Genomic DNA, 144,179 nt, shown 5'->3' with positions numbered 1-144,179 from the left:
CTCAAGATGAAGTCAAGCAGTGCACATCCAAGAGAAGACAAATTCCTCCAGATGCCCGCACTGCAGTGCCTATGTCTGTTTGTCACAGTGATATCAATTAATAAACCAAAGCATTTTGTTGTAGACAAATTGTTCTGAGATGGATTTTGTAATGATCTAACTATTATACCCAGAACATATTATGAAAAATTCAATAAAATAAGGGCATGTTTTTCATTCAGAAAATATTTGAAGAGTGGGAATATTATCTGCTTTCATTTTTGTGATGAGCATAGGGCCTGGTGTGAACAGATGTACAATGAAGATCCATCATAGATCCGGCCATGGCTGGATTTTAGCATTTGAGGAGCAAGTGTAAGAAAAAGGAGAACATGAACACTAATTTTGGTAAATGAAATTGTTAACACTTTCTTTTTTACATCCCGGACAATAGAAAATCTCTGAGGACTTTTTTTTGTAATGCAGAAAACTTCACATTTTTCTCTTCAAGTAACAGACATTGTACATGAAGAGATTTATCATGCAGAGAAATCCAAAAGTGGTCAGAGAAAACATGATTATGGAGTGCCCACCCCACCTGGTACATGCACAGTGTGACCCCTCCACCTAGAGATCAGAAAAAAATCCTTAGAGGGGAAGAGTCAGAGTCAAATGGATTATGGGATATTATGGCTTCTTATGTGAGGGAAACTGAACCCATGAAATCTTAACAACTTGATTGCCTAAATGAGTCTTGAAAGAATGAAAACATACACTGACAGACCAGCATGTGTGGGGATTTTCCCACGCCTCACACTCAGATGAAGAGCCATAGGCAATGAATGGTTGCGGAGAGAGGGAGATTCGGTGATCTTCAGGGATGAACTCTTGAGGGGTTATCCATGTCAGTGGATTGGATACACAAATGAGCAACACTAAATAGGCTTAGAGAGGTTTGTATGCTTATACATATAGCAAAAATAATTAAAGAAGAAAAACTAATGTGTTTTATAAGGAATGGAGTGGACATGGAAAGCATCTGGGGAGACAGAGAGAAGGAATGACAATGATATAAACCATTACTCATATAAAATTCTAAGTAAACAATGCCTCCCACAAGTTAAATTTAATTCCTGTTGCTGAATCTTCCTTACACTTTGGACAAGGGATCCTGAGGATTTGAATTGTATCTAACCTGAAAACATCCTCCATTCAGAATAGTAGTTCTTAGCCTATGGACTGGGACCTCTTTGGTGGTTGATAACCCTTCCAGAGAAGTTGTCTGAGACCATCAGAAACATTTACATTATGATTCTTAGCAGTAGAAAAATTAGAGTTAGGAAGAAGAAATCAAAATTAATTCATTGTTGGGGTCAGTACAACATGAGGAACTGTATTAAAGGGTTGCAGCATTCAGAAAGTTGATATACACTGGTTTAAACTTTTTATCGTACTGGATACATTCAATAGTTCACTCAGCCTAAAACCTATGAACCACACTGATGACCAGCATGGTGGGATATATGTAAGACTGCCATAGTAGCACTTAGATCGTGGTGGTACCCAATGGCTGTCTAATTGGAAGGAAGGTCTGGAAAGCATGAGGGAAAATGTACCTGATACTGTAAACTTAGCCAACTCGACAGTAATGTGGTCTTGGATACCAGAGGAGAGCATACTGCTGCCATTCCCTAAACTAAACTAACTCCAACTGAATTATAATATTCATCTCTCCATCCACAGAGAAATGTAGATCTCAGCATCATCAGAGGTGCTTCCTCTGCAGGAGCAGGAAGCCTTCTAATCAGTCAATGGAAAGGACAACTGATTGGGAGAGCTCAGAACTAATCAATCCACCTGCAGCACAGCTCCTCTGCCCAGGCTCATGGGAAATTGTGGAAGAAGAGGGGAAAAGATTGTGAGGCCCAGATAACCAGAAATACTGCTGTGTGGGGTAGGGGTGGGGTGTTTTCTGTCTATAAGATTACAGCCAGGAAATCACAGCAACATGGCCACCTAATACAAACTCAACAGTTGACATGCCAATGTGAATCTAGGAAATCTCACCACTGTGTGAAGAGACACAAGCAATGAAATACTTTCAGGAGTTACTAGTTTTCCCCATGGGCGAGACATCCGACTGCCTGTGCAATACAAGAGGTCAGTCCTAGAACCATATATAAGCAGGCAACATTGAAGTGAAGAAGTAGATCATATTTATATGTTTATTCATTTGTATGCATATGTAACAAAAATGGCTAAAAAAAGAGAAGGTCCTTCATTTGGGAGGGGGACTGACACCTGGATGTGTAGAAGAGAGGAATGGGAGGAGGGAATGATATAATTATATTTTAATTAAATAAAAACATTTTAAAAACCAATTACCAATTACAAAAACAAATTACCAAAAAGGTCTTTTTATTGTATACCTGGAGTAGATACAAAAGTGTAAACATGTCTTAGATGTTTGTAAGAACATCACATAGGACACATACTTTAAGGCTATTTAATCTTAATATTAAGCAATGAAAACAGTTTATGGCTACAAACATGAACTCAATCTATCCTCACACTCACCTAGAACTGGGCATGGCGCTTCTTCCTGCCCAGAAGGATAACAGCTGGTAATCTTCCTCTGCATTCTGGGAGACAAAAGGACAAGAGTCACAAATAATCTGTTACAGGAGACACTTGAAGTGCACACTTCCTTTCCATTTCTACGTCTCTAAATCTAGAAAATATTGTGGCCAGCAGGCAGGATTCTCCTATAAGAGTTGGCTGCCGGGCTGGAGAGATGGCTCAGTGGTTAAGAGCATTGCCTGCTCTTCCAAAGGTCCTGAGTTCAATTCCCAGCAACCACATGGTGGCTCACAACCATCTGTAATGAGGTCTGGTGCCCTCTTCTGACCTGCAGTCATACACACAGACAGAATATTGTATACATAATAAATAAATATTTAAAAAAAATAAAAAAAAAAGAGTTGGCTGCCAATGTGAGGTAAAAGTGTTCAGTTAAGAGGCCTCTGCCCTGTCCGTGAGTCTGCAGAAACACAAAGGGCCCCTGCTTTCTTCTTCCTGAGGACACAGATCTGAGGAGCCACAAAGCAATATGGCTGTCACTATTTTTTTTTTTGACACTATGAATTTAAAAAAAAAAAACTCACTTTATTCCTAAGGAAGAAAAAAGCATCCCAAGGTCCCTGTCACTTGCTTCACTGTGTCCTTTGGATAACACTGATCTTTGCTATCACATGTCCATGCTTAGACAAATTATTGCCGTGAGCACACTAGTACCAGGATTAGCATGGCTGAGTTACGTTGCTGGGGAACAATAGTCTTTTATCCTGTCACTTGTATTATTTTTTAATAAAACACTGATTGGCCAGTAGACAGGCAGGAAGTATAGGTGGGGCCACCAGGAAGAAGTAGAGGTGGGGCAATGAGAACAGGAGAATTCTGGGAAGAGGAAAGGTCAGTCTGGGGTCATTACCCTGAAACGTGGGATCAAGATGAGACTGCCTCAGTGATGAAAGGTACCAAGCCACATGGCTAACACAGACAAGAATTATGGGCTAATATAAGTATAAGAGCTTCAAGAAGCCTGAGCTAATAGGGCAACCAGTTTATAATTAATATAGACCTCTGTGTGTTTCTTTGTGGCTAAACAGTTGTGGGACTGGGTGGGACAGAAACTTCTGTCAACAACTGGTGCCAACATGGACAGCTAAATCCACTTAAAACCTGAGAAAGTTTGGGAAATAATTCTAGACAAAAAAGAACAAAGTTAAGCATGGCTTCTTGGTAGCATTTTCTAAGGTGAGCTCTGTTTGCCAGAGGCAAGTGTGCATCATTTAAGAGAGACTTCCTGACTCAACTTTAGAAGCAAAAATCTTGCAGCTCCTTTAAGAGGCCCCAGCACCAAACACTTCAATGATGTTTTTGAGTACCCAAGAGCAGGCTTCTTAGTGGTGGCAGGGACCTTGAAACACTATAAAGTTGTGGCAATAAACATGGCTCTGGCCAGTACCTCCATCATGAGGCTAGACTTTCAGAAAGCTTAGGAATGGGATGGATCCAGCCGTCAAAGCCATGGCTTTACACCTAGCCATATCGCTTAGCAAATTAAAGACTCATATGGTCAGAAAAAGAGAGATATACAGTAAAGATATATTCAAAGATGAAGAAAATCTCTAAATAGTTTACTGTGTGTTTAAAAATATATGTAGGCTTGGGAGAGAAAATAAAAATGATAAAGTCATTAAAATATGAAAGAAAGAGAGTATTTGGGTGTGGTGGTGGCACACACCTTTATTCCCAATATTTGGGAGGCAGAGGCAGGCAGATCGATGCCTGTGAGTTTAAGGTGTAATAAGTAAATTTGGAACTCCTACAGTATCCCAAAGTTGCTCTTTGACCGAAGCTTGCCTTTGGGATCCATCCCCATCATCACAACCACCCATACTGCCATTCTTGGTCTTTGATTTTGAGGCTGGTTGCTTGTTATTGGCACCTGGAGCAGACCCTCTTAGTACATACTCTGCCAGCCTTCCCTAGACTCAGCTGAGTTTTGGGGCGCTTTTCTCTTTGGAGACTTTGATGAGCCCATAATGAATTTAAGTTCTCCCTCCTCACCCTTCCTCTCTCCCCTTCCCTGATCCACAGCAAAACCTATAGTGAAACCGGACACTCTGCAAGCCAGTGCTGTGAACTTTGCAGATGCCTGAGAATCCATTTTCCCTTCTTGAGAGAAGCTGGAGGAGAGAAGTAGCATTTTGACTTTTCTGTCTGGGAGATTCCCTCACTGCATTAACAAACTTGCCTGTCCTAGGACATCTTAAAGCTAGAGTAGGGAATTCCCTTTCTCTGCAGACAACAAGCAGGCAGAGGTTTTCTCAATTTCCTCTTACTACTTAGACACCACTCTCGGGCAGTCCTTGCTCTTTTTTTTTCTTTTGCATTGGCTTGGACCCTCCCTAACACTGTGCTGATGCTGACTCTCCTATTTACATAAACTAAATACGAGACCCAAATTCTGTTATCATGCCAATAAAATGTGTCCTCAAAGCTCCAACTTTCCAGCCAACAAAGGAGATAAAGAAGAAGCATACACACATTGCCCCCCCCCAAAAAAAAGAGGGAACCCTAGCTCATTCACTTTCAGCTCTCAAATCCTCTTCAGCCAGAGGAGGGTACAATATTTTTAAGAAATCAAGATCAGGACCCTTCTACTTCTATAATAAAAGCCACAATTGCCAACGCATAGCCACTACCTTCTTAATTCCTGAAATCAGTTCTTCATTCTTCATGTCTAGGATACTGTCTTTTTATGAATGCTATAAAATCATGAGGAGTTTTGGGATTTTATTCCATTCCATATGGCATAGTGTTGACTGGGTTAGGAGATGGGGAGATTCTGGTAGGAGATGAAGAAGGTAAAAGTGTGATCACAATATATTGTATTAATGAATTTTTTTAAGAAAAAAGAAAAAGCCAGGCATATAAATAGAGACTGTTTTTTTTTCATTTCTTGGCCACCCAGACCTGAATAATCACACACAAAAAATATATTAATAACAACACTGTTTGGTCAATGATGCAGGTAGCTCTTACATATTGAATTAACTCATTTCTATTATTTTATATTTTACCACATGGCTTATGGTTTGTTACCTCTTGCTTTTTGGGTGGCGACATAGCATCTGCCTAACTCTGCCTTCTTTTCTCTTCAATCTCTGCATGGATTTTTCTGCCTTGCTGTATTCTGCCTTGCCATAGGCCAAAGCAGCTTCCTTATTAACCAATGGTAATGAAACATATTCACAGCATACAGAGAGGAATCCCACATCATCTTCCCTTTTCTGTGTAAGTAAAAAGGAAGGTTTTAACTTTAACACAGTAAAATTTGATATTACAAAACATGTATTAAGCAAGAATTACAGTCACAATATTTCCTTCTGAGTCTAAAGTTTTATATCTAATTTATCTTTTATCGCAACAAAGGAAAACTCTAGATATATCTGTCTTCAGTTCTATCAAAGACCCTAGAAGGATATGTCTACAATGACTCTCATGTCTCCCCTGTCAGTGAAAATTAGGTGGCATCCAGTGAAGGCTACGTGCTGTTCTACCAACTGATGCAGGAGCCACTGCGGTGCCTGTGACACCATCTTGAAGCCCTGGCACCTGTGAAAACCTTTTTAACACCCTTAAGCCCCCAGGCTCCCCATTTACCTCAGAGATGTCTATTTTTGTGTCTTTTTAATCGGGGAGGGGGGTGGTTGTAGCTCCCATTATTTTTTTTATTAAGAAGCACCTTTTTACCTTGTTTCCTGTCCCATGTACAGAGCTCACAAGGCCTTTGATCATATATGGTCCCCAGAACCTCTGCAATCTCACGTTTTGTGAATAAATTTATTAAGAAAAAAAAAGTTGGGCGGTGGTGGTGCACTCCTTTAATCCCAGAACTCGGGAGGCAGAGGCAGGCAGATCTCTATGAGTTCGAGGCCAACCTGGTCTACAAGAGCTAGTTCCAGGACAGGCTCCAAAGCTACAGAGAAACCCTGTCTTGAAAAACAAACAACAACAAAAAAGTAAACAGGAAGTACATAGTAAGCACTTTCCAAAATTCTGGAATTGACAGAGACATCTCGCTGTCTGGACAGTCTTCCAAAGTTCTTCTGTGACATTGGGGCATTCATCTTCAGCCTACAGGCCCATAGTATCTGGCAGATTTTCCATGAAGCAGAAATTTGGAAGATTGTTTTGCCTATATTGGCAGTTTATCAATCACTTTCTTCTGTGTCCTGAAGGATGTCTGACAGACTCTTTCATGAAACAATAATCCTGAAGGACTTTCTCACTTTCTTTAGGCAAGTTCAACAGTCATTTTTTTGTGGGTCCTGCAAGTCCATTTTATACAGAATACTGTCAAGCAGTCCAAGTAAGAGCAGTTTTTTGCTCAAGTGGCTAGCCTTGTCACATTAAAGGCAAATTCCATAATGAGTTTCTTCAATGCCCATCAATCTCTCTGAAGTAATTGGTGCTGCCAAAAGCAGACATGTCTCACTATTGAGAAAAGTCTAAGTTCTTAAAACATTTTAAATGCTATATTCTGTAGGTCTTTGAAGTGTTGAAGATTATCTAATTGAAATATATCTCTATATATCTAGAAAACCTGAGTAACATAATTAAAAATTTGATTATTACAGATGACTATTAATCTGTATTTCTTAACTATGCATTACATTTTAAAATTAGCTGCACAAACATCATACCCTAAACAAGAACAGAAATACATAAACACAGTATAATAAAATCAACCTTAAATTTGTATCAATAGATCAAGATCCATACTAATGCAAAGTATTCATCTCTATATCATATCCCCCTTATTCTTTTTAGAAATTGACTATGACCATTAATCATTTATAACCAACCCTTTTAAAATGAAAATAAACATTTATAGACAATCATTTTGGGAATTTTGTCAGTTTTCTCCAAATTGCTTCCTGCTGTTTGCTGTGAGAAGTATTTCTAGGGTTCACAGAAAACTTTCAGGGGGGGTCTTGATCCATCAAACCACATTAGTCTGGAAGAAACCCACAGGTTCCTATCCTCTGTGGAAATGAAAGTATAACCTCTTTTCCAAAGTAACACATCCTTAGACTCAAATTTTGAAATCAAGACACCTTTAAATATATATTTATATTTATTATATTTATATATATATTTATATAATATAAAATATATTTAAATATATCTTAAATATATTAAATATATATTTAATATATTTAATATATATTTATATATATTTAATATATTTAATATATATTTATATATATTTAATATATATTAATATATAATATATATTTATATATATTATATAAATATATATAATATATTTATATGTATTATATATATTTATATTTATTATATTTATAATATATATATTGCAGCCCCAGAATCAAATGTTTTTCAGCAGTTAACCCATTAACAGTCAAAAATCTAAAGAAACCATAATAATACACATAATCCAGACTCTCTGTGTACATTCCATCATTATATGTGACTTATTTTTTACTCTATTACTTTTTAATATTTTCTTTATTATCATCAGTCCTTTAATATATGACTGTCTGTACTATTTTTCTCTCCTAAATCCATGTACATTTATCCAACACTGTGGCGCATTTAGAGGTCTTTTTTCATCTGAATCTGTCTTTACTGTGTATCCTTAATGCTTTTTTGACAAGGAGAACTTTTTAAAATGCTAAGCAGTGTGGATAGGACTAATGTTTACCTTTTGGCTCCACCCTGTCCAACATGGTGGAGGAATGTTTATTGCATCTGCAAGCCCATGCTCACTGTCCCATCTCCAAGGATACAGCAGGTCTATGTAGCCATTAATCAACTTGTAGCACTCTGCCCACAAACCCCATTTAAGGACTCTCTAGCAGGACCTCCTGAAAGAGCCAGAACTATTCATGCTGCCAGTATGAACCAGGAAGCCATATCTTAAAGAAGATGCACCTCTGCTTGCAACCAGCAAACAGAGCCTATCTTAAAAAATGCAGCTACCAAGAAACTCCAATTGACTCCTGGTTTTGTGGGTCTAGAAGCCCTTTTTAAGATAGATAGATAGATAGATAGATAGATAGATAGATAGATTTTTTTATTTATTATGTATACATCATTCTGTCTGGAATGTATGCCTGCTTGCCAGAAGAGGGCACCAGATCTCATTCTAGATGGTTGTGAGCCACATGTAGCTGGGAATTGAACTCAGGACCTCTAGAAAAGCAATCAGTGCTCTTAATCTCTGAGCCATCTCTCCTTAGAACCCCTTTTAAAAAAGCTTTTTTAGGCTTTATGTAGACGTACCTTGCGAAACATCGGGTGCCATTATGTAAACAGAGACTGCTTTTTCATTTCCCGGCCACCTGGACCCAAATAATTACACAGTGTTAATTGCAACACTGTTCAGCTGATGGCTCAGGTATATTTCTTGCTAGCTTTTATATCTTAAAGTAAACCTATTTCTATTATTTTATGTCTTACCACGAGGCTCACAGTTTCTTACTTCTCACATCTTGAGTGGCTACATGGCATTTGCCTTCTTCCACCTTTTTTCTTCTTCTATCTCTGCTTGGATTTCCTACCTTGTTATAGTCTGCCCTGCCATAGGTCAAAGCAGATTCCTTATTGACCAATGGTAATGAAGCATATTCACAGTATACAGAGGAGAATCCCACATCACAGGCATGGTGACACTTGCCTTTAATCTTAGCACTTGGAGGCAGAGGCAGGAAAGCTTCTGAGTTTGAGGCCAGAATATTCTACAGAACTAGTTCTAGAACACCCAGGCCTACACAGGGAAATTCAGTCTCAAAAAAAAAAAACACATGGAATAAGAGGAGGAGGAAGAGGATGGTGAGGGGAAGAAATATAGGTAATGCAGCAAATTGATAATATATTTTCTTTACTGTATATTCTCTCCAGGAATTAAAAGTCTAAAAACGTTCCTCTTGGAATCTTTTTAGGAAGATAGTGAGTACATAAGGAAGGCATTCCTCATTTTGCAATAAAATGTTGACTGAGGTTTCTGTCCCCCTGGTCTTTCAGCCATTCGGTCCTAGAGATATACACAGAGGTCTATATTAATCACAAACTGGTTGCCCTATTAGCTCAGGCTTCTTATTAACTCTTTCTTACACTTTAAATTAGCCCATTATTCTTGTCTATGTTGCCACATGGCTTGGTACCTTTTTCAGTGAGACATTCTCATCTTGTTTCCTCTGCAACTGGGTGACAGCTGCAAACTGTGCCTTTCCTTTTCCCAGAATTCTCCTGTTCTCATTGTCCCACCTCTGCTTCCTGCCTGGTCACCCCACCTATACTTACTGCCTGGCTACTGGACAATCAGCATTTTATTAAAATAATACAAGTGACAGGATACAAGAGCATTGTCTGTTTCCATATCCAATCTGTTAGCCTGTACCTTTTTATAGGTGAGTTGAGTCCATTTATATTCCAAGGCTCAGATGGTTGCTACTCGTGGTACAGTCAGTGCTACGATTCCAGTCACCACTTTGGTCACTTCGTGTTCCTGGAGGTCACTCAGCGCTCCTGGGCTTTTCACTACTCCCTTGGAGTTTGCTGTCTAGGGCCTGCTCTAGCCTAGGTTACTGGCTTTGACCTGGTTCTGTAAATCCTGGTCTAGATCTGCTCCAGCAGAGGTCCCTGGCTTAGAGTTGGTCTTGCAAATGTCTCCAGCTCTGGTCCACTTTTTCGGAATTCCCAGACCCAGGTGCACCCAGCCCTAGCCCAGGCCTACTCCCTCAGAAAGGTCCCAGACTCATGCTCAGACCCACAGAGGCCTCTGGTTCCCGCCCACTCTCTTTGATGTCCCAGACCAACACCGGGATCCACAGAGTTCCTGCACAGGCCCACTACCTCCAAGGTCCCAGACTCATGTCCAGAACCCACAGAGATCCCTGATTCCTGCCTACGCCCTCGGAGGTCCCAGACCCATGTCCAGTCCTGGCTTAGATCCACTCCCTCAAAGGTCCCAGATTAACGTCCAGACCCCCAGTGGTCTCTGGCTTTGGCTCACTCACCAAGCAGCTGCTCCCCTGCACCCGCTCCAGTGGAGTTCACCATCTCAGGTCCGCTCCAGCCCAGGTCACTGGCCCAATCCTGGTCCACCAATGTCTCTGGACTTGATCCCCATCACTATGTTTCATATGGTACCAGCTCCCATGGTGTAAGGGTTAACATTCCGGACTCTGAATCCAGGGATCCGAGTTTCTATCTCAGTGGAACGTTTTTCTTTTTTTTTTTTTTTAAAATATTTATTTATTTATTATGTATACAATATTCTGTCTGTGTGTATGCCTGCAAGCCAGAAGAGGGCACCAGACCTCATTACAGATGGTTGTGAGCCACCATGTGGTTGCTGGGAATTGAACTCAGGACCTTTGGAAGAGCAGGCAATGCTCTTAACCACTGAGCCATCTCTCCAGCCCAACGTTTTTCTTGAGGAAGAGACCTGGTCAGTCATCCTCATCAACTGAGACCATGAAACCCAATGTAAATGGGCTGCCCGTGTGTGCTTGAGCATTGCCAGGGGTGTCTCATATGCTGCCAGGATAGTGATCACCTGTCTCTACCTCCTATCACCAGGTAGGTGCTTCTGGTTTAGAGACGCTGTTCCACAGTGTCCTCATTTCTCTTGTTATTTGTTTTGTCCTGAAGTTCTGGTGACCTGACTTCATCTTATCATGCTCCTGTCTCAAGTGCTTCAGACATGAACCATCTCTTCAGGGCCTTGGATATTTTCTAAAAAATTTGTTCAATTGTTAATTTCACTGTGTGGTGGTTATTTTTTATTATTCATTTAATTGTACCTGGAATCATTTGTGAGACCAGACTCCATGCACAACAGTGAGGAATGACATCAATTAAGTCAAACTCTGCCCATGCCTATGAGGAATATATGGATTGAGTTGAGGTGTGAAGAACCACAACCAAGCTGGGCTTCACAATGCCTTGCCCATGGTTCCTGAAATTCATAAAAAGAAGAAAGCTAATGGGTGTCAGCGTTCAGTGTTCTCTGCTTCTTGCCTGAGTAAGTTACTTGATCAGCTCCACTGACTGCTGACAACAGAACTTCCCCACAATGATGTCCTCTGCCCTCATATATCAACAAATAAATCTGTGCTCATGTAAGTAACATGCTAGAGAATTGTATCACCACAGCTATGGCATAAACTTGATGCTAAGACTGACACTGTTGTTACAAAAAAATTAAACAAGAGGGACTTGAGTTCTTGGGACTATTTTGTATGTTGTTAAAGAGAATGTGGAGAGTTTGGGCAAAATAAGTCCTAGAGTGTTGTAAGTAGAAATTCATGGGCTAGTTTCATGTGAGCTTGGAAAACAAGAATGCAGAAGGACCATTGGAGGTCAAGCTCATTAAAAAAAAAAAACACATAGATCTGATCAGGAACCAGACGATGTGCTATATGTGTGATATTCTAGGAAGGAATCCAGGTGCATTTAGCATTGTCATAAGAACTAAAGTCAAACTGAATTTGAAGACCATGCACTAATTTATTTCCTGATAGAAATCGCAATATAGATATTGTAGTGTGATGATATACCCTAAAACTTTGTAGTTTGCTTCTCTGGGCATGTTTAATATATTGCACAGAATTCAGAGAGCCATCTGAGCATGGCCATTCCTAGTTTTATGCTTCTAGAATGGAGATTTATTGAGCAATATCAAGTTTCTGTCCCTAGAACTTCCTTCCATGATACACTATGTTATTCAACTGAGAGTCCAGTAAGCCTTGTTTGGCCTTGATATGAGGGTTTGTGCCTGACTGTAATTTCTTATGCCATGTTCAGTTCATATCCCTTGGAATCCTGCTCTTTTTTTTTTTAAAGGAAATGAAGGAGGAGTAGGTTTGGGGAAGAGCAGAGTGAGGGAAGGGAAACCTGTAGTTGGGATGTAATGTAAGGGAAAAGAATAAAAACAAGAATAACCAACACCAAAACAACAATAAAAAGCTTTCACATCAGTTGCTTTCCCACTTGCTTTGATATCACATTAACAGGAAAAGAAACAAAGATGCCCTGTTTTCCTGGAATGAAGAAATTGATGATTTCTCAAGGACCTTCTGTAAGTTCTATCAAAGAGAGCAGAATGTTTAAATTAGGCCTCTGTGTAGTTTATGTATGCTGCCCTCTGTTGGTATGTTCTCAATGTTATCCAATCCTGGAAAATTGGTCGATACAATTATTGCTAATACAAGATGATGTGGGAGTAATTTCTTATTAATAAAGAAACTGCCTAGACCCATTTGATAGGCCAACCCTTAGGTAGGCGGAGTAAACAGAACGGAATGCTGGGAGAAAGAAGCTGAGTCAGGGAGTCGCCATGATTCTCCCACTCCAGACAGACACAGGTTAAGATCATTCCTGGTAAGCCAGCTCGTGGACTACACAGATTAATAGAAATGGATTAGATCAATATGTAAAAGCTAGCCAATAAGAAACTGAAACTAATGGGTCAGGCAGTGTTTAAAAGAATACAGTTTCCGTGTAATTATTTCGGGTAAAGCTAGCCGGGTGGCGGGACACAGCCCACCGCTCCGTATTTCAACAGAGTGGCACCCAACGTGCTAATGAACTCCACGTAAAACCTGAGAGGGCTTAAAAAGGAGAGAGAGAGAATTTAAGACAGCTTTTTGCTGTTTGTGGGTTGCGTGCCGCAAAGAAATTGTCCTGACTCAGCAGCAGGAAAAAACTGGCTGTTTTAAAATGTCGGCTTTCTGGGCTGTGCCACCATTATGATCTCTGTCTGGCTCCTGAGGGAGACAGAGCTTTTGAATGGAGCATTTGGAGTAAAGCTCTACGGCTTGCTTGATGGCAATGTGGACTGCTGTGTGCCTAGAACTGTGTGTGGCTCAGGGGCACCAAATGGCTCTGAGGCAGGAGCGGCTTGGCTCAGTTCTGCCATGCTGAACTGTGATGGTCTCAGGCAGGAACTACCGTAATTACCATAAAAACAGCGCATTTAAGGTTTCAACTGCGCAGGACACAGGCGGTACCGTATTACCTGTACATGGCGCAACTTAAGTTTTTAAGAACTGCTTAACATTTTAAGAAATGTTCCTGTATAGTAAAAAAATGTTACAGATTCACAATAAAACAGATTCAGACATAAAAGACCACACTGTTGGGTAAATGTACATAGGCTTGAGAGAGAGAATAAAAAGAATATAGAGAATAAAGTTAATGGTTTAAAAAAAAAAGGTAAAGTCTTTAAAGAGACAGAGTACAGATAGTTAAGAGATTAAAAGAAATAAACAAAAATAAGCCACGTAAAAATGGAAAATTCACAGAGAGTCTGGATTATGTACATTGTGTTTTCTTTAAAATTTTTGACTGTGAAGGAGCTAAGTACAGAGAGACATTTCATTCTATGGGCTGCCAAATGGAACCAAAACGGATATCATGAGGGTATGACTTCAGAATTTGGGTCTAAGGATATGATGCTTTGTAAAGGGTCTTCTTTTGTTTTCACAGAGGACCAGACCCTATGGATTGCATCTATCCCGATATGGTATGATAGACCACGACCTCCCGAAAAGTTCCTGTGAACACCCTCAAAAAATTACTTCACTCAACTGGCAACTGAGATAAACCTGGCACACAGGTTACACCCTAAATGATCTGATTAACAGCGCCCCCATTCAGCAGGAAGCAGTTTGGAGAGAAAAAACTGCGCCCATGTTCCCAAAATATTGTTTGTAAATGTTCTTTTACATTTAAAGGGGGAAATGATATAGGTATGAGTAATTTGCATTGGTGTGGATTTTACAGTCAATTTTGTTATATGTATATGTATTTCTGATCTTGATTAAGGTATTGTGATTGTGTAGTTCATTTAAAAATGTAATGTATAATTAAGAAATATAGGTTAATGGTTAATCATCAATAATAGTCAATCTTGTAGTCATGTTAGTTAGATTTTCTAGATATATAGAGATACATTTCAGTTAGATAGACATTCTTCATATCTTTCAAAGACTGCAGAATATGGCATTTAATGTTTTAATAACTTAGGACTTTTCATGACAATGAGACATATCTGCTCCTGGCGGCACCAATCTACTTCAAGAGGAAGATGGGCATCGAAGAGGATCCTTATGGAGTTGGATAGCCATTTGGGCAAGAAACTGCTCTTGCCTGGACTGTTGCATAAAATGGACACAGAAAACCCGCAGAGAGGACTGCTGAACTTGCCTAAAGGTGAGACGGTCTTTTGGGGTTCATGACTCATGAAAGAGTCTGCGAGACATTCTGCAGGACACAGCAGATAGTGACTGAACTGTCTTTGAAATTTCCTGCTTCATGGAAATGTCTGCTGGATACTATGGGCCTGAAGGCTGAAGATGGATGCCCCAACCATACAAAAGAACTTTGGGTGACTGTCCAGGCAGCAAGATGTCTCTGTCATTTCCAGAGTTTTCTTATTTCTTATTTACTTAGGTAGTATTATATCCTTCTGGAGTCTTTGATGGAGTTGAAGAATGAATAGATAGTTATAGTTTTCCTTAGTTATGATAAAAGATAAAATAGATATAAATATTGTAACTATAATTCTTGCTTGATAACTGTTTTGCTATATGTAATTTTACTATGTTAAAGTTAAAGCTTTTCTTTTTTGTTTAAACAGAAAAAGGGGAAATGATGTGGGAGTAATTTCTTATTAATAAAGAAACTGCCTAGACCCATTTGATAGGCCAACCCTTAGGTAGGCGGAGTAAACAGAACGGAATGCTGGGAGAAAGAAGCTGAGTCAGGGAGTCGCCATGATTCTCCCACTCCAGACAGACGCAGGTTAAGATCATTCCTGGTAAGCCAGCTCGTGGGCTACACAGATTAATAGAAATGGATTAGATCAATATGTAAAAGCTAGCCAATAAGAAACTGAAACTAATGGGTCAGGCAGTGTTTAAAAGAATACAGTTTCCGTGTAATTATTTCGGGTAAAGCTAGCCGGGTGGCGGGACACAGCCCGCCGCTCCGTATTTCAACAACAAGAATCTTACATAGCTGGTGGTTCCCTTTGACACTTCAGTGATCATGTTTGAACCGATGGTAACAATTTTGATCACTTATGTTTTGAGGACCAAGGCCCTCTATTCATGTGTAGGGCTCCATCTTTCTTAGATATGTCATTTATGTATTTGTGAGTGCTTATGGCTTTCTTTGTCCTCTAAGCAGTGATGGGACAAGTAATATAAATGTAATTATTTAACATATCTAAGGAAGAGGGTTCTAGCTTTTCCTGCATTGTAGACGGTAGGCTGGTTATCTTTTGCCTTATGTCTGGTATCCACTTATGAGTGAGTACCTACTATATTTGTCTTTCTGGGTCTAGTGGGAAATCACTGACTCGAGAGTGACAACTGGGGAGCTGCTAAGGACTGAACTAGGCCCCCTGAATACAGGTGACAATGGTGTGACTTGGGCAGTATATGGGGCCACTGACAGTGGGCCCAGGATCTAACTCTAATGCATGAACTGATTTTGTGGAGCCCAATTTCTATAGAAAGACACCTAGGCATGGCAGGGAGGGCCTTAGTCCTGCCTCAACAAGGTGATAAGACAGACTTAGTTGACTTCCCAGCAGAGGCCTTATCCTCTCTGAGGAGCAGATGGGAGTGGTGGGGGAAGCGAAAAGTGGGAGAGGGGAGGGAAGGGGGATTGGGATTGGTATGTAAAAATAAATAATAAAATTTTCTTGATTTTTCACAAAATATTTATGTCATGAATACCTTAAGTTTGATAAAGAAAATGATGTTAAGACATTTCTGTTGTAACTTGGTTTCCTAAGACAAATCTCCTAGGCATTGAATGATCGAAACAGGAATATTTAACGAAAAACTTGAACAACTTTACCAAAAAAGTAGTTCCTGCCACTTTTGCAATAAAAATCTGTGATGGTTAATATCAAATTGACAGAACATGGAACCACCAAGAAGTAAGGTTCTAGGCACAGCTATGAGGACTAGTTTAGGTTAGCTTTTGCCCATGGCTGTGAGGTACTATCATGGTTAGGTTAATAGAAGTGGTAATATCTACCCCAAATTCTTAGCATCCACACCCTGGGCATGGGCCCTGGACTCCTAACAACTGAAGAAGTTACCTGAGTACAAACATTCATCTCCTCCTTTACTCAATGACACTAGTTTCCACCAGATGTCTCAGACATGATGGACTATCCCAAGACTATGCACCAAGTGCATCATTCTCTAGTTATTTTTACTTAATCAAAGAACGATGACAACAGTCTTTTTAAATGATCACCCAAAGAGCCTATTAAAGGGGAGTGAGTGAAGAATGCCAACAATGCTGAGACTGCCTTGAGTTGGAGCTGTCAGCTATGACACATTCCAAATAATAGCTCCCCATAATGATAGAGCCCCCCTTTTATAGATAGCTGGTCTTGTGTACCTCTGTGATTCTCTTACAAACTTGGTCATGGGAGATGAACTCTAACCACTGAGACTTTAGAAAAACTGAAGTGAGCAGAAGACTGAAAGCAATGAGTTATCCTGCTTCTGGGACCACTTCCTCTCTCACACAAGGAAAGCTGGGCCTTCACATTGTGTCAACGGGAAGAAACGATGACAGGCTCCAACTGACACACATGTAAGTGGCTCTGACTTGAGCTGCCAGGGGAGACCAGAGAAACTCTCAAACATTGCAGCCTCCAAAGACCCAGTGTGAGTCAAGAACACATTTGAGACTGTAAAATCAAACTATGGAGTGAAATCTATTATAAAATAAATAAATGTGCTATACAATGTAAAATATAATAAATGTAAGACATGAAAAACTATAATATAATATGGTAAGATTGGAAAGACAGAAGATATGTTTTATAATAATATTTTTCCTAGAATATAGAAAGTGGAAGGAGGAAGGGTACACTCAAATGGAACAAACTGGAACCTCAAAGGTGCTCACACAAGGCTCAAGTTAAATCGCTAGCCTAAAAGCATCACCTCAGATGTCTGTCTTGGTTCATAGTGGCTGTGTTCAATCTCTTGTTGAAGAATTCTCTTATTTCCGGACAATGCCAGAAAGCTAAAACAAAATTTGTTAAATTCTGTAAGTGGTTTTGGATAAAGGTTTTCAGTAGAATAATGGAGAAAAATGGGGAAGAGAAGTCAGACATAGTTCTGTGTATTCTGGTCTCCAGTTCCTGAGAAGATTATAGGCAGGAAAACTAGCTTGCCAAGTCCAAATATAGCTTCAGGCATCATCCTTCAGTAGTTGGTTATGTAGGACACTGTGATGCTCAGGAGGGTGTTCTGGACTCACTGCTGGATGAAACAGAAATATGCCATCTTTATATAAACGTTCTTAAATTATAGCTTTATCTCAATTCAGGTAACTGGGAACAATGAAGGAAAAGATTATCAAGCCAAGGAATGTCAAGAATATAAATCTTTGTTGATTAAGCATGTAGCCTCTTTTGTTATTTTTTACCTATTTGTGGTTATGAATCCTGTTCTTTTTAATCCATTTGCTAATGCTAATCTTTTGATAAAACTGTATCCATTATTTAGACTTAAAGTCAATAATGCTATTGTAGAACTAACTGCACGGTAATAATACAGCTCCTAGAAAGTGGAGTATGGCTTTGTCCTCCAGAGGTCTCGGTGTTAAGCCATTGTTTTTAATGATCCTAAGAAAGAAAGCAAAAGGAAGGAAGGAAGGCAGTCATTCAGGCATATATTCAGGCATAATCCAGCACACATATGCTTGTATGCAAGCCTACACAAACACACACACACACTCATGCATGCACGCATGCATATGCACACACACACACACACACACACACACACACACACGGGGGGGGGGGCGGGGGAGAAAGAGAATGGGAGAGAAAGAGGCAGGTCCAGGCTTCTGACCTCAGGGTCCTATTACACAAAAATGATACTTCGACAAAATTAGTTATATTACATCACACATCAATCACTGTTTACTCTGGAGTTCCCCTGACATCCAGTGTCTGTCATTTTGTGGTGATTCATATAGGTCCTTGAATGTCAGGTGTCAGCCATATCTTAGCTGACTCATACTGGACAGCCATATCAATGCCTTGTTGTCTAAACAAAAATATCAGGGGTCCTTCGAATAAAAATAGCCCCCATAGGCACATAGGGAGTGACACTATTAGGAGGTGTGGCACCTACTCCACACCTTGTGGCACTGATGGAGGAAGCGTGTCACTGGGAATGGGTTTTGAGGTCTCAGATGCTCAAGCCAGGCCCAGTTTCATGCGCTTTTCCTGCTGCTTGCTCATCCAGACGTAGAACTCTCAGCTTGTCTAGCACCACATCTGGCTGCATGGAACCATGCTTCTGGCCATGACAATGAACTAAACCTCTGAAACTGTAAGCCAGTCCCTGTTAAATGTTTTCCTTTATGGAGTTGCCATGGTCGCAGTGTCTCTTCCCAGCAATAGAGACCCTAACTAAGACAACGGCATACCTTTTTAGAATATTTATAGTCAGTGTATTGTTGCAGGTGGATCTCTGTGAGTTGGAGAGCAGCCTAGTCTACATAGTGAGTTTCAGGCCAGGCCAGCAAAAGCTATACAATTAGTTCCTGACTTTAAAAAGGTGTATGTATGGTGTGTGTGTGTGTGTGTGTGTGTGTATTCCTGAATGTATCTATTACATCACATGTGTGCAGGAGTCCACAGAGGTCAGAAGAGAGCACCAGATCTCCTGGAGGTACTGGAAACTGAACTCAGTTCCTCTGCAAGAGCAGTAGGTGCTCTTAACAGCTGAGCCATCTCTCTAGTCCATGGAATATATTTTAACTGACGCAAAAATGTATACACACACTTGGCAAAGACTATTTGTTTGTTTGTTTTTGAGGCAGAAACTTAATATGTAGCCATGGCTGACCTGGCACTCACTCTGTAGACCATATTGAGCTCAGATTCACAGAGATCGGCCTGCATCTCACTCCTGAGTGCTGGGATTAAAGGTGTGCGCCACCACACCTGACTGTTTTAATATTTATTTACCTGTATTTTGTTATGTGTATATGCCAGAATGTATGCATATACACCATGTGCAGAAAGGAGCCCTCAGAAGTCAAAGGAGGGCATCAGGTCCCCTAGAACTGGAGTCACAGGGGCTTTGAGATGTCACATGGGTGCTAACTAAACTTGGGTATTCTGCAAGAGCAGCCAATGTTTCTAACTAAAGAACCACCTCTTCATCCCCTTTAAAGAGAGTTTTAAATGTCTGCTGAGCAGACCCTTCTACTGTGCTTGTGGGAGTTTATGCTCTGCTGAGCCCACAAAATAAAACTGTATTTCAAAGTTTAAAAAGTTTGTGGCCAATTCTGACATCACAACTGGGGACTTATGACTGGCAGTGAATGGGGAGTGTCTACCTTGAGATTAACAAGTTCCTCGCTTTTCACAGGATGTGTTGAGAATTATCTAAATCTCGTAGGGAGAAGTAATGCGACCTCTGGGGTGGCAGCTGTGGGCCATCTGAGGCAGCCATGTGGGTGGTTCCTGTTGTGTGGAAGGATGAGGTGATTTACTCTTTGGTGCCAGCGAAGAGCACAGACTCACAGCCTGGGAAGATTCACAATGTACCTGCCCCCAAAGGTCTCCTGATCCAAGGAGTGAGAATGCAGAGGGCAAAGTCTTGCCACTGACCTGTGAGGAGACAGCGCACCTGTCTCCACGGTGGTCTTTGTAATGCTCCCGATGACTGGACTTCTAAACACTGAGTGGAATGTTCCAGGGTGTGATGGCTTAGGCTTGGAACCGCAGGAGTTGGGAAGCCAAGACAGGCCGATCTCTATGAGTCTGAGGCCAAGCAGGGATACAATACAAGATCTTATTTCATGGCCTTTTCTGCTCGGTTAAAGCTTTAAATGCACTATCCCAGGCTCCTGTGGATAGGTTTCTGGACAGGAACTACGACAAGACAGGGGAGCATTACTGGAAAATAGCACATGTTAGTTTTACTGATATGTAACTGCGGGTGGAAAAATTTGAAGAGATGTGCTGTTTTAACTTGTCAGACAAGGCTCAGTTGGAAAAAATAAAATAAAAAACAAAAACAAAACAGTTCATGAGATTGTCTGAGGCATAATGAAGAAGGAGGCTCCTTTGGTACTGACCTGTTCTTTATTACCTCCTGGACCCCAAGTATTGCTGGCCTTGGGGAAACCATCCCAACCTCCCCATCCCTGGCACAACTATCTGTCGTTCTATATGCTGTGCTCTCATTTCACAGCTCTGTACCCAAGATACCCTTTGCGTTTAAGGAGCTGAACAATTGTCTGGACGCTCAGGGGCAAGATGTTAATCCTATGTGACTAGGCAGCAGCTCCGATGGACTAATAACAGTGGGAATGATAGGGGCACTGTATATTCTGTATTATTAGGGTTTGGATGTCTTAGCATTCTTTATCATTGGAGAGCAGGCACGCATACTACGGCACACTTACGGATGTCAGAAGACAGCTTGTGAGACTCAGTTCTCTCTTTCTAGCATGTGGGTCTCAGGGATCTGACTTAGGTCATTGGGACTGACACTCCCTAAGCCTGGCTCCATATTCTGTAAGAGTGGATTTTACTGACTTTTGTAGAGAGGAACAGGAGTACTTTATAAGACCACACTTGGGATTGAGGAGACGATTCAGTGAGTAAGCGTGCAAGCTCTAAAGGCATGAGGCAGGGAGTTTAATACCCAGCACCCATGTGGTGGACATGGCTATGCACATCTGTAACCTCAGCATTGGTCAAGAGTCAGAAGGCAGGTGGGTCCTAAGAGCTCAGTGTGGAAGAACCTTAACACATACACACTGCTATTTGCTCTGAGTTAACATTAACCTAGATATTCTCCAACTGGCACTGAGAAGGAATACAAGACTTGGTGGTGTGACCACTTCCCCCTACTGCACACACATACACACAGTGGTGGGGCAGGCTTTGATAATGGAGGAACACAAGACCAAAGGAACAAGACTAAACTTTGAAGGCAGATTTTTGCCCTGCTTCCCAGATGGCGCACACTGAGTAAACCGCACTGTAAACATATTTAATGTTCTTACATAAAGTTCTGGGATGGTCAGGATGGGATCTTTTCAAGTTCAGTGCTAAAGCATTGGGGAAGGCCATGTTTGCCACAGGTATCCTGGATGCTAGCGTCTCATGCTGCCCACACAAGCCTATGTGAGGCCAGCCATGGCTTCTTTCCTAACCATACACTGAGGGCATTCTGCAGCCCTAGCTTGGTCTCTCTGCTGAGGTTTGATCTCTGCCTCCAAGGCCATTTTCTCCCTGGGTGCCACTGGCTATGCTGTCCCTGAAGAGAAGGGTTCCATGGCTGCTGTCTCTCCTCCCTTACGCTCATTCTCTGACAGGAACCTCTGTGGCTTCTGTTGTGGTGTGGGTCTTCTGAGCTTCAGACATTCTGTGCCTTCATCTCGTCAATGTTTGTTGAGGCACATTGACAGTTACAGTGGCCCCCACTGTGGTGCACCTCAGTACTGCTGGCCAAAGAAGTGAGGTCTCCTGAAGCAGAGGCCTCAGATCTATTCAAGTTTTCCATCTTTGGGGGCTGAAGAGATGGCTCGGTGTTTAAAAGCACTGAGTGCTCTTCCTGAGGACCTGGTTTGGTTCCCAGCACCCACCTGGTGGCTCACAGTTGTCTGTAACTCCAGTTCCAGACAACCTCTTGGCCTCCTCTGACACTAACACAAGTGGTACACACATGTGCAGGCAAAATGCTCATACACAAAAAACAAATAAAATTTCCATCTTTAAAATGAGTTACACTTTAAGCCGGGCGGTGGTGGCGCACGCCTTTAATCCCAGCACTCGAGAGGCAGAGGCAGGCGGATCTCTGTGAGTTCGAGACCAGCCTGGTCTACAAGAGCTAGTTCCAGGACAGGCTCCAAAACTACAGAGAAACCCTGTCTCGAAAAATCAAAATAATAATTAATAATAATAATAATAATAAAAAATACACTTCATTGTTGGTGGGAGGAATTCACATCACATGTGTGGAGGTCAGAAGAGAATTTTTAAGAGTTGGCCTGGGGCTCAAATTCAAGCTATTAGGCTTGGCGGCAAGTGCCTCTATCATCCAAGTGTCATCTTGCCATTCCAGATTTCCCTGCCTTGCTTCTTAATCCTAGAAGCTAGCCCTTCCTCTCCACTCCTGTACCAAGGCTCTAGTGCAGTCCCCACTCTCTCCAGTCCCAGACTATTTCTCCAGCTGGCACTGAAAATGTCATTCTGCTCCACGTGACTGACAGAGTGCCAGAAATGCAAGTCATCCCCTACTGTCACCTAGGAAAAACTCCTTGTATGTCTGTCCAGGCCAGCCCTGCTCCGCTACCCCTCCACCCTTCTCTGACTCCTCCCCAGGACTAGCCTTCTTCTCTTGGACAGGTGAGCCTAACCTCAGTTCTCCCCGTTTATACCACCTGGGCTAACATTCCTCTCATCCAGCACACAACATCTTGAGGGCACTCAACCCTAGCAAGAAGTAAGTTTGATGAACGAACAAGTAAAGGGGTCTGTGGAGGTAGCTCGGGTAGCTCGGGGATGCACGAAGTCCTGGGTTCAATCTCTAACACCGAAACCGTAATTTAAAAGATGTGTGTGTGTGTGTGTGTGTGTGTGTGTGTGTGTGTGTGTGTTTTGACAGGGTCTTATGCAGCCGAGATGGGCCTCGAACTTGCTTCTGATCCCTGTCTCCACCTTTCACGGGCTGATTATAGACAGGCACGCCTAATTCCCAGCCTTATCTTTTCTGTAAAACTATTTACTTTAAAATTTTAATTTAAAATGTTTTACAGGGCTGGAAAGATGGCTCTGTAGTTAAGAGCACTTGTTGCCATGGCAGAAGACCTGATTAGTTCCCATCATCCACATGGTAGCTCATAACCATCTATAGGTCCAGTCTGGGGGATCAGACTCCCTCTTCTGGCCTCTGCACATGGTCTGCATATATACATGTAGTCATGCACATAAAATAAACACATATTTAAAATGTTTCATTGTATTTGCTTGTTTATCATGCCTTTGTGTGTAGGGGCATGCGCCATAATTCACCCAGAGGTCACAGGACAATGTGGGGAAGTCAGTACTGCTTCCATAATGTGGATCTTCAAGCTTGAACTCTGGGCTTGGTGGGAAGTGCCTTTACCCACTGCGTCATCTCACTGGCCATGAAACGGCCTAGACGTCAGGCGCCCCAGCACTACACCTTCTCCCCCCAGACTCTCACCCAGATTGTAAACAATATTTTGTCTTCTGAAAGAAGGAAAGAAAGAAAGGAGGGAGGGAGGGACAGAGGAAGGAAGGGAAGGAAGGAGGGAAGGAAGGAAGAAGAGTGAAAGAAAGGAAGAAAGAAAGAGAAAAAGAAAAAGGATTCCCTTTTCCCTGATGGGAAAGTATCGTGGATATATACAATCCTCTAGAAAAATGAACTTATATGATTAAAGGGCAATTCCTTTCCTGCTGTGAAACAGCATATTGTAAAAACAAAACAAAACAAAACAAAAAAAGCCCGAACAAACAAAACAAACTCCTCCCCCCCCAAAAAACCCACCTCATGCTCACCCGCCCCTGGTGTTTTGTGATTCTTCCTTTTGACTTAAAAAACCCTACCCTAGCCCTAAGGTGGTGGTGGTGCACGCCTTTAACCCCAGCGGGAGCAGAGGCAGGGATGGATCTCTATGAATTTGAGGTCAGCCTGGTCAGCAAGTTCCAGGACAGCCAGAAACCCTGCCTAAATACAAAAAAACAAACAACAAAAACAAAAACCCCTACCCTGCCCTGCTTCTGTACCAAGAGTCTCTGAGGCTTTCTGAGTCTCAATTAGCCTGCTAATCAAAGGACTCACTGTATACCCTTCATTGGCTTGGTAAGAGCGGTGATCTGCAGCTTTCTCACGAGGATTATTTCATAACTACTAACCTTCTTCTGCCGAGCAGACTAACCCAGGGCCCAGCTCTCAGTCCACAAAGTTTGCTCTGGTTGAGGAGAGATAGATACTTTCAGGGTCCCCATGAATTCACCTTTGGCAAAAGGCTTTCCGAGCTCCAGGCTTAACTTTGGTCAATATGAGGCCACAGTCAGGCTTGAGCTGTTAAACTGGCAGTGGTATGCCACTCCGGTAAAAACTTCTAGGTAATGAACTTAGGGAGATGAGCTGACCAACTGACCGGGGCGTGGCGGTCCTCTGAGACCTTACAAGTTCTGCCAGAACTTCCGTGTAACTAACCCAGCTTGTATGGTTGACTGCAGATCGGACCACTGAAAAAGCTTTTCCAGGGCAGCTGGGTGTTGTCTCTGCTAAACTGATCCTTCAGCCCGGAATACAGCACGAATGCACAGCAGGGAAAGGACTTTGGGAGTTTTAGAACCCAGGGAGAGGCCGATTGGAAGCTAATGGCAGCTCTTAACGAAATCTGGATTGGTTGTCACACACTTAAACCAGAACAGTAAATGGCAAAGGGTGATTAACGGGCTGACTCAAATGTGTTTTTCTGGAAACATGGCCCAAGTCTTCCCTACAACACCCTACCCGTTGCCCCCCAACTTCCACCCTAGGTGATTGCGGCGTCCCCTGGCACAGGTTAGCTCTGTTCCGCAACCCCAGCAGAGTCCGCTGCACCTGCCACCTGCGCCCAGCTGCAGGCAGCGTGACAGCGAGGAACTGCCTCCCTCTGCAAAACCCAGGTCTGATTTATGAGGTCACATTCGGGGAATGTTAGGGTTCAACCACCCAAGGCCGCAGGCAGTTTAAGGCTGCCCGGAGGCCGTCCTTTCCTTGCGGTGCGCCCGGTTGCGCGGGGGCAGCGGGCGGGCGGGCGCGCGCAGCGCGGGCGCGTGGCCGAGCGGCATGGCGTGGCCCTGCATCAGTCGTCTGTGCTGCCTGGCCCGGCGCTGGAACCAGCTGGACCGCTCGGACGTAGCGGTGCCGCTGACTCTGCACGGCTACTCGGACCCCGGGAGCGAGGGGCCGGCCGCGGACTGCACAGCCTCGCGTGGGAGCCCGTCTGTCGCAGGCGCGCGGGAGCCCAGTCGCGCCGTGCCGCTCACCCAGTACCAGCGCGACTTCGGCGTGCGGACCGCGCGCGCGGGGACCCGGGATGAGCGCGTGCCCGGGTCGGGCGGCCGCAGGGGCCAGTCTTCGGCGACCCCCGCCCGGGCGGTCTACGTACTACCCGTCGGGGACGCGGACGCAGCTGCTGTAGCGACCACGTCTTATAGGTGGGTATTTGGCTGTGACAGGGGAACGCTTAGAATCTCGACCATTGTGGTGGGAGGAAACTGAGTCCCAAAGCGGGGTGGCGGAAGGGATGACACGGAGCCTGGATACCTATCACAGGATCTAAAGAGTGGCAGGGGAGCATGTTGGTTATCTCTTTGGTCTTTGACACTGCCGACATGGCCTTGCTGCTCCCTACCCTGGGATCCAAGGTGAATGGCACCTCAAAAGGGAGTCCCACCCCCACCCTACCCCCGTTGATCCTCCTTCCCTCTCAGATTGCTGCCCTTTAACTTGGGTGGGATGAGGGCAGAGGGCTGCACACAGGTCAACCCCACAAAGCCCAAGGCCAGTGCACTCTCCACACAGGTTTTTTGCCCCCTTAGCAGCTCGGCTTTGGATAACTGAGAATTTCCTGCATCCTCTTTCTACTCAGAAGAGTAATGCATGCTCATAGTGGGAAAATTAGAAATGACAAAAATAACAGATACCGCCCTTAACACCCTCACGCCACCCCTCCCAGATGGATCTTTTCTAATTCTTAATGTATAAATGCATACACTCGGTTCCTTCCATGGTGCCATTCTTACTGGCACTTTGTTCAAAAGTCTTTGATATATGTTAGCGTGTGTGTGTGTGTGTGTGTGTGTGTGTGTGTGTGTGTGTGAGTATAGACAGACAGACAGACAGACAGACAGACAGAGACTCTCTAGAGATGGAGGCAGAGACAAAGAGCAGATCAGAGGACAACTTTAGGATTCCAGGGATCCAACTTGGATGCCAGGTTGTGTCAGGCCTTCATCCTCTGAGCCGTCCCCGGCACACATTACTATTTTTTTTTTAACCAGGTATGATATTTGACCATAAAAAGATATTCTGAATGTTAATAACTGTGCTGTATGTTAGCCTTTTCTTAGGTACGCTATATATTCCAATTATTATTATATTTTTACTCATTTGGTATCCCTAGTTTAGGACTAAACATTACAGTTACAGGTGTTTAAACACTTTTAGGAATTTTGTCATTTACGTTCCTTAAAAGTGGGATGGAAACTTGGAACTAAGATGTACATGGGGGCTGGAGAGGTCTCTCACTGATTAAGAGAGCACACTGCTCTAACAGAGGATGGGGGTTCAGTTCCAACCCTCCAGCCAGGCATCCTGCAATGGCCTGTAAGACCAGCTTCAAGGAGTACCAACACCTGGGGCCTCCTCACGCACGGCACACACCCACACATAGATGCATGCACATACGCATACATAAAAACAAGTTTTACAACAGAATGCAAATGGCACATGGGGAAGCACTAGTTATGGGACTGCCATAGAATGGGACCCAGTGAAGCTTTCCAAGTACAGATCTTAAATGTGTACATGCCAAAGAAGCAAAGCTAAGGACGGGCTCCCCATAAAGGCCACGGTTTTTAAGGTACTTATTGGGCTTGTGTGGTGTAGGGCAGGCCGTGTGCTCTCAGTCCTAGCTGAGCTGTTAGAAGTTGGATGACACTGCTAGAGGCAAGGCAGACAGGGCCTATGCTCTCAGCGCTAGCTGGAGTCTCCGACTGCTGAATCCACAGAGGAGAGGTCTCACTGGCTCGTGGTTCTTCCAGTGGTCCTGAGTGTGCAGCACCTTGCAATTCTAGTGGTCAAACAATTGGTGGGGCTTGCAGAGGAAGAAAGGAAACCATCCTTTAATACCACTGAGAAGCTTGGAAATACTGGTGTAAGCCCTTCTTCGTGAGGAATATTCCAGGAAAGGGTGGTTAGGAGAAGCTGGCTAACCAGGCCTCTCAGCTCTGTTGAGGGCAAGGTGCTAGCCATTGCTCTCCTCTCCGCATACATGGCTCCACTCTCTGAGGCCTCTGTTACTGCTGTCCCTCCACAAATGAGGAATTGAGCTGGGATGCGGGACGACGTGACTCTGAACGGCATGGAAAGGCGTGGGACTCAGGCACCAATTTTGTTAGTCCCCTCAGGCTCTCGTTCTTTAACATGGTTTAGACAGCTGGTCTTGGGCCACCTCCTTGGAGCCAGTTTCTCAAAGCCAGCAGTGGAAAAGCACTGACAGATGGGAGCTGGCCTTACCAAGTGTAAATTCTGTCTTTGGAACTCTTTCTTCCCCTAGAGTCGTGGAATAGCAAGAACCTGGCTACCAGTCCTTACTCCTTACAAAGCCCAGGAGCAGGCTTTCCCCAGCACCAAGTCATCTGGCTTCTGGGACTGCCAAAGGTAGTCTCCAAGGCCAGGCTGGAGTAATCGCATCCTATATTCCATCTTGTAAGATGTATTTCATTCAAGCAAATTGCTACAGGCACTCAGAAAACACATCCAGGGATCCTAAAGATATCAGAACAGATCTGTGGTCACTCCTGACCATAAATGCCATGGATCCTCTTAGGCCTCCATCTCTCCCTGCTGACAGGTCCTGTTTCACTTGGCTGTTGGTCTCCCTGGAAGGACTGATCTGCCTTATTTGTCTGGCTAGATGGGAATAGAAGTCCTATACAGGCAGCTTGGGGCTCTCAACCTTGCTAGTTCCTCCCAGAGTTTGGACCTTGCTTCCATAGTTTCTTCTAGGTTGGTCAGGTCCATGAAAGATGTGGGGAGGGGGAAAGACCTGCGTGTGGTGGCTTATGCTTTTAAACCCAGGACTTGGGAGGCAGAGGCAGGTGGATCTCTGTGACGTCAAGGCCAGCTCTGGCTGCATAGCAAGTTCTAGGCCAGCCACTGCTCCGTATTGAAGCTTTGTTTTAAAAAAGAAACAACAAAAATGTGGCCGATGCTTTTAAGGAACATCGTGCAGTTTGTATTTTTTTTTTCTTTCTTAATTTTGGTGTAAGCCATAGTGCACCTTTCTCCTCCATGAGTAGCTGGGTTCTGATGAGTCCACTCCTGTCTCTGCTCTATTACGTCACAAGCATTCTGTGGAAACACCTCCTGCCACCACCCCCAGGACTGCTCTAGGTCTCCCTGCTTTGAGCCCCCTGCTGCCACCCCAGGGCAGCTGACTTAGGCTGCCTGGCACAGAACTCAGAAATAGTTGGGGGCATTAGGGCATGCTCAGGGGGAGGTCCTGCCTTCCCAGGAGAAAGAGAACAGCATATGTTCTTAGACAGCTGGTCTTTGGAACCTTGATGCTTCAGAAGCAAAAATTATCTGACAGGCCCTGGCTCAGCTCTTCCTCATACCCAAGACTCTTCAGGGTTGGCCACACCGACACCAGCTTCCCTTGCCCATGCCATCTGCCTGCCCAGCGAGGCGAGGTTCTGATGCTGCCAAGAAAAGACTCCTTTGTTGACTTCAGAGCAATAGCTGGGCCAGCGTAGGGGGAGGACCTAGCACAGCCAGGCACTGGCCCTGGCTGGGTGAGCCCTATGACTATGGTTAGGGGATGCGGTGGGGGGGGGGCGAGGGGAGACTGCCTTCCTGAGTTTATCATTTAGTAGAGACAATGACAAAATTAAGAGGTCTGGATGACTCCAGGGCTAGAGAAATTGAGCCTTTTCAGTGAGAGGCATGGAGCTAGATTAGCCTGTCCTTTCCCTCCAGGGAAATGGCTCATGGAAGCTCACACTACAGACCAGAAGAGGTGCGATAGGTCCCCTGGAGCTTGAGTGCCTGGTGGTTGTGAGACTCCCGATGTGGGTGCTGGGCACTGACCTACCATCCTTTGCCAGAGGAGCATGTATAACTAAGTCATTCATCCAGCCCCATGATTTACCTTCATTTTTTACAACACGTTTGTTGATACGTGGAAATCAGAAGACCTGTGGGAGACAGTTCTTTACTTCCACCATGTGGGTCCTGGGAATTGAACTCAGGTGGTCAGATATGATTGAGCCTTTTCCTCCAATTTGGAAGCGGATGTACCTTTACTGTGCTGGGCACTGTCTAAGATGGCATTTCTTTTGCACCTAAGTGGGCATGAAGGAGGTGATAGCCTTTACTGGTTCTGGGCCCCCTCAGTGGCCTGGCATCCAGGATAGGCTCAGGTCTCAGGAGGGCTTTGAGAACTAGGGCTTGTCTGTCTCTAAGGGGTGTGTGTGTGTGTGTGTCAAATACTGCCTGATGTTCACCTGCATGACAATTTTCTGCGCTGCTTTCCCCAGCCCACATGGCTGAGGTTTCTTGGTGGAACACTCAGAATGGTAGGGCAGGCTAGCCCCGAGCTACCTTACTGAGTTGGTCCATCTGCCTGGAGCACCTGGTATTCTGGTCCTGCTTGTGTAGGAGGATAAAGGATCGTTAGGAACTGAAGCAGGCCCAGGAATGAACAGGGCTTGGTCTTTCAAGAAGCTGGGGGCGCGAGGAACGACTGACCCTGCGCAAGGTTATTGTAGGAATTGTCTGTTGCAGGCAGGAATTCCAAGCTTGGACTGGAGTGAAGCCCTCAAGATCCACAAAGGCCAGATCGGCCAGAGTCATCACAACGCACAGCTGTGGATGGGACCCCAATCCTGGGGCCAAGTTCCAGGTCAGCCTGAGGGTGGCACTTCTGGGGCTGGTCACCAGGACAGGGGTCAGAAGACAGATTCTGGTAGCATCAAATGGCATGGTGGTTAAGGACAACAGTGCCCAAACAACTGTTCCTAGCAACAGAAAGGCTACTCAGCTGCTGGCTAGGTGGCTTCTCTGGCACTCACCAGAGAGTGCCAGAGTTCAATTCCTGAGTTCAATTCCCAGGACCACTCTACCCTCTCCTAAACCCCAGCATGTCCCCTGACGAATAGAGCTAGAGACTTTCAAGGGTGGGATTGTAGCTCAGTGGTAGACTGCGTGCTTAGCACCCACAAAGCCCTGCGTTCCAGCCTTAGCACAGCCCTGCTCCCTGCAAAAAATACTAAAACCTAAGTGTCTTAGGCATAGCTCTGTGGTACAGAAGACCATGCCACGTGTGAGGCTTGGGGTCCCTTGCTGTGACTGCAGGAACAGTTAGCATCTTCTCTTCAGCTAAAGGTCAAAGGGAGCTCATGTGACCCACCATAGTAGTGACAGCTCACTTTGCTAACTTCCATTGCCAGCTCTTGCAAGGGCCAAGGAATTCTTTTCTCAGAGCCAGGGGTTGGGGCAAGTGGAGTTAAGAGTCCACTGATGTGGTCACGCTTTTTTTAGGTTCCAGAAGTGAGAAAATTCACACCCAACCCCTCAGCCATCTTTCAGACATCGGCTCCCCGGACTCTCAATGTGTGACCAGTGGAAACCAGTGGAAACCGTGGCTGCTGGGAAAGCTGCGGACTTCCAGACCTCCAGAAGGGGGACTGGCTTGATCCTTGGCTGACCGGAGCAGCATGGCTGCCGACTCTGCCTGTGGTGTGGAGTGGAGGCAGAAGGCACACCGGCAGAACACCACCAGCTGCACGCGGCCTCTTCCCCTCCTCCTCAAGCAGTGTGTGTGGGGAAAACTTGATCTTTTAAATTGCCATTTGGCACCTTTCAATTTTTAAATATGAGGTTCAATTCGGCTGTGACCTGAACTGCTCCAGACTGAAAAGTATGCATATATCAAGTCCTTGGTAGACCAGTTACCAACTTTGGGTGGTTTTCCCAAGATGCATGTTAACTTATTTGATAGCCTATGGTAGTCCCAGGCAGTTTTCTCATCTCTTTCTACAATGCCCCACATGCTTACATTAAGAAATCTTAGCCAGGCAACGGTGGCACATATCTTTAATCCCAGTGGAAACAGAGGTAGGGAGAGCTCTGTGATCTTGAGGCCAGCCTGGTCTACAGAGTGAATCCCAGGACAGTCAGGGCTACACAGAGAAAACTTGTCTCAAAACACATACACACACATGGGGTAAAAAAAAAAAAAATCAACCTTAGGTTATCAGGAGTGACGCCTTTAATCCCAGCACTCTAGAGGCAGAGGTAAGAGGATCTCTATGAGCTCAATGCCAGCCTGGTCTACATAGCAAGTTCCGGGAGGGGCTGCGTTTCAAAAGAACAACAATATCTTAAGTTCTTAAAAAATACATATGACCACCTGCACATGAGTCTCATGGTGGTAATATATATCCAGGCAGAAATTTCATATATACATATTACACACAGAGATGGAAATATATCTGTATATATATGGAATACACACAGTGGTGAAATACATCCAGGGAGATCATCTACATGTTTTCACTTTTCAGATGTAATTTTTTATAGCCAAGATGATCATGTTTCCAGGATGAGTGAAATGTGGAAAGCATGAATGGCATTCGCCCTGTATTTCTAGAGGCTGAGCCCTGTCCTACTAATTTCATCTGTCTCCCCTCAACTCAAGGACTAGAAGGGACTACCATGCACATCTGTGAGGAGCTGGGAGCATGTCTGGAGAGCATCCCCTACAGGCACCTTGACCCTCCCCTGCTGACTCCTCAACTCTGGTTAGGTACTCACTACCCCATTGTGGGGAACTCCTTCTGCCTTTGGAAAATTCGTCTTCATAGGTTTCAGTCAGAATGGCTGTGTGGAACAAGCCCAGTCGCCTTTGCACAACCATCTCTCGAACACTAGAAAAAGACGATGTCTCAAAGGCTTGGCAGTGTTTGGTAAGAACTGTAAGGGTTCCCTTCAAAGCCAAGGCAGGGGCGGCAGCTCAGGCCTCCCACACAGCATCCCCTGCCTCCCTCTTGCCAGCCCAGGAAATGCTGAGTCATTCTGAAGGGAAAATTGAAACCATACGCATATACCAAAGGTCCCATTACTCTCGATTTGTCAGTTTGCAGGCTCAGTGTACCCGAGAGGGAAGAGACTGCCTGCTGGGTAGCTAAATGTAGGCACTGAGCAGATTAACAGTTTACTAAAATGCAAAAATGTGCTGGGCTTAAGTTATAAACTCAAGTATATTTTCCCCAATCATCTGGTCTCTCAATAATGACTTTAATGTAGTGTGACTATGCTAATATCCCTGACAATTAGAAACTCCAAGCCCTTCTTCTGAGGCTGTAGCTGACCCGTGTTGCACAAACCTTCATCCCACTTCAGCTCTTGCACCCTTAAGTGGGAAAAGGGACCATCTGTGCCACTGCTGCTTCCGCACTAGCTGGGACAACGGGAGCTTCCATTTCTGCATCTGAAAGTGAGGTTGCTACTGCCTACACCTTGCCTGGCTTGCTAGAAATATCCAATTCTTAGCACAGTCAAGTCAGCCAAGCATAGGTCCTGAATTGTCCTTTCCTGCTTAACTCTCTTCCAGGTGCTTCTTGGTCCCAACTAAGAGCCTCTGGCTGTACTCTACCAGTGACCATACGCCACGCCCAGCAACCGCCCCCCCCCCCCGGCCCCCACTCCATGCATTCATTCTCTTGGTGTGAAATGCACAGCCCTGCTGCATTTGGCAAGCACAAAACACACTTGTCCCTTCCTGACACTGTAGCACTGCAGTGGCAATGGAGTGAGGCTGACCTCTGCTAGGTCACAGGTTGTTTAGAACCTCAGCAATGTGCCACATAGCTCTGCCCACCAGCCCTCCTCATTCCAGATGGGAATTAAAACACAAAGCTCCATGGGCAACCCAAGAAGCAACTAAGACCAGTATCAGTCATGTTCTCTTAGTCCCGAGTCCATCTCATACACACAATGTGCACAAAGACCAGCGAGATGCACTGGAGGATCAGCAGGGATCATCTCTGACAAGTGTGTTCCAGTATGTGTGGATACATATGTGTGTGTTTCACTCTGTGCAGGTATGTATGTGTTCCTGTATATGCAGGTACATATATATTCCAGAATGTATGGATGCATGTGTGTTCCTCTATGTGCAGGGTACACATGTAGAGAACAGGACACCCAAAGTGTTTTTCAGGTATCTTTCCCTTTTCTCATTAGTCTCGAGGTCACCAAATAAGCTAGGCTGGGTCTATAGCAGGCCTCAAGGGATCTGCCTCTCTGTCTCTCTAGCATTGAGATTCTAAGTGTGCACCACCATGCCTCCTTTTCTATGTGGGTTCTAGTGATTGAACTCAGGTACTGCACACACTTCATCAACTGAGCCACCTCTCCAGTCCTAATTTTTAAAAATACTTTATCATACCTAAAATTACTATAAAATTTAATGATTTTTATATCCTGTAAGTTTTTGAAAAATAAAGAGCAGTTTAATCTGTTAATTTAAGCAAAGAGTGTTCAATATTAATTATCCCATAACCACAGTGACCAATTTGAAAGCTGCCCCAATCAGCTGTCTGGACATTATGAGGCCGACTAAACCCAAAGTCCTCAGAGTTCCTTCACATGCTGAAGTCTTCCCTCACTATGCTGTACGGGACAGAACTCCAAGATTCCAGGCTTCTGTTGGATGGAATATGCCACTCACCTGAGACCCAGGGAAGGGCTGTCAGCACCCACCCTGACCTATGCCCCAGCTAACCTTAGTCTCTGGGGTTCTGCGTTTTCACTGGCTCTCTGTGAAGTTGCTTCCCAGCAGGCTACCTCTGTGGACTGTATTCCTAAGCCTCCTTGTAGAAATTCTCTTCAAAAGCCACAGACCAGAGCCTTTAGTTTTGTAGTGTCTTCACCTTTCCGCAATTCTTTAAAAGCCACAATACCAGATGACAACAAAAGGACTATCACAGGAGTGGCTTTCAGGCCTCAGCACAGACCAACTTTAACTCAGCAGATAAACCAGTTTATTTATTTGACTGTCTCTGCTGTTTTTTTTTTTGTGTGTGTGTGTGAAATTGAACCCATTTATGAATCTTCCTTAAATTGCTTGTATGAAATAATTATGTCCATGGTCACCAAGCAAAGTGTCTTCTGTTTTGTATGTGACCTAAATGTATCTGTGATCCTTTTATATTACATGGTTGCAGAACTTTTTTGAAGGAAGGAGATAGTAGTTTAAATTCACAAAGATCCATACCATGGCCACATCCCAATGAGCCCTCCAAGTATTGCGCTTCCAGCTCAGAAAACATCACAAATACTAAAAGTTTTATTGTAGACAAAATGATACACAATTATGTTACATATTATAATAGAAAAACACTTGAAACATTAACATACACAGAGACTCTTAAATCATTTGATATTTCTTTAGCAAAAAGCAAATTCTTTAGGTTTTCATCACAACAAATGAATCTGCTCTCATCTGAATAACCTACCACGTAGGTCTCCATCCACTTCTAAAGAAATCTGTGTGTGGGCCTATTAATCTGCTGGGTGGTCTCCAGACCAAATTCTTAAGGCTTATATACCAACTATTCTGTTAAGCCATGCTTGTCCTATTCCTGCTGGAAAGATCCCTTCTGTACCTGTAGCTCTCAGTCATATTTTATCCAGCTACCTTCCCGCTGTTTCCTGACTCACACACCAATCTACGGGACCTGGGAGAACAGATTTTCTGTTGCTTACCTAAGTGTCTTTGACTTTGACTCAGACCTTTCAAGTTTGCTTTGAGCAGAGTAAGAGAATGTTTCCAACTGGAACTAAGGTCTTTCCTTTGCCCCCACAAGAGTGAATAGGACTGGAGAGGCCCTAGGGTCTGCAGACTGTGCTGATATACCAGCCTCCAATCTGTCCCTCACAGAGCGACTCTAGTACTGGCACACTGGGTTAGAGCAGTTCTTGCCCACGGTAAGGCACTCACAGGTGTTTGAACCCTTTTCATCTGGATAACTCTTTGGCAGAGAAGGACAGGACCCTAGGTCCACCAAGGGGACAATCCCAGGAAGGTTTGCCCTGAGGCTGCCTCCCTAGCCCCTAGACATGAGGCAGCAGGAAAAGCTTCTGCAGCCATCATGGATATGAGGACCCAGTGCTCATATTACCACAGGCCAAGTGCCGGACTCTGTAGATGATGCTTACACCAACAGTGATAGTTTCCTGGGTTTCATGAGCACAGGCTTGATGCCTTCTGATCTCTGCTGGGATTCTCAACAGTGCTTTGACACTGGCTGTCACAGAAGCACTGGCATTGGGGTTCCATGAGAAAATCTCAGTCTGAAGCCGCCTTGGTCTCTGACTTTCCACATGGCATATTACCCCTTCTGTAGCTGACTCACACTGGCCAGGAGTGCAGCCAAGGTAGGAGAAGGTACATCCTTGCTGTTCTTCATTACAGTACCCTAGGCCAGCGTCAGATTTATCTCCGCCTTCTGGGAAGCGGGCCCCATGTGAACCCAAGCACACACCAAAGAGGGAGCACCTTGTCTCACACTAAGAAATACAAGCTGACAAAGCTGTGTCCATTCAGTTTCCCTCCAGAATTGGGAAACAACTCAGTCTTGAAAGGGCTGCACCCGGGACTCAATGCCCTTGTGATACACGCAGTTACACAGAAGGAATGGTATGGTAGCCATGGCCTTCTACCGCACAGAAAACCACCTTTCCCCAAACACAAGCGTCACCACAGTCTTCATACTTCAGACACAGCTCCCCATCCTGCTTTTCGGGGACCACCTTCACTGTATTCACTGATCCTCGTTCAGTCTTCCCATGTGTTTGTTTGTAAGAAAATCCAGAAAAGGAATGTTGCAAATGGCCTGGTGAATATTACTCACTGTGATTTCTTTGGGAACCCTAGTCCAAAAGACCCAAAAGTATAATTAGGTATAATGTGTCAAATGCATTCAATCATCATTTAGTCAGTTAATTCACTAAAAGGACCATTCTTCATAGCAGGATGTGACGACAAAGGCCATGCTCTCTCCCACGTTTTATGAATTCTTCTCCTTTCTGATCAAAGATATAACTGTAATTACAGTCCTACCCAGGGTTCAAATCTTACCACCGGTTACAGGAACAACAACTTCATGTTGGCTCAATGATTAGCCGACAGAGAAAAGAGACAGTAGAAGAAAATGTTTCTAAGTCGTCTTCTAAGTGTTTCTAAGTCTTAGCAGACTCTTTTGCTTCCAAACAGCATGAAGATATGGGCTATCTCTCTCATCTTAGAAGACAGGAGGTGAGTCCTGGCCAGCCAATGTGAGGTTACAGGCTCTCATTCAAACTACCGAGGGTGCCACATCTCCAGTCAGGAACATGGAGGAAAAGAGCATGGCTCCTCCTAATTCACAAGCAAGGCAACAGAGAGCAGGCCTGAAAATGTTTATCCCCACTTCTTTAAAAAAAAAAAAAAAATTCAAGACCTTTATGTTGTCTCCGTATTTCTGACCTAGTATCCTCAGGTACTGCAATACCTGTCAGGATTTTATGACAGCCTTCAGTGGAACAGGAAGGAAAAGAGGACGTGGACTATTGCTCTTTTAAGGCCCGGGAACTCTGCATTCCACTCAGAATGTATCAGAAAAGAAGTGGCAGTGAGCTCAAGGGTCCCCAGCCAGTGAGATAGTCTAAATGTGGGCCCTGTGATCTGGGACACTGGAGATGACTCCCTTTCGGAGCCTGGCTTCCCAGTTTCTGAGAGGAATAATGTGTCTGCAATGACAAAAACCTTAGGTAATATTTATCAAACTCGACCCTCAAGTCTCCCGTTGAGAGGCTCCTGTCTCTAATGGAAGAAGCTGCTGCCGGCTCTACCCTGTGACACTACAGACCTGGGTGTGGGAGGGCATAGCTAGGCTTTCTACAGAGGCTCTCTCAAAACCACAGGATGGACCCTGGGTCTGCTTCTAGTGTCCCAAGCACAGCAACTCCATCTCCTCCTATATTTCAGACAGAACATCTTCAAGAGTAACTGAACTGCAAAGCCTGTGCTATGAGCTGCACAATAGTACCTGTTGGGAGATGCCGTCTGGTATCCAACTGCCAGTGCCTGTCTCAGGATGTCACTCACCAGCTGCTCCGTGGCCTACAACAGAAGACTGGTATTGACAAAATAGTCACCTGCTTGCTAGTGGAGAAGATGCAATCGACCTCATCTTTTACGAAAACCTTTGAAATAACTGTCAATTAAATATTACAAAGGTCTCAGGAAAAACTGAATTTTTGTTTAGAGGCCATGATGTAGAGAAATTATAAACTGGATGAAGTGGTTTTCATTAACCAGACATGGTTTTCTAAGGAAAAAAAGAGTGTTGAGTGAGGGCTGCTACCGAAGCCTCCTTCTGCGGGGGATGCAGAATGGAGAAGAACTGCTGAGGTGAGGACCAGGCAGGCGAAGGAGCTGCTGCTTTTCTAACCCTTTACAGACAGACAGTTGTGGCTGCTTCTCTGTTGTCAGACAGGGAAAACCTAAGGCTCTGTTTTTTTTGCCCTCTCTAAAATGGTAAGAACAAAGATACTTCTCATAATAGGATACTTCTTAGTCATTTAAAAAAAAATCTATTTTATGTATATAGTGCTTTATCTGCATATACAACTTTATGCCAGAAGAGGGCATCAGATCCCATTATAGATGGTTATGAGCATTCCCATGTGGTTGCTGGGAATTGAACTCAGGATCTCTGGAAGAGCAGCCAGTCCTCTTAACTTCTGAGACATCTCTCCAGTCGCTGGAGCTCGGGGACTCTGGGGAAGACCAGCTGCCTGGCAAGCATGAGACCTGGGGTCCACCCTCAACACAACAACAAACCTCAGCTCTTAGAGGGACATGACTTCGTTTACTCAACAGAAAAGAAACTTAAAACCTAAATGACAAGGGACTTAAAAGCTGTCTTCTCTGCTCCCCTTGGGCCTAGAATCTAACCTGGTCCGCCTCGGTCACAGTTCAAGTCCCTCTGCCGGCAGCAGGCACCCACCTTTAAGATCATGTCCTCTACCACGGATGCGTACATGTTCCTGTGCAGTGCCACGGGCTGCAGGGTGATCCCAATCTGGAAGAGCGGAGGAAAGTCATGTGTTCCATCAACATTAGCAGACCTCTTCCCGAGTGATAACATGGAATCATGTTTTCACCCCAAAGCTCTGATCGTGGAACACGATTGGAGTCTCTGAAGAACTCAAAATGGTGCCAGCAATAATTAAAAGCTGCTAGATGCCATGGTAACAAGGGTGTGCCCTGCAACTGCAGCAAGCTGGGAGGAGACTTCCCTCAAGTAGGAACTGCAATGTGATATACCTTGTGAAGGAGAAACGCTTCTCCTGAGGCAGAGGAGCAAAGAACCCAGGACAAAGCCCGTGTCTAGCCCTTGGCTTTGCAGCCATGTTCAACACACAACCTTTCCCATGCACTTACAGCTCTCACAGAAGGCTCCAATATGAGAAAGTGGGAGTACACCTAAGTTATGGGCAGGAGCCGATCACAAAGAGTCTGGACTCTGCACCTGGCCCATGATTGGACAGCTCCAGTCTTAGCGTCCTACCTTCTGTGCAATGTCACCAACAAATCCCGAGCCTGGAGTTGGCGGTAGGTAGAATCTCATTTCTTCCTGCTTTTCTTCCTGCTCCTTTTTAATGGTCGTCTTCAACGGCTCTGAGAGGCTGAGGATGTCCACTTCTTCCTCGTTCTCAGGCTCCCTTTTCTGAAACTGCTGCAGATCCTCCAGCTTCCGGCAGAGGTCGTCGGCAGTAGAGAAGGACGACAGGCACTCTACAGGAGAGGAAGCAGTCTGAGGAGCGTGGAGTCTGCTGGCAGCTAATCTTGTCCAGTTCAGCTTCTATAGCTCTCTCATGAGAACCAGAGCCTCATGAAGTAGACGTGCAGACAGTCATCCTATTCTAAATGAACTCTATCTGCCAGTGAGGCAAAGACAGTACATAATTCACCCCACTGCCCTCTTCCTGAACCATTTATTAAAATCTGGAAAATGTAGAAATGTGCAGTGAAGAACATAAAGTCATTCCTATTCAGGCTGGGGATGTGGCTCAGTTGGTTAGAGCGCCAGCCTGGCATGCAGGAGATCTTGGGATTAGGAAGTCCCGAGTTTGATTACCAGCACTGCACTGAGTGTGGTGGCACATGCTATAAACCCAGAGCTTGGGGAGGAAGAGGCAGGAGGATCAGAAGTACAAATTCATCTTAGCTACACAGTAAGTTCAGGGCCAGCCTGGACTATCTGAGAATTCTGGCTTAAATCATCCCTGTCTCCCTGCTCTGAGGGAAGTGCTGTTGACAGGGTAATGTGCACAGCCTTCAATAGGCTGTGTACCAGGAGTATCAGGACAATAAAGTCAGGTACACACATACGACAGAGGATGTGAGGTGCAGGCCAGGTACAATGGTGGTGGCTCAACAGCTCCTGGCTCCCTGGTTTACTGACTACAAGTGTTGGTGATGTACCATAAAACTTGGGTTACCATGTAGTCTCTGCTCACCAAGGCCACAGATCTAGAAGCTGACAGACTCTCTCAGCACAGACACTACATGCCATAGCAGATGAGACAAATGACCATTGAGCACCAGGCACCCAGGAAGTTTTCTGCAGAGAGCAAAACTTATGTAGATGAGGTAGGGACTTGTCTCCAGGTTCCCTCAGATGGATAGGGGACTTGGCTGAATTTATTCTTTAAGGCACAATCAGACGCTGCTCTGATCCTAACGTTATCCTTCAGCAGTTGTCTGTTTCTTTACTATATATACAGTTTATATACATGTGTATTACATAACATATATACCACATATGTGTATGTATATGGTTACAAACTGTAGCAGTATATATACTGCTTCTTTACTATATATACAGTTTATATACATGTGTATTACATAACATATACACCATATATATGTATATATACTGATACAAACTGTAGCAGTATATATATTGTTTCTTTCCTACTGTTGATTATTCTCACGTGCCTCCAAAACCCTAGCCTGGAGTTCAAAAACACCCAAGATACTGGCCTTTCTTCGTGGGAAAAGGCAGACTTGCCTTTTAGGGGTTCTCTAAGGTCACAAAGAAAGGGAAGTCACTTCTATCTGAGGGAGAGCGTAAGTTAGGAATCTTTAGAGTAATGCTGAGGAGGAGACTCGTGGGAGCAGTGCATGACTACCAGACGGCACGAAGTAAACATTCCTGGCTGGAAACGCTTGTAACACTTGGGTATAAACATTTCTGAAGGGCCATGTCGTCTGGGGTGTCATGGTAAGAAAAACGGTCTTCCATCTACAGCAGCTTCCCTGCGCCCCTAACTGAAGGGGGGCAAGCACCGAAGCAGCCTACTAAGGCCTACCTGGCTCACTGTCAATTTGGGTCAGCACATCTTCAATGGAGTCCCCATCATGGCGCAGGCTCTCAGGGTCTGGTGGAGTGTAACCGTGGCAGCGGCACCAGTGAGCAATGTGCTTGGTTTTTAGGGGTGTCAGGTGGTGGAATCTTGGATTCTTCTCCAGTATTTCTTGTAACACTTTTCGTACTGTCATTGCTCTTTGCCACTTAAAAAGGTTTTGAACCAAAATTAAATCATTAAATTTTAAAATCAATTGCTATGCACTAAAATAAACTAAGCAATAAAACGTCAGATTCTATCACTCTATACCAGCAAAAGGAGAACATACAGAAGAGCTTCTCTGCGGACCAGTAAGATGCTCAGGAAAGATGTCTGCCAAGTCAGCTGAGCCCAACTTGGTCCCCAGAACCCGAAGAGCAGAAGACAACTATTCCACCTGTCCCCTAGCCTTCAGCAGGGTGCAGTGGCGTGTATGTGTATGCAAACGCACACACACAATGAAACTTTAAATGTAATACAAAGAATCTCCACTGGTCTTAATGTTTACAAAATAAAATAGAAGCTCCTAGGTTTCTATTTACAACTTCTTATTGAGTCATGAGCTAACTTTTTATTCTCTCCAGGCCAACCACAATGACGCTACTCTCGCATACACTGTCCCGTCTTTTCTCATGATTCAACTGCATCTGGCAACACTGTTGTAAGTACTCCATAAAAATCTGGATTTATTATTATTTTAAAATTTACAAGTTTAGAAAATTTAATTTTATGTGCACGTGTGTGCCACTTGCATGCCTAATGTCTGAAGTCTAGAGGAGACTGGTCTCTTGGAAATGGGGTTACAGACCACTGTGAGCTAGAGAAGGACACTGGGAAATGAACCCAAGTCCTCCGTGAGAGCAGCCATTTTGCTGCTGAACCACCTCTCCAACTCCAGAATATATACATCTCAGCCTGAGATACTTCCTCTGGTACAGGAGAGTACGCCTTTTCAAAGGTATCTGAGATCCAGAGAATGACATCTGTGATTGAAAAATATATCCACCATCAAGTACCTTAAAGAATAGATTGCAAATTTGTCTCATTTTTCCTTACAGGTGGAGCACATACAGATGTTGACCCCGCTTTGCTGCCTGGCTTTTGGTGGCGGGCTGAAAATCCAGGCGGCAAACAGCCTTACCTCAGCAGCTCTCCTTTTCCCAATGTTCCAGCCATAATACTGCTCCACAGACTTGGCAGAAAAACAGCTGGCATCTTCACCTAGAAGAAAGATTGCTGTGGTTTAGACAAATTTTGCTTATTGGAGATTGTTGTGAAATATTAGTTGAAGATGATTACATTTGTTTATGCTATGGAATATTGGTTTAATAATGCAAAGACGTGTTACATTCTTTTATGTTACATTTGTTCAACTCCAGGAAGCTGTTACTCTGCCCACCTAAAACACCTGCCTGGTCTAAGGGAGGGGTTGGGGTAAAGCAGCTGAGAAGAGGCATCTGCTTAGCACGCACAGGGCTCTTGGTTTCGTTGCCAGCACAGCCTGCACCCAAGTCTAACCAGATGTGACCAAGATCCTGTGACTCCCAGACCCCCGCAAGTGGCTAAGTCACAATCACTGCATCATTCCAAGTACTTTACAGTTTAACAAAATGTCCGTGCAGGTTGAGAACAACCCTCTTACCTTTCGCAGTAATTAATGGAATCTTCTTGACTACTGCTGTCAAGAGCTGCTGGATAGTCTCCAAATGGTCCACCCTGAGAAGGGTAAACAATGACACTAAATTGTATAGGCTTGTCGAACACACACACACACACACACACACACACACACACCAACCATTCCCTCTGCTAACAAAAAGCTTCCTTTCTTTTCTTTGTTTTTAAAGACAGGTTCTCATGTAGCCCTGGCTGCTCAAATTTGCAGATGATCTTGAGTATCTGATCTTCCTATCTCTGCACCCCAACCCTGCCCAATGTCAGAATTACGGGTGTGAACCACCATATAAGGTTCTAGGTCTTCTTTATAAAACATTTTATACTTAAAGAAGAAATGTTAAGAACAAACAGATTTTGACAATTTATCTACATTTGAAAATTAGAGTAAGAATCTCTGCAAGGTGACTGCTGCTACACAAATGCCTGTCTTAGGGTTATTGATTGATGCCTCCATCTGTCATGTTAAGAGACACAATGTTTCTATTGTCTCTAGAAGTGCCTGGCAACTCAAAGGGAGGTTCCTAATTTGGAAATGAGAAATCTAATGAAGAAGGTTTTTTAGAGGAAGCAAGATGACATGGCTATGCAGAGGCAGCTGTGAAGCACAGGCAGGGTTTGTGAATACCCAGGAACAAAATGATTACACTTGGGTATGCTATCCCCATTCAACAGAGGCTGTACATCAGCAAGCTCAAGGGAGTCCTGGGGCTTCCATGATTACTGGTCAAGTGCTACCCCTAAGCTATACCACTGGCTAAAATAAACTCTTTGGAGGCTGGAAAGATGGCTCAGTGGTTAATTAAGAGCACTGACTGTTTTTCCTTAGGACCCACGTTCAACTCCCAGCACTGACAGGGTGGTTCACAACTATCTGAAATTCTAGTCCCAGGGGATCTGACACTTTCTTCTGGCCTCCTTGGATACCAGGTACACAAGAAGTGTACAGACATACAACCATACAAAATACCCATACACATAAAAAATAAACTCTTCAGCCCTGAAAGACAATGCCCCTACCCCCAGAGGACTAACTCACTATGTCCACACACACTCAGCTATCACAATGATTTTGAAAAAGCGTCACAGAGACACCAAAAGCAGAGCCCTCTTACTCTTAGAAGAAACTAGAACACTTACTTAATGACGTAGGTGCCCAGTTCAGAGCTCTCTTCAGTTTTCACTGCTGTCTGGACCTCCTGGGAGAGGCAGTTTGGCCCAGGGGTTTCTGGTTCAGTCTTCACTACAAAGGAAGATCAACAAAAAGAACTGCCAGGAGCTAATTGTGCCAGCAAAACAACTGTACTCAACTGAGGGCACTGCCAGCTAAGGTGTGTGGACATAACAAGAGACGCAGATGGCTCCTGTTCTCAGCCTCAGCACACAGACAACTGTAAGCTTAGGTCTCAGGGTAGCCAACTATCCACCACACCACACTGCTCTGTACTGCTCTCAGCTCCGCCCTGGGACTGAGATTAGCACACGATACGTCTATTCTAGTGTCATCTTTCCAGCCAAGCTTACCAACCTGACGTCTTATTCTAGTATTCAGAGACAAAGACAGAGAGAGAAAGGCAGATCTGTTGTGCATGGCAATTTTCAAGGTATTTTTATCTGGCTTTCAATACCATAGGTCAAGAATCTTCAATCTGAACTGAAGTACTTCAATAATCACAGTTTCTCAAATGCCAACATGCAGCTGCACAGGTAAAACTGTTCATGTATACAAAATTATTTCTATTATACTGTTTTGGGTATTTTGAGACAGGGTCTTATCAGCCAGGTTGGCCTCGAGTTTTTCCTCTGTGGTCCAGCTGGCCTGAAACTCACAGAACACTTCCCAAGTTACAGATGTGAGTCACTACACCTGGCTATCATGCATATAAAATTAGTTAAAAATACATGAAATTATCTTCAGGTTATATGTCTAAGGTGCACATAAAGCATAAATTCTTTATATTTGAGTTTCATTCCCAAAATATTTTATTACATACTTATCTACATGCATGTTTATATATTTATGTAAATACTGAAAAATTGAAAAACACTTCTGTCCTGACAGGAGATGTATTAACTCTACTGACATAAACATTAATGTCTCAGGAGATATGCCTTTCTTTCCTTAGAGTTTTCTTAAAATACCATGCTGACACGGTTCTTGTGTCTGCACAGCTTCGCCGCCTTTACTCTCTCAGACTTTAAGTGCACAGGTGCATGTCTGTGTGGTATGTGCACTTGAGTGCAGGTGCCTGAGGAGATCAGAAGAGGGCACTGGTTCCCCAGCAGCTGCAGTTATGGGGACATGGGGCTATGAGCCACGCATAGTGAGTGCTAGGAACCAAACTAAGGTTCTCTGCAAGAGTAGTGTTTGCTTTTAACAGCTGCACTCTCTTCCTAGACTGAATCTGTCTTGTACATTGGCTATTTTCCTACTCAGTCCTGTCCAGTCTCACACAACAGCGTCATCTCTCTCTGTTTTCACTGACACGTAACTGGTATTCAGTAAGCATTATTTGATAAATGTTTCCTCGTCATACCCCCGTTTTTCTTTCAGCCCAGTCACTCTATGCCTTGCCTGTCTCTATCAGGTCCTCCTCGACAAGCCTGGCTCCCGTGGAGTCAGCATCACTGTAGTTATTAAGAACACAGGTCGTCCATGTTTCCTGACAGACATTTACAATCTTTCCCTCAAGTGGATCCCCAGAACCCAGGATGAACACTTCTTAGTTTAAAAACTGATCGCTGGTTTCCAAAGCGATTCTACCATTTTGTAGCCCACTGTGGCTAACCCAGGTTCCCATTACTTTAGGTCCCCAGTAGCCTCTGTATTGTGAAAACTTGAATTCCTGGTGATTCTGTTTTGTTGCTAGGATTTTAATCTGCATTTCCTTCATAACTAATAAATCTGAGTAATTCTAGGGCTTTGTGCTATTGGACATCCTCTTTTGTAAAGTGTTGTTTTTCACACTGACTTTGAATGGTCTATTGCTGGACTTTTTGCTCTTTTAATATTTTCTGATGGAGTAAGGTTATCATAATAAAGTCTAACATTTTTCATTTTTCCGACATCTTGTGTCTCACATTTTCTTCCATTAAAAAAAAGTGTTTCTAAACCTTTCACAATCAGGTTTATATTCTACCTCAAGTTAGCTGTTACCTTTAATGTAAGGCAGAAGCTTTCCTGCTTTCAGACACCATGGGCCCACTTCTCATGACAGTCAAAGAAAAGATCACCCCTCCCCAGCTGACTGCATCATGGCTATTCATCCTGTTCCATGAGTCTTTCTGTCTAATCTTCAACTATTCCAAAGGCCAAGGCTCCTTAGTATTTATATCTGCTACCCTAGTTTTCCTGGTTTTTGTTCAAGATTGCTCTGCTACTGAAAAACCTGATTAATAAATTACCTCATTACTGTTTCACTAAAAGTCAAGGCCAGCCTTTGCTTCCAGAATGCTGAGGTTGGGGTTGGGGATTTAGCACTTGTGTGAGGCCCTGGGTTTGGTCCTCTGCTTGGTGGGGGGAGGGGGGCGCGAGGGAAGACAGAATGCTGAGGTTATAGGGGTACATCACCACACTGACTTTAGCTATTTTATTTTAGGTGTTTGGACTCTAACACTAATTTTTACTCTTTATTACTTTTATTTATGTGTGTGCATGTACGTACGCCAGGACTGTGAGGGTGTGATGCCAGAAGAGGGCATTGGACTTAGATCCCCCAGAGCTGAAGCTGTAGGTCGCTGTGATTTAGGGATACAAGTGCTGGGATCCAAACTTAGGTTCTCTGCAAGAACAGTAAGAGTTCTTAACTGCTGAGCTAATAACTCTCTAGTGCTATGTCTGCCCACTCTTCTAACCTTGTCTAGTAAGTGTGTGGGCACATGGGGAGGGCAGAGAACAACTTGTGAAAACTAGTTCTTTCTACCGTGTGGACTCTGGCGCCCAAACTCAGGTCCCTCAGCCTTGGGGTAAAGTACTTCACCAAACAATGGCCCCAAACCATTGTTTTTGTCCCATCTTTCCTGTTCCTCATTAACTGACATTTAATATGTATGAACTCCCCCTCCTCCTTTTAGGTTTATTGAAAGGATCTAATTATACAGCTCAGGTTAGTCTTGAACTTGCCACAGACTTCATGCTTCAGCCTTCTGAATGTTGGTATCACCAAAGTAAGCTATAATACCTCATATAAAATGTTTCCTTTAATTCTATTTTTAAGATTTATTTCTTATATATGAACATTTTGTCTGCATGCATATACGTATGCCATGTATGTGCATGGTGCCCTCAGAAGGGGACTGTAGATCACTTAAAACGGGAATTAGAAATAGTTGGGTGCTTCCATGTTGAGTACTTGGAATTGAACTCAGGTCCTATCTAGAACAACAGGTGCTCTTAACTGCTGAGCCATAGCTTCAGGTCTTGCCTTTAATTTTTTAATTATTGAGGTTACTATGTAGAAATTATATAAATTAAAATGATTTCTTGATGCATACTGACTCATACTGAGTGACGTCGGCAATGACACAGTTAACAGTGCATGGTTCCCCAATCCCTAGCCATTCTGAGACTTCTAGAAACAGGAAGAGGCCCTAAGAAAAAGTTCAAAGAATAGTCTCTTGGCGCGGGAGGTGGTGGTACACACCTTTAATCCCAGCACTCAGGAGGCAGAGGCAGGCGGATCTCTGTAACCAAGGCCAGCCTGGTCTACAGAGTGAGTTCCAGGATAGTCAGGGCTATTCCACAGAGAAACCTTGTCTTGAACCCCACCCCCAAAAGAACAGTCCTTTGAATTTGGCTTTTAACAAATTAAAAATATTCTGTTTGAGTGTTTTGCCTGCATGCATGTGCATCACACGCACGTACCCGCAGACACCAGCAGAGGGCACTGGATCCCCTGGTCCTGGAGTTTTACAGAGACAGCTGTTAAAGTGCCATGTAGGTGCTGAGACTTGAACCTAAGGCCTCTGCAAGAATAGCATGTTCTCTTACTACTGAACCATCGCTCCAACTTCACAAATCTGTCATTTGAATAATTAGAGAAATACATAACCACAGCTTTTAGAATCTTTTTATTTTTGAATGAAGGTATCATGCACCCCAGGCTGGCCTTAAACTTGCTAAATAGCTGAGGAGATCCTGAACCCCTCGCTTTATTTAATATTTACGCATTCATTCACTTGTATCTTATTATATGGATATTTTGCCTGTTCATTTACTTATTTGGATTTTATGTGCATTGCTATTTTGCTTGTGAGTAGTCTGTGCAGTCATGTGTAAGTTTCTGAAGAGGCCAGAAGAAGGCACTGGGTGTGGGGAATTGAACCTGGGTCCTCTGGAAGAACAAGCACTCTTAAGCACTGAACCATCTCTCTGGCCCCATGGTTTTCCTGCTTCTACCTCATAAATGTTGGGATTACAGGTGTGGGCCACCACACTTGATAACCAATCAAAACATTTTCAGGTTAGGGAAACACAACAGAAATGAAAATGTGTTCTTTAAGATTTATTGCCAAAAAATAATAATAAACAAACAAACAAACAAACAATTTATTGCTAGCTGGAAGCCACCAAATGCTCTCAATGAAGAAAACAAAAAACTACAATATATGCCTTCAATGTAAAACCACTGCTAGGCGGTTTACACAAACAATATGAACAAACCTAAAAAGCAATGAACAAAATCAAGCACAAAAAAATGTGTATGCTTTCATTTTCTCAATTTCAAAATTAGAAATAATCTATGGTGACAGAAGTTACAATATTGGTTGGCTACAGAGGCTGGAAACTGGATAAGGGTTAAAAAAAAAAAGGGCCGAACGGTGGTGTGCGCCTTTAATCCCAACACTTGGGAGGCAGAGACAGGTGGATCTTTGTGAGTTCGAGGCCTGCCTGGCCTATAAGAGTTAGTTCCAGGGGGCTGGAGAGATAGCTCAGTGGTTAAGAGCATTGCCTGCTCTTCCAAAGGTCCTGAGTTCAATTCCCAGCCACCACATGGTGGCTCACAACCATCTATAATGAGGTCTGGTGCCCTCTTCTGGCCTGCAGACATACACACAGACAGACTATTAATAAAATAAATATTCAAAAAAAAAAAAAAAAGAGTTAGTTCCAGGACAGGCTCCAAAGCTACAGAGAAACCCTGTCTCAAAAAAACAAAACAAAACAAACAAACAAACAAAAAAAACACAAAAAAAGGACCACAGAAATTTTCTTATCTTGGATGGTATCAAATGGTATGTTTATTATCTCTATACCTCACTGCATGTTTTACTTTCCTTAAAATCAAAATAGAGGGCTGGTGAAGTGGCTCAGTGGGCAAAGGCGCTTGCTGCCAAGTTTAGCCCCTGGAATTCACACTGTGGAAGCACAGAAATGACCCCTACAAGCTGTCCTATAGTGTGTGTATGCCAGTATGCACACATACAATTAATGTAATAAAAAACAAAACCAAAAGATGCTCTGCCCTAGTCCGAGATTAAATGAATCAGTCTGGTGCAGAGTGGTATCAATGCTTTCACAGCTATATTTTGCTCAAGGGCAGACGAATGCTTCCCTACACAGGATAATCCATAAACACTGGATGGAGGCTTTATATGGTCTCTACAGGAACCAAACCCAGACCAATAAAACCATAACTAGGTCCCTGTCAGTTATACTCTTCTTTGAAGGAGCATTTAGCAAATTACAAATTCACCTTCCAAGACAATGGGAACCAGAATGCCTGAAAGGCAGTCTAGCACAAATTTCAGCTTCACTGTTTCCTGTATTTGGGAAGTGTATACAACTCCAAACCCAGTCTCTAGGATGTGACAGCTCTGCTGAAGGACTGACATAAGAATTAGTGTCAGAATTACATACACATAGCAGGAGGGAATGGGACCTGAGCATATGGAGTCTGTCACTGCTAGAGTTGCTATAGATAAAGGTTTGCTCTGATCCACTGTACTCCACCTTCTAGTCATCTATTCTTACTGCCAGGAATGTTCTGCTGGTGCAGTCTGCTCCCCACTAAAGCTCCTTCCTCACAACTATGTTGCCCCAAACTGGTCAATTTCCATAAATAAGCCCTTCAAGTCTTGTCTCTGCTGTTCCCTTAATCCATAGCCCTTGACTGCTATACAGATGAAGGGCTCTCTATTCTTTAAAAAAAAAAAAAGTCTGGTTTATAAAGGCCCATGAAAGTCTGTCCCCAATAGGGTGGTGGTGGTGGTGGCAGTGGTATACGCATTTAGTTCCAGCACTCGAGAGACAGAAGCAGGCCTATCTCTTTGAGTTTGAGGACAGCCTGGCCTACAGAGTGAGTTCCATAATAGTCTGGGTGATACAGAGAAACCTGTCTCGAAAACCCAACTGACCAAACAAACAAAACAACAAAAGCCCCACAAAGTCCTGACCCCAGGAGCCCTGACCAGACATTCTGAACTGTAGTACGTTAGTAATCGCTGTCCAGATCACTTGTCCTGCACTTACCAAGCAGTTTGCTATTTGTGCAACTTGTCTCAACCCAGTTAAAACTGGAGGGCAAAATGATGCCCGATGCCCCTCAATGTCTATGACATTAAGTATTTAGTTATTTGTCATATAGCTGTCAAGTGGCTAACTGACAGATGCCTGAATTTAAAACATTAAGACTACAGTAGGAAGTCGTGCATGAAACGTTGGGACAAAGACTCTGTGCAGTACTACATACCTTTTGCAATAGCTATTGGAGCAGAGCTAGGGGCAGCTGGATTTGGGACACCAATGGGCAGGACGGTAGGCAATTTGCTGGTGGAAAATGACTGAACCACTAAGGCAGAAAGAAAGGAGACAGAATAGTGACAGAAGTTAGTACTTATTCTTCAACAATTTTACACATGCATAATTAATTATTCCAGCCACACTCATTCCACCTTCTCTTATCCCTTTACCAGCTCCTCTTTCTTCCAGCAAGCCCCTCCCACTATGGTCTTTTTGTTTTGAGACTTAGTTTAACCAGGAAGCACTGCACACAGACATTGGTATGGCGCTATCTACGCTATCTACGGGAGCACCGGTAACTCTCCGGTGGTTGAACCACTGAAGCCACAACTCCCCTCTCTCAGTAGCCATCGTCTGCCAATAGGTGCCCCCAGTGCAGGGGCTGGGCTTGTGAGGCTCTCTCCCATCCACGACTGAGCATTGACAGACCCAGTCCTGTCTAGGCAACCACAGTGACTACAAGTTCCTGAGTGCAATGGCCATGGTGTGTCAGAAGACAGAGTGTCATGGCCCTACTCCCCAACCTGGGGCTCTTACATTCTTTCTACACCATCTTCCTTGAGAGACAATTCATTTTAATTGCTAGTGGCAGGGTAACTGAGCTACATTCTCCACTATGGTCATGGGGGTATGTCAGGAAACTAAGAAAATAAAAACCAAATAACCTCAACTCTCACACATGCTCAAAGTGTTCCTTTTTTACTTATCTTTAGAAATTGGTAGCTAGGGCCAGCAAGATGGCTCAAGTGATGTGGGATGCCCCTCTGTATACTGTGAATATGTTTTATTATCATTGGTTAATAAAGAATCTGTTTTGGCCTACAGCAGGGGAGAATACAGCAAGGTGGGAAATCCAAGCAGAGATAGAAGAGGAAAGAAGCTGGAGTCATGGAGGTGACTTACCGGTAAGTCACACCTTCGTGACAATGTACAGATTAATAGAAAGGGGTTAATATAAGTTGTAAGAGCTAGGTAGGAATATGCCTAAGCCATTGGGCAAGCAGTGTTGTAATTAATATAGCTGTGTGATTATTTGGGTCTGGGTGGCTGGGAAACAAAGGCTCAATCTCTGTTTACACTCAGGGGGCATAGACGGTTGCCATCAGGCATCATAATAACCTGGGTGCGCGTGCACAGTCCCCCCACACACACTATAAATTAAAAGCTAAGAGGCATCAGCACCTGGCAGAGAGAGTCTCCCGAGCTGGAGCTGTGTGAGGACAAGGCTGGGACGCACCTTTATTCACAGGCATCAGGACAGTCTGCACGCCACCGGAGGTGTTGATGCTTAGTGGCTTGAGCTGACTGGGAATTGTCAGGACAGCCTGCTGGGGATTGGACTGACCAGAATGAATCTTCAACAATCCTACAGTAGTTGGGAAGACAAGGCCAAGAAAAATCAGAGACTTCCTTCAAGCTCCTGCCCTTTCTGCCACTCTTACTTTCTCCCACAAGGAAGTTCCTAGGACAATCACCCTTTTAAAAAAAAAAGTTGGGGGCTGGAGGTTAAGAGCACAGGCTGTTCTTCCAAAGGTCCTGAGTTCAATTCCCAGCAACCACATGGTGGCTCACAACCATCTGTAATGAGATCTGGTACTTTCCATGCCAGAATACTGCAAAATAAATAAATAAATAAATGAATGAATAAATAAATAAATAGATCTATCTTTAAAAACAAAACAAAAAGTTGGGTACAGGAGGCAATGGATAATGGAGATTTTACAATAAACTCTGATATGATATAATAATTTTTCAAGTATCCTTAGCCTAAAATAAATTTAAAAAAAGAAAGAAAAATAGGACAGAAAATTCTGCAAACACATAAAATAGAACAGAGGAAATTCTGCAAATCTAACAGAAAGGTGCAGAGTGAGGCAAAGGCCCACTCTGCAAACAGCAGCCACTGCTGAGACAGGTCCTTTGGAAACAACAATGACCTGGTCGCTTTGTAGTTTTCAAATTCCTATTTTCATCCAAATATTGTACAATAAGCAGCTGAAAAGCAGAAAGAGGACAAAGTTTCTGACCAAACATTCCAACGCTGTCCTCATCCAGTGCCTGCTGTCACTGCTTGCAATCCTCTTTGATTAATTACCTCAACAATTTGTTTTTCATTATTTCAGCGTTTGTTTTTCATTATTTCAGCGAGAGAATGTGTGCATTGCAGGCCTGGCTTCCTTAACCTTCTTGGGCCAAAGCTAGAGAGAAAAGTCTGTTCTTGAGCCAGGACCCGGAGTGTAGGAAAAAAGAAAAGGAAGTGCCTCAAAAGTAATGGGAATGGTGGCACAAACCTTTAATCCCACCTATCAGGAAACAGAGGCAAGAGGATTTCTTTGAGTTTGGACCAACCTGGTCTATATAACAAGTTCCAAGACAGCCAGGGCTACACAGTAAGGGCACCTGCTGCCAAGCCTGATGATCTGAGAAGCAACTCCTTCAAGTTGCCCACTCACTCTCTCACCCCCTCACACTAAGTGTAGCTATTTGGAAAATATTTCTGGATTATATAATATTTAATTGAAAACATGAATACTTTCCATACACATTGAGGCCTAGTGAAAGAAAGAGAAGGAACATCATGGTACTTACCTGACACTGTGGCTTTCCCAGGGATGGAGCTTGGTGTGGACACCAGGGATGCTGCACTGACAGAGGGAGCTGTGCCCTTGCAAGTGCCCATAGTGGCCTGGCTCACACACACTTGTGGCTGCCCAGGAGTTTTGATTATAGAACCGACAGAGGATGACACAGTGGCCGATGCTTCAGGCTGTTCAGTCACGGAGACAAAAGAGGAATGAGCAGTGTAACGTACACAGCGCAGTGGCTCACACACGGCACACTAACAAACAGCAACTCTCAGTTATCATTATTATTTTAAAAACGCCTGCTTACATATGAGGGCACGTGTACCGCGGCACTCATGTGAAGGTACGAGAGGGCAACTTGTAGGGTCAGTTCTCTCCTCCCACCACATGGGTCCTGAGAATTAAATTCAGGTTGCCAGCAGACACCTTTATAAATTAAACCACCTCCTACTCCATGTTTTTTTTTTTGTTTGTTTTTTTAAAAATAGTTCCTTTAAATTTTTTTTTAAGATTTACTTTTATTTATTTGTGTGTACGTGTGTGTTATGTTTGTTCAGGTGCCTGCCTGCAGAATCCAAGAGAGGGCATCAGATCTCCTAGAGCAAGAGTTACAGGAGGCTGTGAGCCACCTTACATGGGTGATGGAAACTGAACTCAGGTCACCTGGAAGAGCAGCAAGTGTTCTCAACTGCTGAGCCATCTCTTCAAGCCATAAAATGATGATTTCTCGGGGCTGGGGATGTAGGTCACTAGGTAGAACACTTTTACCTATTGTGCATAAAACCTGGTTTTGATTGCTCCCATGGCATAAATTGGGCGTGGCACATACCTGTAATCTCACTCACAGGTAAAAAAGATGGTTTCTCTAATTTAGTAGTTCCTGTATTTTTACATTTCACAGACCAGGAAAGTTATCTTTTCAGTTATTAAAGAAAAAAAAGGTCCACTAGATAAGATATACTTTTTTAAATTAAAAAATTATTATTAGTGTGTGTGTCTGTGTGAGAGAGTCTGAACACGTGGAGAACATTACCTCGGGATCCATCTCAGGCTTCCAGTCTTGCTAACCCACACACTTTACCTGCTGAGCCATATAGCCAGCCTTATGTAACTTTATGAAAGGCCATTCAATACCAAAAGAGTGGACATATTTTCAAAATGTATAAATGGAATAAAATGACCTTTATTAAAACAACTGAGAGGAAAAGTAACAGTACCATGAAGACTTGAAAGGGACATCACTGCAGAAAGCTTCGACCAGAACAACTGTACGTTGCAGGACCCTCAAGAGTCACAGCAGACGAAATACTTGCATCAGAGAGCATGTAGAAAGGAAGCAGCATGGGCGAACATGCCATACAAGGGCTGCAAGGCACAGCAGCCCAACCGTGATCGGGCACAAGAGGCGGCCACAGGCTTGAGAAATAGATAGTTTAAAAGGAAAACAAATTTCTCCAACAAATGATGTTAGGTCAGCTAGGTATTTATACAGAAGGAACGAAGCTTGGTTCTAAAATCTGACACCACAAACTAGAGCCAACTCAAGATGGACCAAATTAAAAGAGATGGACCACGGATTAGCCACAGCTTCTCAGACATGGCATCAAATAAGCAATGAAAGCAAACCTAGTAAACAGAACTTCATCCAAATGAGTGCTGTCTGTGGTTCAGAGGATGCTACCAAGAGAAGGTGGGCTGCTGAGATGGCTGGGCAGGTAAAGGTGCTTGCCACACGAGTCTGCTGACTTGAGTTCAATTCCAAGAACCCGAAGTGGGAGCAGAGAATCAATCCGTATACAGCAGAATGCACTCATCCACACATTACACATAAAGGATTTAGAAAGTGGAACACATCTACTTTGTCAGTTCCTCAAAATATTAGGAGGTACTATAAGAGCCAGCTATTCTAATCCTACCTCTGTAAATAAAAAAAGTGAAATGTGTACATACATGTTTCTAGAAGTATTCCTAACAGTAAAAAAATTGGAAACACAGATGTTCCATTAAGTGGTAGACAAAAACAACAACAAAAAACCAACTAGATATCCATAAATCTAAGTATTATTCATATACAGAAAAAATAGAAGACTGATAAATGTTAGAATGTAGATAAACCTTGAAAATGTTATGTGAATGCCTGTAACTCCATAAGGCAGAGGCAAGGGCCAGCCTGGGCTACACAGAAAGACTGTCAAAACAAGACAAAAAACACTAACTATAACTAGGAAGACATAAAAGGCCATATGTATAGCTGCATTTATAAAATTATAAAATTCTCCAAATAGGAAAATCCATTTAGAAAGATTTGAGCAGTCAAGATGGCTCATGAGTAACAGTTGGATTTTAATGTCAAGATCTCACAGTGAAGGGAGAGAACAGACTCCTCCAAGTTGCTTCTGATCCCTAACATCCTCCCCACCCCCCAACCCTTACCCACAAACACATACCTAAAGTAAAAACAAAAACACAGAAAAGGAAGCTTGGTGTTTTGCACAGGGCTGGAGGGAAAGGGGATTGCTATGAGATAGCTTTGGGGACAATGAAAACGATGTGGAAAGAGCTGATGAGAGGAGTTAGGCAGCCCTGTAAATAGAATACAAACCACCGAACTACGTTTTGGAATGGTACATTTCATGCTCTGTGAAGTCTACACTTCAATTTTAAAAAGGACCAGCAAGCCCCACTGCTGTGCCTGGGGATGTCCTGTTTGCCCATCCTCATTTTCACACCTGATGTGCAGCTCCATTTGCTGAGAAGGTCACAGCAGGGGAGGGAGCAGCCGTGATCACTCCTCCGGACACACGCAGCATCGTGGTCCCAGGCTTGGCAAGTTGTGAAGCTGCCGGCACAGACTTCAGGGTGTTGTCGGGTAACTTCACCAGTGAGGCCTGCCCAGCCGTAGCTGCCTGCAGCAATCAAAAGGCCAAGTGACAAAGCTGCACAACTTGTTCCTCATTCGCAGTTGAAACATATTTAAGCAAGTCGTGCCAATCAGGACTGTGGGATGCAGGAATCTTTCCAACAAGCTGAATTCTACAACCACTGAGGTTCCCTTACACTAAAGTGGAAGAAATAAACAAATGCATTTGCAAATCACCATTTGTAATCTGTATCTTCAAAGCTTTCAGGCCCTGCTTTCAAAATAACTGAGTCAAAGTCTCCTTAAATGTCATGGAGTATTTCTGTGGTCTGTGTGTGTGTGTGTGAGATAAGATTATGTGTGCATATCTGTGAGCATGTGCACATGCGTGTGCACATGAAAAGGCTGCAGGAGGCCTTCAGGTGCTCTGCTCTATTAGTCTTTGCTCATTTCCTAGAGACAGGGTCTCTCACTGACCCTAGGCTAGTGGCCAGTACCCCGTGATTCTCCAGCGTCTGCCCCTTAAAGCACTGGGGTTATGTCAGCATGGCTGCACCCAATGTAAGAAAAAATTTTAATTACTATTATCTTGGGTGGGGGCAGTTGTGTACACGCCAGTTGGTTCTTTCTTTCCATCTTTCCATGGGCTATGAGGACTGGACAGGTTGCTACACTAAGTGCCTCTACCTCTTTTTAAATGGATACCTGGGAATCTGAACTCGGGTCTTCCTCCTTGAGTGCTCTTACCCGCCTTTCCAGCCCCACACAGAGGTTTCAAACAGGAAAAATTAAACCTGGGTAGGGCAAGATTCACTCTGGTGGTACTCTGGGACAGATACAGAGTCAGCATTTATTATTTATCTTATTTATCATTTCAGGAAAGTTAATGTGCTCCATGACAGATACAGGGCCAACACTTATCTGTTTGTTTGTTTATTTGGCTGCCTGTCCAACTATTCATCTATCCATCCACCCACCCATCCATTTATTTATTTGATGTCAGCCCATCCATCTATCCATCCATCCATCCATCCATCCATCCATCCATCCATCTGGGGGGGGGAAGGGGGACAGGGTCTCTCCACCCACCCATCCATTTATTTTTTTTGGGAGGGCGGGCAGGGTCTCTCTATGTAGCACTGGCTGGCTTCAAACTCATGAAGATCTGCCTGCCTTTCCTTTCCAAGTGCTGCGATTAAACATGTCATCATATCCAGTCCAACAATACCTCTGTGTCTACAAATTTCACTCTTTGAATTCCTTAAAACAAGAATATGAAGGCCACTGACTCAATCACGTTTTGTGTGACTAAACATCCGGTACCTTAACTTCTTATTGAAAAGGTGCAATAAAAACACTACTATATGCCATTCAAACCAGTTTGTTTTTGTTTTTGTTTTTGTTTTGGAGAAAGTGGTTAATTATGTATGGTTAGTCAGTTTTGAGCTCACTCTCCTTGTGCCTTAATCTCCCACGTGTCAGCACTACAGAAATGCAACAGCTCACCTAGCTCACTCACCTCCTAAGTAAGTACTAGTACTGTTACCTTTAGGTTTGGTGCTGAGGATCAAACCCAGTTTCTCAGGAATGCTAGGAAGCTTCTACCATTGAGCCAAACATAATCTCAGCGCCTCAAACTCTCTATAGTGAGATTTATCAAAATGATCACCTAAATTCTGAGACATCTTTAAAAAGTTCCCCCTCAAGCTAGGCCTTTAATCCCAGCACTCGGGAGGCAGAAGCACTCCTGCTTCTGTGAGTTCAAGGTTAGTCTAGTATAGAGAGAACCTGTCTCAAAAAACAAAGTTTCCTCTTCTATAATTCTAAGTTCCCTTTATTTTATTATTTTTATGTATCTGAATGTTCCTCCTGTCATATGCAGATGTGCACCATGTGGATGTGGTGCCCCACAGAAGCCAGAAGAGGACACTGGATCCCTGAACTGGGATTAGAGACAGTTGTAATCTGTCCTGTGCATGCTGGAAACAAAACCCAGGTCCTCTGGAAGAACAGTCCAAGCTCTTAACTGTGGAGCCATCTCTGCAGCTCCTTTAAGTGTCCTTTATATTGCTATTGGTCTTTGTGCCTTACACATTTTTGCCATCACATAGTTTGATGAATAAATATTTATGCTATTCAATCTTCATTGTAGATCTTTGCTTTGATCCCCCCAAAGTTTATGTTTCATAATGTTGAAATTTTAGAGTTACCATGGAAACAATCCTCTGAGGAGGTTTACGACGGATTTAAGTGATGGTAACCGAGGTGAGATAACCTGCCCTAAATGTGGTTGATACTACCCCTTCATCTAGAGTCCCAGGCTGCTTCCTGACTGGGGAGGCAACATGCCCACCTGCCTCCTTTCTGGCTGCCATGACTTCCTACCAAGGTGAACTGTAATCTAGAACTGTGAACTATAATAAACCCTTTCTCCCTCTTTCCCTCTCTGAGGTTGTGTCTGTCAGCCAGTTTGTCACAGAAATAAAAGTACAAAAATTAAGAATTGTGAACTAAACACATCCCACCATAGTTTTCCATTCTTCCCAGTACCAAAATTATAACAATGATAGAAAAAAGTTGGGCAGTGGTGGCGTACACTTTTAATCCCAGCACTCAGGAGGCAAAGGTAGGTAGATGAGTTTGAGGCCAACCTGATCTACAGAGTGAGTTCCAGGACAGGCTCCAAAGCTACACAGAGAAACCCTGTCTCAATACCCCCCACCGAAAGAAGACAGAAAATAAAAATAAACACCGTCAACTGTGTTCAAAAGCTCCTCAGTGAACAGGTGATTATGTATGACAACCAAACAAAACAACCCTAAAACTTAAAGAAGAAACAATCTAAACTGCCGAGCTATTAAATAAGTTAGAAAAATAGTTGAGCAAATCAGACAGATAACTACTACTGATCAATACCTCTTGAAAAATGCTAAACAAAGTCTATTAAATTGAGCCCTGAAAACATACTGATAACGGATAAAACATGGAAACGAAGTGTGGCTTGCTCCAGAACTATACACATGGTGGAACAGCAAAAAGCAATGTGACAAACTTAAAAAGCTGAAAATCTTATTATTGGCATAAAGGACAAAAAATGTGTCTATCTGTCAAAACAAAAACAGAACCAAGGACCCAATACCCAAGTTCTGAGACAGGAGCCTCCAGGCTGCTCTACACGTTTCTGCTCCTGTGATTTACATCTTCTCATGGAAGATCACAATGTCCCGACTCAGTCAAAATCCTGTGACTGTTTCTTTGGTTTACAGAATGCTGTGGAAAATGTGTCCCTAATCCTAATCTGCCACAGCATTTACTGTGTGGTGTGACGGCTGAAGTCATATAGTTGACGAACTGGGGTCTCTCACATGAAATCGCTTCCACAGAAACTTTAAAGTTAAGTGTCGAGGAATCTGTGTCTCCTATGGAAGCAGATGGCCATCCTCTCTATCAGGTGCACCAGGTTGTTCCACTCCCATATCTCAACAACCCTTGGCCTTTTCTCCTCATTCGAATTATATGTTCCTAAACCTGAGGTTTATACTCATTTTCCTCAACTGTTTCGTTTAGTTTCTTACATAACCTTAGCTTCATTAGGATTTCCTCCAGTTTGTATAAAGAAAAGCAGATTAACAGCATAATCGCCATACATTAGGTGTGTTAAGTGTGTACGCACTTACCTGTGTAAACAAAGTGGTTTTCTGTCCAGAGATGACTTTCAATGTCTGTTGTCCCTGTGCAGAGGATGAGCTCACTCCCAGTGTTCCTTGAACAACTGATGCAGTAGTCAACTGTTTTCCAGGTGTCTGGGGTGATGGTTGGCCAACTAAGAATGTACCCTAAGTTGGGGAAAAGAATTCATGGAAATACAATGAATCTGATCACTTTCAACTACAGTCTGTAATGACTCAGCTGCCTGCTACAAGTACCTGAAGTGAAAGCCAACTGAGTGTCACCAGGAAGCGTATCCTATGCACTGCAGTTTCAGAATAGGTTTAAAAATGCAACTGAATTCATTCCCAGCCTTCTCAAGGAGAATGTCTGGACCAAATCTGACTACACCTTTGGAGGATAAACACTTCAGCGACAAGGAAAAAGAAGGAACAGAGCTTTTCCTTATTAAATCCAACCCAAACACCACAGCCTGATGCTGCCTCAGGTTTTCCTAAAAGCCGGATTTCAATTGTACATTAATACTATTTATTAATTCATGGATGAATGAGGGCAATTAGCATAGCATAAGCTTTCTCTGGAGAAGAAAGATGTGGATTCAAATGCAAACTCTACCATTAGCTTAGCAGGAAGATTTTTTTTTAAAAAGATTTATTTATTTATTATGTATACAACATCCCTTCCATGTATGCTTGCATGCCAGAAGAGGGCACCAGATCTCATTATAAATGGCTATGAGCCACCATGTGGTTGCTGGGAATTGAACTCAGGACCTCTGGAAGGGTAGTCAGTGCTCTTAACCTCTGAGCCATCTCTCCAGCCTCCAGGAAGGTCTTACATCAATTATTTAAATATTTCTGAATATATCTTTTCACCTCTCAAAACAAAACAAGCTCAAAATACAGATTTATAACATGGCTAAAATGTTAGTATTGACCCCTGATCCTAGAATGGTAAAGGCAAATCAACAGCAATTAAAGGCATTTATCAGGTAATTAAATAATTTACAAGATCAGGTAAACTTCCCAGACCTGGGGAGTTTGCTTGAGGATGTAGGATGTGTAAGTCAGGTGCTGGGATACCCCTCCTGGGCCAGTGGTGCTTGGGGTTCCTCCTGCTCCGCTGCCACCGCCGCCACCTCCACTGCCTCCCCCTCCTGCACCACCACTGCTGCTGCCGCTGCTACCAGCAGCAGTCGAGCCAGACTGGAGGTCTGCAAGCACAATGAGTGACAGAACATCACAGAAGAAACAGTTGAGCAGATGCTTTGTCCACGCTACCATTCCTCTATGATCTGCTTATCCTATGATGAGCGAGGAAAACTCCCCAAAGTTTAAAGATGAGACTGAGTCTACTTACACCTTGAACACTTGTAGTCTGGAAATCTTAAATTCAAAAACTTCTGGACACTTAAGTAATACTCAAAGTTCTGGATTGTGGAGCACATTCGAGTTCAGATTTTTCTGGATTGCAGATGATTACTCAATAAATCTATATAAATATTCCAAAAACTGCAAACTCTGGTCCCAAGCATTCTAGACAGAGGACATTTAACTTGTACTTCCAAAAGGATCGCAGCCAACTGTATCTTAACTCTGACTACAATGACAAACGTCCTTGACAGTATTTTGACTTAATGCTGTAAGATGAGCGCCTGATGCTAATGTTTAAGAGATAAGTGGTTTTAAATCAAATTATCTGTCTTTGGCTCTAAGTTCCCAAGTCTTTTTCAGATCTCACTCCAAAGCTTTTCTCTTCCTTCCATGTTGGTGAGTAAGATCTCCCTGGACTGTAAGCATATGTTCAATCTTCCTCAGTTTGATTACAGCGAGCACAACCCTTCTCAGTAGTCTGTGACCCCAAGGACACTGTAAACCAGAGGTTCCCCTGCTTCAGCAGTGGAGTACTGAGGCTGGCCTTTCCTTACGCAGACATTGCATTACTTGGGGGTGAGGAGACCGGACCAGACTAAGCGGTAAAGGCCCACTACAGAAATGGCAGTGGCTCGCGGGGCGATGATGGCGCACGCCTTTAATCCCAGCACTTGGGAGGCAGAGGCAGGCGGATCTCTGTGAGTTCGAGACCAGCCTGGTCTACAGAGCTAGTTCCAGGACAGGCTCCAAAGCCACAGAGAAACCCTGTCTCGAAAAAACAAACAAAAAGAAATGGCAGTGGCTTACACAGTGCACTGAGTCATTCTTTTCTCCCATCTAAGCATTTACCAGGCCTGACAAGATGGTGCACATTTGAGATAATTTGTCAACAGACTAGGGAGCCTGGCTACTGTAACATTACACTTCAACTCAGAGGAAAATATGTACTTTTTCAACACCACCCACACTGCCATTGTCAAAGCAATGTTTTACGTAACTAAATAAACTACCTTGTTTCCTTGGGGCTTTAGACACACACTTAGCTTGAACCCAGAATTCTCAAACCTAATAATACAACTAAAAACTAGCCACAGAGACAACTGGCTCCTACCCTTGCACATCTGCTTTAGAAAACAACCCAGCCACTGCAAGCAGATGAACCCTTCCCCAGTTCTTCGCTAACACAGCCTGAGTAGCCAGGCCTCTCCACAACCCATCTGATCCAATCTCCAAAGACAACAACCCAACTGTCCCTCAGCTGGACGAGATGAACCCGTGCAGAGATCCAGGGACCAAGTGATGGAAACTTGGACTCACTGGCATTGTTGGTAGCTCGCAGGATGGCTCCTTGAGGAATTAGCAGCAGCTTCCCTTTTCCTGAGGGGTTCTTGCTGTTTGTGGTAAGGTACAGTTTAGTGCCTGGAGGCAAATTTGCCAAGTTGGCCAAATTAGTGGCTGGTAGCTGCAATGTTGCCATTACTAAAACAATAAGAAGCAAGGGGGAGGGGAGGACAAGAAAATAAGATCAACTATGGATAATATTCTAAAATTAAAACACGGAACAATTAACATACATATTTAAAAAACACTAACGAAGAGTAAATTCAGTTCATTTTCTAAATGTCTTAAACTAAAAATAATTTACATACTAAAAAAGCCTTCCACAAGTTAATGCTGTATATAAACAAGCTGAGCCTACATCTTAATTTTGCATGCCAATGAGCCTATCTCCCCAGTCCTGACTATTTCTTCTATCTTTTGTCTCATCCCCTGCTTTGTAAAGAGACTCACTACAGAGATCAGGCTAGATTCGAACTCACGCTTTCCCCACACACCAAGGTTGTTAAGTATGAACCACCAAGTCAGACTCTCACACACTTGCCAATTTTTTTTCTTTTCTTTTTTGAAGATTCATTATAGGGGCTAGAGAAGTGCACTGGCAGTTAAGAGCACCAACTGCTCTTCCCAGGTTTGGTTCTCAGCACCCACACAGTGGCTCACAATCATCTCTAGCTCCTGGGCCTAAGGATTTGTCTCCCTCTTCTGGCTCTTGAGGGCACTTCATGCACACAGTTTACAGACATTTATGTCGGCAAAACACTCATACACATAAAATAAAAATAATTCCCCGGTTTCTTTTCTCTCTCTCTCTCTTTTTTTTTTTAACTGAGAACAATGATTTTCCCGGAGAGACTCGGGAGAGTAGATGATACCCTTTCACTGTCACTATGGTACTTTGCAGGATTCCTATGGGAATAGCAAAACGAACCAGCAGAGAGCAGCCACCACCAACTCCAGCAGGAACAGACCCAAATGTCACAGTCAGAGAAGAATTTGTAGACAATATCCAACAAATACTGAAGCTAACTAATTGCTAGGCACTGTGGCCACACGAGGAAAACAAAGTTTCTTTACTGACTGTACAAAGCTTTCAGGCATCACATTTACACATAAAATAAAAATAAATAACCCTCAAAAACAAAAGATCTTAGGCATTTTGTGTTCGTGCTCTCAGAAACACTGAGGGCGATAGCTTATTCATGTTGTTCAAACTTCAGCTTGGTAGAGTGTTTACTAGTTATACATTTCAAATGTAGCTGAAGCACACCTCAAAGTGGACAAAAATGGCTGAAAAAGACTTCAGACCTGCATCATACAATCTTTGATTTTTATTTCACTCGAACAGACATCTACAGTGCATACATAAAATAAAACTTAAACTACTTATGTATTTCTATATAAAACAGTCCAGGTGTAGTGGCTAACCAGCACTTTCCTAAGGGTCTGTGGTCTGGATTCGATTCTCCTCACCCACACAGTAGATCTCTCTCAGTTCAAGGCCAGCATAATCTACAGAGCAGGTTCCAGGACAGTTAAGGCTACCCTACCCAGAGAAACCCTGTCTCAACCCCATCCCCCCCACCCCCCAAAAAAAGAAACCCATGAAAAGAAACCAACAATACACTTTTCTAGTTAGAACCTGGCAGCAAATCGAATCATAGTTAATTCCATATAGCGAGGCAATTAATTTCTATCAGTTACCTGAGCCCTGGGAGCCACTCTTCGGTGGGCCAGCAGCTGTGACCTGAGTCTTGGTTAAGGTCTGTACTGGCTGAGCAACAATGGTCCCTCCACCTCCACTCACGATTGCTTTGGCAACTCCTTGGGTGACCACTTGCTTTGGACCAACTGCCTTGGTGACAGAAGAACTGGCCTTGGCGACAAGGATTTGGCCACTACTGATTGCCACAGCCTGCTTCACTGTGGAAGGTAAGGTAGAGCCCACAGGCACGCCAACAACCTGCTCAAGACAAATGACAATTATTATTTTGCATAGCTCTGTTGAGTTCTCTGGGGTCGAAGCAGGCACTCTGCTTCAGTAAAAACAAAGCCAATAGCAGGGGTTGGGGTTGGGTGGTATCACACAAAAATCTGTCACAAAGGTGCCAGGACACACAAGAAAAATATCTCGTATGGTTTAAGTATTGCCATAAAACAAAAGTTTAGTGACAGTCCCAAAATTTCCACTATAATAGGAAAGCATTATACATACACCAACTTAGAAAAGAAAAATACAAAACCCAATTCTCAAAAACATTCCTAATATAGTCAGGCAGTGATGGCACATGCCTTTAATCCCAGTACTCAGGGAAGCAGAGGCAGGGGGATATATCTCCCTGAGTTCAAGGCCAGCCTAATCTACAGAGCGAGTTCCAGGACAGCCAGAGATACACAGAAAAACTGTCATGAAAAACCAAAAAGAAAAAAAAAATCCTAATGTTTTTATTTCCAATACCATTCAATGTTCTCTGTAATTAGAACTGGGATCACACTACACATAGTTTTACAACATTAATAAATAACAGAAGCGTTTTCCAGTGTTGTATTTCAAACCATCTTCAGTTGACCAGGTATAGCACAGGAATACATAAACATCGATATATAAGCATCCTGTGCTGCTGCAAAGGCAGGGGCTTCAAACGTCACATTATGAAAACTGCAAACCCCACCCCACCCAGACTGTTCTGTAAACTCTGTAGTCTGCCCATCTGAGTGGCCCTGTCTTTCCTCACCATGAGACAGCTTTCCACCCGATACTAGGGAAAAGAACCTTTTTATTTACCGCCCCTCATCTCTCCCTCCTCGAGGACAAACACGGTTTAAAAAAAAAAAAAGAAAAAGAAAGAAGAAAAAAGGAAATGTTTTAAATAAAAATACGGAATTGAAAAAAATTTACTCTGAGTTCCATGTATTCCAGGTCAGCCTCAAACTTGCTATATAGTTCAGGGTGAGCTGGAAATTCTGTAAACCCTGTGTGCTGGAATTACAGGGCGGTGCCACCAAGTCCAAAGTATCTGACTCTGGGTTCTGAACTCAGGGTTTTGTGAGTGGTGGTGAGCACGCCGCCACTTGAGCTACATCTCCAGTCCTACTTTAAAAAAAAATCCAGAACCCACAAAAATTGTAACTGTTTCTAAAAGTAATTTCTTTTTAATTAAAAACAATTTAAGCAGCTTGTTCTAAGAGAATAAAGCAGGAAAATGTTAAATTAGAAGAGATAATTAGGGCTAGTGAGAGGATCCAGTGGGTAAAGGGCTTAACTCATAATCCCGACAACCTGAGTTTGACCCCGGGAGCCCATACAGCTGGAAGCAGAGAGGCAACTTCATAGCTGCTCTCTGGATACACATGCACGCCCTGCCACATACGTGCCCATAAACACAAATAATAACAACTCAAGAAGGAAACAATATTAACTGAGTCACAAGAAATGTAGGCCTCCTGCCCTTATTTAACTTATTGTATGTGGAGGGCAGAAGGCTGGAAGACTCCTGTGGGGGTTAGCGCTCCCACATGTGGGTCCTATCAGCCTCGGGGTCTAACATCTCTACCTAAGTATCACAATGCCCTCCACTTTCTAAGGCAAAATAGAAGTAGGCAGCACTTTTTTGATGTGGAATTCCCCTCTGTATGCTATGAATGTGTTTTATTACCATTGGTTAATAAGGAAACTGTTTCAGCCAATGGCTTAGCAGAGTAAAACCAGGTCAGAAATCAGAACAGAGATAGTGAGTAGGCAGAGTCAAGAAAACATCCTGTAGTCGGGCGGTGGTGGAGCACGCCTTTAATCCCAGCACTCGGGAGGCAGAGGCAGGCGGATCTCTGTGAGTTCGAGACCAGCATGGTCTACAGAGTTAGTTCCAGGACAGGCTCCAAAGCCACAGAGAAACCCTGTCTCCAAAAACCAAAAAAAAAAAAAAAAAAAAAAAAAAAAAAGAAAGAAAACATCCTGTAGCTGCACAAGGAGACAGAAACCTGGAACTTGGCTGGTAAACCACAGCATAGTGGTGATACACAGATTAAAAGAAATGGGTTAATTTTAGATATAAGAGCTAGCTAGGAAAATGCCTGGACTATTGGCCAAACAGTGGGGTAATTAATAGTTTCTGTGTGATAACTCGGGTCTTGACAGTCTCTGCCTACAGACTGTGTGTGCTCCTGCTCACCTACACCTCTAGCACTTGGGAGGTGGAGACAGAAATTAGGAGATGGAGGTCAGTCTGGGCTACATGAGACCCTGTCTTCAAAAGCAATGGCCGGACAGATGACCCCTGTTAAGCGTGCATTTACTCAGCCAGAGGCCCTGAGTTCAGTTTCCAGCACCCACATTGGGCAGCTCACATCCTTGTAACTCTAGCTTCAGGAGATGTGACTCCTTCTTCTAGTCTCTGTTATGGTTTAAAATAAAAGCGCTGCAGGTCCCCGAGGGGCACAGCGGCAGAAATGCTGCAGGTCCCCAAGTGGCGGCAGCGGGCAGCGGGCATGAGACCACGGTAGGCCACAAAGGCAGCTGGGTACCAAGCAGGGAGCTGTGCAGCGGGTGAAGACAGAGACGAATAGGCACGTCATGCAGTGTGATATTGGATATTTATTAGTGGGTTATGGAGGAGAAAGAGGGGAAGGGAAGAAAGGAGAGAGGCAGAGAGAAAAAGAGAGAACCAGAGAAGGGGAGGAGCCACAATAGCAGCTACCTCCTAGAGAGCCGGAAAGGAGAAAGAGCTCAGAATGGAAGCAAAGATCCGCCCACCTCAGCAGAGGAGGGGGGAGTGGGTGGGGCTTGTCTCTTAAAGGGACAGGACAGACCATTACAGTCTCCAAGCACAGGCAAGCATATGCTACACAGACACACAGGCAACAAAACATCTAAACACATAAAACAAAATAAAGATTTTCAAAAGGTATGGATGGAATTATTTCTAGAAAGAACAGACTTCATCTGGAGGAGAAAAAGCCCACACTAAAGTAAATATGCATATGCTAATATAGGAGAAGGCATTTGACTATTTTATGTGATATATATATATATATATAAAGAGTTAGATAGTGATTAATTATTTTCAATATTTTAGTGAAATATTTGAATTATTAAAAAGTCAGAGGTGCTGTGAAGACAGCCCAGAGACTAAGAACAAGTACTGTTCACTCAGAGGACCCAAGTTTAATTCACCGCACGTATGCAGGTAGCTCATAACTGCCAGTGACACCAGGTCCAGGGGCATTCAAGGCCTCTGGCCTCCAACGGCACCTGTACTCACTTGGATGTAACTAAACACACACACAAAATTAAGAAAATAAGAGTGGTAAGCAGGGTATCAGGATGGCTGAGCAGTGTAAAGCACCAGACTAAAGTATCAAGGGAACAAAAAATAAAAAATTGCCAGTTTGCTGGTGGTGGGTGGCACACTCCTTTAATCCTAGCAATTGGGAGACAGAGGCAGGTGGGTCTTTGTGAGTTCAAGCCCAGCCTGGTCTACAGAGTGATGTCCAGGACAGCCAGGGATACACAAAAAAGCCCTGTCACAAAAAAACATAAAAAATAAAGTAACAAGGTGGGGGGGGGGGGGGATAGAACACAGTGTTATAAAGGATTAAATGGGAATAATGGAACGAAGGGTTAATTTGGGATGGAGGATGTGAGGGTGGGGGTAGAGAAGAAACTATGGGAAAGGATAGCTAACGTTAAAGGCCTTCCCCATCAACCCTACAATGGGGGCACAAAATCTCAAATAGACACCTCATACTAGCTAATAAAAAACCCCAGTAGCAGGAATGAACTACCTTTTTGAGTTGTTGAGCAACTTTGGGCTTCACTCCCAAAGCTAGCTGGACAACACAAACTGGACTCAATGGTGGGAGATGACACCCTACTCCAAATTGGGTGGTATGGTGGTTAGCACGAGAATGGCACTCACAGGTTCCTATATTTGACCACACGGTTTTCAGTTGGTAAAAGTGGTAAGGATTAGGAGGTGTGGGCTTTAAGGTTTCAAAAGCCAGCTCTATTCCTAGTTAGCATTCTCTACCTTATGCTTATGATCACATGTAAGCTCTCGGCCACTGCTCCATACTCAAGTCTGCTTGCCTACTGTCATGCTCCCTACCATGGTGATCATGTCATCTTATCATAGCAATAAAAAAATAACTAAAACAGATGGGTAACAAAGGAAATGTGAAAATATTGTATCAGAAAAATAATCCACCACGACCAAGTAGGTTTCATCCCTGAGATGCAGGGATGGTTCAACATATGAAAATCTGTCAATGTAATCTGTCATATAAACAAATTGAAAGGGAAAAAAAAACCACACACATGATTATCTCATTAGATGCTGAAAAAGCCTTCAACAAAATACATCACCCCTTCATGATAAAGGTCTTGGAGACAGCAGGGATACAAGGAACATACCTAAACATAATAAAGGCAATATACAGCAAGCCAACAGCCAACATCAAACTAAATGGAGAGAAACTCCCAGTGATTCCACTGAAATCAGGAACAAGACAAGGTTGTCCACTCTCTCCATATCTATTCAATATAGTTCTTGAGGTCCTAGCTAGAGCAATAAGACACGAAAAGGAGATCAAGGGGATACAAATTGGAAAAGAGGTCAAACTCTCACTATTTGCTGATGACATGATAGTTTACGTAAGTGACCCCAAAAACTTTGCCAAGGAACTTCTACAACTCATAAACACCTTCAATAATTGTAGCAGGATATAAGACTAACTCAAAAAAATCAGTAGTCCTCCTGTACACAGATGATAAATGGGCTGAAAAAGAAATCAGAGAATCAACACCCTTCACAGACAACATAAAATACCTTGGAATAACTCTAAGCAAACAAGTATGATGAGAGATTTTCAATGAGGAACTTTGAGATGAGAACTTTAAAACTTTCTGAAGAAGGAAAATGAACACACCAGAAAATGAAATTCTCAAAGTCTTAATAAAAACACTTTATTTTATATGTACAGGTATGGAGGTAAGAGGGGCAACCCATGAGAATGATGCTTTCTTCCCATCATGTGTTCTCCATACCTACGTGGTAAATACCCCTGAGGGGCAATCAAAGAGCTTCTATGAAAAAAAAATTTCTTAATGCATAAAAAACTGAAAAAGGGGATACAAGACTGTTATTTGAGTCTTAAGATTTAATGCCAATACCCACTGCCCTTTTTGTGAGACAAGTCTTACTATGGATCTTGACCAGCCTGAGATGTTATGTAACCCAGGTACTTGGAGGATGGGCTCAATGGGTGGCTAGGGAAGGCAAGGTTAGCCCTAACTGGCCTCTAGGCAGCAATCTATGAATAAATGGTTGAATTTCAACTGGATTTTTGTTTCTTACTCAGGGTCCTTATTGAAATGTTAAATAAAGCAGTTAGACAAAGGGAACAAAATAAAAGGGATAAAAATAGGAAAGGAAGAGGCCAAATCTTCCATTTGTAGACAACACAGTACCATCAAAAGACCTTCAAAATGCCACCAGAAAACTCTCAGATCTGTTAAATACCCTAAGCTAAGCAGTGGGATACAAATTAGCAGCTTTTCTATATACCAGTAACAAACCAACCTGTTAACAAAAACAAGAACAAAACAAAACAAAACAAACAAACAAACAAAAAAAAAACTGGATGGTGGAAATCTTAATTCACAAAAGCTTTAAAAATATCAATTTAACCAAAGAGCTCTACAATGAAAACTTAAAAGATAGAGGGACTGGACAGATGGCTCTAGTTAATTAAGAAAAAAAAAATTTAATAAAAAAGCACATACTGTTCTTGCAGACGTCCCAAGTTGGGTTCTCAGTATCTATATCTGCCTGTAATACTAGTTTTAGGGGATCCAACAAACATTATATTCGTGAAGTCATGATATTGCATAAGACTGGGCTCCTCAATGTCTTACTGGGGCATAAAGGCCTATTCGTCCCTGAGGATCCATAGGAGTTGGTGGTTGCTGGGGAAGAGAAAAAGACTTTCTTTCTTGGTACAGTCACTAGTGAGGTACCCATTCTCCTGTTGATAATACGTCACCCTAATAAAACTAAGTTCTCCTGTAAACAATACTAATGAAGCTTAATGAATCACACACATACACACACAGGATCATCAGGAGTGAGAAGAGGAAGGTAATGAGTAGGTAAATATAACCAAAATATATATGCATGAAAATATAACAAACCCATTATGTATACTTAGTATATGCTAATAAAAAAATTGGGGTTGGATGGATGGCTCTACAGTTAAAAACCACAGGCTGTTCTTTCAGAGGACCCATACTCACATCCTGGCACCTACATGGTAGCTCACAATACCTGAAACTCCAGACCCAGAGGATCTGACACTCTCTTCTGGCCTTCATGGGTACTAGGTTCACATGTGGTACACAGACATAAAAAACACTAATACACATTTAAAACAAAAAAAAAAAAGATAGGGAGGGAGGGAGAGGGAGAGGGGGATAAAGAGGGAGAGAGAGGGGTAGAGAGAGAGAGAGATCAAACATCCAGAGGTAGTGGTGTACACCTTTAATCCCAGGAATCAGGAGGCAGAGGCAGGCAGACCTCTTTAAGTTTGAGGCTAGTCTGGGGTACATAGTGAGACCATATGTAAGGAAAAAAAATAAGATCACATTTTAACCTAGCCAGAATGGCTCTCATCGAGGTAACAATTCACAACTATTGGCAATATATGGACGTGTCCATTCTTCTGATGCTTTAACTCAATGTTATCGTCTACAATGTTCCTGTTCATCAGCCCCAAAATCAAGTTAAGAAGAATTTGCAAAACGCCTCATGCTAATTTAATTAACTTCACAAGTTCAGATGCAGGCTGCATGCATAGTTATCCGGGCGCACAGTTGGTTGGGAGCTGAAGGTTGGACATGCTTAATAGATGCTCAAAGCTACAGCCCCTTACGATCAATATGCGTGTATGCGTGCCACAAACAAGATCCATATTAGATACTGTTTACTGGTCTCACTCTTGCTAATTCTTATTTAGTCCTGAAAGACAGGAGTTATTATTCCTTCCTAGAATATCACATAACTTTGCTGGGTTATAGAAGCAATGAGCCCTTAAATTTGAGAATTCCAACAAAAAAATCTCGACACTAACGTCTGGTTACACCTTACTGCATCTGTTCTATTAAGCCTGCTGAGTCCTCAACTCTTTTATTTAAGGGTAGTACCTCTTCCTATCATTAAAAACAAAAACCTGGTGACAGATAAATCAATTTCTATTGTTCCAAAGTTGTATGGAGGAAAGCTAACCCTTTTGGACCCTCCTGTTTGGGTAGCTTTGAGGGAAGCATTTCAGCAGTCACATGTACAGAGAGCTCCTCATCTTGAGTCTGATGCATGTATAAACTACTCAGACAGGGATGTCTTCGCCCATGCTCTCCCGAGTCTCTGCAGTTCTTCCTCTTGTTTTTCTTTCTCAGGCACCTTTAAGTATTATTCATAGCATCCTTACACAAACCCACCCACTTTCTCAGAGTGGACTGGCTAGACGCAAAAAGGTGGTTAAAAACAGAGGCTAACCTACTGCAGATTTTCTGGGCACCATTGGCAATGTGTTAAAAGCCTACACTGGGGCCAGCTGGGCTCAATCAGAAAAGGCAACTTTCACCAAGTCTGGAAACCTGACTTTGATCCCTGGGTCCAAATGACAGAAGGAGAGAAATGAATCCTACAAATTGTCCTCTGGTTTCTACAAGCATGTTGTGGCATTCTCCTACCCCACATAAATAAATGCAAAATAAACAAACGAGGCCGGGCGGTGGTGGCGTGTGCCTTTAATCCCAGCACTCGGGAGGCAGAGGCAGGCGGATCTCTGTGAGTTCGAGACCAGCCTGGTCTACAGCGCTAGTTCCAGGACAGGCTCCAAAGCCACAGAGAAACCCTGTCTCGAAAAATCAAAATAAATAAATAAATAAATAAATATAAACAAATGAATACAACCTTTTATTTTTTTATTGGTAAAATCATATATTTCCTTGGTCCAGTGAGACTGCTGACCGGGTAAAGGCACTTGTTACTAAGCTGATCATCTGAGTTTGATCTCTGGGACCCACAAGATGGAGAGAACTAACTCCATCAAGTAGTCTTCTAACTGTCTCACATCTGTGTCCCTATACACATGGATAAATGTAAAAAACAAGGACAAGAAAAAAAAACAACAAATCCCTTTCCCCTATATATAGCATAATATATTTTAAATAATGAGTAAGAAGCTGGAGAGATGTCTCAGAGGCTAAAAGCACAGGGCTTGATTCCCCTCCCCCCATATTGGCTCATAGCTGTCTGCAACTCCAGTCTTAGAGGAATTTGATACCCTCATCTAGTCTCTGAGGCACTGCATGCACACACTTAGGCAAAAGACATGTACACATAAAACAAACAAACAAACAAACATACAAGAGGTTTTAAAAAGTAGCATGCGCTGGGCAATGGTGGTGCACGCCTTTAATCCCAGCACTCGGAGGCAGAGGCAGGTGGATCTCTGTGAGTTTGAGGCCAGCCTGGTCTACAAGAGCTAGTTCCAGAACAGGAACCAAAAGCTATGGAAAAACCCTGTCTCAAAAATAATAATAATAATAATAATAATAATAATAATAATAATAATAAAAGTAGCTTGTGTAAGACAGCCTGAATAGAAGTTAAGCCACAGAGGCCATCTGAGCAACTCCAGAGGCAAAGGCAGAAGGACTGCAGGCCAGTCTGGGTAACAAGGTTGACCTAACCTCAAAATACAGAGTAAAAAGAAGCTGAGCTCACCCCCCAAGTTCTACTCTGTTGTTGGCAAGCACAGAACAATAGTTACAAACAGCAAATGATTCACTGAAGGGGTGGCAGAGCTCACCTGAGGCCAAAGCAATGCTGTGACATTTTCTAGCTGCCCAGGGCATCTGAGGCAGCAGGCAGCTTATGAAAAACTAATTCCCAGGCCCTTGGGGGAAATTGTGATGCAGTAAATTTGGGACAGATAGGAATTGCTATGTTTTAAATCAGAAGATAAACTGTCTGCTGAGATAAATTTTGGAAACATTACAGATTCTTACAGATTTAAAAACAACTTGTAACACTGAATTTTCATCTTTATCCCGAATGAGACCTACTTATCTAAACTAACCCAGTTTATGTAATATCATCTTCCATTTTAGAGCATTCTTCTCAAAACAATTCACTCTCCTAGACAGTCTGGGCTTTGAAGCTGAAATATAAACACTCACAAAACATTCCCAATAGCTTCAGAACATACCCGCCAAAACACCAGGATAACTACATGTTCCAAAAGCAAGCTTAGGTTAGAGAAGACACCTTATAAATCTCACCAGTCCTGGCGTGATGCATTTGGAGCAAAAAGACACAAGTTTCAAGCCTCCTGTCACTCCCTAGCTATATGTTATGTTCATATATTCTCCAGGAAGGTTCCAAACCCCTCAAACTCATGGTTTTCACATCATAAAATGGGAATGAAAAATACCTGCTTCAACGTGTAGTCTGAGAACTACAAGAAACGTATAAATATGAGCATGGCATACAAGCAGGTGATAGATTTAATATGTGACTGAAGTAGTAGAGTATGGATTATGTACTTCAAAGTTCCCTATATGCTTATTCCCTGGTACTTCAAAGTTATTAATAAAATGAACCAAATGGCACACACTTGCAATCCTAGAGTTTTGGGATATTGAGATACTAGGGTTGCCTTGAATCTAAGGTCATCTCAAAACAAAACGAATCACACAGCCTGGACAAACGAACAGGTCAAAACAATGCACACTTGGACTGCAATCAAGTAGAAAGCCGCTGGAGAGAGGCTTCAAAGTCCCCTCTGCCCCTTAGACTATTCCTGGAGCTTCTGTTTAAACACGCCCACTCTTATCAGGGACAGACAGAACAGGGCACATGTTACTGAGTCTTTTCTGAATGGGCTAAAATCCACAGGTTTGCACGGGCTCAGCAACTCATTCACCCTAAATCATTTTGGCACCTGTCAGCTATTCAGATAAATAACCTACATTTGTACCTTGGCACTCCACCCCCACCCCAAAAACCATACAAACCTTGGAGGGTGGAATCTTTGGAGACTGAGCCGTCCCTTCTCCAGCACTTATGACCTGTTTTTGAGGGGATACAGCTATCATGTGACCCCCTTTCACAGTCACATACTGAGGGAATGGTGATTGGTTGGCAGCTCCTGTGGTGGACACATGAGGGGCTTCCCCAGGTTCCTGTTTGATGATCACCTTGCAACAAACAATGACACCGAGTAAGTACCCGATGGGGGAGTAGGAGGAAGAACCTACTGTTAACATTTGAATCTAGTCTCTCTGCAATGATATTAATAATAAAGCTTGGTATTACAGGATGGCTTCATGAGAAAGGAAAAAATACTGCTTTAATAGTCCTTAAGAGGTAGTAAAGGGGCCAAACAGGCTCTCAACTCAATCCCATGACTCTTCAGTCACTTGTCACAAGGCTGGAAAGCAGTAGAGAGACAGAACCCAGTCTGTGACCTCCGAAATCCCGTTTCACTGTACTCCCAGGATGTGGACCTCAGAACTAAGGCCTATGTCTGAACAGTGGAAAACGACCACTGGCCCAGGGGCAACGCTGTGGCACACACTCACCTTTGTGAAAGCTCCAAGTCCTCCAGTCACAGCTTTGGGGCTTTGCACTTTAGGGTGACTACCGATTGGGCAAAGAGGTGGCATAGATGCAAATAAAGACTCCTCCTGCTGTGTGTAAAACCATTTATTACACAATAGGCCAAAACAAATTATTTCAGATATTCCAGCCACTTACATTTAATGTAAACCCACCACACCCAATAACACAAAGACAAAAGAAAACACAAACCCACAATGCTCATGGATCTTCCAAGTTTCTATTAAGCCACTGTAATTCCCTTCTCAAAGCAAATAAAGAGTGAGGTATACATTCCCACCTGAGCTCCTGTAACACCTCAGCACTCAGGAGGCTGACAAAGGAAGACTGCTAGTTCACTCTAGCCTGGACTACATGGTGAGACCCTGCCTCAATACAAAAACAAGGAAACCAAATGCTAAGAAAAGTTTTCACTCATCTATGTCCTGATGAATGTTAGAGTTCTATTTAAATTTTTAGTGATTAACTTTATTGTTTATGACAGGGTGTCATGTAGCCAAGGCTAGTCAAAGATAAACTTGAACTTCTGATCCTGGTGCCTCTACTTCCTGAGTGCTCTGATTACATGTGTACACCATAACACTTGGTTTTATGTGGCACTGGGGATTAAATCCAGGGCCTTGTGCAAATTAGGCAAGTATTCTACCAGTGTTGTATAGCAGTTTCCTGAAGAATAAAACATTCCATCTCCCAGGGAAGCTCCGTTAAATAAAAGGTAAACAACTCAAAATAGCTTCCGAAGTCCCTGACACTGAGCAGATTCACCAGGGCCCTTCCCCTAAGAAGAAGTAAAAAGGACTGTAGAGATTCCCTCTCAGGTAAGAGAAACTGCAAAGACTCTGAGGCCAGCCTGAAGAAGCAGAAACCAGCCCAGCTGTCGGCAGAGAGTGAGTGTGTGTGAGTGTGTATGTGTATGTGCGTGTGTGTGTGTGTGTGTGCGCGCAGTGCCCACAGAGGCTAGAAGTGGGTACTGGAACCCTTGAAGCTGGAGTAACAGAGAGTTGTGGGCTGCCGGGTAGGTGCGGGTCCTCTGCAAGAACAGCAAGCACTCTGAATGGCTGAGTCATTTCTTCACCCTCTATAGAAGTATTTTTAATACAACTGTCCCCTCCACAAAATAAGTAAGGCCGCCTCTTTCCCCACACTGAGCTTTCAAATTGATACTGGGTGATCACTTGATAGACATACTGAGAACTGTCTTCTGCCCCAGGAGGAAACTAAGTGAGGAAATAATCTTCAAGATAACTGTCATCAGTTGGTACGCCTTCTGAGTCTACACACAGCAGGGAGAGCTTACCTTGACTGTAGATGTTAAGAAACTACTTCCATGAATTTTAGGAACAGGGGACCCTGTTCCTTGGGAAACCTGAGAGGCCACTGGGAGCTTGCTTGTAGGACTTCCTGATATGCAAAACAGATTTAACAATTATGTATCAATAAAATAAAGTTTACAAATATATTTTAAACTCATTTTCTACCACCCTTTCATGCTTTCAATTACTAAGGGTTAAAAATTCAGAACTCTAAAAGTCTAAACACACGAGCATACCCACACGCAGGCAGACACACACACACACACACACACACACACACACACACACATACAAAACACACTTCATCCCTACAAGCAGATCACATTCCCAGCCTGGAAAACAGTGAGAAACTCCTAAGGACAAAATGAAGAAGCGGTGACGTATACAACATACTCTGCTCCTTATACAAGAAGCGACAGTATAACACAAGGGTGTAGGTCACTTAACAGATGAGCCAACATGCATACATCCAGTGAATGCCAGCTTCTGATGCACCTGTCTCCAAATGCTACCCCTATGACAAGTTACTCCACAACTGCACAATTATCAACAGTAAATATTAACTGAAGCTCTAAAGTGATATTCAGCAACTTATTTCACCTACCAAATTTGCCTCTTCAGAGTTGTGGCTGATTATTAAAACTAATATGTAGCCCCAAAATGCTCAGCATACCCAAATATGCTGAAAGCAGTACTTCTCAAATCAGTTCTACACGTAAACAACTCTAAAACTGCTAAGTTTCAAAAGAAAACAAAACACCTAATTGAAAAAGCCCAGTATATATAGTAATGTGTTAACTGTAATACATGGGGTAGAGAAACCATCCCCATTCTTAATATCATTCATTTTATTTCTCTTTTCACTATTTCCCTTAATAGGGAAAGATTACACTTTGAGAGCATGTGTATAAACATAAATTAAATGAAAGAAATGGATACAAAGTTAGTAAAAGAATAAAAACCAAATCCAGAAACCCTGACAGGCCCCAGGCAGCTGCGCCGGACTACAGAGCAGTGTGGTGACTGCAGACAGGTTCCATGCAGCTGTGTGGACTACAGGGCAGTGTGGTGACTGCAGACAGGTTCCATGCAGCTGTGTGGACTACAGGGCAGTGTGATGACTGCAGACAGGTTCCATGCAGCTGTGTGGACTACAGGGCAGTGTGATGACTGCAGACAGGTTCCATGCAGCTGTGTGGACTACAGAGCAGTGTGGTGACTGCAGACAGGCTCCATGCAGCTGTGTGGACTACAGGGCAGTGTGGTGACTGCAGACAGGCTCCATGCAGCTGTGTGGACTACAGGGCAGTGTGGTGACTGCAGACAGGCTCCATGCAGCTGTGTGGACTACAGGGCAGTGTGGTGACTGCAGACAGGCTCCATGCAGCTGTAACAGACTAGAGGGACAGTGTGGTGGCTGTAGAAAAGGCTTCTAATTAAACTAAACTTTGAACTTTCATACACAAGAGAATCTTCCTCAGAGAAACAGAATGGTTCCTTTTCATACACATTTATTTATGGATGGACGGTTGGTACATGGTAGGATTTTATCATTAGTAAAAGATCAAACCTTTAGATTGCATGAATATTGCTTATACATACCTGCACTCGGAGCGGAGGCTGCAATAACCTGTGCGGGCTTATCCACAATAACATGAGGGTTATTTATACCAGAGCTGGTAGTACCTTGCTTCACATGAACGGGAGTGGAAGTTGGGGTGCGAGGCAATGGTGATGGACTTGGAGTTGATATTGGAGAACCTTTGTTAATTAAGGAAAAGAGAGAAACAAAGTACACATATAATTTAAGTAGGAGGGCATCGGAAAACAGGAATTTCAGATACTGAGCCAGGCTCAGTCAGTGTAGCTGGGTTCAGGTCCAGCTATCGTGTACTTGGAATCAGCCCAGAACAGCAAATTGAACAGCTAATTAGAAACAGATTTTGGGGCTGGAGAGATGGCTCAGAAGTTAAGAGCACTTGGTGCTCTTCTAGAGGAAGTGGGTTTATTTCCCAGTACCCTCATGGCAGCTCACAATTGCCTGTAGCTTCAGTTCCAGGACATTAAAAACCCTCTTCTGGCCTCTACTAGCACTGCTTACGTGTGGTTCACAGACATGCATGCAGGCGAAACACTTCTAACACATAAAAACTTAGAAAAAGAGAATCTAGCCTGCTCTACATATTGAGTTCCAGGCTAGTCAGAAACACATGAGACTTTGTGAGGGAGGGGGAGAGAGAGAGAGAGAGAGAGAGAGAGAGAGAGAGAGAGAGAGAGAGAGAGAGAGACCGCCCATCTTTAATGCCTACAGAAAATAAACCCACATTTCAACAAGACCCTCTGGCACGCACGTAAGTCTAAAAAGCAGGCCAGGCACATGTTGTTAATCCAAGCACTCAGGGATCACAAGGATTTCCGTGAGCTGGAGGAAAAGAAATCTAGAAAACATTCTCCCTTGTGTCACTGACTACAAGCCAGTCCAGACTGGTTTGCTCTACTGTGTTCTTTCAGTCTTCCACTGTCTGTCTGCTGGATGAGTCTGAATCTGCCCCTGTCTTTTTTCTCATTCCTGAACAGAAAGCATCTTGTGGGGAAGGAATGAAGGATGCTTTATGAAACCTTCAAGTTTTTCTTTATTTTATGAGACAGTTTCTCTTTGTAGCCTGGCTGTCCTGGAACTCGCTCTGTAGACCAGGCTGGCCTACTTCTGCCTTCCAAGTGCTAGAATTAAAGGTGTGCATCACCACAGCTGGCATAAATCTTCAAGTTTTATAGGGGATTAAGTCACTGACTCCAACTGATCCACAGAACAAACAATACCAAGCAAGATTCAGATATTTTGTTCAGGCATTTATGGTGGATACTCATTTTATGTTATTATTTTCAACTAATATTTTGTTTTTGGTAAATGATCATAACATGCACACAAACAACAAACATAGAAACACACAACCAATACTGGTTCAGAGACACGAAAAATACATAATTTAAGATTTCAGTTAGTCATTAGCTTAGGCTGCAAAATTTCAACAGCATGGCTACTTAAACAAGACCTGAAAAAGATAAACAGTTTATATGCCAACACAGGTGGGAAGAACTGCACAGGGCTTCCCCCTAGATGAAGAGCTACAGGCAATTAAAGACTGTCAGGAGAAGGAGAACTGGTTTTCCCCAGAGATGAGCACCTAAATTGTTCTCTAATCTCAAGTGGTCAGCCTGAAACATACACACAAACAATACTAAACAGACTCAAGAGGTTACATTTATGTATTTATTTACACATACATGCACAAAACAATAATTAAAAAATAGAAGACCATGAGTATGAAAGGGGGGGGCATGGATACACGAGAAGGTCTGGAGGAAGGGATGAGAAGGAAGACATAATGTAAATGTATTTATATTTTTAAAAAAATCTGAAAAGCAATGTTTTATACTAACAATGTGGAACTGCTGTATTTCAGTAGGATAAATCTCTTAATAGCATAGGCTGATATTCATAATATTGAATATTCAAAGACACTAAAATTGGTAAGTGAATAGCTAGATAGAGGAATTTTGTGTTTTGATTTGGAACATATTTTGAATAGGAAAATGTGAAGCTTACTAACCAGAGACAGAAATCTCTATCAAGACTACATCATAGAACCCCAAAGATTAGTTCCAAATTTTACTCATGTACTGCTAAACACTCTTAATCACCTACCTCATCAAAGCTGTCATCTGTAAATTTCTGTAAACCTCAAACCAATGTATACAACCTACTCCACTCCTGAAGCAGGAAACTTCAAAATTCTTAGTAGCAGATAAAATTACAGGTTTGTTAGCTTCTGTTGATTGTAAAGATTCATATTATATTTAGTTATTTAGCTTAGCAGTCTGCGTACAGCAGCAAGTATTCCCGTTTTCCTTTTTAAAATTTATACAGAGGGGCTGAACAGATGGCTCAGAGATGAATAGCACTGGCTGTTCTTGGAGAAGACCCAGATTCTGTTCCCAGTACATAGACGGTGTTTCACAATGGCCTGCAACTCCAATTCCAAGGCATAAATGCCTTCTCTGGGCCTCCGTCGGCACACATATGGTGCACACAAACATGCAGCCACAACACTCATACACATAAAAGTACACAGAAATATATGTTCCCCTACTCAGATGTTTTCAACTGGCCCTTCCTGTCTTTCCTGAAGTACAGCCAACATAAGTATGTTCCCATTACCTTAGTTAGTATAAATGTGAAATTGTCACTAGACAAAGGCCCTCAGCAAAAAGGAAGTCTCAGAATGACTGTCCATAAGATGAACCGTTTTCTATCACGGTCAGAGAAAATAAATGGCAATTCAATTCTACTCCAACTCAACCCTTAAAACGAAGCCAAAGGCTTCTGTTTTTCTACTACTTGTTATTCTGGTTTCTACAGACTCTGCAAACTCAATTCCAATCTTAATCCCACTAGAAGAGCACACATTTACCAGGAAATAACTAGAATACCTTGGGCCTCATTTCTTCCGCCCACTCAGAAATTCTTTCCATACATATAGTGAGCTGTGCTTTTCTCTGTGACAGCCTTGCCAACAAACAGGATTAACCTTTCCTTCGATACACAGGACTGTGTAGAAGCACCTCTCTGAGCTGGGAATGGTGGCTTCACCTGTAACCTCAGCATTTGCAAGGCTGAGCCAGGAGGAATATCCTGAGTTCAAGGCCAGCCTGTGCTATATAGTTAGTTCCATGCCAGTCTGGGACCTTGCCTTAAAATTCCCAAAACAACAACAAAAATATGCTAACAACCAGCCAATGTCACTCACTCTGCATACCTGAGACAATCTTACAGCTCATGGTGATGGGCTGAAAGGACTTTCCAGGTGACTCAGGATTGGGTGCCTGGTTTTGGGGCACGATTTTGCAGCTTGATGCAATTGGTTGGAAGGCAGAATTGCCATGTGAACAAAAGGTAACTTTCTGTGCTGTTGTCACCTTGGTGGGTGTTCTCTCCAACGAAGATGGTAAAGAATAAAATGTAGGGTGTCTCTCAGCTTCTGGGTTGTCTGGGAATCCTGTTTGAAATGGAATGACAAATGATGAAATCAACTACTCTGGAACCTTCCATCTGTGGGAAGAGAACAGAACTGTTATTACATTCGTCAATGTTAGTTCAAAACCCAGATCAACTGCTGGTATAAAATAAATACGGCTTACTCCCTACAAATTTTTGGTAGAAAATAAATCCTCGTGTTAGACTCCCACCTAGGTAAAACATTTATCTTAGGGATGTGACACTGGTCTTTTTTGATTATCTATCTACATCTGAAGTCACTAAGACACATTTATGAGAATTCCAGTTTAACTGAGAAGACCCATTCTGAATGTGAGTGGTCAGTGACAAGCAACTAATACAAATAGTTAGTTCCAGGAGTACCACGTACCAGGAATGCAGTCACTGTTGTGATAGACCTTTGGGACTAGCATTTAAGAGGATGTGAAAACATTTGGGTCTGTGGCTAGAAAAGCTCTGGTAAGCGAGTTTAAAGGGCCATTCTGGTAAACGATGGAGAACCAGAATGATGGCAGGCATAAAGACTGTGTTCACAGAGCTTCAGAGGGAACTAAAGACTGTTGAGAACTGGATTAGAAGCCATTTGTATTATACTGCAGTAAGGAAACACACACACCAAAGCTAAAACGAACTACCATCAACAACTTGACTAGATTTGGAATCACTAGGACAAGTATTTCAGAGGTAGTCTTTGAGGGAGTTTTCAGGGGTAGGAATGTGTGTGTGTACACGAACATGGTCGATACATATGCCTTCTTTGGTTGTTTTCTACCTTATTTTTTGAGAAAGATGCTCACTAAACATGAAGCTCACCAATTTGGCTAGACTGGCTGGCCAGTGAGCTCAAAGAGCCTCCCTATCTCTGGAGCCTGGTGCAAGATTACGGATGTACACCGCTGCACCTAACTTTTATATTGGCTGGGCATCTGAATTCGGGTCCTCATTTTTGCATGGAAAGCACTTTATCAACTGAGCCAGCTTTTCTCCCCTCCTCAGAAAGGTTTATCTGAGCTCCCATCGCCCACCCCATGTGCCAGTTACACAGTCTAACAGCCTGTGGTTATGGGCTGAATAAAAAGGAAAAAAGAGAAAGGCCTGGCATTTCTCACTTGTGTTTCCTGGTTGGCATGCACCAAGCTGTTCCCACCTCTATCCTTTTCCTCTTGTGACAAACTGTATTCTCTGAGCTGTGAGCCAAAATAAACTCCACCACGTGAAAGTCAAAGTTTGCTGGGTCACAATAATGTGAACATAATTAATACAAAAAAAATGTATTAACTGGGGGGGCTGGAGAGATGGCTCAGAGGTTAAGAGTACTGGCTGATCTTCCAGAGGTCCTGAGTTCAATTCCCAGCAACCACATGGTGGTTCACAATCATCTGTAATGAGATCTGGTGCCCTCTTCTGGCCTGCAGCCATACAAGGAGGCTGAACACTGTGTACACAATAAATAAATAAATCTTTTTTAAAAATTGTATTAACTGGAGAACACATTAACCAAGAGCTACACAATACAAAAAAAAATACAAGTCCATTGTCTCATATTTTAGTATATAAATTTAAAAACCAGAGAAGAGAAAAAAACTTTAAAAAACAAAAACCATTCTTTTAATGTAATATCCATAGAGGGTACACTGGAAATCTAAAGACAAATTAAGTTGAAATTTTATATAAAAACTAAAATAGTATCACAATAAAATACCAGTTTGCACATAAAATAAACATTTAGAATCAACTTAAATATATATAGCATATACAATTACATATGCTTATATAAAAAACAATACATTTAGTCTTATTAAATGATAAAAATGCCACAGTCAAAATACATTTGTTGATGGTGAATGTCAGTTTTTTACATAGGATTAAGTATTTGTCATTAAAGTCTCTTATTTACATAATCAGAATCTAAGCCAGCATGTCTTCAGCAAAGAATAAAAATACAGGGACTGGAAAGATGGCTCAGCTGTTAAGAGCACTGGCTGGCCAGAGATCCTGGGTTTGATTTCCAGCACCGACATGGTGGCTTACAACCATCTGAAACTCTAGTTCTAGGGGATCTGATGCCTTCTTTTGGCTTCCATAAGCACTGGGTATGCATGTGGTACACAGACATACATACAGTCAAAACATTCATACATATTAAAATAAAGTAAAATGTTAAAAAAGAATAAAAATCCAATGATTTTTGCAGCCTTTTCACCTTTATAAAATGTAAGAATTGTGGGAGGTTTGAAGGGGGAGGGGAGAGGCCAGGAGGGGAGCAGAGAAAAATGTAGAGCTCAATAAAAATCAATAAAAAAGTAAAATATAAGAATTTATGAAAAACTTATTTCCAAGAAGAGCAGAAGATTAGCTATTTTCACACTAGGGCTGTATGCTAGAGGGAGCATGCCCATTTATGAAAACAATGTTTTCCATTGACTTCAAGCTGATGAAAGCAGCAATCTGGTGTCATCCACATAAGAAACACACTCAGAGTGACTCCCTCAAGCAAGAGTATCGCATTACCTTCTCCCACAGGGGCAGCAGACGCCGGCTCAGGGGACCGTGCCACTGGGGAAGCTTTCACTGGGGCTGGAATGGTCAAAGATGGAGGGGCATCAGATATGTCTGACTCAGATGACTGAGGATAAATGTAGTCTTCGCCAAGAGAATGCCGATGAAGTTCAACATCCACTACCTACACAGTTGGGCAACAAGTAGGCTCATGAGTCCATCATCAGTGCTTACAGAGCTCGAGTCCGTTTCAGAAAACGGTGCCCTAAGAGATGAAACCACACCTCAACAGGCGACTGCAACCTATAGATGAGATTTTCATCATCTGATTCAACAGCTGGATGCCTCAGGTGAGTTCCTTCCCTCCCTTTACTGCTTCTACCGCTCAACACTATTCCCACCAGCACACATCAAAGTCACCCTCCTCGGGAAGACCTTCTTTATCCACTGCAACTTAACGGAAGACCCCGTTCACCAGCCACTCTTCCACCCAGCACCTGTCTGTAGTTGAAACTGTTGTACACCTCTGCTTAGTGTTTACTGTTCACTGTCTGTGCTGGTTATTTTTGTCAACTTGACACAACCTAGGGTCATTTGTGAAGAGGTATCTCAATTCAGAAAATGCCTCCATCAGACTGGGCTGTGGAGCGTTTTCTTGATTAATAATTGATGTGAGAGGGCCCAGCCCACTGTAATCAGTACCACCCTGGGCTGGGGGTTCTGAGTTATGTAAGGAAACAGGCTGAGCACACGGCAGAGAACAAGCCAGTAAGCAGCACTCCTCCACTGACTCTGCTTGAATTCCTGCCCTGATTTTCTTCAGTCATAGGCTACGACTTGGGAGCTGAAAGAAGTAAGTCCTTTCCTCCCCAAATCACTTTGGTCATGGTATTTATTTAGCACAGCAACAGAAAGTAGACTAGGTCACTGTCATTATGCTCAAAAACACCAAGAGTAAAAATTACCTTACTCATCTCTTTTCTCCTAACATCTGGACCAGTGAAAGCATACAGGAAGGTACTCAATACATATCTTCTGGTGTCATAAAGTCCACTTCTCTGAAGAGTGAAGGTTTAGCTAGGTGATCAATTCCCAGCTCTCGTCATGTCAGTTAACTACTGTGTGTAAATTTAGTTCCAAGGAATCCAATGCCCTCTTCTGGCCTTTGTGGGCATTGTACACATGTGGTGCATATACATGAAGGCAAAACACTCACATGTATTAAATAAAAATTTAAAGATTTTTAGTGGCTGGAAAGACGGCTCGGTGGCTTACAGCATACATTTACTCTTCTAGAAGACCTGAGTTTGATTCCTAGGGTCCACTAACTTCACCTCCAGGGGTTGAAATTTTCTGGTCTCTTTGGGCACACTCACATATATGGCATACACTCCAATATAAACATACATAAGATTAAAAGTAAATCTTAAATAAACAAAAGAGCACTTATTCTTGCAGAAGACCTGGATTCAGCTCCCAGCACCTACATGGCGGCTCACAACTACCCTTTACTCCAGCTCCAGGGGATTTGACACCTTCTTCTGATTTCCATGGCTACTAGGCACACATGGGGTGGACATATACACATGCAGGTAAAACACTCATACAAATAAAAATATAAAAATAAATCTTACAAAGGGGGAATGGCATCTACAGCATGGATGGATACTATATGCACTACAAATAAGGCAGATTTTAGGAAGCCAAATGCTGATTCTAATCATGCGAAGGAGGCAAGTAGTAGGGGAACTTAACACGTATGGACTTAGGTGAGGGGAGTTCAGGAGGTGCCATATATCACCCTGAACATAATTCGTGTCACTGAGCTATATGGTAGATATGGTCCAGATCCTAAAATTTTCTCATGTTTTAAAGCACAATTAGAAAATAAAGAAAACACAATGGTTGGGGCAGCAGTGAAAATCTAACTTAAAAAAGACCCATAATCATTTTTTTCCCCGTTAAATCAAAATAATAAGGATTATGGGATGATGGCAAATGCCCACAATCCTAGCACTACAGAGGTTGAGGTAAGAAGTCTGGATTTGAAGTGAGCCTAGGCTACAGGGTGATACCCTATATTACATATGTAAGCTGAGCAGAGTGTGTGTAAACGTCACACACACACACACACACACACACACACACACACTCCTTGTCCCCCTTACAAGGCTGAGGGAAGGTACCTACCGTCTCCGCACCCAGGGTTTGTAAGCCAGTGTAGGTTCTATCCAGCTATTCAAAAGTAAAAGGGAAACGTTAGATTTCACTCTACTCATGAACCTGAGGATACAGGTTTACCTAACACCAGTTAACTGCAAGCTGATATTCTGGAGGAAATTTGAGTAAAGGCAAATTTCCAGCCTTATCTATAATCAGAAACCATAAAGAATGTTTCAATAAATCACACCACATCAGTTTTTAAGGTATTATGTGACGCTGATGTGAGTTTATAAAAAGTTGTGTGAAAATATTTCAAATGACAGTCTATAGAAATGTACATGACTGTCGGGCGGTGGTGGCGCACGCCTTTAATCCCAGCACTCGGGAGGCAGAGGCAGGCGGATCTCTGTGAGTTCAAGGCCAGCCTGGTCTACAGAGCTAGTTCCAGGACAGGCTCCAATGCTACAGAGAAACCCTGTCTCGAAAAACCAAAGGAAAGAAAAAGAAATGTACATGACTGAAAATTTAAGCATTACAGCCAACATTAAATACCTGAAATATATTAGTACCACAAAAGATTTATTTTAAGGCAAGGAACATAAACTGAGGGGATTATGTCACCAACAACAGTTTATTGTTACATTGAAATTCTTATTACTGTAGCATTTCAACTTATATCCCCACAATAGAAAAATATTTTAACACCTTATCAGTACAAACACTATACATACAGTAAGACTAAAAGGGAAAACACTAAGTTGGAAAAAAAAAAAAACCCCAAAGATAAATAGGAATAAGGGAGGCTGGGTAGAGCAGTAAGCAGGGGGTGGGTTTTAGGGTTTCTAAGAGACAGGAGTGCAAACTGGGGAAGCTGTGTAGTAGCCCACATAGGCAAGGCAACTGCTCTGCCATATTTTGGTGCTCTGACACAATGATGGGGAGAGGCTGCAGGTGTGGCTTCACCGAGACACAGGTTTATCATTACGAGTTCCTAATGCCATGGACAGAGTGGACAGCAGCATGGATGCCGGCTCTGGAGAGAGGAATCAGGGCCCGTGAGGTAGAAGTGACAGCCTTTTCTGCTATCTTCGTGGGGATGGGAGTGGCTTCACAGCACAGGCCTGTAGCTGGGCTGATTTTCGGCAGGAGACAGGGATCGATATAAGCCCATGTCCTGGCAGTCTGCTAGCTAGTCAGATGTCTCAGTAGGGTGCCTACTGGGCACCGCAGAGAGGAAAGCAAGCACTCTACAGAGTCTGTGGCCTGCACAGCAAGACTGGTCTGTCTGGATCCCGGCATCTTAAACATTTTCAATATTTTACTTATTAACATTTAAGGATGAGGCCAAGACTACAGGACATCTTTAGGTTAAATCCATGTCTCTGTCCTCTAAAGGTAGAAATAAATCTCTCTATAATCTGTATTGTTACATATAAACTAAGAACCAATCTAGTCACTTTCTCATAGCAACTGACAAATGATCTACTGAGGATAGGCCCGTGAATCTGTACCAGGCTCCTGGGTGCTGGGGTTCCGGGAAGACCAGACTCGCCCTATTTCTTCAGTTGAGTCTGAGATCAGGCTCATACACAAAAAATAATAAAATCATGCTTCAAGGAAGTTACAGACCAGAGAAGGATCTCTGTAGTATAAGACTGTACACTATTCTTGGAGAGGACCTAAATTTGATTTCCAGCACCCACATTAGGCAGCTCCCAATCTCTTATAACTCCAGCTCCAGGGGCATCCAGGGTCCTCCAGGGACACAGCATGAATGTGCACCTCTGCTTATACATACACATTATTAAAAAAAAATAAAGGTTTTTTTTTTTAACATACTTTACTATCATTTTAAAGTACCGTGTTTTATGACTGGATGTAGTGAAATAAAACCTTTTATCCTAGCACTTAGGAGGCAGAGGCAGGCAGAGCTATTCCTGTGAATCATAGGTCAGCCTGATCTACATAGTGAGAACCTGCCTCAAGCATGAACAAAACAACCCAAAATTTGTGTCTCAAATAATCTTCCACTGAGAACTGAAAAAAATGTAATAGGTAAGCACTGTGTAAATTAGGGCTGGGACCACTCCCAAAAATAATACACGCAATGACCAAAAGAAAGGAAAAACTGGGGCTGGAGAGATGGCTCAATGGCTGCTCTTGGTGCTGTTCCCTTCACCTACATGGTGGCTTACAACTCTCTAGAACTCCAGGTTCAGGGGATCTGATGCCCTCTTCTGGTCTCTGTGGACACCAGGCAAGCATGTGGTGCATACACATACATGCAGACAAAACACTCATTTGTGCAAAATAAAAATAAATGTTTTAAAAAAGCAAAAAACTATTTTAGAGCTTTTCCCAAGAAATGGTAAGTGGCCCCTCCTGCTCTTTAATGCTGCTTTCCCTTCTTCTCTAACATCAAAGAAACAGAAACAGAAACAGGCAGTGCTGTCTACCATCAACAGAAGTTAGGTTCCAGCGTGTCCCAGAGCTAGGAAAAAGAGAACTCTACCGAAGTATTCAGCTTTATTTAGTTCACTCTTTGGAGTCACTGATGATAACCACAAAGGGAGGGTGACTTGGGGCAAGAGAAACTGTATTTATTAATTAATTTAATTAGTTTATTTAACTGGTTGGCTGTTTGGTTTTTCGAGGCAGGGATCTCTGTGTAACAGTCTTGGCTGTCCTGGAACTCGCTCTATAGGGCAGACTGGTCTACACAGAGATCCACCTGCCTCTGCCTCCCTGTGTTACCACATCCAGTTGCCAAGAAGAACTTTAAAAATGATTTGTTTTCCAACTGTAATAGTAACATAATGTTTTTTTTTTTTGTAAAAAAAAAATGTTTAAAAACAGAAACAAAACACAAAACAAAAAGGAACAGAAAAACTGGTCACACTGTCATTCCAATTAATCTAACATTTTGGTTTTTTTTTAACTCTTTAAATATCATGGATGATCTTTTTTTTATATGTGCTGCTAAGAATTTCTTGCACATGCTAGTCAAGTGCTCTACCACTAAGCTGCATCATAACTCTAAAATAGTATTTATTTTCAATTGGTGCTAGGGATGAAGCCTAGGGCTTGAACCTGCTCAGCCTTTTCTGCATGCAATTTTATGTTCTGCTTAACATGTACTATAAAGGTAGCTTTTCTCCTTGTAGAGAAAAAAAATCTGTATGAATTGTAATAGCCGTATAATAAACCACGTAGGTAGACCAGTGAAAGATATTCAATTCAAAACTATTACAACCTTATTTATTATTGTCCAAATATGTTCACTCCTCTTAATCTTTATGTATTTTGTGTGATGCTTATATTTGCAGTGTTAGGGATTGCACATCACAAAGTTTGTGCCTCACATAGAAAAACAAACAGATTCAATGAGAAAGACTACACTACACTATCAGAGTCTCGAGTAGCACACTAACAGTGTGTTTGATAAAGAACTGAAGTGCAGTGGTGGCATAAGCCTTTAATCCCAGCACTCCAGAGGAAGGAGGATCTCTGAGTTCGAGGCCAGCCTGGTCTACAGAATGAGTTCCAAGACATCCAGGGCTACATAGAGAACAGAGAAACTCTGTCTCAAAAAACCAGAAAATCGGGAAGGAAGGTTTGAGGTCTTCTTTCCTCAGACTTAGTTCACCTTTCTGAAGAGTATACATGTGATGTGGAGTAACTGCTTCCCCAGCTTTGAGGAGAAAGTGCTGTAGCAGTGAGCATCACATACACAGGATTCCTGATTCCACCATCTGTAGTCACGGTCCACAGGTAATGAAAAGAGACACTGAGTTTCCAGCGAGCAATGCTCTGCTACAATACCTTCAGATTGTGTATGATATCTATCCGCTTGTTCTGGCTGTCCTTAAAGTGAACTTGCACTCTCACAGGAAACTCACCCCAGCCTCTTCTAGTCAGATGAAAAGGGGGCTCTCTAGGGAGAAGCAGAAATTTACACATTTACCTTATGTTTTACACTCTCGTTCTACAAGAGCGTTTCTAAGAGACAAAACAGAACTTCATGTCACCCCAAGAATCAGTTAGGTTGAGTTGCTAAATCACCATGCTTAGTTTCACACACACAAAATAATAAATAGTAAAACTGTAATCCAAGTCTACATTACTAAGATCACAGCTAAGAGGTACAGACTGCATGATTCAAGCTCATTCTCTGAAGTGGAACCAGAGTGAAAATGGTCCACTACAGAGTCAGAAACCCTGCTTGACACCTGACAGGCACAGAAGGTGAGACATACATCCCAAACCAAAATAAACCATAATCATATTCGATCTCAAAGGGGTCATTTAATAGGGGTTATCTGCTGAAAGAACCTCATAAAAAGAAAGCAAGTTGTAGCTGTGATCTCAGAGCGCAGGAGTGTATATTTGAATGCTAACTGGAGTAAAGAAAATTCAGTCACACTAGGTGGTGGTGGCGCACGCCTTTAATCCCAGCACTGAGGCATAGAGAGGCAGGTGGATTTCTGTGACTTCAAGGCCAGCCTGATCTACCAGAGTGAGTTCAGGGCTGTTAAACAGAGAAACATTATCCCTAAAAACAGAAAGGAAGGAAGGAAGGAAGGAAGGAAGGAAGGAAGGAAGGAAGGAAGGGGAAAAAAAATTCTTCAGTTCAGTTACAATATAACTTATGAATAAAGAATAAAAGGAAGTGGGTACGTGAAGGTTAATCCCATTCTTTGCTTTTGTGTATGTGTGAAATGTTCCATAATAAAAAAAAATTTAGACACTTAATTAAGAGATCTTGAAGTATTCTGACTATATAGCTTAAGGTAACAGACATGAGAAAGAATGTTTTAAAATTGGAAGTGTCTGTGACTCTCTGAGTTAGAATTACTGTAACAAGGTGCTGATTAGACAGGAAAGGGCAGTCTCTCTGGGATGTGCTCTGGGAAACTGAGACAAGAATTCAGTTAGGTCAGAGTCTCAGAACCCAGCCTGAGAGGAGTCTAACATGGGAATTAACAAGTAGATCCAGAAACTAAGTGTCCAAGACAGGAACCATCCTGAATTTAAGAGCAGCATAAAAGGTAAAGAAAATGTCCCACACTAATACAGTAAGGCCAGTTACTCTGAATCAGAGAAACTCCACTTTCTAGCTAGCTACTACAGAGCTTCTCCATGCGCTAGATGACAGCAGAACGAGCCATCCACCAGGCTTGGATGGTGTTTGCCCCAACCAGCAGAATCTCTAAGGGCAAAGATGGAGTACACACAGACAACTTCCCGAGTCTTACATTTATTCTCTTGGCCTTCAGTCACCTCTATGGATGTAATATTAGACACTACAGGTTTACAACCATTCTGTTAAAAACCACAAGCAGCGGCCGGTCTTTTCAGTGACTTCTAGTGACGCAGGATGCACTGCTTACTGAAGGCTGCAGCTGGACGTGCCTTACACCTGTAACTAAAGCACTGGGAAGGCTGAGGGAAGGATGGGTCCGATGCCAGTAGGCCTGTCTGCTGCATTAAAGTTCTAAATATGGAATTACAAAGAATAAATAAATCATTCTTCTACACGGAAGACCTTCAAAAGAACTAAAATGTTTCTCCGAGGTCTTCCTAGAATGGACACTTCTGGTTTCCATGGAGACAGTGGCAAATGTTCAGAGTATTTCCATAACACAAATGCTATTCTAAACACTTTAGATCTATTAACTAAGCCAATGTTTACAGCCTCACTAAGTATCATTTGGAGCCACAGTTCAACTGCATAACTAACTTGCAAGGCCACACAGCAGCAAGCAGTAAAAACCAGGATTCAAACTCAAGCCCTGGGCTACAGAGCGCAGCTCTCACCACCACGCCAGTACAGGTGCTCACGGCAGCAGATCTCCCCATTACCCTGCCCTCCTCCAGTGCTGCGGTCAGGCTGGTGCCACCCACTTCAGTCTCACATGCACCAAGGCTAGGGAGGCCACTTAACTCCTCAAAGGCAGGGACCACCTGTTCACTTTTTGTACCCTACGCACCAAGTCCAGAATCCAGCGCACTTAGTGACTGGCTGATAAAGTTTACGATCACGGTTCTTAGAAAGTTGGTTGAGATTAGTCATGACAAGTGAACCAAGTATGAAAAAGATGATTTCTATAGAAGAAAATACCTGTATTCTTCATCAGGTAATGTGCAACAATGAGGAGGTTCAGTGATCATGAGAAATACATTTGCGCTTTGATTTAAAAAAATTAAACCGAAGTTCCTTAATAGCTGTTATTAAATTACACCAAAGTAATATACATCAAGTTAACCCTGACACCAGGCACAAGCAAGCTTTGGAGTACCATAGAGAACATACTAAGTCCAAGACACAGGCTAACTATTTTAACCCACTTTATACAATACCATATCTGGAATGGTATGTTAGGTCTCAGAAGAATATTTTAATAGGATACAGAAAAGCTGGAGTGTGCCAGGGACCATAGCCTAGTGACAGGGGACACAACACAGCTCCATAAAGGACAGCTAAGCTGGAGTGTGTCAGGGACCATAGCCTAGTAACCCGGGACACAACAAAGTTGCATGAAGTGACAATCTAGTGACAAGGAGTACAACACAGTCGTACAAATGACATCTGGAGTAAGTGTGTCCTGGAGGTCTCAGGACCAGACTCACGAGCCTCTCTCAAATACCCGAACTGCTAGAGAAGCACTATCATTACGTCCTATCCAAGGCACAGAATTTACTTTCAGCAGTTAGAGTGCACACCTGCAATATCAGCATTGGCAGGTTGAGACAAGAGGACTAAATCACATGACAGGCCAATTTGATCTACACAGTAAGACTCTGTCTCAACCCTACCTCCTGAAAAAAACTCTCGAAACTAATTTAAAACTTTTGGGCGACCAGAGTTACTTACAATGTGATAGCCCACCCCACAAACTCAGCAGCTCACTCTGCATCAAACCTGAAATGAGTACTGACTAGCTCCAGGAACCATGTCAGACTCTGGGGATGTTTCTACTGCTAAGAGGTCACAAACAGCAAGGAGCTCAAGCCAAGGCCGGGTGATCTTTAATCTCAGCACTCCAGAGGCAGAAGCAGGTGGATCTCTGAGTTCTATAGTGAATCTATGTCTCAAAAAATAAAAAGCAGCAGCAGCCTGAATTCAGGACTCAGATGGGGCTCTATGGGCACGGTGTTTGTTCAGCATGTATGAAAACTCTGTGATTGACTCCTAGCACCACACGGACCAGAAATGGCAGTGCTGCCAGTCATCTCAACAGTTGGGAGAAAGAAACAAAAGGATTATAAAACCCTACCGCCAAAAAAGTTGGGAAAAAAAAAAAAAGAAGAAAGCTCAAATTCAAATAAGGGTGACATATATGTAAATCATTAGCTGTAATAACAAACTTGTACACTAGGACTAATCAGAGAAAATGGTTTCTCCAGTTATTTTATTTTTGAGACAGGGACTCTACATAGTTCTGGCTATCCTGCAACTTTCTCTGTAGACAAGGCTGGCCTCAAACTCAGAGATCCATATGCCTCGGCCTTTCAAGCTGGACACATGAGTTCCTTCCTCAGGATCCACAGGGTGGAAAATAGAGGATTTTTTCAATTGTAAACCCTAGAAGCATATAGCATTCAGAAGGCACAGCCCTGCAGATCTCTGTGAGTTCAAGGCCAGCCTGGTCTATAGAGTGAGTCCCAGGACAGCCAGAGCTACACAGAGAAACCCTGTTTCAAACAAAACAAAAGAGTTGCCATGGTCATGGTGTCTCTTCACAGCAATAGAAACCCAAACTAGCATAACCCCTAAGAAAACAGAAACAGTTATCAGAGCCAGACAGTTTTTTTTTTAATATTTATTTATTTATTATGGATACAATATTCTGTCTGTGTGTATGCCTGCAGGCCAGAAGAGGGCACCAGATCTCATTACAGATGGTTGTGAGCCACCATGTGGTTGCTGGGAATTGAACTCAGGACCTTTGGAAGAGCAGGCAATGCTCTTAACCTCCGAGCCATCTCTCCAGACCAGGGCCAGACAGTTTTAATGCTGAATTCTACCAGAACGAGAAGAGCTAATGCCAATACTCCTCAACCAATTCAACAAAATAAAAACAGAATAAATACTGCTAAATTCATTTTATGAGCCCAGTCACCCTGATACCTAAGGAACACAAAGGACCAACAAAGAAAGAGAATTACAGACCAAATTCCTATGAACATAGAAGCAAAAATATTCAACAAAATACTGGCAAACTGAACCCAAGAACACAGCATATCATCCACATGACCAAGTAGGCTTTATCCCAGAGATGCAGGGATGGTTCAACATAGGAAATAAAATCAATCTAATTCACCTATAAAAAAAAAACTGAAAGAAAAAAAACCATATGATCATCTCATTAGATGCCAAAAAAAGCTTTTGACAAAATCTAGCACCCTTCATGAAAAGTCTTGGAGAGATTAGGGTTAAAATGAACATACCTAAACATAATAAAGATAATATATAGCAAATCTATAGCCAACATCAAATTAAATGAAGAAAACTCAAACTAATTCCACTAAATCAGGAACAAGACAAGGAAGTCTACTCTCTCCATATCTATTCAATATAGTACTTCAAGTTCTAGCTAGAGCAGTAAGACAGCTAAAGGAGATCAAGGGGGATAGAAATTGGAAAAGAAGTCAAAGTATCATTATTTGCAGATGATATGATAGTCTACATAAGTGATCCCAAAAATTCTATGAGGGAAGTCCTACAGGTGATAAGCACCTTCAGCAAACTGGCTGGATACAAAGTTAAGTCAAAAAAAAATATCAGTAGGTCTCCTATATACAAATGAAAAATGGGACGAGAAAAAAAAAAATCAGAGAATCAATACCCTTCTTAATAGCCAGAAATAATATAAAGTATCTTGGGGTAACTCTAGTCAAGCAAGTTAAAGACCCGTATGACAAACCCTTCAAGTCTCTGAAGAAGGAAATTGTAGAAGATATCAGAAGATGGAAAGATTGCCCACGCTTATGAATCGGTAGGATTATCATAGTAAAAATGGCCATCCTACCAAAAGCAATCTACAGAGTCAATGCAATTCCCATCAAAATTCCAACACAATTCTTCACAGAACTTGAAAGGACAATATTCAACCTCATACGGAAAAACAAAAAAACCCATAAGAGCAAAAACAGCTCTGAACAATAACAGAACTTCCAAAGGAATCATTATCCCTGATTTCAAGCTAGACTACAGAGTTGTATTAATAAAAGCTACATGGTATTGGCATAAAAATAGACACGTTGTTCACTAGACAAGAACGAAGGCCCAGACATAAATCTACATACCTATGGATACCTGAATTTTGATAAATGAGCCAGAAACATATAATAGATAAAAAAGAAAGCATCGTCAACACATAGTGCTGGTCTAACTGGATGTCTACATGTAGAAGAATGCAAATAGATTCATATTTATCACCCTAAACAGAATTCAAGTCCAAGTGGACCAAAGACCTCATCATAAAATCAAATACACTGAGCCCGATAAAAGAGAAAGTGGTGAACAGCCTTGAACACATTGACACAGGAGACAACTTCCCGAACAGAACACTGACAGCAAAGGCACTAAGACCAACAATCAATAAATGGGACCTCATGAAACTGAAAAGCTTTAGTAAGGCAAAGGACACTGTCAATAGGACAAAGAGGCAGCCTACAGAATGGGAAAAGATTTTCACCAACTCCACATCCCATAGAGTATACCAAAAATGAATGAACTCAAGAAACCAGACATCAACAAACCAAATAATCCCATTAAAAATGGGATACAGATCTAAACAGAATTCTCCATAGAGAAACTCGAATGGCTGAGAAACGGCTAAAGAAATGTTCAACATCCTTGCCACCAAGGAAATGCAAATCCAAACTACTCTGAGATACCATCTTACACCTGTCAGAATGGCTAAGATCAAAAACACAAGCCAACAGCTCATGCTGGTGAGAATGTGGAAAAAAGGGAACACTCCTTCATTGCTGATAGGAGTACAAACACGTACAGTTACTATGAAAATTAATATGGCTTCTCAGAAAATTGGATATCAATCTACCTCAAAACCCAGTTATACCATTCTTAGGTATAGATCTAATGGAATCTCCATCATACCATAAGAACATTTGCTCAACTACATTCATTGAAGCTTTATTCTTAATACCCAGAAACTGGAAACAACCTAGATTTCCCTCAGCCTACAAATGGATGAAGAAAATGTGGTACATTTATACAATGGAGTATTACTCAGTGGCTTAAAAAACAAAAAACAAAAAACAATGACATCATGAAATCTGCAGGTAAATGGTTGCAACTAGAAAAAAAGAAAAAAACTATCCTGAGTAAAGTAACCCAGATCCAGAAAGACAAACACGGATGTACTCATTTGTAAGTGGATATTAGCTGTTAAGTAAATGATAATCATGCTACAATTCAGAGACCCAGAGATGTTAAATAACAAGGAAGGTTTTGGGGAATATTTCCCCAGGAAAGGAGAAATAGAATTAATTTTGCAGGTAAGATCTGGGGAGTGCACAGGGATGGAAATAAGGGTGATTAGGTGTGGGGGAGGGAGGGAGGCAGGGAGGGAGGGAGGGGGAGAGAGAGAGAGAGAGAGAGAGAGAGAGAGAGAGAGAGAGAGAGAGAGAGAGAAAGGGGGAGACAACTGGAATTGGGGGCATACAGGGAGTGATGTGGAAATATGGTGCAGTGTTAACATCCTGGAACCTATGAGGGTGCCCCTAGTAACCAGGCAAGGCTCCCAATGGTGGAACTGAAGCACCAAATCAGCCATAAAACCTTCAGTCTACAATCTACCCTACTTGCAAGATGCGCTTAGTGGCACAGAACTTGTGGCAATGGCCAAGCAATGACTGGTTTAATTTGAGGCCCATGCCACCACAGGACACCATGACCAACACTGCCAGAGACTTTCCAGTAAAAGGAAACACTACTGGCCACAGAAAAGAAAGAGAGAATAAATAAACCAATGAATTGATTCCTAATGATATTTCGCTATATCCATAGACCAATTCTGCCTTATCCAGTCATCAGAGAGGCTTCGTCCAGCAGCAGATGGGAACAGATGCAGAGACCCACAGCCTGATATTAGGCAGAGAGGCAATTGGAGGTCTCCACTGGGTCTCTCCTCTTGTTAGAGCCCGTGTGGCCCCAACACATAACTATTTTCCCTAACTGAACTGGTACGGAGCCGCAAGGAATAATCAGACACAGCTTACACGGTCATCATGGAAGGGCATCTCTCAGAGTTCGGGGAACCCTGAGGAAGAAAGGGAGGAACTGTGAGAGCCAGAGGGGTTGAAGACATTATGGGGGCTCACAGAGACAGAAGCAGCAATCTTGAAGCCTGCATGGGTCTATGGTAGGTCCTCTGCATATATATTATGGTTGTTGGCTTGGTGTTTTGGGGGGACTCCTGACAGTGGAAGGAGGGTATCTCTGACACTTTTGCCTGTCCTTGGAACCCTTTTCCTCCTACTGAGTTGTCTCACCCAACCTTGATGTGAGGGTTTCTGCCTGGTCTCCTTGAAACACATAGGTCATGTCTGGTTGATGTCCCTGGGAGTCCTGCTCTTTTCTGCAGAGAGATGGGTGTGGGGGTGGATCTTGGGGAAGGGAAAGCTGCAGTTGGGGTGTATTCTACGAGAAAAGAACAAATACAAGTTTTTTTTAAAGGTTCTACTTATGTAAAGAGCATTATCAGTAAAACAGGTTCTAAAGGTGCAGTTCAAAGAGGTACTGATATGAGAAATTAATAGATAACCACACTAAGGGGGATGGCAGGCCATGAGGGGCTGCAACAGAACTGAGGTGTTTAAGGCTTTGTTTTCGGTTTTGATTTTTGGTTTGTCGAGACAGATTTTCTCTGAGTAGCCCTGGCCATCCTGGAACTTACTCTGTATACCTAGCTGGCCTTAAACTCAGAGATCGCCTGCCCTCTGTCTCCTGTTTCTGAGTGCTGGGATTAAAGGCATGCGCCACCAGCTGACTCTGGATTGAGGCGCTTTAAAGGAAGGAGGAAAGATGATCCAGAAAGTATAGACATGAAAAAGAAGAGACTCCTTTGTACCGGGAATTATGGTGGTCAGACACTTAAAAGAAATCCCACATTAGCTCAGAAATAAGAAATCTGCATTTATTAAGGGGTAAACTCACAAATCAGAATTCTCCGCTTGACAGGTTGAATCACACAACCCAAAGGAGCAGCCGACCGGGCATGAAGCAAGGGGGAACAAATGAGAAGGGGCGCACAAACGCTCGCTTCCCCGTAAATAGTAAGAGAGGCCATGCCCCAGTAGGTGGGCTAATACAGGCTGTAATACTTCCTACAGCACCTCCCCCTTTTTTTTAAAATAAGAGTTCTAAGCCTAATACAAAATCATATACAGTAAGAACAAATATCTTATTCTAACTAGCTTAAGTCTTGTATAATAAATAACTTGGCCAAGTCATGCAAGGAAAGTAACTACACTTATTTAGTCTTCAACCCCATGAAAGATCCGAGAAGGGAAATAATGTTATTTGAGTGAGTAGGAAGTACAATCAAGCAACTTCCAAAATGTGCAACAAATGACAGAGACAACTGGCTACCTGGACAATCACCCAAAGTCTCATTTGCAATGTTGAGACAACCAACTTTGGCTAAGGCCTATGGTAACTGACATACCATTTTCAAAGGCAAGAAACTTTTTAAAACTATCTTACCCTGTCTTGGCAGGATTTGACAGTCTTGTTTCATACAGAGATCATATGTATCTCTGTCAGTGGTTGAGGTATGGGCATTTCTTTGCCCAAAGTCCAGTTCTGCCAAGAAGAAAACAAGCTCCCAGTGGCGTGTCTTTGGTGCTCAACATTCTCTAGGGAATAGATTGGTGTTGCCAGGAGCGATTGTGTTTCACTTACCACAGAACTCTAAGTTAAATTAAATGCCATTTTCTACAGCTCTTTGAAGAGGTTGAAGATTATCTATCTATACAGAATATAATCTCTATGTATCTAAAGAACTTCATTAGTCTAACTATAAATATGAAAACATAGATGACCATTGATCTATAATTCTTAATACCTATATAACTTAAAGACTAACAATAAACAACTGTGTAATAAATGAGAACAATGACCTCCAAATGTAAACAATGTATGTATCTTGATCAGAGGTAGAAATGTACACTGCAATATGGTAAATATATATATCAATACATAAGCAATGTCTTAAACAGAGGTAGAAGCATACACACAGCACTCCTTCCTAGACCCAATACCACAAAGTAAGTGGGGGGGGGTAGGGGGAACGGAGACAGAGAGAGAGGGAGAGAGACAGAGAGAGAGGGAGGGAGAGAGAAGAGAGAGAGGGAGAAAGAATTTGTCACTTAAGTTCAACAGGGCCATGTTTTAGGAGTCAGGAATGAATACAATGTTCTGTACCACACAGGGATTTCACTGACAATAAACCACAAGAGGATAGTAAAGGTTCTTAGGCGATATTAACATCATATAAAGATGTCCAAAATGCATCTAAATAACTTCACATAACTACCCACAACCATTCCATCTTTCTGAAAATAAAAACTGCACTAGGTAAGTCTACATACAGAAGAGATATCACTGGGATTACATCTGAGATAGTAAAATTATGAGGAACTTTAAACACTTCTGTAATGTTAAATTGATGTATTTAATTACCAGTAACATTTTATATGCACCAGTGCTTCAAGGCTACTAACACAGTTACAGTGACAATGACAGGAGCTGACAGGTCCAGCTAGTGAAACCCTGCAGAGGAAACCACAGCTAGAGCTGCTTAATAACCAAGAGCAGGTACCGAGCACCTTGTTAACAGGCATGCTCACCTAACTTCCACAAGGTCGTTTGGTTTATAGCTCGGATGAAGAAAAAACCAAACTTTCTTGACAAAGTGATTGATGCTGGGTTCTCTCCGGGACCCTCGGACATACACCATCCACTTATGGGTTGACTGGTCATTTTCTTCCCGCTTATCTGGAGGTATGTACCTGGAGAAAAAAAAAAGAGACATAAATTTCTTCCTTCAAAGGTCTAATCATTTGTGCTTGTGAGATGGTTCAGTGGATGAAGGCTTTCGCCACAAAATTCTGATGATCTATCTGAATATGATCCCAAGATTCCTTAAAAAGGTGTCCTGAGGCTAGGCGGTGGGGTGCACGCCTTTAATCCCAGCACTCAGCTCTCTATGAGTTCGAGGACCAGTCTGGTCTACAGAGTGAGTTCCAGAACAGCCAGGGCTGCATGAAGAATCCTGTCTCGAAAAACCAAAAAAAAGTTTCCTGACTTCCATGTATGCGCCATGGTGTGCAAGTTCATAATACACAAACAATGCACATGTACATACAATAAGATTAATAATAATAAATTTACAACAATCTCAAAACTGATAATTGGGGCTAGAATGACAGCTCAGTAATTAAGGTCGCTGACTGCTCTTCCAGAAGGTACACATTTGATTCCCAGCACCCACAGTGTGGCTCACAGCTGTCTGTTCTGAGCCCTCTTCTGACCTCTGTGGGCATCAGGCACACATGCGGCACACATACATACATGAAGGCAAAACAAACATACACATTAAAAAAAAAAATCTTGGGGGCTGGAGAGATGGCTCAGTGGTTAAGAGCACTGTCTGCTCTTCCAAAGGTCCTGAGTTCAATTCCCAGCAACCACATGGTGGTTTACAACCATCTGTAATGAGATCTGGAACCCTCCTCTGGTGTGTGGGCATACATGGAGGCAGAATGTTGTACACATAATAAATAAAAAAAAAAATCTTAACCACTATTACTAATGAGCTACTGCTTAAAACACGATTAAAACCCCAGCAGTAACAGTGGTCACACCTAGCCAGACTCAGTCTTTACTTTTTCTAAATCCTCCCTAGTCCCCATGCCTACTTATTTCCTGATTGATAATTTTCTGATTATCAATCCCAAGTTAAAAGAGATCACTTGTCTGTCTGTCTGTCTGTCTGTTTGTTTATTTATTTATTTTTACTAAAGATAGCTGTAGCTGTCTGGCTGTCCTGGAACTCACTCTGTAGACCAGGCTGGCCTTGAACTCAGAGATTCGCCCTCTGACTCCCAAATACTCGGATCCAAAGACTTGCATAACCACTGCCCAGTCACACTTGTTTTCTTATATCAAGTGGGCACCTGAGGAAGAAATAAACTAGCATTTAGGGAGCTTCAGGCTTCCAGTCAGGTTTCAGGTAGGCAGTGTGGGATCCTCTGGTGCCTAATCACTTCAGGTAGCATCCACTGTTGTCTCCCTGAACACTCAAACCATTCCATATAACAGTGAAAGGAGAGAATGATTCCACAAGGTGTTCACACACAAAGTTTTTAAAAAGGTTTCGCCAAGGTGGGCAGTGGTGGTGCACACCTTTGATTCCAGCACTTCAGAGGCAGACTAACCTTTGAGTTCAAGGCCAGCCTGATCTACAGAATGAGTTCCAGGATAGCTAGGGCTACAAAGAGAACCCTGTCTGGAAAGAACAAAAACTAACAACAACAAAAATAAAAGTTTCCCCAAACTTATATACTTGGCAAAAAATATTTATGCAATAGATCATATTAGAAATTTTTGCCAAGTACAATTTTACTCTAAATCAAAGACTGATTGACACATTAAGGTAGTCTTGTACCTTAGGAACATGATTTTTCTTTTGAAGTAACTGGAAGGTTTGGGAAAACTGTTCCTAGAGTCCTCTCCCAACTGTGATACCAGGTTAAGTAAAAAGTATTTATGGCAAACAGGCTTTGGCAGAAGCTACCATTTTCCTCAGTCTGTATGGCTGGCTTTGATCAGGCCAAGGGATGCTGAGCAAACATTCCCGCCCACAGACAGATGTGAGCGAGTGCACCCGTTCTTGTTCCTCATCAGCTTCTGGACAATTTCAGAGATTACAATGGGGTTGCTAAGTAGACTCTCGGGTTTCCGCAGTTTGAGTAAGGAGGGTCATGTTTTCTGTCTTGGGCTTGAAAACTAAACAACCAAGGTGAACAAACTTACACCTTCAAATGCTCTCTCCAGAATACAGTTTCAGCACTAAGATCCACCACAAAGAATTCAAACATCCAGTTCGTTTTCACAGCTAGGTCAGGTCAAGGAAGACCCAGAAATCTCTGGGAACACTGCTACAATGACGGACAAGTCACTGTTTTTGTCGACAGACTGAGAAGGACCTGGATGTTAAACTCTATCACACCGCAGTCCTAACCTCTGAACACAAAGGAGAACTTGTGAGATATAGTGACCCTGTTCTGTAAAGTCTCCAGTGATACTAGAGGACAAAGACAAATAGATCACAGAGACACTATGGAAGGACTGCCAAGTGTAGACTCCTGTAGGATCAGACCCAGGCAGGTTCTGGAAACCCAAGAAATACATATAAGGTTAAAAGTTAAACTGAGGGGGCTGCAAAGATGGCTCAGCAGTTAAGAGCACCCACTGCTCTTCCAGAGGACCCAGGTTCAATTCTCAGCACCCACATGCAGCTCAGACTACCTGCAACTCCAGTTTCAGGGGTCTGACAACCTCACAGAGACACACAAAGGCAAATAATAAATAAACAACAAAAACTTTAAAAAGTTAAACTTTATACTTTAAAATTTTAAAGATGTATGCACATACAAGAATATTTCAGAACACTCTCAACTTCCATTTGTTGACCGAGTCAGTCACTCACTCACTCACTCACAGGGAGCACATATGCCAGGGAGTGCTTGTGGAGGTCAGAGGATGGCCTCTGTATACTCAGGTCTGTTGACTTTTATGTGCGTTCCAGGGTGGAGTTCAGGTCACCAGTCCAGCTTGGCAAGTGCTTCTACCCATTGAACCACCTTGTCAGCCCCCAAAGTATGCTCCTCTTCCATTTTTAAAGGATGTTTTCAAAGCTATGTACCAATTCCAGCACTGAGAGGTTGAGGTGGGTGATCTCTGTGAGTTCCTAGTCAACCACGGCTACACAGTGAGGCCCTTTCTCAAAACAAAACAAAAATACATACACACTAAAATTTTCTAAATTTTAGAAATTTAGAGACACTGAAAGTATCACTATGATTAAAACAAAAACTGACTTAAAAGTATTTATGCCGGGCTGGAGAGATGGCTCAGCAGTCAGGAGCACTGACTGTTCTTCCAGACCTGGGTTTGAATCCCAGCATCCACAAGTCTGCACACCCTCACACAGACATACAAGAAGGCAAAACACCAAGGCACATGAAGTAAAAATAAATAAACTATCTTTAAAGAAAGTATTTCTGTTAAATGTTCATCAGGCAGCTAGAAATGAGACCTTTTTGATTTGATGATAAACACCAGTGACTTTACTATTTACAAGTCAAATCTCTTTGGCTCACCTTTCAGAGTCACTAAAATCTTAATGTTGCTTTGTTTGTTTGTTTGTTTAGTTCTGAGATGGGAGTCTCACTATGTAGCCAAAGTTGTAACTCATAGAGAGCCTGAGTGTTGGAATTGGGGGAGGGGGGAGCAAAAATGCCATCACACATAAATCACTGAATCTTTAAATTTTATTATTTTTGTGTATGCTTGTTTTGACTTCATGTATGTCTGTGCATCACATGTCTGCAGTACCTGCAGAAGAAAGAGTATGCTGTATTCCCTAGAACCAGAGTTACAAAGAGCCGTGAAGGGACTTGTGGGGGCTGGGCATTGAACCTGGGTCCTCTGGAAAAGCACAAAGTGTTCTTAACCATTGAGCTATCTCTTTAGCCCCCTAAATCATTCCATTTCACAAAAGAAATAAATGGGTTTTTAGAAAAAAGAATTTGATTTCAGTTTTGGTGGAGACAATGGCAGATAAATATGAAATGTTGAGATTATGGAAGTGGAGGAAAACGTGTCAAGCCAGAGTAGAAGGCAGCGAAGAAACCTTACTACCTTACTGGCTCTCGGAGAATGGCAGTGCACACCCTTCCGCTCAGCGTTCCAGACCCAGACACAAGCAGATCTCTAGAGTTCTAGCCCTTTTGTTTTCAAAAAGAAAACAAAACAATATATAAAAGCAAAACCAAACAAACACCTAAAAAATGCCTTTACAAATTTCACAAGACAGTGTAAGAAGCAACTGGGCATGGTGGTGTGTGTTCAACTGAATATGAACTATATAGAAAGTTGAGGCCAGCTTGGCAAAACAGTGAAACATTGGCTAAAAAATAAATAAGCAGGGGATGAAAGATAGCTCACGGTTAAAAGCACAGGCTGCTTTTTCTAGAGAACCCAGGCTGGTTCCCAGCACCCACATGGAAGCTCACAACTCTCTGTGACTCCAGTCTTGAGGAGCTGATAATTTTTTCTGGCTTCTGCAGGCACCAGGCATTCATGTGGAACACATACACACAGGCAACTCATATGTAAAGTAAAAATAAATAAGTAAAGCTACGTGAAAAATGTATACTACCCTGTTTCTTTAGTGACATTCAAAATTAAACGCTTTACTGATTACCAGGGATAGTCATGGATATGGTCCAAGACAGAGTATCACAAGATCAGGAAAATTGTAAGATGGAAAGTTCTCATCCGGGCAGAGGTGGCACACGCCTTTAATCCCAGCACTCACGAGGCAGAGGCAGGTGTTTCTCTGTGAGTTCGAAGCCAGCCTGGTCTACAAAGCAAATTTCAGGACAGGTTCCAAAGCTACAGAGAAACCTTGTCTCGAAAAACCAAAAAAAGGGGGCAACTTCTCAGTTCTCTTTCTGATTTTGCTAAGTAACGTGCAATATTACGCTCAGAATGCCTCTGGACCATCACTTACTTTTAAAACAAGAGCTTGGAAGAAAGAATCCCCAAGCCTTTTTCCCACTGTAACACCACAATAAAGAGGTAGTGAAGGCAGAGTATTAGTGTGTAAGTGCTAACTGACAGGAGACATTTCATATATACTCACTTGGACACGTTGCCTACTACTATAGTTTTCTTTACAAAAAGCCGAGAAGTCTCATCTCCTGTGAGGTCAGCATTCCGTAGTTCCCTTTTGTGGGAGCCACTAACATTAGAAGTGTCCTGAAAGACATGACAACCAATATTTGTATTCATGTAAATAATATTCAATAGGGTACTGGCATAATGAAAGGTAAGAATGAATAACTTGACGTTTTGTCTTCTGTAGCCCAGCAGGCCTGGGGCCCACTATGTAGCTCTCCTCTGCTCTCCCAAGTGCTGGGAATATGGGCATCAGTCACACCTGGCAGTAGGGCTGTTTTAGATTTTTGTTAAATTTATGTTTTAGATTATTAAAGTTTGTGCTCACACTGATGCCCTGCCCGTGGAGTCTACAAGAGGGTGTGGGATCCCTGGTAACTAGGGTTATGATAGCTGTGAGCTGCCATGTGGATCCTGGGAACCAAACTCAGGTCCTCTGGAAAAGTAGTCAGTACTCTAAAGCATTGAGCCATCTCTCCAGCCTGTTTTTCTTTTTGTAAGAAAAAGAATTTAGTGAGTCTGGGGATGTAGCTCAGTTGGTAGAGTTCTTCCCTGGCTTGTAAAAAGCCTTAGGTTCTGTCTCCAGCACCATACAAACACGGTATGGTGCACATGCCTGTAACCTTAGCACTTAAAGAGGAAGAATACTGGTCAAACACAAGTAAGTTCAAATGTTAGGAGCTCTGATTATGAGGCATCAAACTATGTGTTAATTTAGAAAAGGCCTCTTATTTTTTTCAATGATGGACAAATAAACTTATAATAAAAACATTTTTATGAAAAATTAATCAACTATCGATGACTGAATATATGGGAAATGATTGAAAGTTCCCTCTACCACAGAAGCAGTGGCTGTAAAATCAGTGGTCTAACTTGATAAGTGACTCTACATATAAATATAAACACCAAGTAACCAGGTACAGAACAGCTTCAATCTGGGCAGCCACACTATCATAGCTGGGCACAGTGGCACACTGTGATTCCAGCAGGCAGAGGCAGGGGGATCACTACAAGTGCCAGATCGGCCTGGTCTACACAATCAGCACCTGGCCAGTCAGGGCCTCATAGCCAATCCCTGTCAAGAAAAGAACTGTGTATTTTATTTTTTGTATGTCAAACTGCACCAGCTACTACTTAGACCTTCAGCAAGATGCGGAACTCCAACCCTTAAGGGTTCTTTTCCATCTGTACAGATGACATCCAAGAGCTCTGCTGCACTCTGGAGCACTCACAAGTCAGAATGTCAAAATACACACAGACAGGCCAGAACAGCAGAGGCTTAACTCCCAGCTGTGATAACCACATACTATCAGCTGGATATAATGGTTCACACCTATAACCCGGCACTCACAAGGCCAAGGAAGGAGGGCTCAGCTAGCTTGAGACAAGCCTGGTTATGGCACAAGATGCCAAAAAAAAAAAAAAAAAAAAAAAGACTCAGTCTCTCAAGTCCGGCCTATACAATGGTTCAATCCTGTTAGTATCACTACTTGGGAGCCGAGGCAAGAGATGCCTCAAGTTTTAGGCCAGCCTGACCCAGGTCAGCTACAGACCGAGACCCTGTCTCAAAGGATCAAAGATTCAGTTCTCTGCTACTTAAAATATTTATATATCAAACAACTCATTCCTAGAGTTCCTGGAAAATAGAAAATCGTGAGAATGCCCACACTTAGTGAACAGTGGGTCCTTTCTCCCCTGGAGCCCATCCTGCTCCCATCCAGCACTGTACCCTTCCAGGATTCCGGCTGGATCTCTGCTCCACGGAGCTGGAGAGTCTCTCCTCCACGTCCATGTTGCTGTTATTGTCTTTGTCAGACAGGAAGTCATTGTGTTGAGACAGTGAGTCACTTTCAGAATGATTGGCAGATGGTGTTTCTGATCTCTGATTGGTAGGAGATGATGACCTAGAAGGTGATTCCAAAAATTTCTTGATAGCAGGGTGATTAAAAGCCATTGTATCAAATGTCTTTAATCCCTAGAAAAAATGAAATAGACAAACTTAATCAAATTCACCAATAAATAAATTTATTCCCATAAATTCTTATAACTAGCCTGCATCAAACAAAAACTAGAATGACAAATAATGATCAGGTGTGGTGGCACATACCGGTGAGTGCATCACTCGGCAGCTGAGGCAGGAAAATCTGAAGTTCTGGACCACCCCAAGCTACATGACAAGAAAACGTCTGAAAGAGCAAAGTAAGGGCTTTAAAGTAGCTCAGCTGATAGAGTCTAGCATGCACGAAGCCAGTAGCACATAAATGCAGCATTGCAGAACAAGCCTGCGATCCTGAGAGTCAAGCCAGTACCACATACATGCAGCATCGTAGAACATGCCTGTAATCCTAGCATCCAGAAGGTAGAAGCAAGAAGGTCAGGAGTTCAAGATATGTGCCACCAACCCAAGAAGATTTAGTTTAAAAAGTACAAGCCAAGCAGTAGTGGCACACGCCTTTAATCACAGCACTTGGGAGGCAGAAGCAGGCAGATTTCTGTGAATTCAAGGCCAACCTGGTCTACAGAGCTCTGGTCTAGCAGCCAGGGCTGTTACACAGAGAAAACCAAAAGAAAAAGATATACTAATAACAGTTTTAAAAATTAAAAAAAATAAGATAAAAAGTACACAAAGCCAGGCATTGTGACTTATATCTACAACTGTAAGAGCTCTGGAATCTAAGTAGGGAACTTATTTCAAGGTCAGTCTGGTTTATACTCCAGCTCAAAACAAAAACAAAAATATACAGTATAAAAAGTGACACCACACAGGAGTAAAAAATAAAATAGCATTAGAAGCTTTAGAATCAGTAGCATAAAATGTTTTCCCACAGGCTAGTACAGAGGCTTAAATTTAGTTGTTTTTAAAACGGTACTGGCTGCTCTTCCAGCACTCATGTCAGACAGCTCACACTCCAGCTCCGAGGATACCGCTGGCCTCCACTGACACCTGCACTCATGTGTGCATACCCAGACACAAACACATGTTTACAAAACAAATCTCTTAAAAGCAAAACAAAACAAACCACAACAAATATTATTACTGACTGTGCATGGTGCCCTACCTATAACCCCAGTACTTGGGAGGGAGAGGCAGGAGGATTGCAATTTCTAAACCTGCTATAAAGCGAGATTTCAATCTAACACACACACACACACACACACACACACACACACACCAGTTACACAGTTATCAAAATAAAAAGCCCTGTATTATTTAAAAAAAAACAACTGGTCTGTTTAATTAATTAATTCAGTAACAAGGCTCTTCAGAGCTGTAAATGTGTGCTCCAAACTTAAGATCCCCTAAAATGAAGTTACTGACAGCTGCAAGCCAGCTGGGAACTGAACCCAACAGAAACCAACTGAACCATGTCTCCAGCCCATCCCTTAGTAAATCTTAATCGGAACATCAGGAGATAAAAATCTGTACATTTCTAGACTACCAAACACCAGATTCTAATTCCTAATTGTAAATCAACGAAACACTAACCAGTTTTTTAAGCCAAGTAGCTATCACGGTGAGTCAATACTAAGTCATTTAATCAACGACATCAGAATTTGTGCTTGGACTAGATAGCACAACTTGCACAAATTCATATCCACCCAGAATCTGTGGCTTTATTCAGAAATAGCCTAAGGGGCTGTGGGTATTGCTGAATCGTAGATTATCTACCTATCATATGTGAGACCCTGGGGTCAATCACAGGCACAAGCACACACAGAGAATAGGAGGGTAAAAAAAGAGGGTCATTGGAGATGTAAATCAATTTAAAATGAGGTCATAATAGACTGAAGTCAATCCCAACCCAGGAATAAAATCCTTAAAGGAACCTTGGAAACAGAAAACTCCAGGGAAGACACCCAAGGGATAATGTTTTGCTTGACAACCTCCCCCTTTTCCCCACAGGGTTTTTCTGTGTAGCCCTGGCTGCCTGGAACTTGCTCTTTAGATCAGGTTGGCCTCAAAACCCAGAAACCCCCCTGCTCTGCCTCCTGAATGCTAGGATTAAAGGCATGTGCCACCACTGTCTGGTGTGGGAGGTCCTTCTGTCTATGTATTGCTTTTATTGGTTAATGAATAGAGATGCTTTACGCCTATGGCAGGAAGAACAGAACTAGGTTGTATGCTGGGAGAAGGAAGGTGGAAGGAGAGAAGCCATGGAGCAGCACGTGGCCAGTCAGACATGTTGAAACTTTGCTAGTAAGCCACTGCCACGTGTTGCTAGTAAGCCACTGCCACGTGGCGATACACAGATTAATGGAAATGGGTTAAATTAATATGTAAGAGTTAGCCAATAAAAAGCTAGAGTTAACAGGCCAAGCAGTGATTCAATTAATATAGTTTCTTTTTTTTAAAATATTTATTTATTATGTATACAATATTCTGTCTGTGTGTATGCTTGTAGGCCAGAAGAGGGCACCAGACCCCATTACAGATGGTTGTGAGCCACCATGTGGTTGCTGGGAATTGAACTCAGGACCTTTGGAAGAGCAGGCAATGCTCTTAACCTCTGAGCCATCTCTCCAGCCCAATTAATATAGTTTCTGTGTGATTATTTCAGGTTCAGCTAGCTAAGCGGCCAGGAACTAAGTAGCGGCCTCCTTGCAACAACTGTACGTCCTATTTGGACATTTTTTTTTTTATCTTACTGATATTTCCTTGTAGATTATGGTATCCAATTTTGTGTGTGTATGGGTTGTGTGTGTGTGTGTGTGTGTGTGTGTTTCACTGGCACTCTGGGCTTAATACACCGCTGCCAGGGGGGAAAAAGGAATAAAAATGTTTTATACCTAGCATTGAAATGTTATGATATCTAGAACTTACTTTTAAATGTTTTAGAGAAAAGAAAACAATAGAATTTTAAATTGATGAATCTACATGGTATGCAAACATATTAACTATCATTATAAAGTGGCATTTGGAAAGCATGGTAAGGCAAACAAAGCAAAAGAGGAAGAACTAGGGCGAGCTGCAGTGAGGTCTCCCTCCTGGATCTGAATAGCCTAGTATAACACTAGCAGTCAGCAAGGAAAGGGCAGGATAACGGCTAACACAATACCTCAGAAAGGCAGGCAGGCTTATTAAATTCTATTGGTCTATGCAAAAAATGACTCAATGGTAGGGAATCCACACTGGCTTGACTTCTCCCCAGAGAAGGAAAATGAAGGCTTAGAAAAGACTGGGCTATGAATACTTACCTCAGAAACCTTCAGAAGACCGGCAGAAGCGTAATAGTTTGCTACAATGCAGGCACGGAGCTTATCCATCATCCTTCTGGCTTCAATCAGTCGCTAAAACAAGTGAGAATTTAAATGTTGCTTAAATATGACAAATAATGACGACATACAGCCATAGAATAAACTCAAACAAGAACTCAGTTCTTGAACCATATCAATAAATAAATAACTTTCACCTAACTAAACTGGCAAAGATAGCAGCTGAAGACGCAGTTCAGTGACTGAGAGCTAATGTGTATAAACAAATCCCTGGAGCCTATGCTTCTATCCCAGAGCACAATGGGGATGGGAGCAGTGGGCACGCTTCCCTGATCAGTAACATCTTAAAAAGAATAACATTGATACACATGGTGTGTATGTGCTTACTTATCAATATATTCATTAACAATAAAATACTGAGAATATCAAAAAGAATTATTTTAGGGTTGGAAGTTGGAATAGAACGTTTTATATTTTCTCCAATTTCATTTATTTATTTTGTTTTGTTTTTTGAGAAAAAGACTCGTGTATCCCAGGCTGGCTTCAAGCTCCCTATGTAGCGCAGGATAACCTTAAACTTCGGGTCCTACTGTCTCACCTCCCAAGTCCTATCCCTTAGCAGGGTAATTCTTTGCTTGTTTTGAGATAGGGTCTCAACTATGTAGTCTTGGCTGTCCTGGAACTTTTATGGAGACCCAGTTGTCCTAGAACTCAAGAGTTCCATTTGCCTCTGCCTCTGGAGTGCCAACATGCCCTGCACAAGAAATTTTTTGAAACCTCATCAAACCTGTTCTATTCCCTCCATGGATGTAGTGTTTTCAATTTATCGGTATTATACCTGGTCAATGACGTCGATCTCATGTTCCTTATTCTTCATTTCAAGAGCAAACTGCTCCTTAATAATCGTCTCAATTTTCTGCACAGCTGCATCTCGAGCTACATAAAGAACACAAAGCATACCCCATTAATCATTAGCTACATTGATTTAAATCAGCAAAGAAACCCAAGGAACAGAAATTACTTTGGGTTCATGGGACAATATTCTTAGCAAACACACAAAAGTACACAGTTGTATAATCTATTCTTGATTGGTTCCAAGAGAAAAGTATGTTCTTTTTTATCTGCACGAAACTATATAGGACAGAGAAGAAAGAGGTAAGCTCGCTCTCTCTATGGAAGCCAGAAGAGGGTGTCAGACACTCCAGAGCTGGACTTATATAAAGTTGTGAGTTGCCCACTAAATGCTTGAAACAGACATCAGGTCCTCTGGAAGAGCAGTAAATGCTCTTAACTGCTGAGCCATCTCTCCAGCCTCCAAAATACATACAATTTTTGTGTCAGATTTAAAAACATAAAAAAAAATCATGAGTCAAAATGTTAATATAATTGACGATCTGATTTTCAACAGATTACGTGATAATACATCTGAACCTTCAATCTCCATTAGCAGCCACGAGCAGGGTTAGACTTGATCAATGTTTTCCAAATTCCCATGATTCACGTATGCTGAAAGTGTGTTTTCAAATGTTCATGTCATGTAATCAAAGCTTGGTCCTCAGCGGACTGTGCTATTGGAATGTCTTCTTAAATCTAGGTGTGGCCGGGTTGGAGGAAGGAAGTCCAAGCCTAGAGAGATACATCTTATCCTACGCCCCTGTGGCTCACTCTTCCTCCTTCAGCTTCTGGACTGTTGCATAGTAAACAGCCTCCACTACTACAAGAATGATGTCATGATACTCTGCCTCACGTCAGGCCCACAGCAATGCAGTCAGCCACGCTCCGACGGAAACCTCTTCTCCTTTGACATTTGACAGCTAATACACAAGTGAAACCCTTAATGAGCACAATTAATATTTTAAAGTAATATCTTATCCTATTAAAGAAACAGTACCCATGAAATAACCTGATAAGGTCATTCTTATTTATATACACATGAAAATAATATGGAACTATTAAAAACCTCCATCTATGTATCACCTACAATCACCTCACATAATTATCCCATAACAGACATCAAAAAGCTTTGATTTTATATTATTATTTTTAAAGACTGATTTTCTTTTTAATCATGTGTTATGTGCGTGAGTGCAGGTGCCCATGGAGGCCAAAGATGGCATCAACTTCTCTGAGAGCTGGAGTTCTAGGCCACTTGACATGCATGCTGGGAACCAACCTTGAGTCCTCTGCAAGAGCTTAGGCTGGAATGATGGCTCAGCACTTAAGAGCACTGACTACTGTTATAGAGGACCTGAGCTGGGTTCCTAGCACCCAATCTCCATCTCCTGTAACTCCAGTTTCAGGGGATTCAATGCCCTCCTTTGCTCTACGCAGGAGATGCATGTGCATGGTTCATAGACATACACGAAGGCAAAATACCCATATACATAAAAGTTACAAAAAAAGAAAAAGCCAGGGATGGGTGGGGTGATGGTGTACACCTTTAATCCCAACAACCAACACTGGGGAGGCAAAGGCAGATCTCGTAAGTTCAAGGCCATCCTGTTCTAGAGAGTGAGTTCCAGCAGGGCTACACAGAGAAACCCTGTCAATAATTAAATATTTGAGGTCAGGTGTGATGGTTCATGCTTTTAATCCCTTCACTCGGGAGGCAGAGGCAGGTCAATCTCTGTGAGCCAGAGCTACATAATAGAGACCTTTTCTCAAAAAACCGAAAGGGGGAGAAATTTTTTTAAAAATAGAGAGGTATGCAGTTTTAACCACTGAGCCACTCTCCAGATGCCAAAACTCTGATTTTAAGTTATATGTAACAACAGCTAAGACTCACAGCTTGCTTTCCCTCTAGACTACTTGATATGCTCCACATGGCATACTGCAGAGCACTTCGGCTTGTGTACAAAGACAGATGTTCATGTAGATTCTATAATCCTGTACATAGCAACATCAGCGAAGTTGAGTCTAAAAGCAACTCAATGTCTACCTGAACTCTCAATCGCTTTATGCCGCTTATTTGGAAGGGCCACAGACACATCCTCATAATCAGGGTCGGTTTCTTTAATCGTTCGCTTGATTCCAGACATGTTGACATTCAATTCTTCACTGTGAAGCAATAACAAACACATGAATAGTACTATGAAATACTGGCATGTATAAATGTTTATGCACACACACAAAGGTAATCAATAAACACTACAAATACTGGTACTTATAAGCCTGTGCACACACAGGACGAATATAACTGGTCTGAAAAGCTTGAATCCAGAAATGTTTCAACCTCAGGAATTTTAGATTTTCTGGTTAGAGATGCTCCATTCTAGATGTCTGTGTATACTTAGCCAACATTAAGTTTCCAGAAATATTATCAGCATGGCTATTTGTTCAAAAGACCAGATCTCCCTTCCAAGGAAAAATTCTTTAACTAAGTTGCATATTGCTCCATTGCTCACATTTTCTTTCTTCCTTTTTTGTTTTTGATTTGATTTTTTTTCTTGTTTGTTTGTTTGTTTTATTTTGTTTTGAAACAGGGTCTCTCCTTGTATCCCTAGCTGTCCTGAAGACCATTATAGACCAGGCTGACCTTGAACTCCAGGGATCCTCTATCCTCTGCCACTGTCTCCCAAGTACTGGGATTAAAAGCATATGCCACCATGACTGGCCCTGTTGACACTTTTCAGAAAAAGTCTAGCTTGTGTTTATGTGTGTGTATGAGAAAGAGAAAATAAATCAGACTTTGATATAAGCATATTTCAAAGCATGAACAGTATAGTTCAGGGCTCATTCCAATATGCATACCCAACCTCTGGTACTTCTACAGTGCTTGCTACATCAGTTACTCAATGAAATAACCCCTGATCTTTTAGTATTATCTATAATAAACACAACCGTGTACTTACATTAAATTACTGGATAACTTTGCAGTATGGTAAATAAGCCAGCCTTACATATAAATGCTTGAATAAAACAATCCCACAAATCCTCTAATTTCACAATGTTTCATATATTAGCCATTAACTACACATGGCTACTTAAAACTAAATTGATTAAAATTAAATAAAGTGGGGCTGGAGATGGCTCAGAAGTTAAGAGAACTGGCTGCTCTTCTGGGGGACCTAGGTTGGATTCCCAGCACTCACAGGGCAGCTAACAATCAGTAACTACAGTTTCAAAGGATCTGACTCCCCCTTCTAATTTTCACAGAACCAGGCATGCATGTGGTTCACAGACATACATGCAGGCAAAACACCCACCCATACACAACAAAATTAAATACAATCATGAATAAATAAAATTAAATAAAATTTAAAAATTTAATTCCTTTTCTTTGGGCCACAGTGCAGTTTTGACATTGCCTGTGCTCCACAGCCATTAGAAGTTAGACACTGCTGCACCGGGCAGCACAGACAGGGATGTTTCTATCACCGTATAACACCTGCTGGACACTGTTCCTCTTCTAAACTGTTTCGTAACACGAGCCAGCTTAAGAATAAAAACAATAACAGCAATAGAAATGTAACAGTAGCCACATAAAGATTTTTAGCAGCAACATATGAAGAGAAATAGGTAAAAGGGTAAAAGTAGTTGATCTTATTTACCTAGCATATCCAAAATACTGCCATCTCACTAATCTAACCAATATGAACAGGTCAGTATTGAGATTTTACATTACTGCACTTTTACCAGGTCTTTAGGTTTTGTACATGCACAGCACATCTTAATTTGCACTAGATGTTTCAAAGACTCGATTAATGGCCTGAGGCTAGTGGGCTCCCTTAGTGGGCAGTCTGAATCACTAATGAGCAGATAAAGAAAACCGGTAGGGGGTGGGGGTGGAGAAGGAGCTCAGTGGCACAGCAAGGCAAAGGGAGACAAGGGGTGCAGAACAAGCAGGTCCCTACTAATGACTTAACACCAAAGACTGCTGCATGAGTCCCAAACCTGTGCTCTACCGCTAAGATAAACTAACCCAAATACACATTAGCTATTTCTTGGGGTGCTTATTTTAAAGGAAGGTAGGTGCGGTGGGATATATCCATATACCTAACACTGAAGAAGTGGATCATCAGATTAAGGACAGCTCAACCAACCTAGTAAGAACCTGAATTGAAAATGAAAAAAAGGGCGCGGTCCTGTAAAAACATCAATGATCTTAAGAATGTAACATCAGAAATCCAGCCTTGCTCAGGTCTCACAGATACTGACTGGTACCCAACTGAAGACACTGTTGCATCCCAGCTGGCAGACTCACCTGGGAAGTGAGTTTACATCAGGTCCCCGCCTCTGTTCTCCACCCTGTCCTTTGCTTCCTGCCTGAGAATCAGAGAGCCTGCCATGAACTGATACGTATGCTCACAAGTGTAAGATGGAGCAGGGGACAAGCCCAGTGACCAAAAGTGTTAGCTCTTCTTCCAAAAGACCAGGGTTTAATTCCCAGCACTTGCACCCATGCACACATGGTGGCCAGCCAGTCCATAACTCCTGTTCCAGAGGAGTCAATGTCCTCTTCTGGCCTCCACAGACACCGCACAAACATATATACATGCAGGGAAAACACCCCCCCACACAAAACAAAAAGAAATCTTTTTTTTTTTTTTTGGTCTTTTCGAGACAAGGTTTCTCTGTGGTTTTGGAGCCTGTCCTGGAACTAGCTCTGTAGACCAGGCTCGTCTCGAACTCACAGAGATCCGCCTGCCTCTGCCTCCCGAGTGCTGGGATTACAGGCGTGCGCCACCACCGCCCGGCCCACAAAAAGAAATCTTAAAAAAAAAAAAAGGTTCTAGTGTCTCTTTCCTTTACCATGTGGGAGACTCTCGGGTGCTGGGGCCTGAACTCCTCTCTTGGAAGCCCCCCACCCCGTCTGTCTGTCTGTCTGTCTGTCCATGATGCTAAAAATCTTTCAAATAAACTCATCATTCCCCAAAAATCCCTCTCAGTGTCCTCTTAAACTGTCCACCCCGATCTAAGACCTAGCTACTTATTTTATATGGAAATGCCTTAAAACACAAGATAGTAAAATTCATTTTTTCACTCGAAAAATATTTTTTAAATGTTGTGTTCATTGAAACGTAAGACAAAAACATCAATTTAAAAGCACCTCAGCTCTTCATTTAGTCCTTCCACTAAGAAAAAGAAAACAAACACAGAAAGCCTGCTGTGGGGCCGCTAATCACAGCACTTGGGGATCCAGGAATGCAGCCGGCCTCTGCTACAGATCAGAATGGAGGCCAACTAAGGTGTAGCAGATCTTGTCTCAAACACTATTACAGGGCCAGACAGCTGGCTCCACACACAAGAGCACGGCTTGCTCTTCCCAGGACTTCATCTGATTCCCAGCGCCCACATGGTGGCCTGCAGCTGACTGTAGCTCCAGCTCCAGACGATCTGAGGGCCTCTTCTGACCCCTGCTGTCACCAGGAACCAAATAGTACAGAAACATGCAGACAACACACAAACACACACACACACACACACACAAAATAACAGTAAAAATAAAAATAAAACAGAAAACAAAGAGGGCACTCAAGAGCACTGAATTAGCTTATGCCAGAGACAGTCACCTGATTCAGGCAAGAGTGAATCATTATAAGATAGATACATAAATCCTGGATAACAATTTGTTTGTTTATAAAGTTGCTGTTTTGGGTAATAACACTAAATTTTGAAATATTCCAAAAAGCAAGCAGCATTTATGAGTGTTCTATCATGCAAAGTTTGTTCATAACTATGAGTTATCTGCTGTAATTTAGAACATAAGTACTTTTGGAAGTCTGGGATCTTTTTTTTTTTTTTTAAAGTTAGTAAAAAGGGGCTAAGTAGGGATGTAGCTCAGCTGGTAGGATGTTGGCTCAGCGGGCATGAAGTTCTGGGTTCAATCCCTAGCATTACATTCAAACAATCCAGCTGACGGCAGATACTTGCAATCACAACACTCAGGTGAAGGAGGGGCCATCCTGGGTTACACAGTGAGTTCAAAGCCAGCCTGGACCCTCAGAGAACCTGCCTCAAAAGACAGATATACAGTCAGAAAGACTGTTTTGTCTTTGGTTTTGTAATTAAGTTTTGTCAATCTGGGAGTATCTTGGTGGTATACAGAAAAAAATCAACAAACCTAAAAAAAAGTGAAAGAAAAAGAAATAATACAGATTTTTTAAAAAACAAGATGCCTAATTTATTTTTATTACATATAAATGTGTGTTTGGGAGGGGGTGTATATCCACATGAGTGCAGGTGCCTACAGAGGCTTTGGATCCTCTGGAGTTGGAGTTAACAGGCTACTATGTGGATACTGGAAACTGAACCCAGGGCCCCTAGACAATCAGCCAGTACTCTTTAACTGTTGAACAATCTCTCCAGTCCCTAATTTTTTTACAAATAACACCAAACAACAAGACACAAAAATCTACTCGCAGGAATCAAATCCCAGCAGCTCTTTAAACCCATTCCTGAACCATCATTTCCTCAATGGTCACCTAACTTTTGGAAAGTGTGCCATAAAGCATACGGCATTCTTGTAAAGACAAGTCCAGACGGAAGATCACTTTCACCTATCTATGGGATTCATAATGGGTAGTGTCCTCCTCCCACTTCCCAAACAATCACAAAAATAAGAAAGATGGATGAGGAGGACAGGCAAGTTCACTGAAAACAAAGTCCGGCTGTTGTATTCTCACTCCAAGGATAAAACAAACTATGCCCTTGCTGTACAAAACTGAGGGTGAGAAGGGAGAAGTGAACCATCAAAGAGGGGAGTGGTAAGGAAGAAACCCACCACTGGGTTAATTTAAACAGAGGTAATCTGTTACATTAAGACCTTGGAAAAAGCTGGATGATGGTAGCGCACACCTTTAATTCCAGCACTCAGGAGATAGATGCAGGCAGATCTCTCTGCGTTTTGAGGCCAGCCTGGTCTACAGAGCAAGTTCTAGGACAGTCAGGGCTACACAGAGAAATCCTGTCTCAGAAAACAACAACAAAATCCCCAAAACCTTGGGATGAAGCTTCCCACTGTCATCTTAAAGTATATTTAAGTTTCAGCTAAACATATTAAGGAGTGGGGCTGGGGAGATGGCTCAGTGGTTAAGAGCACTAACTCTTCTTCGAGGTTCTAAGTTCAATTCCCAGCAACCACATGGTGGCTCACAACCATCTATAATGAGGTCTGGTGCCCTCTTCAGGGGTGCAGGTACACGTGCAGGCAGAGTATTGTATTCATAATAAATAAATAAGTTTAAAAAAACATATTAAGGAGTTAGCAATTATCCTGCAATTTTTGGAATAATTCAGGTTCAAAAACAATAGATACTGTATAGTAAATTACAGCTAAGGCTAGGCACATCTGCAGAGGCATATTCCCTTACATGGGAGTATAACTGTGTAATTAAGCATAGTTATTATATTACATTTTGAATTTATGGAAAGGATATTCAAGTAGGTTTTTCTTTGTTTTGTTTGGGAACAAGGTTTCAGTATGTAGCCCTAGCTGGCCTGGGACTCTGAAATTTGCCTGCCTTAGCCACCTGAGTACTGGGATTAAAGGCACAAAACCCACGGTTCTTAGATGAGCCAATTCAACTTGGAAACAAAGTGTTTACTAATCCCAAATTTTCAATCAGTGGAAACTGGAACAAGCACTGAGATGGAGATGTAAATCTTTTATCCTCAGTTTGTCTATGGGAGTGAATTTACTAAACCCAAATCAAATACAGAGAAATGAAATGCTGAGACTGAAATAAAACCATTTCTCTCATCTATACCTCCAAGTTAATTTCTCCCACAATACCTCTGGAGAGTCAATCCCAGAGGCTAAGCGTGTTACCACACATCTCTGGCCTCCAACTTAGTTTTTATCTCACTAAAACAACATCATCATAGAAAACAAACGTTGCCAATTTAAACTTTAAAAATAAATATAAAAATAACTCTTTTCATAAACAATATAATGAAACAAATGTTACTACTTAAACCTATCCTGTTCATTCAAATAGCAGAAAAACAAGTGAGTTTTGACAATGGTAACATTTATTTAGGGGTCTATACTTTGGAAACATAAGAAGTGCCAGGTATCTGAGCATGCCTGCAGTCCTACACTAGAAGGCAGGACGACTGCTGCAAGTTCATGGACAGTTCCATCTGTAGTGTGAGCTCTAGGCCATGAAGAGACACACAGCAAAACCTGTGTCAAAACCCAAAGCTAAACAAACTAAAATAAAAATGTATTAACTACATAATACTGCCACAGAGGTTTGCTTATTTATTTGTTGAGATAGGAACTCTCTATGTAGACCAGGCTGGTCTTGAATTCTTAGAGAGCTGCCTGCCTCCCAAGTGCTAGGATTAAATAAAGCATGTGCCACCACACCAAGCCCATTACTGGAATGTTGGGGAATATTATTTTAAGATGTTTTTGTTTAAGCTGCATTTTATTAACTCTGTAAAGCTGTGTTACTGTGCCTGTCTAAAACACTTGATGGTCCTAATAAAGAGATGAATGGCCAACAGCAAGGCAGAGCAAGGATAGGCGGGGCTAGCAGGCAGAGTATAAACAGAAGGAGAACCAAGGAAAAGGAGTAACAGAAGAAACAGGACATCAGGGGCCAGCCACCCAGCTACACAGCGAGTTACAGAGAAAGAAAGTAAAAGTCTAGAAGCAAAAGATAGTAAAGGTAATTTAAGAAAAGCTGGCAAAAAAAGAAAAAGCTAAGAATAAGCCTTTGTGTGATTTTGTTTTTTGGAAGCTGGGTGGTATGCACTCCTAAAAGTCAAAAGAGTAAAATATCCCACAACACTGGAAACTTTGTCTTGTTTTGTTTTGTTTTTGTCTTTTGAGACAGGCTCTCTCTGTGTAACGTCCCTGCCTGTCCTGGAACCCACTTTGTAGACGAGGCTGGCCTCAGACTCACAGAGATCTGCCTGCCTCTGCCTTCAGAGCGCTGGAATTAAAGACGTGCATCACCACTGCTAGACTTGGAAACGCTGACTAAAAGGTCTCAGTTCTCGGATTCTTGAATTTTAGCAAAAAAGAAAATGGAAAGGCACATAGTTTTAAATTTTCTCATTTTGTGCAATATAATCTAAATAAACAGACCATTGCATTAAAAAAAAGTCTCAGTTCTCGTTTCAGGGAAGACCTAGAACCCTAGAACCCGTACGGAATCCGGCCATCTCACATGAGATGCAGCCAATTTTCAAGGCAAGAAGTAAAATCTGACACATTAAGGCTCTTGGGGAGACTCGCCATAGACTACACCAAGTATCTTGTCAATAATTTTATATTCGTTAGGGCAGGTGAGTTTTGGAACTAATGAGATCTGCACACTCTCTGTTTGGCAGTGGGGATGTGGTGGGACACAGCACAAACCGCACCCCTTGCAGGCAGGACGTTCCTAAAGATCCAGGCAGTGATTCAATGCTCCTTCGTCCTCCCTTCCAAATTCTTCAGGTCAGACAAAACTTTCTGCAGTGTGAACAAGACAACCAGCATTCCCATAGTAACTATCAGAACAAGAAATCTATAACCCACTCCAGAACTCCGCACAGAATGCAAAACTGGCACACTTACTCAATAGTGACTCAAGCAACGAAGATGAATCTCGGTCTTTGAAGCCAGAGAAAGGAACCAAACAAGGGTATATCCTGAAGGATTCTATTTCCCTTTTTTTTTTTTTTTTGGTTTTTCGAGACAGGGTTTCTCTGTGGCTTTGGAGCCTGTCCTGGAACTAGCTCTTGTAGACCAGGCTGGTCTCGAACTCACAGAGATCCGCCTGCCTCTGCCTCCCGAGTGCTGGGATTAAAGGCGTGCGCCACCACCACCCTGCTAGGATTCTATTTCTTAAATCCCTCAACAGACAAATAAACGCATGGTCAGAGGAACAACTTCTTTTTTGTTTTGTTTTTCAAGATAGAGTTTCTCATGCAGCCCTGGCTGTCCTGAAACTCACTCTGTGACTAGGTTGATCAGAGAAACTTGAAAGTAGCTGGTGATGACTAACTTGGGAGAGAATAAAGGCTCTTTCAGGTGACCATGTCTTATATATTAGTTAGAGTGTAAACTAAAAGAAAAGTCAGCCAATTGTACATTTAAGAATCTGTTTCACTGTATGCAAACTATACCTGTTAAGCATTATAAAAGATTTTTCTTATCATGTCACTACCTGTTTGCTGTGACATGATCTGCTAACTTTCATGTCCTGGCCCCTTTCGAGTCTTGATCTCAGATCCAGGTACATTGCCCTTCTCTGTCCCTCAAATATTCTCGAATGTTCTGCACTTCTGTGTTTCTGGTTCCTTCTGCCTTAAAGTTCATCCTCTGGGTTAGCGTTCATCAGATCCAAGCTCAAACACCCACTTCATCTGAAAAGGTCTTCCTTGAGCACCTCACCCAACATTTCTTCTCCACACCCTTCCTCCAAAGTGTGTGAAAATATTCACTAAACTGTTCCAAAGTAGCTAAAAGACCAGCCAAGGTAGAAATTCCCACAGCAAACATAACTACTAGCATTCACAGTTCCCTTTGTCACATTTGCAAATCTATATTATGTTCCATCTTAAACACACAACTACTACAGGAGAGCGTGGAGGCACAAGTCTTTAATCCTACTTCAAAGGAAGAGACAGACCAGAGCTCTATGAGTTCAAGGTTAACCTGGTCTAAGCAGTAAGTCAGGATAGCAAGGAATACACAGTGTGGCCGCATCTTTAAAAGAAAAAAAAAAAACATCAAAATACCAGCAAAATTGTGAGGTATGCTCCCGCCCCCCTGAGAAGTCCCCGTCCTAGCCTTTCTAAGTGCTGAGAGTACAGGCATGACTGACCACACCAACTACCCTTGGTGTTGGCATTTTTTTTTACCACCATGTAACTAACAGTTCCCTCTCTTCACTCCTCTGACCAGAAGAATTGCACAGCCCTTGCCTACTGAAAGCGAATTCTACCTCTGCAGAATTAAAGTTCCCATGCCTAAACACACAATCCAATGGACTCAGATTTTACTTTGACCTTTCCATATTACAACACTCTTCATCCTTCAAGAATCAAACGAAAATCCAACTCACCCATGTTGTAAACCCCAACCTTAGAAACTCCTCTGTAGCTCAGGCAGACCTTGAACTTACACAATCCTCTTGTTTTAACTTAAACAGCTCAAGTTACAAGTCTGTAACGCCCAGCCAGAACCTGGGTGAATGCTTCCGCAATCCCAAGACACGCCAATCAAGTGTTTAAGGTTATATGTTGGCTAGTGGCATATGACTCTAAGCCTAGCACTGGGAGGAAAAGGGCAGGCTGATTGTGAGGATCCTGAGTTCAAAGCCAGGCTGAGCTGCATATCCAGACCTCTCTCTCTTCCCTATAGCCAGGCACGGTGACTCACAACGGTAACCTCGGCACCGGGGAGGCGGAGAGAAAAAGGAGAATTGCCAAGAGTTTGTGGCCTGTTTGTCATACTCAGGGAACTCTAGGCCAGCCAGGGCTACAGAGTATCGGCCTGCCCCACCTCCAACCCCTCCCTTAAAATTCATAAATACGAATTTATAAGCCTACACAAACTCACCACTAACAACAAATAGCAACTTTTGTCTCTTGTACTGCTGCAAAGGGAACCCAGGCCCTTGACAGCACTTCACTGAGCTCCACCTCCAGTTTTTCCCTCGCCACACAGACCAAAGAATATGAAAACACATTCTTGTTTTTCTGCAAGGGAAAAGTTCACTGGCCTGATCCTCCAACAGGCAGTAGCATACAGACTGACAAGAGGAGTGGATTAAAGTCACAGTGGCTGGTTTAAAGAAGAGGCAACCAAGAGTAAATTTAAAATCTAAAATCCACAGTTGAAGGCTGGAGAGCTGTTTTAGGGGTTAAGAGCACTTGCTCCTGCATAAGTCCCAGGATCGAGGAGTCCCAAAACCCACATGGTGACTCACACCACGCCTAAGTACAATTGCAAGGGGTCCTCTTCTGACCTCCATAGACACCAGGAACTCATGTGGTATACATACATACCTACAAACAAAATGCTCATACACATAAAAAAAAAAAAAACCTTCAAAAAAAAAAAAAGAATCACGAAAAGAAAAATCCATGATGGCAGGCTAGAGAGATGAATCCAGGATCCGTGGATCATTTCCTGCATAGCCATTAGGATCAGAAGTCAGATTTGGACCCCAGCAATCATAGAACCTCTAATTCTAGCTCTGAGGGATTTGATGCACAGGTGTGCACCCGCATGCATATACATCTACAGACAATACAGAAAATAAATAGTTCTTTAAATGCATGGTTGAATGGGACTAGTCATTCCAAGTGTTTCTGAGACTATACCAAGCAGAGGAAATGAAATATTCCCAAATGAGGGTAAGGTACAGCCTAGGTGGGCTGTATGCACAGAGCTATGATGTAAATCTTAGTTCTCCACACATGCACACACAGCAGGCATGTGCATGACCTAGAGCTTCTCACACGCTATGTAACTGCTGTACCACAGAGCTATATATCCCCCATCCCTCCCTCCACCTGGACTTCGTACTTTATTCTGAGACGTGGCTTTGCTAAGTTGCTCAGGCTGACCTTGAACTTACTCTGTAGCTTTGAGCTAGTGATTTTCTGCTTTAAAAAAAAAAAAGTTTATCTACACCTGGACTCTTTTAAGCTTTTTTGCTTGTTTGTTTTTTAATGTGTGTTCATGTTTTGCCTACATGTACGTAAGTGTAATGCATATGTGCCTCATTCCCACAGAAGACAAGAGGCCACTGGGTCCCTTCAACCTAGAGTTAAGGGTTGGTTGTAAGCAACCATGTGGGTGCTGGGAAGCGAACCCGGATCCCCTGCAAGAACAGCAACTGTTCTTAACCACTGAGGCATGTCTCTAGATTAAAAAGACTTATTTTTATTTAAGTGTACACATATAAGCTGTGTGTATGCATATGCATTCAGGAGACCTTGGAGATCAGAAAGGGAATAGGATCCCTTGGAGCTGGAATTAGACAGTTGTGAGCAGCCTGACAAGGCTGCTGGGAACTAATCTTGGGACCTCCAAGAGCAGCAAGTGCTCTTAAATTGCTGAATTGCTGTGCCAACTCTCCAGCTCCGTGACCCTTCTGCTTTCATCATGCAAGTACCTGGGGTTACAGGCCTGCACCACCAAGCCTCGCTCTTCTTACAGTCTATAATAAAAAGGTATTCTAGCTGGGCATGGTGATGTCACTTAATCCCATCACATATGCAGAAGCACCAAGTGTTTGCAGCTACCCTTGGCTGTGTGAATTCAAGGCTCCTGTTCCAAGTAACTAAATTAATTTACCAACCCAAAACAGTGTACAGCAAACTACAGCACGCCAAACAATACACAGCAGGCAGCACTTAAAACTGTAGATTTTACAGAGAAGCTTTGACATGCTATTCTCAAGTCAGTCATGTTTAATAGCTAAAGAACATTTACCAATGAATCAGAAAACAAAAAAGTAGAAAATAAAAAATTAAATAAAATAAAAATAAAAAAAGTAAAAAATAAAAAGTCATACTTCAGCGTTGTGACTGCCTAGCACACAAAAGGCCCTGGGTTTCATTTCCAAGCACTCAAAACAAGGTCTTCATGACAGAACAGGAATGTTGGAGAGATGGCTCAGTGGTTAAGGGCATTATTGATTGCTCTTTCACAGAACTCATCCAGGTCCGAATCCCAGGACCTATGATGGCTCACAACAGTCTGTAACTCCAGTTCCAGAGGCTCTGACACCCTCTTTGGGCCTCTGTAGGTGCCTCATGATTGTGGTGTACGATACATGCAGGCAAAACACTCATACACTTAAAATTAAAATTCTTAAACTCTTGAAAAAATGTTAAAATATGCCAGTAGCCAAAAAGGGCTAGGGATAAGCCTCAGGGGAAGTGTGTGTGCAGACACGTGTGGGTAAGTGGCACACACAGGGAGGCCAGAGAACAACTTAAGCTAAGCGAGTGGGCTATTTATTTCTTTCTAGCATGTGGGTCATGCGGATTGAACTAAGACCACCTTGCCAGTCCAAAAGAATCAATTCCTACTCTTGGTACTTAAAAAGCCCTCTTGGTTTCCAGAGAGGAAATTCAATTTTGTTTCTTCTCTGTCCTTTGATTAAACTTTTAATTCTGAGTTTTATGCTGTCACATGTAACTGTTTTCTCAACATATTGACCTTGTAACAAATAAGTACTTAGCATTTACTTCATTCAATAGAGCTCAAGAGTCCCCATCTCAATATACAACACAGTTATCTACCTATTAAGTCGCTCAAAACAGGAATTAAAGAAGCAATGCAAGGTATGTTGGGAAAAGCCTATAATCTCAACTCTCAGGAGGTGGGGACAGAAGGATCCAGAGTTCAAAGCTAACGTTGGCTACATAGTGAGTTTGAAGCCTGCCTAAGCTAAATGAGACCCTATTTCAAAACAAAACCAAAATACCCAAAACAAACACACCCACTCTAAAAAGAAACAAATCAAAAAGCATCCCTCAACGTGTGGTGCCTCCAAGTCCAGGCTCTCAGCAGCTGAAAAGGCAAAGTTCAAGGCCAACATGGGCTACACGAACACCACCCCGCTTTACCAATCCATTTCCAAGTCTTGCTAATTCTATCTCCAAAATATCTTCTTGTGTTTTCACTCTGTGCATTTCCGTGGACTTAGTCCAGGCTCCCATGGGAGGCTGCATCCTTGACTCCCCAGTTAGCACTGTTGACTTCTTCAATGTAGTGGTTGGATTACGCTACAACCTTCCAAAACCTTTACACAAGCGTCGCACAAAAAGAAAAGTCAGAGCTGGGCGATGGTGGCGCACGCCTTTAATCCCAGCAGTCGGGAGGCAGAGGCAGGTGGATCTCTGTGAGTTCGAGACACCAGCCTGGTCTACAGAGCTAGTTCCAGGACAGGCTCCAAAACCACAGAGAAACCCTGTCTTGAAAAACCAAAAAAAAAAAAAAAAAAAAAGTAAAAGTCAGTCAGGTGTGGTGGTGCATGCCTTTAATCCCAGCACTTGGGAGGCAAGTGAATCTCTGAGCTCAAGGCCAGCCTGGTTTACACAGCGAGTTCCCGAGAAAATCAGAGCTACACAGTGAAACCTTGTCTCAAAAAAAAAGTAGAACATTTAAGACATCCACCCCCTCACGCGTTCTGTTTCGGTCTTACCTTTGCAAAAGTCTACACAAACAAATATATACACCCACAGTAATTATTTGTGAAAATTAAAACTTTTTTCACTATCTTCATTTTTAATTTAAGATGAATACTTGTTACTTTTTAAGAGCAACGATACTGCTGAATATATGTAATTTTATGTTATAGTTTACATTAATGAGAAAATGGCATTTTAAAAGTGGGTTGTTTCAGTAATTAACAAGTGCGCCTAAATGAAAACACTAGCAATATCAAAACTAGTAAGATGTGAGTGAGCTGCAGGCAGGACATAGTATGTTCTGTTTAACATAAATACATGCATAATGGAGATGAGTTCTAAACCTTATTGTCCTCTGCAATCTGGCTACAGCCCACCGAGCCGTTTTTCTGGTCAAGTCCTTACTTTCCGAAGCTTCCTCCGGGACCCAGCACCGTCGCACGCCCTCGGGCAGACTGCTCTCAACCTTCCCCAGCCCCGGCAGATTTCTTTGGGCAAATCCAAACTTGCCGAGGCCACCTCGTCTCAGGACCACCCGCAGGTCACCGCGCAGGCTCAGCTGCCGCGCCTGCAAGGAGCCCCGTCTGAGGCTGCGCGGCGGGAAGGACCCTCCCCACGCCGGACCTCGCACCCCGCGGACCAGGGCGCCCACCCGTCCGCGCCGCTGAGTTGTCCGCGCGACCGCGGTGGGGGAGGGGTGCACGTGCCCGCGCCAGACAATGCCCCGCACGCGACGCGCGCCCGCGCGGACACTCACCGTTCGTGTGCGTCCGGCTGCAGCGCGACCCCGCCGGGACCCGGAACCCACACGCGGAGGGAAGGAGCGAGGTGGCCGAGCTCGTGGAACCGCCGCGCGAGACCCGGGACCCGCCCGCGCGGAAGCTCACGACACACAAGCCCGCCCGCCGTGCGGCTCCGCCCCGCACGTCAGCTCGGGGGCGGTGCGGCGCGCGGCGGGGGCGGGGCCGGGACCGGCGCGGCCCGGGTAGCGGGAGCAGCCCCTGAACTCTGACCCCGGGCTTCGGGCTACGTCGCACCGTGAGGGGGTTCGAGCTCGTCGTCCGTCGTCCGCTGTCTTTACGAGGAACGTTTGAGAGAATACTGGTTCACTCGTTGTCATGGCAATAGTAACTATGGTGACTGTACTGCTGAGCGTGCCATCTTGCGTCAACGCTGCTAAGTGATAGGGGTGTACATAGCAGCAGGAACCTGGCTTGGTGCAGTAATACTTGGAGTCTGGGGGCTGAGGCAGGAGCATCACAAGTACAAAGCCTGCCTAGCAACATAGTTAATTCAAAGTAAAAATTGGTTAGGGCAATGCCGCGGGTCTAACCTCCAGCACCATAAAACATTAAAAAAAAAAAAAAAAAAAAAACCAAAAGGGAAGGAAGGAAAGACAGGAGGAAGGAATTAATCATCACAAATCCATTTTACTAGATGCAAAAACTGACTGGAATGCAGTGATTTCCCTTCCCCTGGCCCCAGATGTTGGGTAGGCTGAAATCTACAAGGAAAGAAAACCAATGAAGAAGGAAGTTTGGAAATGTTAAAAACAGTGACAATCCATCAAGCCTGGGCTTTCCTTTTAAAATCACTTGAGACCAGCCATCTTCTATACCACCCACCCAAGTCTTTGACTGTAGCCTCCAAGCTGTCCCAGTGTTAGGTATACTTCTTATGACAAGCCTCTCCTGCCGACACAAATAATTTCAATCAAACCAAATTAGACCGAATTAAAAATGCTCATGTTTAATAAATGCAGCGCTACCCGGTGGCCGTGAGCATGGCGAGGAAAAGAGAGAGAGGGGAGACCACATGAAATCCAGAGACTGCAAGGTCCCTTTCTGGGCGGCAGCCTAAATAGCCTGTGGGAGTGGTCACCGCTTGGAGACAGAGGCAGGTGGATCTCTTGAGTTCAAGGCCAGCCTGCTCTACTTAGTGTAAGCCCGTGACTCTGTTGGAAAGGGATCCTGGCACTCGAGAGCCAAGAAATACTGAGTGTTACAGCTTGGGTGAAAAAGTATTCTGGCAGTCGGGGCACAGGGAATACTGAGTGTTACAGCTCAGGTGGAGGAGTGTTCTGGCAGTTGTGAACCAGGGAATACCACACTTCACATAAGCATAGCAGCTTACAGCCCTGCTCTTGGGAAAGGCTTCACCAATATAACAGCCGTGTTCCAGCAGGAGAGGGCTTCTGTAGCAAAGTTGTTACAGTTCAGCTCCAGTACCCCAGAGTTTAACAACTCCACTCTGCTAGGGTAAAGTTTTCCCAGAGAAAGTATTACTGGCCCATCCCCCTCTGTCTCTGCTCTGGGAGAAGGTCTCAGGAGGGAAGAATCCAGGAGAGTGGCGGCCTCTACCAGGGTGGAAGAAGAGCAGCAGCAAACTGAACAGATGCAGGGCTTATATAGGGTTTCTTAGGGGTGGGTTTCCCTGGGGAGAAAAAGGGTTGGTTAGTTTTCTCTGCTCAGGGATTGGTTAGTTTAGTTGGTCAGGGGCAGAGATGGCTCTGATTTCAGGACCAAAGTGTGTTTCTTTCACTGGCCTTTTTTAGCTTTTGGCTCTAGTTCTGAGGCAAGGGCATATTTCTTTCACTGACTCTGGTTGTAGAGCCAAAGTGTGTTTCTTTGGCACTGGTTTCAGAGTCAGGGTGTATTTCTTTGGTTCTGGGTTCAGGACTAAAGCATTTCTTTCAATGGCTCAGGTCTTTGAACCTGAGTATGTTTCTTTCACTGGCTTTGTTTTCGGAGCCAGGGTGGGTTTCTTTGGCTGGCCCTTTTACCCGACATATAGTAAGTTCCAGGACAGACAACGCTGAATAATGAGACCTGCCTTAAAAGAAAAAAAGTTCACTCATGACCTATAGTATTGATTCAGAAACTCTGAACACCAGGCAGTGGTGGCACACGCTTTTAATCCCAACACTCAGAGGCAGGTAGATCTCTGTGAGTTCAAAGCTAGCCTGGTCTACAAAGTGAGTTCCAGGACAGCAAGGACTGTTACAGAGAGAAACCTTGTCTCAAAAAACAAACAAACAAAACAAAACAAAAAACCAAAAAACTGTGTGAACAATGACAAAAGGCTAGAGACTTTTTTTTAAAATATTTTATTTATTTATTTATTTATTTATTATGTATACAATATTCTGTCTGTGTATATGCCTGCAGGCCGGAAGAGGGCACCAGATCTCTTTACAGATGGTTGTGAGCCACCATGTGGTTGCCGGGAATTGAACTCAGGACCTTTAGAAGAGCAGGCAATGCTCTTAACCACTGAGCCATCTCTCCAGCCCAGGCTAGAGACATTTTATCTTGCCTCTTGCCTTCTGACTTTTAGGTTTATCAGAAGTAAAATTTGTTTATTTTCTCAAGAACATTTATTGCTTTTCTATTTTTCTGAAACTCTGTTCCATTAGTTATGTACTGGGGATATAGAAGCACACAAAGCAGAATCAGGCCTGAGAAATTTACACCCTAATAATTATTTTATCCTTTGAGAGAGAATCTTGCTTTTCAGCCACGTTGGCCTTGAGCGCACACGCATGCTTTCTAGCCCCCTAAATGCTAGGGTCATTGGCACACGCAGCAGCCTCAGCAGAACTATCATTTGACAGGGAATCTGGATCTAATCTAAACTTCGGTCAATAAATGCTTCATTGAGAAGAAAATGAAAGTTCAGAGAATAGGAGTGTGGAAGATAAAAACTGAGTTCATGCAGACAGGTGTATGTAACCCAGTACATGTGTGAGGCCCTGGGTTCCATCCCTAGCACCTATGACATCAATTAATCCCATGAAATTGAAGGAGAATGGCTCCCAGTGGTCCATATTGAAATGTTTGGTCACTAACTAGTTGGTGGAACTGTTTTGGAAAGGATTAGGAGGTGTGGCCTTGTTTGGAGGAGGTGTGTCACTGGGTGTGGGCTTTGAGTTTTGAAAAGTCCATGCCAGGCTCAGGCCCTTTCTCTCTGCTTTCAACTTTTGAATAAGATGTAAGCTCTCAGCTACTGCTCCAGCGCCATGCCTACCCTGCTCTTTGCTTTGCTCCTCACCATGATGGTCACGGACTTACCCTCTGAAACTGTTAGCAAGTCCATAGTTTTCTTTTTAGCCGAGGACTGAACCCAGGGCCTTGCACTTGCTAAGCAAGCACTCTACCACTGAGCTAAATCCCCAACCCTGAAATTCATAATTAAATGCATTCTTTTATAAGTTGCTTGGTCATGGTGTCTCTTCACAGCAACAGAGCAGCGAGACATGGGGAAAAGGTTAAGGTGAGGTCAGGATGAGTATTTTGGAGGTAATTCACAGTTCACACTTTGGTCAAACTCCAAGGCAAGCACATAGAAATATCTAAGTGCCCAGGAAGTTGGAAGCCCACTTCCTTTGGTCTAGTTGGAAACTGCCTAGTATAGACATCACAACAGTGGCGTTGAAAAAAGGGGTAGTGCGAGATGGAGCTGCTGCTCTCAATTGCTTGCAGATGGCATTCCAGAAACCCAGATTTTGGGTAGAATACGGTAGTGCATCCCTATAACCCCAGCACTTGGAAGGCAGAGGCAGTAGGATCAGGATTCAAGATAATCCAGATACATGGTGGTTTTAGGACTCAAACAACTATAGACATCCCTATTTTTCTGAAGAGATCATTGCACAGCCCTTCTCCCGGTCTTCTGGCTCCTTCATTCTTTGGTGATGCTACCTGAGCTGTAGAGGAGGTGTTGTAAATGTCCGCTTTGGACTCGGTGCTCAGTCATCAGTTACTCTCAGCACCTTGAACAGCCACGATGCTGTATTCACCACCATTCACTGCGAGAAAAGTTTCTCCGATGAGGCCTGTGTCATCTGTGTGTGAGGATAAACATAAATACTTAGAAGGCAGTTTGGTGCCATGTCAGTTCAGCTACACAAGAGTCAGTTCCCCTTTAGTGCTTATATCCTCACCAACCATGGCTTTTTGACTGGCTTTACCGTACCAGGCACATGTTTCCTTCTGCCCATCCAAGAAGAGTTGGCTACCCCTGTGATGGCAAACCTTGGTTGTCATCTTGACCACATCTGGAATCAACTAAAACCCAAACAGCTGGCTACCCAGATAAGGGGTTTTTTTAAACTGCATTATTTGAGATGGGAAGGCCCACCCTAAATCTGGGCTGTACCTGGTGGCAAACCACATAAAAGGACGCAGAAGAAGGAAGCTTTTGTTTTTTTGCTGCTTGCCTTCACTCTCACTGGCAAGTTCACATGTCCTATTACTGAGGCATTCCGTCACTGGTATTTGAACCTACTTCTTTGAGATTCTAGTGTAGTCTGAGGACCCTCAGCTCTTTAAGAATCCTTTGGAACTCCAGCACCAGATTGGTTTGCTAAAATATCCATTCTTTGGACTGAACAACCACCAGATTCTTGGCCTTTCTGTCAGGAGACAGCCATTGTTGAGATACCCACACCACAGATTAAAAGCCATTCTAATGATCTAATGAATCTCCCTCTCTGTCTCTGCTTTCTCTCTCTCTCTCTCTCTCTCTCTCTCTCTCTCTCTCTCTCTCTCAGACACACACACACACACACACACACACACACACACTCCTCAGTTCTGTTCCTTTATCAAACCCTGACTCACACATTCCATAACAGTTGTGGCTCTATTGCACCAGCAGGCACATCTCTCCTGGCACAGTCTGTACTGTGATTCTCAAGGTTTGCAGAAGAGTACACTATGAAAACCTGTCAGCTGGGAGGAAACATTCAACTCAGTTAAACCTTGATTTCTCTATCTCTAATATCCAAAGTGTACAGTGTATTCAGCAATAGTGTCTGGTCATCTGGTTCTATATAGTGGGAAACCAAAAAGAATGCAAGAGACTGTATTATTTTGGGTGTTTCTGTATGACCCTAACAACATATAGGGAGGTATCTCATTTCTTGAATTTCTGTTTAATGTACAGCTGCTTCTAGGAGCAGCAGCATCCAGCCACATCTCCCTTCTAGCTGCTTTTGTAAACATGCACACTTGCACATGCACACTTCTTCTCTTTTTAAATTGACTTACAAAGTAGTAATCTCTTCATATATGTTGGTTAGCCCCTATGTCTGCCCCCTCTGCTCCCCAGTCCCTCCACCCCAATCCCTACTTAATCGCCTCCACTCCCAGCTGATGAATGGTAGCTCACAACTTCAATCTCAGCACTCAGGAGGCAGAAGCAGGTTATGTGTTGAGGTCCTTAATCCATTTGGAGTTGATTATTTTGCAGACTGAAAAACAAGATCTAGTTTCATTTTGTACATGTGGATACCCAGTTAAGTACCATTCATTGAAGATGGTGTCTTCTCCAGTATGTGCTTTTGCCTTTTGGTAAAGAACCAGGTAGCTGTAGTTGCATAGCCATTTATATGGATCTTCTAGTCTATTTCCTTAACCTAAGTATCTATTTTTATACCAGTACCATACTATTTTTATTACTATAGCTCTACCATATTACTTTAAATCAGCTATGATGATGCCTTCATTTTGCCCAGTATTCCTTTGAGATCTCTAAACATACTTAAAATTGGTTTTTTTTTAATTCTTTGTCTGAAATTTCATCTAATTCAATCTCACTGGTGCCTATTAGTAAGGAATAGGTAATTTTGGAGGAGATATTCTGTCTTAGCTTTTCGTGTTACTATTTGTTTTTTACATTGGAATTTGCCCAACTGTCTGCTGGTTAAGACAACACCTGAGTTGAATATTTATTTCAAATTTTGGTATTTCTTGTTTTTCATGGATCTTGTTTCTGCTTGGTCTTTCCTCCACTGTGTGTGTGTGTGTGTGTGTGTGTGTGTGTGTGTGTCCCAATCCTCTTACTTTATAACCAGAGTAGTGGAGTCTGCGGAGGTGTGAGAGTTTAGGGTCACGGAGGTGTAGGTATTCAGTAGTGCTGGGGGTCTGGAATACAGGGGTATGGAGGTGTGGGTGGTCAGGAGTGCTGGTGGTTTGGAGTGGAGGAGTGGTGTTAGGAACAACAATTCCATGTATCCTTTGATTTCAGGTGTGAGCATGCTGGGGAATCCCATGAGCTATCATTTAAGGAGCTAGAGGAGTTCATAGCCAGGTGCACATTTCCAGATAATAGACATGGGTCAAGAACTTGTCCCTTTCCTAGTCAGGCAGCATTGCAGATGCAGGAGTGAGGAGTACTGGTGGCAACAGAGAACAGCGGTGTTGAGCTCCTCTGGCTTCATCAGTGAGGTGAACTCAGGGGCAGAAGTTCTGCCCTCGGTGGAGAGTCCAGAGACCTCTCTCCACTTTGCCTGGGCAGGTTTGTATGAGGGTGATAAAAGCACACAGCAAGGTGGAATGCTCAGGACCACTAACCTGTCTGGGTCAGGATCTTGTTGGCAGGAAAAGGAAGCTGGAGGGTTTAGAAACCTCCTACATATCCAGGCTGGGTATTTGTGAAGCAGGAAAATGTGTGTGCGTGTGTGTGTGTGAAAGGAGATAATTTGTTGATTTTAAAAAGGCACCCCTGACACATACAGCATCTTGAGAGATGCCAGAGAGCTGGCTCAGGGGTGAAGAGCACTTGCTGCTCTTGCAGAGGATCGTAGTTCACTTACAGCACCACAGAGTTGCCCATAACCATCCACAATCCCAGTTTCAGAGGATTCAACATACTCACCTAGTGTCTATGAGCACCAGGCACACATGTGGCATAGAGACATACTTGCAGGTCAAAAAGCTCGTATATATACATACATACATACATACATACATACATAAATAAATAAAACCTATCTAAAGGCAGTGACAAACTAGGGTGAGACTGGGGACGAAAAAGAACCTGGAGGCAGGAACGGAAGCAGAAGTCATGGAGGAAAACTGATTACTTGGCTTCCTCCTCCATGACTTGCACGGTCTGCTTTCCTATACAACCCAGGACCACCAGCCCAGGAATCACACCAATGTTCATGGGACAGGCCCATCCGCACCAATCAAGAAAATGCCCTATAGACTTACTACAAGCAATCTGATAGAAGCATGTTCTCAGTTGGGATTCTCTCTTCCCACATATGTCTCCAAGTTGACAAAAGTCAACCAGTACACCTTTTTATTGCTATGAAAAATACCATACCATGTTCAAACCAACTTGGAGAGGGAAGAGTTTGTCCTACAGGTTACAGTCCATCATCAGGGAAGCCAAGGCAGGAAGGAACATAACCTGGAGGCAGGAACTGAAGCTGAAACCAGGGAAGAATGCTGCTTACTTGCTGGCTCCTTGTGGCTTGCGCAGCTTGCTTTCTTTTACATTCCAGGACACCTGCCCAGGGCTCCCTCCCACATCAATCATGAATCAAGAAAATGTCTCATACTTGCCCGAAGGCCAGTCTGATGGAAGCATTTTCTCAATTGAGGGTCCCTCTTCCCAAATGACCCTGGATTGTGTCAAGTTGACCAAAACCCAACAAGCTCACATATTTTTCCTTTTGTTTTCTGTTAAGAGCTCGCCTTCCACTGCAACCCTAAATTCTCAATCATTGGGCTCTCTTATTGCCATGGAGATAATTACCACAGGCAATATTCTCCCTCCCTCCCTCCCTCCCTCCCTCCCTCCCTCCCTCCCCCTGCTTCCCCTCCCTCTCTCTCTGTAATACATACATGGCACAAAAGGTTTTTAATTTTTTTACCATCATACAGAAATGAGTTTCTTTTGGAAAAATCTACTTCTAATTTATGGCAAGTTTTACTTTCAGGGCTAAATCCATAGAACAATACGTTCTATTTCACTCTAATGACTGGTGTGCAGAGGAGGAACATTCTTATTCTTTGCAGGAGTTCTTTCTTACACTGTCAGCTATCAGGATTCTGCCTTTTGAGATGATTTCAGCCACCAAGTCAAGAGGAATGTGATGGAGGAAGGCCATTGGTTAAAAAAATAAAGAAACTGCTTGGCTGGCCCTCATAGGTTAGAACACAGGTGGGTGGAGTAAACAGAACAGAATGCTGGGAGGAAGAGGAAGTGAGCTCAGACTCGACAGCTCCCGGCTCCTGGGCAGACACACGCGATGAAGCTCCGACCCAGGATGGACGTAGGCTAGAATCTTCCCGGTAAGCGCACCTAGCTGTGCTACATAGAATATTAGAAATGGGCTAGTCCAGGTACGAGAGTTAGCCTAAAAGAGGCTAGATAGAAATGGGCCAAGCAGTGTTTAAATGAATACAGTTTTTGTGTTGTTATTTCAGGCATAAGCTAGCAGGCAGCTGGGGTGTTGGGGACGCAGCCCCGCCGCTCATATTACTACAGGAATGTGTTCTAGTCCTTTTTCTTTCATTGCCTTTATACTGTGCCGTCAACTGATCCCACTATACTCAGTTTGCTTAGTTCTCAGAGACTGTTGGTGTTTTTTTCCAGTTTCTATGAACATCTGGTCCATCACCGCTTTCATGGGCACATCTTCATTCTTCTTGCTCACCTCCATCACTTGGGCCAGGGCTGTCCCTTCCCAGAGACAATGACCCCTGTGCTGATGACTGCCACCACCACTCTCTTTGGGGACTTAGACTCTCAGTAGCTCCTAAGATATATTTTGCCTACATGTATGTCTGCACACCACCTGTATACCTGCTGCCTTCAGAAGTCTGAAGAGGGCATCAGATCCCTTGAAACTGGAGTTAAAAGCAGTTGTTCGCTACCAGGAGGGTGTTGAGAATCGAATCTGGGCACTCTGCAAAAGCAGCCAGTGCTCGTAACTACTGAGCCATTTCTCCAGCCTCTAACCTGCTTTTATAGCACTGTTTATAGGTGTTAGACACCTATAAAAAATTAAGTGTTCTAGATCCATATATACCAGACTGGGGGCATATCTCAATTAATAGATTGCTTTCCTAACAGGCACAAGATCCTGGGTTCAATGCCTAGCACACTGCACAGAACTGAGTATGGTAGCTGATGCTAGAATCACAGCACATGGGAGTTGGGGGCAGAAAGCATTCAAAGTCATCTTTGGTTACATAAAACCCTGTCTCAAAAAAGATAAAGATCAAATGCCGCCTTCTATAAATTTCTGTTGTTTGGTTATTTTAACAGATGTGTGTGTGCGTGTGCACGCGCATGTGCGTGCGTGTGTACAACTGTAGGAATCTGTTCTTTCCTTTTACCATGTAGGGCCTAGGGATTTAATTTATATTGTAAAGCTTGGTAGTTTTACTCACTGTACTGTCTAATCAGCCTCATCTTTTCCCTTTTAAAACTATTTTATTTTATATTTTATAGGCATGGGAGTTTTTGCCTGAATGTCTGTACACTACTGGTGTGCCTGGAGGCCAAAAGAGGGCACTGGAACTGGAGTTACAGATGGCGTAAGCTGCCATGTAAGTGCTGGGAATTGAACCCAGGTCCTCTGGAAAAGCTGCCAGTGTGCTTACCAGCTGAGCCATCTCTAGCCCCAGTCTCATTTTGTCTGTCTACCTCCCTACTCTCTTTCCATCATCCTTACCAGTCCAGGTCTTTATCATCTCCAATGTGGGAGAGTTTCTAAGTGGGGGGCCTAAGGGCAAAGCTCCTTTCTGAAATGCAATTGAAAACAACTCTCATAAGGAACTTATCAAAAGATAACAGGTCTCTGGATAACAGGTATCTGGACTTGATGAAAGAGCCAAATATCAGTTACACAGTTAAGAAGGTCACCCCTGGCTGAGGGGAGGACAGGAAATTCAGTGAACTTTATAGGCAAAGAGAAAGGGTCAACTGAGGAACTGGCCTGTGGGCATGTCTGTGGGGGCATGACCTGGACTGCAGATTGATGCGGGGGGATCAGTACACTGTGGGCAGTGCCATCCTTGGGTAGGGGCTTCTAAACTGTCTAGAAAAGGGTAGCGAGCTGAGCAAGCCGGTAAGCAGCATTCCTTTGTGGATCCGCTTCAGTTACTGCCTTCTGGTTCCTGCCCTGACTTTGCTCAATGACTGACTATAGCCTATAAGCTGAAATAAACCCTTTTCTCCCCAGGTTGCTTCTGGTTAGTGTTTTATCACAGTAACAGGGATGCAAGACAGTTGGGAATGGGTGTTAACCTTGCCATATCTAAAAGAAAAAAAAAGCCAAACGGAGAAGGAACAAGCAAAGGGCAGAGACAGGGCTTCTTACCCTACGTGGACATATAAATCTTTTATGAAACTACAGATGTCATCATCTCAAAAGATGATCATAAGATGTCTCTTCTAATCTCCCAAAAGACTTTGTCTTAGACAGAAGCAAATTGCCTTGTACCAGTTAACAGCAGAGAAGCAGAAGAGGGTATATTCCATTTCCTCTTCATTTCACTGAGAAAATAGGTGATTCAAAAAAAAAAAAGATTTCATTTTTACGTGTATGGATGTTTTGCCTTGCACACCTCTACCAATGCATTCCTGGTGGCCCTGGAGACCAGAAGAGGGCTCCGTATCCCACTGCATTGTAGTTACTGGTAGTTGTGAACTGCCACGTGGGTGCTGAGAATCTAATTTGGGTCTTCTGCAAGAGTAGTCAGTGCTCTTAACCTTTGAGCCATCTCTCCAACCTCAATTAAAAATTTTGTGAGAAGGCCTCCTGGAGTTGGGGAGAAACAGAAAGAGGCAAAAATGCCCAGGGCCAAAAAGACAGCCTCTTCACCCCAGCGTGTGAGACTCTTCTCTCACACACTGCACAAAAACCAACTCCAAATGGATTCAGGACCTGAACATAAAACCCGAAACTTTGAAACCATTAAAGGAAAAAAATAGGAAATGAGCTTCAAGACAAAGGCACAGAAGGGAACTTTCCAGATAGGACCCCAGTCATGCAGAAAATAAAACCCAAATCAACAAATGGAACCCAATGAAATGACTGAGCTTCAGTACTGTGTCTGATGAGACCGCTGACAAGATGGGACAAAATATTTGCCAGATTACATCTGTGCCAATTATACACAAAGACAAAAAAACCCTAAATAATAGAATCTGGTTCAAAAATGGGCTAAGGAACTCAGCAGTGACCAAAACAAGACATACAAATGAGAATAAATACTGAAAACACCCTTCCGCATGCTTAGTCACCAGAAAGCGCGCACTCAGACTCCTTCGCTGTCCCATGTAATTCCCGTGAGAATGAATATTAGAAGGATCAGATGACAAAAGCAGGAGAGGGTGGGGGAGGGGGACTTTCACTCCTCACTGATGGGAATGGAAATTGGTACAGACACTAAGGGAATGAATGTGGAATTTTCTTTAAAAACTAAAATACAAAAATCACACTAGATGCCCTAATCAAGATGCCCTGGAAGAGAAGTAGACAAAGCAAATATTTCTCACATTCCCTGAACCTTCAGAACCAGAACAGGCCACAGTGGAGTTCAAGAGTCTGAGGGAATTCTCACCACACTTCCGTCCTCACAAGCCAGAACCCCACCGGACACTGGAGCTGCACAGACCATCGCTCCCACTCACCTCTTCCCTACACAGCACCAAGTGGAGCCTGCTAAAAGCAGAAGGATCTGAGAACTTTACCTTTGAACTCTGAGCCGCTGTGCTGGCAATCCACTCCATACAACACTGTTCGTCTCTTATTCTCCACTAGTTAATCTCCACCCTGTGCCCATTATCTCATGAGAGTTTGCTTTTCATCACTGCTGTTATGTGTCTTTTGATCTAGTCTAAAATCATTCTTTATTACACTGCTAACCTGGATCTCATTTACTTCTTCCTATTTTTCTCATCCTATCTCCTCCCCACCACAACCCATTTTTTTGAGAAAGAGCCTCAGTAAGTAGCCCTGACCTGGGACTCACTATGTAAATAAGGCTGGCCTGAAACTCAGAGGTCTCCATGCCTACCAAGTGCTGCGATGAAAGGTATGTGCCATGGTGTTCAGCCAAGTGTTTTTAATGTAAAGTCACACAATAACCCTAGTACAACAGCAGGGGGTGACTTCAATACTATACTCTCACCAATTAATATGCCTTCCTAACAAAATCCAGAAATAAACTAATTGAAAGCACAGATCTAACAGGCTTGACTAGACAACATTCCACCCAAACACTGCAGACCTTTATTTATGGTTTGGAAATAGCTATGTAGACCAGCCTGGCGTTGAAGTCACAGAGATCTGTCTGGCTCTGCCTCCCAAGTGCTGGGACTACCATGCCTGGCACCACCAGCTTTTGACCAGAATTAAAGCACCACACATGTATTCCCTCCATCAAGGCGTTCCTCAGACCCAACCAGGTAGCAGCCATTACTCCTGAATAGTCAGGCTACTATCACATCAGGCGCATCTCGCTCGGCAGGTCAGTATCACAGTATCTGGGGTCCAATGCTGTGTTCGATTTTTAAAAAAAATATTTATTATGTATATAATATTCTGTCTGTGTGTATGCCTGCAGGCCAGAAGAGGGCACCTAGCCTCCATTACAGATGGTTGTGAACCACCATGTGGTTGCTGGGAATTGAACTCAGGACCTTTGGAAGAGCAGGCAATGCTCTTAACTTCTGAGCCATCTCTCCAGCCTCATGTGTTCGATTTTTGATGTCTCCTTCCAACCCTAATTTTTGTATAGAGCTGCAATGAACATGGATGTGTATTTGTGGCAGGGTAGAGTCCTTTGGGTATATGTTTAGGAGTGGTATAGCTGGGTCATGCCATAGGTCTAGTTTTATTTATTTTTCTGCCAGGAACGCATAGAAATCTGCCTGCCTCTGCCTCTGGGTGTTGGGATTAAAGCTGTACCTCCACACTCAGCTCTTGTTGGATACTGGATATGTAATTTATTAACTGGCTGGGTAGCTTATACAGAGTCACTCTGATTCTGCTCACAGCTTTAATAAAGGTTGAAGACAACCAATTAGTACTTGTGTGTGTGTCTCTGTCTTGATTTCAGCCCAGACGGCATCATGGTGGGGACTGCATGAGGGCTGAGGGTCACAGAAAGTCAGAGAAGGAGCTGAGGGTTAAATATCAATCTGTTCTTGTGAGAACTGACCTACTCAATCCCTTACAAGGCAGGAATACATAATTATCTGGCTTCATTTAAAAAAAAATTCAAAACTTTAACAACTGCCTTTGTTACAACTTACAGAATCTGGGAAAGCTTCTTTTACCACATCCGAACAGCTAACAAACATGTACAGAAGAGCAAACTAACTTAGCAACATTAAAAAAGCATATGCTATCTTTCCCATTTATCCAACTTCTAAGAGACAGTGTTGTCCTCAGACACCTGGTATCAAGTTATTAAGGCTGCTTTAACCCAAATTTCTGAAGCTGTCCTCCACTTAGGAGGAGCAAGTGTTCTCGACTCACTCCCTGGCTGGACTCCCAGTTCTGCACGAGATGTTTTTATTGTCAGTGGTCCTTGGTTTCCCCACACGAACTACCATTTTCTCCTTTTTTCCCCTATAAAAGGTGAATCTAAGCTTTCAAACAGAACATGATTTTGGGACAACCGCTGATATTAAAAACTCACTAACATGTATATTACACACATATTCATAGGTAAGCTGTATTAACATCTTTATTAAACCCGAGCTCTGTTTCATCTGAACAGTTCCTCAACACTGCTACACTGGACACCGTGCTCAACACACATCAACTTTAGTATTGTTGGCCACCATTTCCCTTCCTCAAATCACTATTTTAGTTTCTTGTTTATATCATGACTTATTTTATGGTGATTCTGGTAAATATAAAAATCTGATTTTACCCTTGTCCCTTTTTACACAATCACTTGGGTATATTAAAAACAAAACTAAAACTCATCAGATTTTTGGTAAACAAAATTTAATGCAACCATATAGTCAAGTAATATTTAAAAGAGATTAGATACAACTTTTTAAAACTTTCAACCATGGAAGAAGTGCCATTAAACAAACACATAAGCATTACTGTACTAGGACTGAACTGAGAACAAGGACAAAGAAAACATTCTTTTTCTTTGTGAAGATTCAAAGTGAGAACAATGGGTGTGCAGCAGTTGCAGTAAGGCACATTACAGTTGTTCAGTTCTGAGCCTTACCTCAGCTAGCTCTAGAAACTTACACACTTCAGGAGGGTGATAAAAGGAAGTGCTTTCTCAACAAAGTCAAAAGAAAAAGCCTAGAGCAGAACTAATTACTAATGTAAGGATATAACAGATATAACTACCCAGCTTTTCCACTATTAGATCTTTCAACTGACCTCTACGAGAGCCTAATGAGGGTTTATCTGGGAATTTTAAAAGCACCTAGGTACCAAGAGTTAATGTAGACCAAGCAACAACCTCAGTTAACGTTCTCTTTCTGCCAAGCAACTATAGAGTTGAAATTCACAAAGAATTTTCCGTCAGCTGGGTATGATGGCCCAAGCCTATAATCCTAGCACACATGGACAGAGGCAAAACTGCCACTGCTCAAGGCCAGCCTGGCCATGTCCTGAGTTCCAGGTTAGCCAGGGTGACATTAAATCAACCAACCCACAAACAAGAACAGCCAGGTATGGTGGCATATGCTATCATCCAAGCATTTGGGAGATACAGAAAGAACAACTGGAGTTCAAGTTCATCTACAGCAAGAGTTCTAGGCCAGTCTGAGCTATAGATGACCCTGACTCAAAAGATAAAACCAACCCAGTTTCCAAAACAAAAATAAAAAATAAAAGCCGGGCCAGAAAAAAAAAGTGTATAAACGGCACAGGAGGCAAATCTGCAGTTTATGCGTGCTGAGTTTTATCTGACTGAAATGGCACTGGGGAGGCTTAAGGCACAAAAATGAAAACAAAACTTCTTTGGAACGATATATAAAGTTATGACTTCACTATTCAAAAACTTAGGATCACCTTTAGCCCTATGTAAGTTTAATATCTTATTAATATTATTAATTACACACATGTAAAAAGTTTCATATATAATATCTTAATGATATTTTGATGTGTATGTTTTGCCTGTACTATGTGTGTTTGCACATGTATGTGCACCGTATGTGTGCCTGGTGCCTGCGTAGGTATTGCAATGCCAGGAACTGAGTTACAGGCACGTGAGCCACCATGAAAAGTACTTGGACCCCTATCCCAGATTGTTTCCAAGAGGAGAAGTACCAGTGCTCCTAACTGCTGAACCATCTCTCCAAACTGCTCACAAATAAACACTTTAAAATGTTTACAATGTTTTGAAAACAACTCTGGTATCATTAGTTTACACTCTTGGGAGTGGTGGTGTCTGATGCCTGGCATTAGGTGTGGCTATATTTAGTGACTCAAACCTACTGTCTTACAGGTCAGCCAGGCAGCTTCATTCGGTTATGTAGTATCGTGAGTTGCTTGCTTACCCAACACAATAAATGGGTGAAGTGATATAATTCTAGCTTTCTACAGAATGTTAAACAATTCCATTATTATTTTGACATGAGATTTTACGTGGCTAAATCTGGCCTCAAACTATGTAGCCATGGCTGTCCTTGAACTCTCCTGATCCTTGAGCCCCACTTCCTTAGGGCTGGAATTATAGGCACTGACACCGTACTCAGCTGGGCAAAACTAAGTCTAGCAAGGCCAAGTCCTGTTAACTCGTAGTGTCTTGGATGGACTACGAAACAAGGCAGTCCACAGGAAACCTCTAGACATCATCCTATCACTTGGTACCACATAAAGTCTGGAGTACGTAGCCTTTTCACATATTTATCCCAAGATGTTAAAGGAACACAGAAGATAACTCCCTCTCTTCATAGATGGGCTCTCAAAAGTGATTGTTAAAATCTATTGTCTGGTCAGGAAAAAGCAGCACACACCTGGTTTGGACATGGACAAAAGCAGAAAACGTCTGTCTTTCCTGAGTTTCTGGATGGGAGTCTGACAGTAGATACATAAACAATTCATACTAACCAGGAGAATCCATCAATTCACGAAGCATTGTCATCCTAAGTAGAATGAATGTTCAACCATGGTCACGTGTGAAGCTTCTCTAAGAACTTCAGTCTAGAGTCAGCAACTCTATTTAAGAGACAGCACCCCAAACAGGCAGCAGTGACAAGCTTACATCCTCCCTGAGCATTTACGTATTTTTAAACCGGATTCAAATGGAGTAAACACCTGGGTCCCAATCATCCAAGAAAACAGCTATGGAACCCAATTCATCTGTTAGTAAAGTCAGTGGGGACAGCATAGTGGAAGAGGCGGAACTCAGACCACCTTGTCACACACATGGGGAAGAGTTAGAAAAGGATTCAAGTTCATGAAAAAATGGATACAAAAACCAAGTGTAGCTTGGTGGTGGTGGTGGTGCATGCCTTTAATCCCAGCACGTGGGAGAGAGAGGTTCGAGGCCAGCCTGGTTTACAGAGGAGTTCCAGGATAGTCAGGACTGTTAGACAGAGAAACCTTGTCTTAAAGAAGCAACAAGTAACTGTTATTTTCTATTGATTCACAAAACATACCTTCAAGTTCTCTCCAGCTGAGATGGTCACAATGGGCTCTTGTGACCTGAGAAGTCTGCTTTCTGACTGTAACCCTGCTGTTACACAGGTGTACAGATCCCCATGGCCAGATCTGGACTTTCAGATGAAATGATTATTCTAAAAAACAGGTGCTGGCTTCCATTTGTGCCTATAGCACCCAAAAAACAAAGAATCGCCGCCAAAAGCTTGAGGCTAGCACAGGCAACAGAGATCCTGTCTCAAAAACAGAGTCCTCCAGAAGTGTTCAAATTTAGTCTTCTGCACTTGAAGAAAATATGATCAACTAATTTTTTAATCTTATTATCAATTTCTGATAATGAAACTTCAAAAATCATTGGGTGTTTGTGATGTATGCACACATCCATACTGTCTACATATAAACACATACATATAACCTAGAGGTGCACATAACCATCACCTACCAAAAGAAAAACTGCCAGTTGTGGGAGGACATAAAGAATATTAGTCTGTCACCAAGATGGTTGACATGTCCCTTTTAATATACTAATTATACCCTAAAATTATGTTTCTTAAACCAGGACTTACCACTACTACTTTTTATCAAGAATTAGTAAAGAAAGATAATTAAAGGAAATTAAAATATAAGAAAGGTAATTAAAAAAGTTAAAATATCAGTTGGGC

The 144,179-nt window shown here is 42.8% G+C and overlaps 2 protein-coding genes across 5 annotated transcripts; one reads left to right on the top strand and one right to left on the bottom strand.

Annotated features, from left to right (window-relative positions):
* Window positions 1-25,353: 25,353 nt before the first annotated feature.
* Map6d1 (MAP6 domain containing 1) lies at window positions 25,354-31,949 on the top strand. The gene is made up of 3 exons (XM_041678332.1): window positions 25,354-25,834; window positions 30,189-30,306; window positions 30,945-31,949. Exons 1-3 carry the CDS (start codon window positions 25,464-25,466, stop codon window positions 31,020-31,022), a joined length of 567 nt encoding a protein of 188 aa, XP_041534266.1. The 5' UTR covers window positions 25,354-25,463; the 3' UTR covers window positions 31,023-31,949.
* A 2,797-nt stretch (window positions 31,950-34,746) lies between these two features.
* Window positions 34,747-127,233, bottom strand: Yeats2 (YEATS domain containing 2). 4 transcript variants are annotated; one of them, XM_041678095.1, is made up of 31 exons: window positions 126,883-127,233; window positions 112,972-113,090; window positions 110,872-110,969; window positions 110,016-110,108; window positions 106,549-106,794; window positions 104,785-104,900; window positions 99,701-99,862; window positions 89,642-89,753; window positions 85,847-85,891; window positions 83,669-83,840; window positions 80,919-81,158; window positions 77,704-77,862; window positions 76,086-76,189; window positions 74,752-74,859; window positions 74,185-74,367; window positions 63,813-64,071; window positions 62,088-62,249; window positions 60,429-60,610; window positions 59,406-59,564; window positions 55,598-55,774; window positions 52,873-53,050; window positions 51,521-51,649; window positions 50,234-50,332; window positions 43,683-43,785; window positions 42,511-42,584; window positions 42,010-42,089; window positions 40,833-41,034; window positions 39,026-39,252; window positions 38,462-38,536; window positions 37,499-37,572; window positions 34,747-36,341 (listed from the first exon to the last, which is right to left on the bottom strand). In XM_041678095.1, the coding sequence occupies exons 2-31, from the start codon at window positions 113,069-113,071 to the stop codon at window positions 36,233-36,235; spliced, it is 4,227 nt and encodes a 1,408-aa protein (XP_041534029.1). In that variant the 5' UTR covers window positions 113,072-113,090; window positions 126,883-127,233; the 3' UTR covers window positions 34,747-36,232. The 4 variants fall into 4 exon arrangements, with proteins under 4 accessions (XP_041534029.1, XP_041534031.1, XP_041534030.1 ...); XM_041678097.1 differs by having other exon boundaries at window positions 74,752-74,856; XM_041678096.1 differs by lacking the exon at window positions 126,883-127,233 and adding an exon at window positions 126,531-126,663.
* Between the last annotated feature and the right edge of the window lie 16,946 nt (window positions 127,234-144,179).

This window comes from Microtus oregoni, unplaced genomic scaffold, assembly GCF_018167655.1.
Source record: "Microtus oregoni isolate MIOR12 unplaced genomic scaffold, Mior012 000029F_ref0000214, whole genome shotgun sequence".
In the NCBI taxonomy this organism is placed as follows: domain Eukaryota; kingdom Metazoa; phylum Chordata; class Mammalia; order Rodentia; family Cricetidae; genus Microtus; species Microtus oregoni.
The sequence above is the reverse complement of the archived record's forward strand: the minus strand, read 5'-3'. Positions and strand labels throughout refer to the sequence as shown.

What these genes read in the sequence shown, in the direction of transcription:
- Map6d1 (XM_041678332.1), top strand. Translation starts at nt 25,464, where the DNA reads ATGGCGTGGCCCTGCATCAGTCGTCTGTGCTGCCTGGCCCGGCGCTGG. An exon ending in GTAGCGACCACGTCTTATAG is followed by an intron (nt 25,835 to 30,188) that starts GTGGGTATTTGG and finishes TGTCTGTTGCAG; the next exon opens with GCAGGAATTCCAAGCTTGGA. An exon ending in ATCCTGGGGCCAAGTTCCAG is followed by an intron (nt 30,307 to 30,944) that starts GTCAGCCTGAGG and finishes CGCTTTTTTTAG; the next exon opens with GTTCCAGAAGTGAGAAAATT.
- Yeats2 (XM_041678095.1), bottom strand. Translation starts at nt 113,071, where the DNA reads ATGTCTGGAATCAAGCGAACGATTAAAGAAACCGACCCTGATTATGAG. An exon ending in TCCTCAAGCAAACTCCCCAG is followed by an intron (nt 59,565 to 60,428) that starts GTCTGGGAAGTT and finishes TCCCCAACTTAG; the next exon opens with GGTACATTCTTAGTTGGCCA. An exon ending in CCAAATTGACAGTGAGCCAG is followed by an intron (nt 39,253 to 40,832) that starts GTAGGCCTTAGT and finishes CCTCTCCTGTAG; the next exon opens with AGTGCCTGTCGTCCTTCTCT.